At 44.3% G+C, this 144179-nt stretch overlaps 1 protein-coding gene and 1 long non-coding RNA gene across 3 annotated transcripts; one reads left to right on the plus strand and one right to left on the minus strand.

Annotated features, from left to right (window-relative positions):
* Positions 1–24420: 24420 nt before the first annotated feature.
* TMEM161A (transmembrane protein 161A) lies at positions 24421–50616 on the minus strand. Of its 2 annotated transcripts, none has more exons than XM_075851178.1 (12): positions 50481–50616; positions 48676–48779; positions 45808–45888; positions 42507–42604; positions 35841–35997; positions 35549–35700; positions 34099–34159; positions 33207–33350; positions 28949–29062; positions 27203–27377; positions 26867–26963; positions 24421–25144 (listed from the first exon to the last, which is right to left on the minus strand). In XM_075851178.1, the coding sequence occupies exons 1-12, from the start codon at positions 50481–50483 to the stop codon at positions 24864–24866; spliced, it is 1467 nt and encodes a 488-aa protein (XP_075707293.1). In that variant the 5' UTR covers positions 50484–50616; the 3' UTR covers positions 24421–24863. The 2 variants fall into 2 exon arrangements, with proteins under 2 accessions (XP_075707293.1, XP_075707296.1); XM_075851181.1 differs by lacking the exon at positions 50481–50616 and adding an exon at positions 50095–50179.
* Positions 50617–50729: 113 nt separating this feature from the next.
* Positions 50730–95679, plus strand: LOC142741861 (uncharacterized). Its single transcript, XR_012881250.1, has 3 exons — positions 50730–50786; positions 93445–93627; positions 94888–95679. It is a non-coding gene; the product is annotated as an uncharacterized LOC142741861 (long non-coding RNA).
* Positions 95680–144179: the final 48500 nt, after the last annotated feature.

The following is a 144179-nucleotide window of genomic DNA, read 5'->3' on the forward strand; positions in this document are numbered from 1 at the left end:
CCATATATGTGGGCACAAACTGCTGTTTGGGCACGCTGCAGGGCTCAGAAGGGAGGGAACGCCATTTTGCTTTTGGAGCGCAGATTTTGCTTGGTAGTTTTTCTGTTTGGGGTTTTGCTGGTATTTCAGTTTATAATGTGGGGGCATATGTAATCTGTGCGGAGAACATCAGGGCATAATAAGAGGGTATAAAAATGCGGTAAATAAATAATTCATAGATGTGTGGCCGGTGTCGCACTGATAAATGGTGTCGGATCTTATCCGCTTTTAGAAAACACTGCACATTTTGCATCGCCATATTCCTGGGAGCCAGAACGTCTTTATTTTTTCACCACCGGAGCTGCGTGAGGGCTTATTTGTTGCGGGACAATCTGTACTATTCATTGGTACCATTTTGGGGTACATGCAATTTTTTTTTTATCGCTTTTTATTACATTTTTTTGCAAGCTGGGTGACCAAAAACAAGCAATTCTGACAATGTTTTTTAGTTTATTTTTTGCGGCGTTCACCGTGCACTATAAATGACCATTATATTTTATTCTGCGAGTCGGTACGATTACGGCGATACCATATGTATATAGGGGTTTTTTATGTTTTGCAGCGTTTGCGCAATAAAATCACTTTTTTATAAAATAATTTATTTTCCGTATCACCATATTCTGAGAGCCGTAACTTTTTTATTTTTCAGTCAAAAAAGCTGTGTAAGGGCTTGTTTTTTGCGGGACGGGTTGTAGTTTTTATCGGTATTATTTTTCGGGTACATGCGACTTTTTGATCACTTTTTATTCTCTATTTTGGGAGGGGTGGTGACCAAACAATAGCGATTCTGGTGTAGTTTTTTATTGGTTTTTTTTATGGGGTGTTCATCGTGCGGGAAAGATAATATTATAGTTTTATAGTTGGGGTCGTTACGAACGCGGTGATACCAGATATGTGTACTTTTTTTAACGTGTTAATTTTTTTCCTATAATGAAAGACATATTATAGGAAAAAAATGCAGTGTTTGTTTATATAACTTCTAACTTTTATTTTGACACTTTTTAAAAAAAAAAAAATTATTATCGTTTTTTTACTTTTGATCGCTGCTAGAGTACATTACACTACACACGTAGTGTAATGTACTCTAACTGTCATTGTGACGTGACAGTCACACTGACAGGAAGCCTCGGAGGACCGGCCGGAGGCTGCTCCTCCGAGTCTTCCGTACATGGCAACCCGGAGGTCATTGTCTGACCTCCGATTGCCGTGACAAGCATCGGTAGCCCCCAAACCACTTAAAATGCGGCGACGGCAATCCGTCGCCGCATTTATCGGGTTAATTGCCAAAATCAGCGGCGATGGTCCGCTGACCGGCAAGGCTGGAGTGTCAGCTGTCGGGGACAGCTGACCTCCCGGTTCCCGGACACTGTCCGTTAGGACAGTGTGCGCCGGGAACTACTCCGCAATAGTACGTCTGGATGCGGGAACTAACCCCTCTGCAGGACGTACTATTGCGGAGCAGCGAGTGAAGAGGTTAAGGACACAGCCTGTTTTGGCCTTGTGGACACAGCCGATTTAAGCAAATCTGACTTGTGTCACTTTATGTTGTAATAACTCCAGAATGCTTTTGCCTCTCCAAGCGATTCTGAGATTGTTTTCTTGTGACATGTTGTAATTTATGATACTGAAAAAATTGTCGTTAAATTCAATATTTATTTGTCAAAAACACCAAAATGTAGAGAAAATGTGCAAAAATCTGCATTTTTCTAAATTGTAATGTATCTGCTTGTAAAACAGATCGTAATACCACACAAAATATTTACTATCGTTTTTTGAACGTGCTTTTATTTTTCTAGGACGTTACAAGGCTTAGAACTTTAGCTGCAATTTTCAAGAAAATTTTAAAAGGCCATTTTATCAGGGACCAGTTCAGTTCTGAAGTGGCTTTGAGGGCCTTATATATTAGAAACCCCCTATAAAACACCCCATTTTAAAAACTGCACACCTCAAAGTATTCAAAACAGCATTCAGAAATTATTTTGACCTTTTAGGCATTTCACAGGAAATAAAGCAAAGTAGAGGTGAAATTTACAAATGTAAAGTTTTTTTTTACGAAATTCATTTGTAATACATATTTTTCTGTAACACAGAAGGTTTTACCAGAGAAACGCAACTCAATATTTATTGCCCAGATTCTGCAGTTTTTAGAAATATCCCACATGTGGCCCTAGTGCGGTAATGGACTGAAGCACCGGCCTCAGAAGCAAAGGAGCACCTGGTGGATTTTGGGGCCTCCTTTTTTTAGAAATATATTTTAGGCACCATGTCAGGTTTGAGGAGGTCTTGTGGTGCCAAAACAGTGGAAACCCCCCAAAAGTGACCCCATTTTGGAAACCACACCCCTCAAGGAATTTTTCAAAAGGTATAGTTAGCATTTTTAGCCCACAGGTTTTTTACTAAATTTATTGGAACTGGTCTGTGAAAATTAAAATCATACGATGTTTTAGTTTTTACAAGGAATAAAGGAGAAAAAGCACCCCAACATTTGTAAAGCAATGTCTCCCGATTACGGCAATACCCCATATGTGGTAATAAACTGCTGTTTGGACCCACGGCAGGGCTCAGAAGGGAACGAGGACCATTTGGATTTTGGAGCGCAGATTTTGCTGGAATGGTTTTCGGTGCCATGTCGTGTTTGCAAAGCCCTGGAGGGACAAAAACAGTGGAAACCCTCCAAAAGTGACCCCATTTTGGAAACTACACCCCTCAAGGAATTTTTCAAGAGGTATAGTTAGCATTTTTAGCCCACAGGTTTTTTGATAAATTTATTGGAACTGGTCTGTGAAAATGAAAATCTACTTTTTTTCTGAAAAAACATACGATGTTTTAGTTTTTACAGGAAATAAAGGAGAAAAAGCGCCACAACATTAGTAAAGCAATGTCTCCCGATTATGGCAATACCCCATATGTGGTAATAAACTGCTGTTTGGACCCACGGCAGGGCTCAGAAGGGAACGAGGACCATTTGGATTTTGGAGCGCAGATTTTGCTGGAATGGTTTTCCGTGCCATGTCGTGTTTGCAAAGCCCTGGAGGGACCAAAACAGTGGAAACTCCCCAAAAGTGACCCCATTTTGGAAACTACACCCCTCAAGGAATTTTTCTAGGGGTATAGTTAGCATTTTGACCCTACACGGTTTTTGCTGAATTTATGGGAATTATGCTGTGAAATTGAAAATCTAAATTTTTTTCTAATAAAATGTAGTTTTAGCTCAGATTTTTTCATTTTTACAACAGATAAAGGAGAAAAAACACCCCAATATTTGTAAAGCAAACTCTTCTGAGCACAGCAATACCCCATATGTGGTAATAAACGGCTGTTTGGACACATGGCGGAAGTTAGAAAGGACGGAGCGCCATTTGACTTTTGGAGCTAAAGTTTTGCTGGAATGGTTTGCGGCCCCATGTCACATTTGCAAAGCCACTGAGGGGCCAAAATAGTGCAAACCCGGCAAAAGTGACCCAATTTGGGAAACCATACCCCTCGTGGAATTTATCTAGCGGTATAGTGAGCATTTTGACCCCACAGTTTTTTTGCTGAATTATTGGGATTATGCAGTGAAAATGAAAATCTACATTCTTTCCACTAAAATGTTGAATTGTTTTCATTTTCACAAGGAATAAAAGGAGAAAAAGCGCCCCAACAATTGTAAAGCAATTTCTCCCGAGTCCGGCAATACCCCATATGTGGTTATAAACTGCTGCTTGGATACACCGCAGCGCTCAGAATGGCAGGAGTGCTACTTGGCATGTAGATTTTGGTTGATTGTTTTTTGGGCGCCATGTCGCATTTGCAGAGCCCCTGAAGTACCCGTACAGTAGAAACCCCTGAGAAGTGACTCCATTTTGGAAACTTTACCCCTCAGGGTAATCATCTAGTGGTGTACTGAGCATTTTGATCCCACAGGTGTTTCATAGATTGTATTAGAATGAGGCAGTGAAAATAAAAATATTTTTTTTTTCCGAAAAATATGTAGTTTTGCACCCATTTTTTTCCCCACACGGGGTAATAGGAGAAAAAACAACACATCATTTCTCACCCAATTTCTACCGAGTATGGCAATACCCCATGTGTGGCCCAAAACTGCTGTTTGGGCACATGGCAGAGCTCAAAATAGAAGGAGTGCCATGCGGCTTTTAGAGCACAGATTTTGCTGGACTGGTGTAAGGGCGCCATGTCACATTCGCAGAGCTCCCTTAGGTACCAGAGTAGAGTGTAAAACCCTGAGAAGTGACCCCATTTGGTAAACTACACCCCTCAAGGCATTTATCATTTGCCTGGACATATGACAGGGCTTAGGAGTGAAAGGCGCATGTGAGGCCTATTTTGGTGATTTTCGCAGCATTAGCCCACAGTGGCAGGGCTCTGGGGTCAAATAGTAAAACAAACCCCCAAGTAGTGACCCCCATTTTGGAAACTGCACCCCTCAAGGCATTTTGACCACACAGGTTTTTTTTTTCTATTAGAAATGAATGCTCAGTGGATGGTGCAAAGTGAAAATTGCAAATTTCCACAGGTATATGCCATTTTAGTGCACAATATTTTGTCCCCAGTTCATGCCACTGAAGACAAATACATCAAACTGCTAAGCGGGTTCTCCCGGGTATGGCGATGCCATGTATGTGGACGTACACTGCCGCTTGGGCACGCTACAGGGCTCAGAAAGCGCCATTTGGCTTTTGGAGCGAGGATTTTGCTCGCTAGTTGTTCTGTTTGGGGTATTACTGGTATTTCAGTTTATTATGTGGGGGCATATGTTATCTGTGCGGAGAACATCAGGGTATAATAAGAGGGTATAATAATTGGGTAAATAAATAATAATTCATAGATATGTGGCCGGTGTCGCACTGATAAATGGCGCCAGATCTTATCCGCTTTTGGACACTCACAAGCACATTTTGCATTGCCATATTCTGAGAGCCAGAACTTCTTTATTTTTTCTCCACCGGAGCTGTGTGAGGGCTTATTTGTTGCGGGACAATCTGTAGATTTCATTGGTATGATTTTGGGGTACATGCGATTTTTTTATCACTTTGTATTTCATTTTTTTGGCAAGCAAGGTGACCAAAAACCTGCAATTCTGATGTTTTTCATTATTTATTTTTTACGGCGTTGAGCCATGCGCTATTAATGACAATTTTACTTTATTATGCGGGTCGGTACGATTACGGCGATACCATATGTATATAGTTTTTCTTATGTTTTGCAGCGTCTGCACGATAAAATCACTTTTGTTTCAAATAATTTATTTTTGGTGTCATCATATTCTGAGCGATAACGTTTTTATTTTTCCGTCCAAAAAGCGGTGGGAGGGCTTGTTTTTAGCGGGACGGGCTGCAGTTTTTAATGGTATAATTTTGGGGTACATGCAACTTTTAGATCCTTTTTTTATTCTGTTTTGCGAGGGGTTGCGACTAACAAACAGCGATTCTGGAATAGTTTTTTTATTTAATTTTTTTACGGTGTTCACCGTACTGATAAAATAGCGTGATATTTTTATAGTTTGGGTGGTTACGGACGCGGCGATACCACATATGTGTACTTTTTTTTATGTTTTTTGGTTTTTCCTATAATAAAAGACTTATTATAGGAAAAAAGGCTGTTATAGTGTTTTTTAACATGAAATTTATTTTTGTAACTTTTTTACAACATTTAACTTGTTTTTACTTTTTTTTTGTCCCACTAGGGAACTTGAAGGCATAAAGCCCTGATCGCTATTCTAATACACTGCACTATCTACATAGTGCACTACCTACAAGCCTATTAGGCTTCGCCTCCCGGCGGGGCCTAATAGGCTTCCATACTAGGAAGCGATTGTTAGGCTACGGTTGCCATAGCAACCATCGGAACACCCGTGGGTGCCGATGGTTGTCATTAGCAACCATAGGGTACGATCTAATCACTTAGATGCAGCCAAAGCTGCATCTAAGGGGTTAATCGGCCGGATCGGAGCCTAGCTCCGGTCCTGGCCGTTAGGGCACAATGTCAGCTGTGACAAACAGCTGACACCCGCGCCCGTGGCAACCATCGTGGTTGCCGACAGGCTACATGTCACTTCAATGCATCGATTGCGTTGATCGATGCATCGAAGGGGTTAATCGGCCGGATCGGAGCCTAGCTCCGGTCCTGGCCGTTACAGCGGGTTGTTGCACAGCCGATACCCGGCGGTGATAGCGCTGGCTCAGCTTCTGAGCCAGCGCCAGCACATATACTACGTCATGGAGCTGTGATTGGTCAGTCTGCTTTGACTGACCAATCACAGTGATCGACGGCAGGGGACCGCTGTGAATGGTCCCCTGCCGTCTTACTGTGCCGGTCAACTGTCATAAACAGTTGACGGCACAGTTCTGTCACCTTGTCCTTTGATAGGGTGCCAGTTTTTAGCCAGTTTTTAAAGCACTGCAATACAGGACGTACCGGTGCGTCCTGGTGCGTTAAGGGGTTAAAGTCCCAAAAAAAAAAACCTTTCCCATTTTTCCCCTAAAGTAATGTAAAAAAATAAAAAAGTAAACCAAATTGGTATCGCTGCATTCATAAAAGTCTGAACTATTACAACATACCATTACTTAACTCGCACGGTGAACGCCATAAAAAATAAAGCATTTAAAACGCCAAAATCACAGTTTTTTGGTCACATTTAGCTTTTGAAAAAACATGTACTAAGAAGTGTTCAAAAAGTTGTATGTACCAAAAAAAAATGGTACCAGTAAAAACTACAGCTCACACCACTCAATCGACCAAAAAACAAAAAAAGTTCTGGCTCTCGGATTGTGGTGAAACAAAACGTTTGTTTTTCTTAACAAATAGTTTTTACTTTGTAAAAATAGTAAAATATAAAAAAAACCTGTATAAATTTGGTATCACCTTAATCGTATTAAGTCTCAGAAAAAATTTAAGTTGTCGTTTTTACCGCACGGTGAAAGCCGCAAAAACGAAACCCAGAAAACAATGGAGGAATCTCAGCGGTTTCCAATTTCGGCCTGCAAAGAATTTTGTTTTCCGTTTCCCAGTACATTAACCCCTTCCCGCTCCTTGACGTACTATTACGTCATGGCAGCTGTATCGTTCGCGCTCCATGCCGTAATAGTACGTCTCGGGAGTAACGGCCGTTTCGGCCGTCCTCCCGACACATACAGGAGCTGTGACGCTGCTGTCTTGTTCAGCAGCTGTCACAGCTCCTACAGCGGGGACCGATCGCTGTGTCCCCGCTGATTAACCCCTTAAAAGCCGCGTTCTATAGAGATCGCGGCTTTTTAGGGGTTAAGCTGCCATCGCCGGCCTGCTACGCGATAGCGGCCGGCGATGGTGACTATGGCAACCGGACACCAAACAATGGCGTCCGGCTATGCCATAGACGGAAGCCTAGTGGGTCCTGACAACGTCAGGACCCACTATGCTTGCTGTCAGTGAGTAGCTGACAGTTCTAATACACTGCACTACGCATGTAGTGCAGTGTATTAGAATAGCGATCAGGGCCTCCTGCCCTCAAGTCCCCTAGTGGGACAAAGTAATAAAGTTAAAAAAAAGTTAAAAAAAGATGTGTAAAAATAAGAAAATAAAAGTTTTAAAAGTAATAAAAGTAAAAGTCCCACTTTTTCCCTTATCAGTCCTTTATTATTAATAAAAATATATAAACAAACAAATAAACTATACATAATTGGTATCGCCGCGTCCGTAACGGCCTGAACTACAAAATTATTTTGTTATTTATCCCGCACGGTGAACGCCGTAAAAAAAAATATTAATAAACCGTACCACAATCACAATTGTTTGGTCACTTCACCTCCCAAAAAATGGAATAAAAAGAGATCAAAAAGTCGCATGTACCTAAAAATGGTACTGATGGAAAATACAGTTCGTTACGCAAAAAATAAGTCCTCGCACGGCTTTATTGATTGAAAAATAAAAACGTTATGGCTCTTAGAATAAGGTAACACAAAAAGTGAATGATTGTTTACAAAACGTATTTTATTGTGCAAACGCCATAAGACATAAAAAAAAACTATAAACATCTGGTATCGCCGTAATCGTATCGCCCCGCAGAATAAAGTGAATATGTCATTTATAGCGCACGGTGAACGCTGTAAAAAAAAAAGTATACAAAAACAATAGTAGAATTGCTGTTTATTAGTCACCACGCCACCTAAAAATGGAATAAAAACTGATCAAAAAGCCGCATGCACCCCATGAAAACTGCAATGGATTCCTCAAGGGGTCTAGTTTCCAAATTGGGGTCACTTTTGGGGGGTTTCCAATGTTTTGGCACCACAAGACCTCTTCAAACCGGACATGGTGCCTAATAAAAAAGAGGGCTCAAAATCCGCTAGGTGCTCCTTTGCTTCGGAGGCCGGTGCTTCAGTCCATTACCACACTAGGGCCACATGTGGGATATTTCTCTAAACTGCAGAATCTGGACAATACGTATTAATTTGTGTTTCTCTGATAAATCCTTTTGTGTTATAAAAAAAATGGTATAAAAAGAGTAAATTTCACCTCTACTTTGCTCTAAATTTCTGTGAAACACCTAAAGGGTTCATAAACTTTCTAAATGCTGTTGTGAATACTTTGAGGGGTCTAGTTTCTAAAATGGGGTGTTTGATAGGGGTTTCTAATATATGGGCCCCTCAAAGCAACTTCAGAAATGAACTGGAACCTAAAAAAATAAATAAATGAGGCAATACTTCGCTTCTTACATTATACTGATAATGAGCCGTGCCCACTCCGAGATGACCCCAGTTTTGACCGTTTGTATAAACGGAGACCCCTATTAGACCGTTCCAGTGCCCGGTTTTCCCAAGCATACACCCCCGAGAAGTGTTTTTCTATTGATGAGTCCCTGGTACATTTTAAAGGGAGGGTTCAATTCCGCCAGTACCTGCCAGGTAAGAGGGCAAGGTATGGCGTGAAGATGTATAAGCTGTGAGAGTGCATCAGGGTATACCTACAGGTTTAGGATATATGAAGGAAAGGCCACCCCCAAACCAGACTGCATCCTGGAGTACAATAGGTACATGGGAGGGATGGACTTGTCAAATCAAGTCCTGAAGCCCTACAGCGCCATGCGGTGTGGTATAAGAAGCTGGCCGGGCACATCATACAGATGGCTTTGTACAATGCGTATGTGCTACGTCGATGTGCAGGCCAGAGGGGAACTTTCCTGGAATTTCAAGATCTAATCTTTAGGGACCAGGAAGGGGGGGCACCCAGTACTTCTGGAAGCGAGGCCACACGCATCGTACCAGGGCAACACTTTCCAGGAGAAGGTCCCCAAACCGGTGGAAAGGGAAAGAGTCAAAAGAGGTGCAGAGTCTGCTATAAGAGGGGGATAAGGAAGAACACAATATACCAATGTGACACGTGTCCCGAAAAACCAGGGCTCTGTATAAAAGATTGTTTTAAAATGTATCATACATCCCTTGATTTTTAATTTACCCTGATGCACTCCGCACAGCTTACCCCCCTCATCTTTCCCTTCTGAGCCCTGCCGTATGCCCAGGCAGCTGATAACAGCCACATGTAGGGTATTGTCGTACCCAGGAGAACCCACATTACAATTTAAGGGGTGTATATCTCCCGTGGCGCATGCTGGGCACACTATATTGGACACTGAAATGGCATATACATATATAAAATTGCAAATCTCACACTGCACCATCTGCTGCGCATTATCTTTTACACAGTACCTGTGGGGTCAAAATGCTCACTACACCTCTAGATGAATGTCTTAAGGGGTGTAGTTTTTAAAATGGGGTCACTTCTCGGGGGTTTCAACTGTACTGGTACCTCAGGGGCTTCTGCACACATGACTTAGCACCAGAAAAGCTCCAGTAGGCCAAATGGTGGTCCTTTCCTTCTGAGCCCTCCCATGGGCCCAAAGGGCAGTTTATCACCACAAATGGGGTATTGCCGCACTAAGGACAAATTTGGCAACAAAATGGGGTATGTTGTTCCTTGTGAAAATAAGAAATTTTGATCAAAAATGACATCTTATTGGAAAAAATATCATTTTTTTCATTTCACAGCCCAATTCAAATAGGTGCTGTGAAAAACCTGTGCGGTCAAAATGATAACAAAAACCATAAATGAATTCCTTGAGGGGTGTAGTTTCCAAAATGGGGTCACTTCTGGTGGGTTTTCATTGCTTTGATACCTCTGGGGCTCTGCAAATGCGACATGGCACCCGAAAACCAATCCAGCAAAATCTGGACTCCAACAAACACATAGCGCTCCTTTCCTTCTGAGCCCTCCCATGGGCCCAAACGGCAGTTTATCACCACAAATGGGGTATTGCCGCACTAAGGACAAATTGGGCAACAAAATGGGGTATGTTGTTCCCTGTGAAAATAAGAAAATTTGATCAAAAATGACATTTTATTGGAAAAAATATCATTTTTTTCATTTCACAGCCCAATTCAAATAGGTGCTGTGAAAAAACTGTGCGGTCAAAATGATAACAAAAACCATAAATGAATTCCTTGAGGGGTGTAATTTCCAAAATGGGGTCACTTCTGGTGGGTTTCCATTGTTTTGATACCTCAACGCCTCTTCAAACCTGGCATGCTGCCTAAAATATATTCTAATAAAAAAGAGGCCTCAAAATGCACTAGGTGCTTCTTTGCTTCTAGGGCTTGTGTTTTAGTCCACGAGCGCAGTAGGGCCACATGTGGGACATTTCTAAAAACTGCAGAATCTGGACAATACATATTTAGTAGTGTTTCTCTGGTAAAACCTTCTCTGTTACTAAAAAAAAATTGAATAAAATTGAAATTCAGCAGAAAAAATGAAATTTGCAAATTTCATTTCCAATTTGCTTTAATTCCTGTGAAATGCCTGAAGGGTTAAAAAACTTTCTATATGCTGTTTTGAATACTTTGAGGGGTCTAGTTTTTAAAATGGGGTGTTTTATGGGGGTTTCTAATACATAGGCCCCTCAAATCCACTTCAGAACTGAACTGGCACCTTCAAAAAAAGGCTTTTGAAATTTTCTTAAGAATATGAGAAATTGCTGTTTATGTTCTAAACCTTGTAACGTCCAAGAAAAATAAAATAATGTTCAAAAAACGATGCCAATCTAAAGTAGACATATGGGAAATGTGAACTAGTAACTATTTTGGGTGGTATAACCGTCTGTTTTTCAAGCAGATGCATTTAAATTCTGAAAAATGCTATTTTTTGTAAATTTTCTCTAAATTTTGCAATTTTTCACAAATAAAGACTGAATATATCGACCAAATTTTACCACGAACATGAAGCCCAAAGTGTCACGAGAAAACAATCTCAGAATCGCTTGGATAGGTTTAAGCATTCCGACGTTATTACCACATAAAGTGAAATATGTCAGATTTGAAAAATGGGCTCTGAGCCTTAAGGCCCAAACTAGGCTGCGTCCTTAAGGGGTTAAATGGTACTTTAAATGGTGTCACTAGAAACTACAACTCCTCCTGCAAAAGATAAGCCCTCACACCACTCTATTGATGGAAAAAGAAAAAACTTTATGGTTCTTAGAAAGTGGGGAGGGAAAATCTAAAATGAAAAAGCAAAAAATTGATCAGTCCTGAAAGGGTTAATTAATTTCTAATGAAAAAAACATTTATGACCACATATGGGGTATTTCCGTACTCGGGAGAAATTGCTTTACAAATATTGGGCGGCTTTTTCTCCTTTATCCCTTGTGAAAATGAAAAAAAACAAACATTTTAGTGGAAAAAATGTTGATATTAATTTTCACGCCAAATTCAAATAAATTCTGCAAAAGACCTGTGGGGTCTAAATGCTCACTATATACCCCTAGATAGATTCGTCAAGGGGTGTAGTTTCCCAAATGTGGTCAGTTTTGGGGTGTTTCCACTATTTTGGTATCTCAGGGGCTTTGCAAATGCGACATGGCCCGAAAACTATTCCAGCTAAATTTGAGCTCCAAAAGCCAAACAGCGCTCCTTCCATTCTGAGCTCTGCTGTGGGTCCAATCAGCAGTTTATAACCACATATGGGGTATTGTCGTAATCAGGAGAAATTGCTTTACAAATTTTGCAGTTCTTTTTCTCCTTTATTCATTGTAAAAATTAAACATTTTTATATTTTTTCAGAAAATTCCACTAAATTCATCAAAAAACCTGTGGGGTCAAAATGCTAACTATACCACTAAAAAAATTCCTTGAGGGGTGTAGTTTCCAAAATGGGGTCACTTTTGGGGGGTTTCTACTGTTTTGGTCCATCCAGGGCATTGCAAACGCGACATGGCACAGAAAACCAATCCAGCAAAATCTGCGCTCCAAAATCCAAATGGCGCTCCTTCCCTTCTGAGCCCTGCCGTGTTTCCAAACAGCAGTTTATTACCACATATGGGGTATTTCCATAATCGGGAGAAATAGCTTTAATAGTTTTTGGCTGCTTTTTATTCTTTATTCCTTGTAAAAATTACAAATTTCTATGTTTTTTCAGGATTTTTATTTTCACAGACTAACTCCAATAAATTTAGCAAAAGACCTGTGGAGTCAAGATGCTAACTATACCTCTAGATAAACTCCTTGAGGTGTGTTGTTTCCAAAACAGTGTCAGTCACGGACACAGGGTATGTGGACCCACTAGGCCGCTCCGCCGTAGCGGGGAGGCAGCTGACCAGGTCACAGTCTATGCGGAAGACAATGGCAGACAGTAATGCTTGGGTACCTGAAATAGTCCGGGCTGTGGCTTCAGCACGGATGGAGGCAGGTGCGGCAGGTGGCGCCAGACGTGGCGGGCAGTATCCGATCAAGCGGAAGACACTTGGCGTGGCAGAAGACACTTGACGTGGCAGATGACACTTGCGAGACAGACTGGGAAAGACTAACAACGCTCAGGCAAGGATTAGAAGGCCAGGGGCCTTCTTATAGACCAGGAAATCGTGGCATTCGATAGTGATGACGATTTCCTAATTGCGCGCGCTGGCCCTTTAAGGCCGGGCGCGAGCGTACACGCGCGCCCTACGGGACCCAGCCGAACGGAGCGGAAGTGAGCGCTGGCATCTCCTAGGAGGGAGACGGAGGCCAGCGCTCACAGATCCATGGCTGCGGGCCGCCGGGAGGTGAGTAAACCCGACGGCCCGCGGCCATGGACGCTACAGTCAGTTTGGGGGAGTTTCCACTGTTTTGGCACCACAGACCTCTTCAAACCGGACATGGTGCCTAAAATATATTCTAAAAAAAGGAGACTCCAAAATCATCTAGGTGCTCCTTTGCTTCTGAGGCCTGTGTTTCAGTCCATTAGCACACTGGGGCCACATGTCAGATATTTCTAAAAACTGCAGAATCTGGGCAATAAATATTAAGTTGCGTTTCTCTGGTAATACTTTGTGTTACAGTAAAAAATTTATTACAAATTAATTTCTACAAAAAAAATTTATTTGTAAATTTCCCCTCTACTTTGCTTTAATTCCTATGAAACGCCTAAAGGGTTAAGAAACTTTCTGAATGCTGTTTTGAATACTTTAAGAGGTGCAGTTTTTAAAATGGGGTGATTTATGGGGTCTAGCTAGTATATAAGGCCCTCAAAGCCACTTCACAACTGAACTGGTCCTTGAAAAATAGCCTTTTAAAATTTTCTTGAAAATGTGAGAAATTGGTGCTAAAGTCCTAAGCCATGTAACGTCCTAGAAAAATAAAAGCATGTTCAAAAAACGATGCAAACATAAAGTAGACATATGGAATATGTAAAATAGTGGCTATTTTGTGTGGTATTACTATCTGTTTTACAAGCAGATACATTTAAAATTAGAAAAAATAATTTTTGCTAATTTTTTTAAATTTGTGTTTTTCACAAATAAGCAATGAATTTATTGAAGACATTTTTCCACTAACATAAAGTACAATATGTCACGAGAAAACAATCCCAGAATCGCTTGGATAGGTAAAAAGCATTCCAGAGTTATTACCACATGAAAGGACATGTCCGATTTTAAAGAATGGGGCTGGTCCTGAGGGCCAAAATGAGCTCAGTCCTGAAAGGGTTAAAGGGATCGGAGGAAAAGCATAAGCCAGTTGGAATTTCCATTTGTGAACCAATGCCTCTAAACTCTTTTCCCTTTGATTTAGGGAAAAAAATAGGGGTGTTTTTTTTTTAAAGTTTTTCTGATTTGCGAATAAGTCCACTTCCGGGGATCCCCATTTTTGGGTTATGTGGAGATAGACTTCCTGTTTTAGGCACCACTCGGTTGGATCTATGTCCTTTCGACTTAAGAAATCTGCCTGGATGTTGGGGGAACCTTTTGAGGTGGAGAGCTGAGAGGGATAATAGCCAAGGCTCTGCCTAAGAAAATATTTGGCCCACTAGGATCTGCAGGTTTTTCTGTCTGGTGCCTCCCATGAGAATTTTGGATAAGATGTTCTGTTACCTTTAGAGATTCCAGGACTGCTTTTAATTCTCTGAAGTTTGACGAGTGATGACTTATTTGTTTTGGCCAAACTCCCTGAAAAGATTCTTGCTCTAGTGTTTTTCCCCACCCCCTCTTGATTGCATCCGTAGTTATAGTTTTCACAGGATACTGGTGTCAATGGGTTTCCCTCTTTAGATTGTTGGTTTTCAACCACCACAGGAGAGAGATTTTTACTGACCTTGTCAGTAAGATCTTTCTGTCTAGGAAAAGATGAGATCTGTTCCACTTTGATAATATTAGGTCTTGCAATTCTCTGGAGTGAGCTTGAGACCATGGTACTGCTTGGATACAGGAGGTCATGGACCCTAGCACTGACATCGCCATCCTTATGGATATCCGTCTCTGTTGTAGTAGGTAACTTATTTTTTGTTTCAACTAAATTATCTTCCGTGGGAGGAAAGACATTTGTCTGTGGGAATCTCGGAGAATCCGTATAAAAACTTTTCTTTTTGAAAGGAAGATGTCTGATTTTTTTATATTTATATTCCAACCCAGACTCTGTAGGATCTGCTGTGTCTGGATGATGTAATTTTTTTAGGCAAGTAGTATCAGGTGCGACTAAGAGAAGGTCGCCTAAATAAGGAAAGATCAGAATAACGTGAAGCCTGAGGAAAGCCACTATCTCCAACATCACTTTTTAGAATATTCTGGTAGCCGGTTATGTGGAAAATGTAACTGAAATTTTCATTTCCTGGAGTCCGTAGGCAGCACACTTAAGGGTTAAGATATTTCATCTGACTGGATAGAAGAGACATATTACTCAGCAGTAATCAATTAAACAATTAGGAGGTCCCAGGTAACCTTAGATAGATCCCAAATCCCTTCAGAAAGCGTAACGTATGCAGCAGTATATATAAAGGATGGGAAACTTGTGCTGCCTACGGACTCCAGGAAATTAAAATTTCAGGTAAATTTTCCACTTCCTGATCGTCCTAAGGCAGCACACTTAAGGGACTTAACAAGAAATGAGAATATGGGGAGGGGGGGGGGGTTAGGCTTTGGATGCTCCCACTAGCATTTTCCTGCCTTCAGAAGAAAATAAGTCGAGCATATAGTGTTTAATGAAGGTCGAGGAAGAAGACCAAGTGGCTGCTTTGCAGACCTGGTCTAAGGGCACATGGCATCTTTCTGCCCACAACGTGGATGTGGACCTGGTTGAGTGGACCCGAATATCTAAAAATTGCTCTAGGCCTTCCAGGGAGTAGCAGTCCCTGATGATTTCTTTGCGCCATCTAGCTAGTGAGGCTTTGCTGGCTTTTTTCCCCTTATTTGGCCCCTGAAATTGGAGAAACAGCCCTTCGGATTGTCTAAAGGGGGCCGTTATTTCTAGATAAGCAAGTAGGGACCTCTTTATGTCTAAGCATTGAGAATCAATAGGGGTATCAGAGTCTGAGTCTACTGATAGGACCGGCAAAACGATCTCTTAATTTAAGTTGGAGCTAGACGGTACTTTTGGGAAAAACCCTGGCATTGTTCTCGGGCAAAATCCTAAGATAAGGCTCTTTACAGGACAGAGCTTGCAACTCGCCAACCCGCCTTGCGGAGGTAATAGCTATCAAGAATAAGGTTTTATATGAGAGAAGCTTAAGGCTTATACTTTGAAGCTGCTTCAAAACAATGGGCAATTCCCAAGAGGGCAGAGGATTATGATAGTATGGCCTTAATTTTTGAACTGCTTTCAGTAATCTGGTTATCAGAGGATGGTTGGAGAATCTCCCCTCTGAATTAGCATTAATGGCCGTTAAATGCACTTTTAATGTATTGGGCTTGAGTCCTTTCTGGTATCCCTCTTGCAGAAACTGCAATACTGTGGACACTGTATCTGGTGACCTGTCATTATCCTGACACTATTTTGAAAATATAAGCCATATTCGAGAATATATTTTTGTCGTACTGGGTTTCCTGGAGGCTAATAGGGTATTAACTACTTCATCAGAGAAGCCCTTATTTTTTAGAGACTGTCGTTCAGTTTCCATTCCGTCAACTGTAACCTGTCTAGCGTGGGATGAAACCAATTCTCCTGTAGCAGGAGATCTGGACGTAATGAGGGTCTCCAAAAGTTGCTGTTCAAGAGTTTTTTGACACGAGCGGAAACCATGCCCTTCTGGGCCAATGAGGAATGATCGCTATGGCCTTCACTTTTTCGTCCCTTATTTTCTTCAACACCCGAGGAATTCGAGGGATCGGGGAAAGACCTATATGAAGGTCTTCTCCCAACTCAATGACAGACTGTCTATGGCATATGGGTGATCCGACCTGTTGAGGGAGCAAAACTTCCTTAACTTGGCATTCTTTGCGGTCGCCATGACGTCTAAAGATGTTTTTCCCATCTTCCTGGTGATTTGGAGGAAGACTTCCGGATTCAAGCTCCACTCTCCTGGGTGAATCAGTTTCCTGCTCAGCCAATCCACTTTCAGATTCAATACTCCTCGAATGTGGACTGCGGAGACTGATCTCAGATTGCGTTCTGCACACCGCATAATCTGACTGCATTCCCTTCTGAGGGAATTGCTTCTGGTGCCCCCCTGTTTGTTTACATAAAACACTGCGGGGAGGTTGTCCGACTGAATTTGTATGTCGTGATGACGGAGTACAGCCTGAAAGTGTAATGGGGCTAGTTTTATTGCCTTGAGCTCTTTCATGTTGGATGAAAGGCATCTGTCGTGTTTGGACCATTTCTTTTGCACCCATGATGTTCCCACATGTGCACCCCAGCCTGAGCCTGAGGCATCCGTAGTGAGGAGTATCCGATGAACTGGTTTCAGAGATCTGCCTTGATCGTGATAGTAGGGTACCAGCCACCACTGGAGGTCCCGTTTCACATCCGGAGGCACTGATATTAAGGTGTTGAGTGACACGAATTCTTGTCCCAGCTTTTTAGTATGTTGGATTGCAACATTCGGATGTGTGCCCTTGCCCAGGGTACAGCCTCGATAGCCAATGTTAGAAGGCCTAACACTCTCATGGCCTGACGGATGGAGCAGTGACTCAATTAAGTTAGTCGCTGAACACCCTGATGGATAGAACATATCCGGTCGCTGGACAAAAAGTCAGGGACATTTTGTGTGTGTCTATCATGAAGCCTAAGTACTTTAACTTGGTGCATGGTGTTAGATGAGACTTCTGGAGGTTTATGATGAAACCGTGCGATCTAATTATGTCTAGAGTGACCTTCAGGTGTTTTATGAGCATGTCTTCTGACGGAGCTCTCACCAGCCAATCGTCCAGGTACGGACATACGAAGATCCCTTTCATGCGTAGAACTGCAGACAGTACCACCGCTACCTTCATAAACACTCGGGGTGCTGATGTAATCCCAAAGGGATTCAGGTGAACTGAAGATGTAGGACTTGATGATGAACAAGAACTGCTACCTGAAGAAACTTCCGGTGTTTCTTCAGGACCGGGATATGAAGGTATGCATCTTGCAGATCGATAGTGGCTAGAAAATCTCCTTCCTGGATAATTTTTATGACTCATTGTATAGATTCCATTTTGAAACTTTTTCTTTACAAAGAACTGGTTCAGATATGTTAAATCTATCACTAACCGCCACTTGTCTTCTTTTTTTTTTGGAACGGAAAAGATAGGGGAGTACATTCCCCGATCCCCACTGATGATACAAGACTTCCTCCAATGCTCCCTTCTGTATGAAGTCCTGAATAAGCCTGAGAACAATAGGATTTCTTCCTCTGTTTATACAGAATCTGTTCCTTGGAACAATGTTTAGTTCCAGTGAGTAGCCATTCTGAAAGGTGGATCTGACCCAGGCGTCTGTGGACGTTTTTAGCCATAGGTGAACAAACTTTCCCAGTCTTCCACCTACAGGAGACGACTCCCTCTTGTCGTCATAAGTTAGAATTTTTTTGAAATGGTGATTTCTTCCTAACGGAGGGGTTACCCTCTTGCTTGCGTTTGAATCTACGCTGCCTGTCACCCCCCAAAATATTTCTGACCCTTAGGGGACCTTTTAGAACGGCTTTGAATGGTTTTAAATGGCAGCCTCATTGGAGGACGTGGGAAGGAAACCCCTTCTTCATCATTAATTGATTTAAGGATGTCTTCCAGCTGAGGGCCGAAGAGAGAGGAGGGATGGAATGGTAGGGAACAGAAATTATTTTTAGATGGCACGTCCCCTGTCCATTGCTTGATCCACAGGGTCCTACGTGCCATATTAGAGAGAGCCAGGGATCTGGAATTAAACTTCAAGACATCCAGTGGCTCGTCACACAAAAACTTTGCAGCTGCTTTCATGAGAGGGATATTTTGCAAGATCTTCTCTAGGTACGCCTTCCTTCAGATCTTGAGAGAGCTGACTAAGCCATGTATGAAGGGCTCTGGCAAGCGGGATGGAAGCTGATGCCACTTTACAAGCCGCAGCCGACGAGGAGTAGGCTTTTTTTTTTTTAATATGGAATCAGCTCTGCGATCCATTGGATCCTTTGAGGCTGGGTTCACACGACCTATTTTCAGGCGTAAATGAGGCGTATTATGCCTCGTTTTACATCTGAAAATAGGGCTGCAATACGTCGGCAAACATCTGCCCATTCATTTGAATGGGTTTGCCGACGTACTGTGCAGACAACCTGTAATTTACGCGTCGTCGTTTGACAGCTGTCAAACGATGACGCGTAAATGGACTGCCTCGGCAAAGAAGTGCAGGGCACTTCTTTACCACGTAATTTGAGCTGTTCTTCATTGAACTCAATGAAGCACAGCTCAAGATTTACGAGCGTCTCAGACGCCTCGTAAATTACAAGGAGCATTTACGTGAGAAACGAGGCAGCTGTAAACAGTGTGTCTTTTCACACGTAAATGCCTCTCATCGTGTGAACATACCCTGAGAGCGAGGACTCCTCTGAAGGAAACACAGATTTCTTTGACAATCTGGCGACAGCAAGATCAACTTTGGGCGGAACATCCCAGTTAGAACTGAACTTGGGATCCGTTTTATAGGTGTGTTTAAACCTCGCCCCTTGATCGATGCGTCTCTCCAGCTTATCTAAATCTTTCTGGACCCAGTCTGTAATAACAGGATGGGAGGGGGGGGGACTCTGTCTTTATTGACAGGAAAATAATAAAGTTGTTCCTTTTTAGGTTTGAGACACATCTTTATCAGTCTCCACGGTCCGTTTGACTGCTTTCAGCAAGTGCGGGACCTTGTCTTTATCTAACAGATAAATATTATCTGAAGGTTCCCCATCAGAGTCCTCTGAATCCAGATCCTCCTCCGATAGATCATATTCGGAAGGAGATTGTGGAGAGGGCGACCGCTTTCTACCTTTAGATTTTTTTCGGCATAGCAGCCGATTTAATCTCCTGAAAGGGATCTGTAAGCTGATCTTTAAACCAGGACAGAAACCCCACGGCTTCAGTATGGAAGGATTGTTCAGGAGGTCTGCAAGAGGAGCAGAAACTCTGGTCCCAATCCCCTGGCAACGGTTTCTGACAACCTTTACACATATTGTGCTTGTATTTCCTTTTACGTTTCCCTTGAGATGCAGGACTTGCCATTTGGGAAAAAAGGCATGCAATTACAATCTTATCTGTAAGAGGCCTTAAGGAAGCAAAAAACCCTTCTCACATTACACAATGAAAGTTTTGGGTACCTTAATCTCCAGGGTCGAGCAGCTGCACCAGCGCCGTAGTCCCGGATTTGCGGTCCTTTATTGAACCGCCGGGATCCCACGAGACTTCTGTTCTCGCACATGCGCAGTCTACACCGAAGTCCGGGAGAGTGCACAGCGCATGCGCCGGAATCCAGCGTACACCGTACCTCCACGGCGGCCATCTTGGGACACCCGTCCGGAGGTGTATGGGATCCAAGTCTAGGAGACGAGGGACAGGTAAGACCTGTATGCAGCTCCAGACTGGAAGCGTGACTTCTCATTACCTCCAGGTAAGATTTTTAGAAGCCAGGCAGAGGGACCGAGGAAACCCCTAGTATACAGCCCCCCCATGTCCTCATGGGTCGCAGCTTAGGGACAGAGGAACCCCCTCTGTATAAAGCATTTTGGTAGAGGTGTCTTCTGTCTTCAACTATCCATGTTCATAGAAGAGAAAAAATACGCTTTCTGAAGGGATTTGGGCTCTATTTAAGGTTACCTGGGACCTCCTAATTGTTTAATTGATTACTGCTGAGTAATATGTCTCTTCTATACGGTCAGATAAAGTATCTTAACCCTTAAGTGTGCTGCCTTAGGATGATCAGGAAATCCCGAATGGGAGGGCCCTGAACTGGTAATGAACTACTTTTAGATTTTCCAGTATTGTAAACCTTAGGAATTTTTGACATTTCTGATGGATAGGGATGATAGTACGCATCCTCTAAGTCTATTATAGTCATCAAAAAACCTTGACCTAGCAGAGGTTTTGCAGATTTTATAGATTCCATTTTGAACTTGTGGTAAGCTATAAATCTGTTTAAGGGTTTGAGATTTAGGGCTATCCTGTAGGAGGAGGAGTTGGGTTTCTTGACTAGAAAGAGGTGGGAGTACTGACCTAAACCTCTTTCCATTGGAGGGACAAGGGAAGTAACTTCCAGTGCTATCAATTTTTGAAGACCTACTTTTAATGCTATTTTTTGTGAAGAATCTTAAAGGGATGTGATAACCATATTTCTGGGGGGATATTAGATCAATTCTCTTTTGAACCCTTCCTCTATAGAGGAAAGAATCCACAGTTTTTTGTTATCCCCCTTCACTTCACTGTTTCGAGATTCCCCCACAACCTTGGTGTCATTGTTTATCCTGGTATGGTTTATTTTGGTTAAATATATTTCTTCCTTTTCCACCTTTTTGATAGCTCCATCTACTGGTTTTGTTTTTCTCTCTAGGTCCGGCCCAAACACATATTCTCCTTGGAAGGGGATAGCATATAGTTTTGTTTTTGACAGAGGGTCCCCTGTCCACATTTTTAGCCAGAGGACTCTTCTAGTTATTAGAAAGCACTCCTGCTTTGGAAGCGATCCTGATGGATTCAGCTGAAGCATCAGCTAGGAACCCTGTTGCCTTAGCTAGTAACGGAATGGATGCAATTATGTCCTCTCTAGGGGTCCCTTCCTTTGTGTGAACGTCTAACTGATCTAACCATCTATAGATGGATGTTGCGACACAGGTCGCCCCTATATTTACTTGTAGTAAGGCAGAAGAAGCTTCACATAACTTTTTCAATAGGCAGTCAGCCTTTCTATCTAGTGGGTCTTTTAATTGCGAACAATCTTCAAAGGGTGGGATAGTCTTTTTCCCCACTTCAGCCACCTGGATGTAAATTTTTGGCACTTCCATCCACTTTAACATGTCTTCATCCAGTGGAAATCTATCTTTTAATTTAGCTGGCCAAGAGACTTGTTTTTCGGGAAATTTCCATTCATCTTCAATGAGTCTTTGAAGATTCTCATGGATGAGAAAGCATAGTTTGTTTGTTTTTGCCCGTAGTCCAGCAGACATTTTGACCTGGATTGTACACGTTTTTTTACTGTCTCTTTTCCCCCCCATAGTGCTTCTTACTGCATTAAGAAGTTCTCGCATATTTTCACTTGAAAAGTAATACTTTTCTTCTTTTTGGAAAGCAGAAGGTCCCAGTAGTTCTCCTTCCTCCAGGACATCACCCAACAGAGAGGGAAGGTAACTACCTCCTTCAGACCCTGAATCCTCCTCTACCACAATAGCTTTTTCTTAGGTGTGGGAGGGGGCTGAAAGGGAAAATATGCCTGAAAGGAGGCGAAAGAAGATTGGATCACCAGCTTGATCATTCACTTATAATGTGGTGACAGAGCCTCTTTAAGTGGCCTATATTGTACATGATGTGATCGGCGCTGTAATGTAGATTACAGCAGTGTTTTTTATTTAGAAAAACTATAATTTTTTAAGGAGTTATGACCTATATTAGCTTTATGCTAATGAGTTCCTCAATGGACAACCGGGCGTGTTTTACTATATGGCCAAGTGGGCGTTGTGGAGAGAAGTTCATGACGCTGACCAATCAGCGTCATACACTTCTCTCCATTCGTTTATACAGCACATATCGATATAGATATATCGCTTTCTGCAGCCACATACACAAACATTACTGCAGTGTCATGACAATGAATATACATCACTACCAGCCAGGACGTGTATTCAGAATCCTGACCACTTCTCTGTGATGCACAGCACAGCACGATCTCGTTGTAAATGACAGTTTACAGCGTAATCTCGCGAGACTACGCCTGCTATGCTGTAAATCACAGACGCTACAGAAGTGGTCAGGATTCTGAATACAGATCCCGTCCTGGCTGGAGGTAATGAATATTCATTGTCAGGACACTGCAGTAATGTTAGTGTTTCTGTATGTGGCTGCACATAGCGATATAGCTCTATCGCTATGTGCTGTATTAATGAATGGGGAGAAGTGTATGACGCCGATTGGTCAGCATCATACACTCCTCTGTACAACGCCCACTTGGCCATATAGTAAAACACACCCAATTGTCCATTGTGAAAACCATTATCATAAAGCTAATATAGGTCATCACTCTGTCAAAAATCATTGTTTTCAAAATAAAAAACCACTGCTGTAATCTACAGTACAGCGCCGATCATATTATGTACAAGATAGGGCACTTTAAGGTTTTCAGACAATTTAGGGCCTCTGCAAAAATTAAACTCCTTCCCTTCTAAACCCTGCCGTGTTTTCTGCTGTTATTTTGCATCACAAACTGCATTTTTTTTTATAATTGATCGCATCATTTGATATTTTGCCTTGATGTATTTTATCTTTTAACCCCTTTAGGACGCAACCTGTTTTGGCCTTGTGGACACAGATGACCGTTTTTCTAAATAAAACACACTGCTGTAATCTACATTACATCATGTAAAATATAGACCACTTATAATGTGGTGACAGAGCCTCTTTAATCTCTTCCATAAATGATGGTTGCTCCTCCCTGATGATGATGATCTCTTTGAAGCAATGGCATAGGGGCTTTTTGTTATTAGAAGATAGCTTTTTGTGACATATGGCACATTTATGAGATAGGGATTCTCTCGTAGGCTTCCCAGATGTCTCACACTGAAACAATAAGGAGGGAAATAGTTAAGTAACTGATCCCCATACCCAGAATACTTACTGGGTTGGGAAACAGGCTAGGCTCTACCACACCAGGTTTGGAGGCAGGGTTCTCAGACATGGTGCAGGAAAGATAGGAGTGATACAAACAGTCCTTCCTTAAAAAATGAGGCCTCATGTCCAGGTGACCTTTAACCTGGATCACCAGGTCTAGCATGATGATGATGACTACTACCCATCAGTAGCAAGCTCCTCCTCTACTCGTTGTGGAAGCTCTAACTGCAGCCCATTCCAAGTGTGCACCGGTAATAGGGCGCCGCCACGACACTTCCGGCATCCACAACCAGAAGTACATCACTCCGGAAGCGACATACGCGTGCATTCCACCGTGGAACGCATGTTAAGACAGCAGAGGGATTCCGGTTACACAGGTGGAGCAGCCGACTGGGAAGCTCAGGGAGGACTGGAGCCAGCACATTGTTTTCACCTTAGCTTTACACGAAGGTGCAGGAGGTGACCGGAATCCCAAGTTCCAGGAAGATGGGAGCAGTGTTTTAAAGAGAAGAGACCTCTAACTGCCTGGTGATTTATTTTTAACGTAGACTAACCAACTGACACCAGCCCTGCCGGCAGCAACCTCTTGATGGCCAATAGGGACCGGAAAATACACTGAGGAGGGAGGTGCTATTTAACAACTTGTGTGGTTTCCTGTCCCAATTGGAGGCGGAGCCCTTACCTCCTGTGGTGCTGTCATGGAGGGTAAGTGAGAAAAACCAATTATGTTTCTCTATCTGGTTTTAATTAGAAAAAAAAAAAAATAAAAATAGGCGATGCAGGTTGATTCGGATAGTCAGCTGTGTTCTGGTTAAAGAAAATTAACAAAAAAAGGCATGCATTTCCTTGTGCTAGAACACATTTGGTCATTTTAAGTGCACTTTTTTGTAATTTTATTTACAGCTATAGTAAAAATGTTGCAATTAGGTCAAATCAAATAAAATCTGCTCTTAAGAACACACACAAAACACACCCATAAAAGAAAAACAAAAATTACAAAACCTCTCATTTAGTCCATGTAACATTACAGTGGGTAACTCATCTGTTTACAAGCTACATTCTACTACATTCAGGCCCACGCGTCTTTTTTTTTTTGTCTTGCGCTTCCCTCCACATGCTATTACTGTTGTCTTTGATTTCAAAATCTTCTTTTCTTTAAGGTTACTTTGGCTATTTCATTGCAAATGTGCTGGAGATCAGAAAAAAAAGTGATGTAGCCATATTCAAAGCAATACATTTGCCAATGGTTGTCTGCCCAAAGGACTAGTAGAGTTTTTTTTATAATCCTCCAGTGGCCTTTCCCCATATTTATTTAGGAGGCTCCTAGGTACTGATGGAAGTACAGACCAAACAGGCTAGTGACAATTTGGCACACCGCGACCCACCAGATCAAAAAGCTAAACAGACCACAGAAGAAAACAGAAGAGAATAGGTTTCGAAAAGCACCCAGCGCCCCTATTATCTGCTCAACGGCGATCTGAACATCCTCAGAGTCTTCGTCTTCTTCAGAAGATGTGGTGGGTGATGCTGGAGAGGACTCTACAACTGGGGTAAATCCAACAGTCTCTGGGTAGAGACCCCAAGAATAATCACCTGGCAATATAAAACACAACACATTATATAAAGACAAGAATACATACGCCTACAGATTGTAACGTGGAATAGGGATTAATAAGAATAACTTAATCCTTTTAGAAGTTTATACAGTATAAATAACTAATCATTGTATTGTGGTAATGAAATCCTGAAAGAAATGATAAAGAATTATTGTGCAGCATGACTTTTCTTGATCAAAAACATTTTAGTTAACATAACTGAAATGATTGCCATGGATTATACACAGCTCATGTTCCGAATGTGGTCTATGTAGGGTTTACACATTAAACTGTACCCAAATAGCAGGCATCCTAAATTGTATCATTTAACTATATGTTTATGGAGGGGAATCGGAGCTCTGTATCCAAAAAAAGATTAAGCTCCAATCACTATAAAGATACATGAAGAAATTAATACACACTGAATGGTGGACCTAAAAACCACATGGTGTTTAAGGCTGTATTCAGACGAGCGTTGTGTAACTCAGGTGTTTCTTCAGAGAAAACTGAAGATTTTACTTCAAAGTTGAATCACTAACGTGTCAGATTTTAACAGTGTAGAATCAGGTTTTTTTTCAAAGAAGTAAAGTCAGTAAAAAACAGACTGCACTGAGATAGCGTCAGCGTGCGGTCTGATTTTTTTCACTCACCCATTGACTTGAATGGGCAAGTCTTATGCAAGATTCGGACCAAACTAGCGCATGCTGCGATTTTCTCTGCACAGAACAATGGACAGTGCTGAAAATCAGACATGTGAATGAGCCCTTCGACTTTAATGGGTCAGTGTTCTGTCTGTGTGCTATGAGTTATACACTTGGCCAGTACCAGGAAGTAAATATTGCTCATCTATATAGGCCCTACTATCAGGGACACTTCTTTGACATCCTATGGATATGTCATGTCAGATAGATGCAGGTCCCACAACTATGTCTAGAATGGGGCCTCCTAAACCCTGTTCTACCGCTCTGTGCTCCGGTTGTCGCATGCGATTCCCGATCATGAAGAAGAAAACCACGTCGCTCTCCGTTTCCCTAAGTCCCATAGAACTGAATGGTAGTTCGGGTATGTTCACACACACTAATTACGGACGTAATTCGGGCGTTTTTGCCCCGAATTACGTCCGAAAAATGCGGCTTGAAAGCGTTGCCAAACATCTGCCCATTGAAAGCAATGGGCTGACGTTTGTCTGTTCACACGAGGCGTATATTTACGCGCCGCTGTCAAAAGACGGCGCGTAAATAGACGCCCGCGTCAAAGAAGTGACCTGTCACTTCTTGGGGCGTAATTGGAGCCGTTATAGCGCCTGCACATGCCGTTATGGCTGAAATTACGGGGATGTTTTCTCCTGAAAACATCCATGTAATTTCAGCCGTTACGGACGCTGCCGTGTGAACATACCCTTACAGAAACAGCAAACCGCGAGTGACGTGGTTTTCTTCTTCATGGTCGGGAATCACACGCGTCAGCTGGAGATTTACTTCTAAATAGCCATACACATGACACCCCTTTAATCAGAAGGTCTAATGAGCAAAGTAACTATAGGGCAGCCCTCAAACATCTCCAGTCAGAGAAAATAAGCATTTTCAGATGTCTGGCAAATCACCCTTAATTTGTTGTTCTTACTCATCTAAACTCCCTTTTTTGCATAATAAATATTTTATAGGAAAGTTAATAGTACCACTGTATGTTGTTGATTTAGATCATTTTGAATTCCACCTACCCATAGATTTCAGCAAGAGAACACAGTGAAGGGTAAGAATAATCGGTGCCAAGTACTGCAGAGCTACCACAGTAAGGTAACAAAAGATGCGGGAAATCTGCATGAAAACAAATGAGATATAAAACAAGTCCCGTCACACAAAATGAGGTGCATCTATAAATATTATGACAAAACGGTGCAAGTACTACAGGAAATAGACTTCTAAATAACTGAACCACCCTCTCCACTGGAATGCAGAGTGCTCCAATACTTTAGTCTTTCTAAACTTGAGGTTGGGGAGGCTAACACAATATTCGCTCATTTTTCCAGTTATTTACATAAAAATTTGCTACTTACTTTACGCTGTATCTCCAACATGGAGATGCGCCCAGCCTCCCTTTTCATTTGCTCAACCCAACAACTGGCTAACCCAAGATATGCTTGCAAATGGAAGCGGGTCAAGGAGAGTCGGAGGAGACATAAAATCACAATGACCCATAGGCGGAAAGTGTTGTATGTAGAATTTGACATACTGGAAAGAAAGATATGGTTTACTTACTACAAATAGACAGCAGACCCCACGTGTAACACTTTACAACTTAAGAAAGTAAGATGAACTCTTAAGAAAAGTTCAAAGGAGAAGCCATAGCAATGAATCTGGTCAATGCTTGCAGTAGAAGAATTAGGCTGGGTTCACACGACCTATTCTCAGACGTAATGAAGGAGTTTTACGCCTCGAATTACATCTGAAAAAAGTGCTCCAATACGTCGGCAAACATCTGCCCATTACTTTGAATGGGCTTTATGATGTACTGTGCCGACGACCTGTCATTTTACGCGTTGCTGTCAAAAAAGACGGTGCGTAAAATTACAGCCTCGTCAAAAGAAGTGCAGGACGCTTCTTGGGACGTAATTGGAGCCGTTTTTCATTGACTCCAATGAAGAACAGCTCCAAATTACGTCCGTAAAAAGACGCCCCGCAAAACGCGAGTACGAGCAATTACGTCTGAAATTCAGGAGCGGTTTTCTCCTGAAAACAGCTCCGTAATTTCAGACGTAATTGCAGTTATTGTGTGCACATACCCTAACAGCGGATATCTGAATGGCTGCAATTTTTTTTGTATTTTTTTTTTGTAAATTCTTTATTTTTTGTTTTAAAGTATTCTAGGGGGGGGGGGGGGGATGGGGTACAGAAAAGAAAAAACAAGGGATGGGTGGGATAGTAACACAATAACAGGTCATGTTAAACATATTCCCCTTGGGGGAACTAGCTGACTAATACAAATAATCAGTAACTATCTAATTAGCGTATTTATTTGTAATTGAAGAACACATATATAGAGTTATACTTGCACAGGGTCTCGAGAAGGTATCTGCTTGTTGGCCCGATGTGTGAACTATTTATTTTTTATATCACACAAGATTAAATAAAATCGTTTAAAAAAAAAAAAAAATGGAAAGTAAATAAATGCACACAGCCGTAAGGTTTCTACTGTCCGCAAATACAGATCTGATGGCTACACATTCGTATCTGTCTGCAATTGCGGAAGTGCCCAGACACTTCTATGGGCGAGTCCGTGCCGCAATTGCAGACAAGAACAGGACATGTTCTATATTTTGCGGATCATTTCTTCCGGCACGGAAAGGTGCTTGTGGTCAATAGAAATTAATGGATCCGCAATTTCATCCATGATTAAACTACGGTCATGTGCATGGGGCCTTATTGAGCTAGAATACACCATTTTAAATGAGAGAACAAGCATTATAAAAGGAACAGGTCCTGTGCAAGAAACATCTAAAGGTTTTGCATCTAGAGTCAAGAAGATTGGACTTCTATATATGGGAGTAGTAATTCTGCAGCAGAAACCTCACTGTGTGAATGGGATTTATTCAACTGGCTGCCGCGCTAATTTAGTACAGCGGCAAAAATGTGTATATATAGCTGAATTGTATACTAGAAGAGCAAGCGTAAGGTGTGGGGGGATATAATGAATAAGTTAGGAACTTTGCAGGTCTCCAACGTCCATAGTCATTTTGGGTCTAGATACATTTAGGTCACAAACAGAGCCATCTAGTTATAATTTTTTTATTTTGTTTACTTACATCTGCAGTGTCTCTTTACCCATTGGTGCATTTAAAAGAAAGTCTCTGGTGATTGGGCGGATCCACAACAACACCACAATCACAGGAGGCAGAAAGCTGGCATGAAGTAGAAGCCTGCATAGAAGGAGAAGTCATAAGGCATATCAATTATAGCCACAAGAAACATTTTCTACTGTATTTAGATGCATGTACTCTCCCCCAATCTTTAGTAACCTATAAATTACCACCAGCCTCTAATACATTACCATAATACTACATGCCATCCTTATAAAGCCCCAAAGTGTATAACCATTCCTCATCACATGATCACTAGTGCTCAAATGGATCTTGTAAGATGAGTTGATATTCTCCACAGTTTACATTTTATGAATACAATAGCTCCAGGTTAAAGAGGAAAATGTTGTTAAAATTATATATATTTATTTATTTTTCTCATATGTTAGTTTAAGGATTTTTAGAATGTGTTTAAATTTTATTTAGAGAAGCTTCATGCAATTGAAGAAACAGTGAGCAAGAAGAAATGAAGGGGAAGCAGCGCTCGTACAAGAACTGCGGCTTCTTCGAAACAGCTGATCAGCGGGGGTCCCGGGAGTCCCTGAAGATAGGCCATCAACTTTTAGTGGCTAGAAAACCCCTTTAACCCTTTCAAGACAGAGCTCATTTTGGCCCCATTTTCTCAAATCTGACATGTGTCAATTTATGTGTTAATAACTCTGGAATGCTTTTGCCTATCCAAGCAATTCTGAGATTGTTTTCTCGTGACATATTGTATTTTATGTTAGTGGAAAAATGTGGTTAATAAATTCATTGCTTATTTGTGAAAAACACAAATGATTTTTCTCATTTTAAATGTATCTGCTTGTAAAACAGATAGTAATACCACACAAAATAGTTACTATTTTACATATTCCATATGTCTACTTTATATTTGCATTGTTTTTTGAACATTATTTTATTTTTCTAGGACGTTACACGGCTTAGAACTTTAGCAGCAATTTCTCACATTTTCAAGAAAATTTCAAAAGGCTATTTTTACAGGGACCAGTTCAGTTCTGAAGTGGCTTTGAGGGCCTTATGTACTAGATAGACCCCATAAATCACCCCATATTAAAAACTGCACCCCTCAAAGTATTCAAAACAGCATTCAGAAAGTTTCTTAAGCCTTTAGGCGCTTCACAGGAATTAAAGCAAAGTAGAGGTGAAATTTACAAATTTTATTTTTTTTGCTGAAATTCATTTGTAATACATTTTTTCTGTAACAAGAGGTTTTACCCGAGAAATGCAACTCAATATTTATTGCCCAGATTCTGCAGTTTTTAGAAATATCCCACATGTGGCTCTAGTGTGATAATAGACTGAAACACCGGCCTCAGAAGCAAAGGAGCACCTAGTGGATTTTGGGGTACCATGTCAGGTTTGAAGAGGTCTTGTGGTGCCAAAACAGTGGAAATCCCCCAAAAGTGAGACGGTTTTGGAAACTACACACCTCAAGGAATTTATCTAGGGGTATAGTTAGCATATTGACTCCACAGGTCTTTTGCTATATTTATTGGAGTTTGTCTGTGAAAATCTACTTTTTTTCTGAAAAAATATAAAAAAAAAATATTTAAAAAGGAATAAAGATTAAAATGCACCCCAAATCTTGTAAAGTTACTTCTCCCGATTACGCCAATACCCCATATGTGGTACTAATCTGCTGTTTGGACCCACGGCAGAGCTCAGAAGGGAAGGAGCGCCATTTGGATTTTGAAGCGCAGATTTTGCTGGATTGGTTTTCAGTGCCATGTCGCGTTTGCAATGCCCTGGAGTAAGCAAAACAGTGGAATCCCCCCAAAACTGACCCCATTTTGAAGACTACACCCCTCAAGGAATTTTTCTAGGGGTATAGTTAGCATTTTGACCCCACAGTTTTTTTGCTGAATTTAGTGGCATTAGGCCGTGAAAATGAAAATCTACTTTTTTTCTGAAAAAAATATAAAGGTACCATGTCAGGTTTGAAGAGGTCTTGTGGTGCCAAAACAGTGGAAATTCCCCAAAAGTGAGATGGTTTTGGAAACTACACACCTCAAGGAATTTATCTAGGGGTATAGTTAGCACCTTGACCCCACAGGTCTTTTGCTATATTTATTGGAGTTTGTCTGTGAAAGTGAAAATCTACTTTTTTTCTGAAAAAACATATAAAAAAAATATTTAAAAAAGGAATAAAGATTAAATATCACCCCAAAATTTGTAAAGCAATTTGTCCCGATTACAGCAATATGCCATATGTGGTAATAAACTGCTGTTCGGACCCACGGCAAGACTCAGAAGGGAAGGAACAATATTTGGCTTTTGGAGCTCAAATTTAGCTGGAATGGTTTTCGGGTGTCATGTCGCATTTGCAAAGCCCCTGAGGTACCTTAACAGTGGAAACCTCCCAAAAGTCCCTTTAGGGGACTGGAACGAGTGATCATTAGGTCGCTGGTACAATACACTGCAATACTAATGTATTGCAGTATAATGTCATTTTACAGGCTCCTGTAACAGCGCGATCGCTGTTCCTGTCCATTAGTTCCGGGTGTCAGCTGTAATACACAGCGGACACCTGCAGAATATGGAGCGGGCGCAGCGCGTGAGCCCGCTCCATATATAACCCCTCGCACCACGACATGCTATGCTGATATGCCATTTTAATGCACAATATATTGTGCCCAGTTTGTGCCACTGAAGACAAATACCTCATACAATGTTGAGCGGGTTCTCCCGGATATAAAATATCATATATGTTCTGTTTGGGGTTTTGCTGGTATTTCAATTTATAATGTGGGGGTATGTGTAAACTGGGCAGAGTAGATCAGGGCATAATAATGGGGTAAATAAATAATAATTCGCAGATATGTGGCCGGTGTCGCACTGATAAATGGCGCCCGATCTTATCCGCTTTTGGAACACTCTGCACATTTTGCATCGCCATATTCTGAGAGCCAGAACTTTTTTTATTTTTTCTCCAACGGAGCTACGTGAGGGCTTATTTGTTGCGGGACAATTTGTACTTTTCATTGGTACCATTTTAGGGTACATGCGATTTTTTTTTTATCACTTTTTATTAGATTTTTTTGGCAAGCAAAGTGACAAAAAAACAAATTCTGACAATGTTTTTTGTATTTATTTATTTTTTTTACAGTGTTCACCATGCGCTATAAATGACATTTTACCTTATTCTGCCGGTCGGTACGATTACGGCGATACCAGATGTATATAGTTTTTTTATGTTTTGTATCGATTGCGCAATAAAATCACTTTGATAAAATGATTTATTTTTTGTGTCGCCATATTCTGAGAGCCATAATTTTTTTATTTTTCAGTCCAAAAAGCGGTCTAAGGGCTTGTTTTTTTGCGGGACGGGTTGTAGTTTGTATCGGTACTATTTTGGGGTACATGCGACTTTTTGATCACTTTTTATTCTATATTTTGGGAGGGTTGACGACCCAAAAAAATAGTGATTCTGACATTGTTTTTTAATTTATTTTTTTGCGCTGTTCACCGTGCAGGAAAAATATTATAGTTTGGGTCGTTACGAACGCGGTGATACCTAAATATGTGTACTTTTTTTTAACATTTTCATTTTTTTCCTATAATAAAAGACTTATTATAGGAAAAAAGGCATTTTTTGTTTTTGTAACTTTTATAACTTGTTTTTACACTTTTATAAAACATTGTTATTACTTTATTTTTTACTGGAAGACCTGCAGCACTGATCGCTGCTATAATACATTACACTACCTACTAGGTAGTGTAACGTATTATAAACTGTCAGTGTGACGCTGAGCGTCCCACTGACAGGAAGCTTATGAGGACCAGCCTCCGGCTGGTTCTCATAGGCTGTCGTGCATGACAGACCCGGGGGCTGTTGTATGGCCTCCGCTTCTGCCTTATAACCGACTTCAGCACCCGCAATCGGTCCCCGGGAAAGTTTGTTGTAGCAACCAACTTTCCAGTTCGTTGCTACAACACACTTTCCCTGCGATCACATGACTGGGACCTGAACTAATCAGGTCCCGATCATATCTCTGGGACCAGAGGCAGGTGATAACAGCGCGATCCGGGTGTCAGCACTACTCTGAGACACCCGGATCGTGCTGAATTCACGTTGGCGCTGCACAGAGCCCAGCAAGCGCCGACGTGAATATACAGTGTACGGTCGGGAAGCGGTTAAGTTTCAACCATTATGTGTGGTTTTTGAAAGTATATGTTGCCAGTCATTCGACAATATACTTACTGGAGGATCGGTCTGTCTGCTGCCATCTTAAGAGCATCCAGGTGAGTCTGAGCCAAGCGCAGGCCAGGAAATGTCAGACAAGCACCAAGAAAAGAGCAGAGGGCAACCAGTGCAATTTTGAAAGCCAGTTTAATAAAGGTAACTCTGAAGAACAAAACACAGAATTAGAGAAGCAACTTAAAGACTATATAAAAAAAACTTGTATACGCTCTTATTACAACTAGACATTTATTGTTAGACCACAAAAAAAAATTGGTAGTTCAATAAACGGTCATCTTTGAACATAGTTTCGTTTTTGTGAAGATTCATTTAATATATCTTTATATAGGTTAGAACTCTGTATTTTGGAATACAGAGTTGCACATTATCTGCCTTCCGTCGCACAGCCTTGAGTTAAATAATGAAATCCTGTTTGCCTGCAGCCACCACTAGGTGGAGCATACTGTATACAGAGCTATTATTGCATTCAACAGGTGCTGTATAAATCTATTTGTATTGAGCTCGAAAAAAGATATATCTGTCAAATCACAATTATGCACAATATTTTGACATAAAGCCCCTTCCACATTTGGAAGATGCCAAAGTAAAAAGAATGGAAACCACACAGTTTCTGCAGCTTTTAAAAGCATGCTGCAGAAAAATGAATAGGAACTTTTTTTTGTGGGAAAACAATGGGACATTTTTAGCCTATTACTACTAAACACTACAAGTGTATTGAAAACATGTTACCAGATGCAACATCATGTTAATGCTACCAAACATTAACATGGTGTCTTGAATTTAGCTGTAATTATAAAATATATTCTTTGCAGGTCTATTATCCCATCACATACTGTACTACCACAAATAATATTAGAGTAATAAAATATTGCAACTTTAAAAAGAGACTTACGATAATTGCCAGCCTTGTTGTTGTAGTAAAAGTTCTAAATTGTGACAGATGCTATTGATACCTGCAAAAAATGATGCATGTGATTGATCAGAGAAAGTTTATAATAATAAAAAAAAAAATAGAATGGGGTTGCTACTTTTCTACAGAATATCAAATACTTCATTTAAGCAATAGGTGCAAAATGGACAACTAAAGAGGAGAGTACATACAAATAAAAGATTCTGTAATGCACTTCATGTACTCTACTATCGAATGAAAAATAAATTATATATGTATATATACTCGATAGTGGAGCACATGAAGTGCATTACAGAATCTTTTATTTGTATGTACTCTCCTCTTTAGTTGTCCATTTTGCTATATATATATATATATATATATATCTAATATACACACACACACACATATACATACATACATATATATATATATATATATATATATACATATATATATAAGAAACACAAAAGTTTGAAAAGCACATTCCAGCAAAACGTGTATACAGGTGCAAGAACGCCTGGGACTGCAAATTTATACAGCACACAAGAAAATGGCAAGAGCACACTGTGAACACTAATGCCACCTAAACCACTAAATATAAATAAATATGCAATTTTCTTGTGTGCTGTATAATTTTGCAGTCACAGGCGTTCTTGTACCTGTATACACGTTTTGTTTTGCTGGAATATGCTGTTCATAACTTTTGCGTCCCTTACGAATTGCATACATGTGGTGTTAGGGATTGCCTCCATTTTTTGATCTTGCAGTCCTCCCATTTTGCCCTGGGTGATTTTAATTAGTTTAATGCTGGTACCTACCATCCCCAGATTTACGTAGGTTTAGTACCAGTTCTGGGTGTACGAGCAGCGTTAAGGATCCACCTTATTGAGGTCGCCTTGTCGTGGCAGGTGGGCTCACACAATTTCATCATGCATGCAATGCATATTTATTTATATCTAGTGGTATATATATATATATATATATATATATATATATATATATCTCTATCTAGTGGTGTTCGCCACTTTCTTGTGTGAGAGAATATACATATTTATTAGAACCCCCTTTAAATTGGTCTGGTCACAAGGATAAGTCTCTTTGCATGCAAGATGCCCTAACAACAATATCTACACCATCTATGTCCTACCCCTCTTTTCAGCATGACAGAATTGACATGACACGGACTTTGTGGTGGGTGCTTGGAAATTCACCAGTTCAGCTTCGACACAGATACTCTACTTATTGCATGGTCAGAAAGACATTGATGTCTTCCAAGGAATACAAGCCAACAAGCGTGAAAAATGAGAAGAAGATGTAACATACAGTAGACACAAAATTAAACAGAATGGAGGCCACAAATGTTCTATTTATGAACACTGTTGCAGTTTTTGGCTACAAAAGTCTGAACCATAAAATATAGGAGAGGAATAATTGGCAACATGAAGATCACCTGGTTCCAGCCCAAACTCTAGATACTCTTCTCTTACAATCATCACCATCATGGCAATCAGAAGAAACAAGAAGGCAAATGTCAAGCAGACTGAGCGCTCCCCTCCCTCTTCTGAACGGAAGTAGTGCTGCATCATGGCAAACAGGACCTTGCTGTAGATTTTTGGGTAAGGAAAGTTAAATCTCAAAGCTGCAAATCCCATTACATTTACTGGTGTATATATAATCCTCTCAGAAGCCAACATCCTGTTTCCCGCAACCCCCCCTCCCCCATATTAGCCCTTCAAGGATACATAGAGAAAATGACAGTTATCAGACACCATAGAGCTCCAATGTTGATTTCATTCTGGGCATCCACAAGACAGTAGTATCCTTCAGTGAACAGGTAGATGATGGTTGAATACAATGAAAAGTCTATAAACCACTGGTACTCCAGGAAGTATCGAAGCACTGCACACAAAAAAAAATAAAAAAAATAGAATTAGATACCATTACTAGACTGATTATTACATTCTTGAAGGTTGTGCAAGTATAAAAAAAAGTGTCACCCAAGATACAATGGAGTCTCAGCCACTGCTGGTCTGAATGAAAGTACCTTACACACTGGAGTAGAACACTCATGAATCACCTTCTCACAATAACGGAGAGATATTTTTAACAATGGCTGATGTTATGGCCAAGGTTGGTTTGGGCAGGAAGAATAATATTCTGAGAGAAACATAACCCCAAACAAAACAATCTCATTTAACCCTTTCACGACCAAGGACGAAAATGCACGTCCTGGTCGGCTGCTAGTTCCCGCACCAGGACGTGCATTTTCGTCCGCATTTCAAACTGTCACTCTGTGTAAACACAGAGTGACAGACCCACGCTGACAGCTGTCCTAGACAGCTGAGACATCAGTCTCGCCGGACAGCGGACCATCGCCGCTGCTTTCGGCAGTTAACCCCTTAAGTGCGGCGACGGATTGCCGTCGCCGCATTTAAGTGGTTTGAAGCACATCGGCAGCCCCCAAGAAGTGATCGTGGGGGCTACCGATGCTTGTCACGGCAATCGGAGGTCAGATAATGACCTCCGGGTTGCCATGTACGGAAGCCTCGGAGGAACAGCCTCCGGCCGTTCCTCCTCTGCTTCCTGTCAGTGTGACAGTCACGTCACAATGACAGTTAGAGTACATCACACTACGTGTGTAGTGTAATGTACTCTAGCAGCGATCAAAGCTACAAGACTAAGTGTCCCCTAGTGGGACAAGTTAAAAAAGTAAAAAAAAGTAATAAAAAGGTTTTAAAAAAAAAGTGTAAAAATAAAAGTTAGAAGTGATATAAACATGAACTGCTTTTTTTCCTATAATAAAACTTTTATTATCGAAAAAAAATGAACACGTTAGAAAAGTACACATATCTGGTATCACCGCGTTCGTAACGACCCCAACTATAAAACTATAATGTTATTTTCCCCGCACGATGAACACCCCCCAAAAAAAATCAATAAAAAACTACGACAGAATCACAATTTTTTGGGTCACCACCCCTCCCAAAATAAAGAATAAAAAGTGATCAAAAAGCCACATGTTCCCAAAAATAGTACCAATAAAAACTTCTATCCGTCCCGCAAAAAACAAGCCCTTACACAGCTTTTTTGACAAAAAAATAAAAAAAATTATGGCTCTCAGAATATGGTGACACAGAATTTTTTTTGTTTATAAATAAGTCATTTTATTGTGCAAACGCTAAAAAAAAGGACCAAACCTATAAATATATGGTATCGCCGTAATCGTACCAACCCGCAGAATAAAGTAAAAGTCATTTATAGCGTACGGTGAGCGCCGCAAAAAGAAAACCTAAAAAACAGTGTCAGAATTCCTGTTTTTTGCTCAGGATTGCAAAAAAATGGAACAAAAAGTGATAAAAAAAAATAAAAAAAAAAATCGCATGTACCCCAAAATGGTACCAATAAAAACTGCAGCTCCTCCCGCAAGAAATAAGCCCCACACCACTCTATTGATGGAAAAATAAAAAAGTTATGGCTCTTGGAAAGCGGGGAGTGAAAATCTAAAATATGAAAGCAAAAAATGGATCAGTCCTGAAAGGGTTAATTCATTTCTAATGAAAAAACGTATGACCACATGTGCGGTATTTCCGTACTCGGGAGAAATTGCTTTATAAAAAATGGTTGTTTTTTTCCTCCTTTATCCCTTGTGAAAATGAGAAAATGCAACATTTTAGTGTAAAAAATTTTGATATTAATTTTCGCGCCCTAATTCTAATAAACTCTGCAAAAGACCCGTGGGGTGTAAATGCTCACTATACCCCTAGAAAAATTCCTTGAAGGGTTTTCCAAAATGGGGTCACTTTTGGGGGAGTTTCCACTGTTTTGGTCCTTCCAGTGCATTGCAAATGCGACATGGCACCGAAAACCATTCCAGCAAAATCATAAATCCAAATGGCGCTCCTTCCCTTCTGAGCCCTGCTGTGGGTCCAAACAGCAGTTTATTACCACATATGGGGTATTGTCGTAATCGGGAGACATTGCTTTACAAATGTTGGGGTGCATTTTCTTCGTTATTCCTTGTAAATAATAAAAATTTCTATGTTGTTTCAGAAAAAAAGTACATTTAAATTTTTACAGACTAATTCCAATATATTTAGCGAAAAACCTGTGTGGTCAAAATGCTAACTATACCCCTAGATAAATACCTTAAGGGGTCTAGTTTTCGAAATGGGGTCGTTTATGGGCAGTTTCTATCGTTCTGGCAGCTCAAAGCCTCTCCAAATGCACAGTGGGGCCTAAAACATTTTCAAGCAAAATAGGAGTCCTGAAAGCCTCCGGGTGTTCCCTCCCTTTCGGGCCCTGTCGTGTGTCCAAGCAATGCATTAGGGTCACAATGGGGGCATTTTTGAAAACAGGAGAAACAGGGTGATATATTTTGGGGTGTGTTTCTTCATTCTCATGGTCACTTTACACAGAAATCGGTCTTCAAAGTGATACTTTTATGAAAAAAGTGAAATTATATTTTTTTACGCCTGCTTTGCATGAACTCTTACAAAAAAACTGTGGGGTCAAAATACTTACAACACCCCTTAATAAATACCTTAAGGGGTGTAGTTTTCAAAATGGGGTCACTTGTGGGGGTTTCCACCATTCTGACACCTATGAGCCTCTGAAAACCTGGCTTGGTGCAGGAAAACAAAATGTACTTCAAAATGTATAAAATGATTACTAAACTTGTAAGTCTTCCAAATTGCTGAAAAAAATATTTTTTTTTTCAAAAGTGCTGCCAAAATGGAGTAAAGAGATGGAAATATATATTTAATTAAAAAAATTGTGCAGTATGTATGTACATATGTGACATATTGCAGTTAAAAATAGGGAAAAATTATAATTTTTACAACATTTCTTAAATTTCTCTATTTTTTAATTAATTTCCGCAAATCGTATCAGTCTACTTTTACCACTAAAATAAAGTACAACATGTGACGAAAAAACAATGTCAGAATTACTTGGATATTCAAAACTTTCACAGAGTTATTCTCTGATAAAGTCAGACATACCAGATTTGACAAATCTGGCTTGGTCATTAAGGTACAAACATGCCCGGTCATTAAGGAGTTAAAGAAATGGGAATGATGGAATATGCATAGTTTAGACAGAGGTCTCATGTCTTTGTTTGGCTGGCATAAACGCCAAACAGTCAGATAATGTGCATTCAGTCCATTCATTTTCGTAATCTTTACTAAGAGCACATTGATAGTTTAGCTACATCCTGGAAGAACAATTGCCTCAGAGCATCATTTAAGGCCCCATTACATCGGCCAATTTTGGCCGGTGCCGATCAACGAGACAGCTTGTTGACCGGCGCTCGTTTGCTCCTGTCACAAGGAGCTATGTATAAAGGCCGAGCAGTCGTTACTCCGATCGCTCGTCCCCATCCATTATTATCATGTTGGCAGCGAATCAATGTGCTGCAGACAACGATAATATTTTCATTTTTTTAAAACTATACAATCAGCAGATGAACGATCTAGTTTATCTGCTGATCGCTGCCTTGTTTACACAGGTGTCTGGAATGGAGAAAAAAATACATAAAAAAAAAAAAGTACACAGCGCCATATAGTGCAAGATAAACCGGATAGGTGGGGTGATTATAGTAAAGTATAGGTAAGTAGTTGCACTGGCAGGTACAACTTATGGAGTAGGCAGTAGTAGGTAAAGTGGTTGCAGCTTTCAGTATCCAGAGACAGGCATCAAGGTTTTGGTGCCGCAGAAAATAGAATTAAGAATCGATATACATGGAAAGCGCTAATCAAGAGGCAAGGATAAGAGGGGTGATAATAGGGAGTAAATTTGCAAAAGCGGCAACGCGTTTCAACGCAGAACCTGCGTCTTCATCAGGCCAAAAGAGAACGTAACAAAACAAACAACTTATATGCACATGTGGATATTGGGGGAGGAGTTCAAAGCAAAAAGCACCAAAAAAGGCAATTTCAAAAAACAAACAGATGAGAATGACCTCAGAGATTAAACAGCAATCAGAACTAACAATGTAGGCAATATCAACAACAAAGGCTTGTTAATTGATGTAGTAATAGGTGTTCCACAGGAGATGCAATACAAATCATAGGTACAACGTTACAGGTTTGGCAGGAATAAAAACAAAATCAACACATATGCAAAAAATAGAAAGGTACAGCGGCACAGAGGAGATGTGGACACGAGAGCCGCTCTCATGTCCACATCTCTATGTACCGCTGTACCTTTCTTCTCCACGACCTTGCCGTGTTACAGACTTCAAAAGACACGTAAATACTATTTATTTCTAGCTTTGCAAGTTTTCTGTAACCCTTTTGCCGGCCGATCTTCTATTTTATGTTTTGCATATGTGTTGGTTTTGTTTTCATTTCAGCCAAACCTGTTACGATGTACCTATGATTTGTATTGCATCTCCTGTGGAACACCTATCACTACAAGATCAACTAACAAGCCTTTGTTGTTGATATTGCCTACATTGTTAGTTCTGATTGCTATTTAATCTCTGATAAGGTCATTCTCCTCTTTTTTTTTTTTCATTGATTGTCTTTTTTTGGTGGTTTTTGCTTTGATATCCACACGTGCATATAAGTTGTTTGTTTTGTTAAGTTCTCTTATGGCCTGATGAAGACGCAGGTTCTGCGTTGAAACGCGTTTCCGCTTTTGCAATTAAATTTACTCACTATTATCACCCCTCTTATCCTTGCCTCGAGTAGCGCTTTCCATATATATCCATTTTTTAAAATTCTCTTGTTTACACAGGGAAATTATCAGCAACGAGCATTCTATGAACGCTGGTCTGCCCGATAATTGCCCAATATAAAACCCCCTTTAGCCATCTACTTCGGTATCTAATCCCTATGGCCGATATTGGAAGTAGTGATAGTTTTTAAAAGGTTACCTGCCCATAAGTTAGCACATCAAGTGTGACACGCAACAGAATCTTTTTCGACCTTCCAAGATATTGTGACACAGGAAAATCAATTCTGGTCTGAACGTAACATGTAAACTCTAGGAGATATATTACATTCTAACTTAAGACGGATCGACGTGGGGCGTGTAAGAGTCCCGATCAACGAGACAGCTCAATCATCGGCAGTTGTTTGCGCGTTTCACAAAGAGCCATGTATGGGGACGAGAACTCCCTACTCCGATTGCTCGTCCCCATACATTTCTATCATGTCGGAAGCACGTCTCCCTGTTCACACAGGGAGATGTGCTGCCGACATCAATAATATTTTTGGGCATTTAAAAAAATACAAATTAGCCGATGAACAAGCGTTGCTCGTTCATCAGCTGTTTGTTGCCCTGTTTACACAGGGCAATGATCTGGAACGAGCGTTCAGTGAACACTCGTTTGCCGGATAATTGACCCGTTTAAAAGGGCCCATACTGCTCCCTATTAAACAATTACAAAGTGCCCACATTTTCTCCCACACTGCCTTTTATAAAGATCTTCAATTTAGTCAAGGCCTTAACAGCCAGTTCCCTGACCCAAGTCTGCCAAGATCATATAACGTGATGGCTACAAACCCCCTTTTAAATCGCACCACCCCCCTCCCTTGTAGATCACAGCCACACATGTAGATTGCAACCCCCCCTTGTAGAGTGCAGCCCCGTGACCCCCCTTGTAGATCGCAGCATCCCACCCCATCCTTCTTGTGGAGAGCGGCCACTGTAGCTGAATCCCCAGCCAGAGGTTGCCGACACTGACCAGGGATATAGCGGCGCTATCTACAAGAAGGGGGTGCTGCGACCTACAAGAGGGGGGTGTTAGCGCAATCTGAAAGGGGGGGGGTAGTATCTACACGGCGGTGTGGCTATATACACACACACACACACACACACACACACACACACACACACACGGAGTCTACTACCGTGGGGAAGGCGAGACAGAACGAGGCGCAGCTTGTCAGACAGGGCAGACCAGGCAGTGACTAGGCGGAGCTTCCTCCTGCGCCACAAAAAAAAAATATATAAATTTAACGATTCTGTTAAAAAGCAGAATCCTCAGAGGCCTCGAGGGCGAATTAATTGCCCAGCCCTAACACATGACCCGACTATACTAGGGTACTAACCTGTGAGACACTCTTTATGGCCAGGAAGACCATCACCATATAGTCCCCCAACTATAAGTATGAAGTTTATGGTGTTCCTCAAGTCTCACGTTATATTCACCATTACTATATTCCATACAATTGTCACTAAAAGCCGGAAGGTAATTCTTTATTTTACTACACTATGGATGGAATAGAATTGTTACTGTGTCTCAACATGTATCATAACAGCCAGAGTCAATGGTCTAAGGACTGCTTACTATATATATTTTATATGCTGCATTAATGTACAGATTTCTTATGCATAAGAAAGCAATGTTTTTATTTTACCTTTACCCAATTTTAAAAAAAAACAAAAAAAAACAACTTTACCAAGAGCATCAACAGCAGTGATTGGCGTTGCCTCCAAATGTAGGTCTAGGTCTCTTGGGACTGTAAGGGGTTTTTCATCTGCGATCCCATTTATTCTCCTAAAGAATTAAAGGTTAGTTTAAATATTCATGCTGAAAGTTTTTTTTCCATTTCTCACTAGATCCAGTAGACTTCACAGAATTTTAGAAGAGAACACATTTATAAATAGAGCTTATATACTATATCTATTCTGTCAGCCCTCGTAATTGCACTGTACCCTTAGCTCCACAGTCCATCAAAGAAGCGTATCCACTATCTGCATGGATACAGTATGCCACTATTTATGTGGGTGCTTTTTTGCCATTATAAGGCAATATTTATATGGGTACGGTTTCGGATTGCCCATTTAAGTGTTGTTTCAGACATAATAGTGGTGTCCAGCCAGAACTAATGAAAGTGTTGTGCACTATGTATCTAGCTATGGAAGACATCCATCAGCGAAACTGATGTCAGACACAAAACTGGCAACATACAGAATCAGTTATGTCATCACATTCCCGCTGGCGCTTTGGTACTATGAGGGTATGTTCACACACACTAATTACGGACGTAATTCGGGCGTTTTTGCCCCGAATTACGTCCGAAAAATGCGGCTTGAAAGCGTTGACAAACATCTGCCCATTGAAAGCAATGGGCTGACGTTTGTCTGTTCACACGAGGCGTATATTTACGCGCCGCTGTCAAATGACGGCGCGTAAATAGACGCCCGCGTCAAAGAAGTGACCTGTCACTTCTTGGGGCGTAATTGGAGCCGTTATTCATTGACTCTAATGAAAAGCAGCGCCAATTACGTCCGTCCTTAGGGTATGTTCACACGGCAGCGTCCGTAACGGCTGAAATTACGGCGCGTAAATAGACGCCCGCGTCAAAGAAGTGACCTTAATTGGAGCTGTTATTCATTGACTCCAATGAAAAGCAGCGCCAATTACGTCCGTAATGGACGCGGCGTTCAAGCGCCTGCACATGCCGTTACGGCTGAAATTACGGGGATGTTTTCTCCTGAAAACATCCCCGTAATTTCAGCCGTTACGGACGCTGCCGTGTGAACATACCCTAAGGACGGACGTAATTGGCGCTGCTTTTCATTAGAGTCAATGAATAACGGCTCCAATTACGCCCCAAGAAGTGACAGGTCACTTCTTTGACGCGGGCGTCTATTTACGCGCCGTCATTTGACAGCGGCGCGTAAATATACGCCTCGTGTGAACAGACAAACGTCAGCCCATTGCTTTCAATGTCCAGATGTTTGTCAACGCTTTCAAGCCGCATTTTTCGGACGTAATTCGGGGCAAAAACGCCAGAATTACGTCCGTAATTAGTGTGTGTGAACATACCCTGACAGAAGTGAAAGAGACTGGCCAGTCAAATATATGTGAATGAGCCCTTAGAGCCCAGAGACTAAACTTAACTTACTAGCTCTGAAGGCTTAGGCCCTGTTCACACAGTTTTTTTTGCAGGCAGAATCTGCCTCAAAGTTTCTTCAGGAATTTTGGAGGCAGATTTTGACCTACCTGCTATTTCTTGCTGCAGGCAATGGGAGGTTAGAGGCAGAACTGCAGCAAGAAAGGGCATGCCACTTTTTTTTTTACCGTAAGCGCCGCAGATGAGAAGACCCCTTCACTTCCCATTGAAATCAATGTTTCAGACGTTTTTTTGGCGCCGTTTTCCAAGTCCGTTTCCGCGTCCAAAAACTCTGTATGAACTGGGCCTTAACCCCTTAATGACCGGGCCATTTTGCACGTTAATGACCAAGGATTATTTTTTGTTTTTCCACGGTCGCATTCCAAGAGTCGTAACTCTTTTTTTATTCCGTCGACATAGCCGTATAAGGGCTTGTTTTTTCCGGGACGAGTTGTATTTTGTAATTGTACCATTTTTAGATGCTTATAACATATTGATTAACTTTTATTAACTTTATTTTAGGAGAGAATTGAAAATAAGCAGCTATTCCAGCATTAATTTTCACGTTATAAATTTACGCCGTTTACTATGCAGCGTAAATAACATGTTAACTTTATTCTATGGGTCGGCACGATTACAGGGATACCAAATGTGTAAAGGTTTTATATGTTTTTTCTACGTTTGCACAATAAAAACCCTTTTAGAAAAAAATTACTTGTTTTTGCATCGCCGCGTTCCAAGAGGCGTAATTTTTTTATTTTTCCGTCGATGTGGTCGTACGTGGGATTGATTTTTGCGGGACAATGTGTAGTTTTCATTAGTACTATTTTGGGGTACATAGGACTTATAGATTAACTTTTATTTTATTTTTTATGGGGGGAATGGGAGAAAAGAGAATTTTGCCGTTGTTTTTTGCGTTTTCTTTGGACGCCGTTCATCCGGCGGTTTAATTAATGTGTTCATTTTATTGGTCAAGTTGTTACGATCGCGGGGATACCATATATGTGTATGTGTGATTTGTTTTGACCGTTTTATTAAATAAAACCACTTTTTGGGGCAAAAAAGTAGTTTTATTTGACTTTGACTGTAATTTTTTTTATTTTTTTTTTCACAAACTTTATTTAACGGTTTTACTTTTTTTTTTTTAGTCCCACCAGGGGACTTCACTATGCGATATGCCGATCGCATATATAATGCTTTGGTATACTTCGTATACCAAAGCATTATTGCCTGTCAGTGTAAAACTGACAGGCAACCTGTTAGGTCATGCCTCTGGCATCGCCTAACAGGCAGATGCTGAAGACAGACCTGGGGGTCTTTGTTAGACCCCCGGCTGTCATGGAAACCCGACGGCGACCCGCGATTTGTTTGCGGGGGCGCCGATCGGGAGACAGAGGGAGTTCCCCCCTCTGTCAAACACATTAAATGCCGCTGTCACTGTTGACAGCGGCATTTAATGGGTTAAACTGCCGGAATCGGCGCGTGCTTCGATTCCGGCAGTTGCAGCAGAAGCCAGGCTGTGTATAACAGCCGTGCTCCTGCCGCTGATCGCGTGGGTACACTGGCAGTACCCGCGCGATCACAGGACGGATATATCCGTCCTCCTGCGCGAACTAGCAGCTGCTGAGGACGGATATATCCGTCCTTCGGCGTTAAGGGGTTAAGAGAGAATATCCCTCTCAATAACATCAATGTTTAATAAATATTCACATTCTTGTACTTTATTTTTTTTGTATCTAAAAATGTAAATTCTTCTAGAATTGTTACCATTGATCAACTCAAAATGCTTAGCACTTTAAAATAATAATAAAAAAACTCTAAACAGGCACCTCGTGTAGACAATACCGATTACTGGTCTTACCTTTCTCTCTTGGCTTTGGGTTTTTGTTTTCCAGAGAGTGCTCTTAACTCATCCTCTGTAGGATGTTTGTAGCGATACAAGCTGGTTAAAAGAATTGAGATTTAATAGTGACAGCAGCAACATATGATACATAGCTATTAAACTTATGGCCTGCAAAAGTATTGCATATAGCCTTAAACTACTCAGGTAGACAGTCAAGCAGTCTTCTTTCAGTGGAACCAACAGGTCCCAAAAAGAGAGGACATCATTTTACTTCTAGAAAATCAGTACAAGCAGGGCCGGCCTTAGGGGTGTGCGACCTGTGCCTTCGCACAGGGCGCATCACTCTAGCAGGTGGAAGGGGGCGCTGCAATGGCTCCCCTTCCCTGCTTGTTTCAGAAGCGCCCGGGCCCGGCGACTCAGCAGTCGTCTTTCCGCCCGGGCACTTCTTCACTCAGTGCAGTCGCTACCGCTATAGCAGCCATATTGGCTGCTAGTGGCGACACCGAGCATGAGGGTGGTGGCGCCGTTAGCAGCCGCTGCTACAGTGGTAGCGACGGCACTATAGCAGAGCAGGGAGGTATCTGGTAGGGAGTACGCCCCACTCTTCCTGGAGATCGCTCCACTGTAGCACCATGAAGGAGCGGAATCTCAGTGTGGCCGGGGATTCTGCTCCTGGAACTCTTCGCTTGATGTCTCTGTCCATATATGGACAGTGACATCAGGGGAAACTCCTGAAGCGGAATCCCCGCCCACAGCGTTGCCAACTCTGTGACCGAGGATTCCACTCCAGGAAAAGCCAATGACGTCACTGTCCATAAATGGACACAGACGACAGGAGCTTCTCCTGGAGTGGAATCCCCGGTCATAGCGTCGGCAATGCTGTGGATGGGGATTCCGCTTCAGGAGTTTCTCCTGATGTCACTGTCCATATATGGACAGAGAAATCAAGCAGAGCACTCAAGGAGCAGAGTCCCCGGCACTCCAGGAGCAGAGTCCCCGGCCACACAGAGATTCGGCTCCTTCAGGGTGCTACAGTGGCGCTATCTACAGGAAGGGGGGGGAGGGCGCTCCCTACCAGGGGGCTGTGGGGCGCTCCCTGCAAGGGGGAGGTGACTGTCTGGCGCTCCGTACAAGGGGAATCTGTGAGTGGTGAGCTGATGGTCATTTTACTGTGAGTGGCGGGCTGTCTTCAAGTGGTTTCCGCTTCTGAACGCCAATTGAAATTAATAGGAGGCACAAAATACCTGCGGCGCCCGTTTGGAGCTTTTTTGCCTGCGTCTTTTGCATTCCTGAAGGAATTTTGAGGCAGATTTTTTGTTTTTAGCCGTTTTCTGTCTTTCGAAAAAAAATTTGGTAGGGGTGCCCGGAGGAAATTATTTTTCCACTGCTGCCTTGAGTCCGAAAAGGTTGGTAAACTCTGTACTAGATTACACGATCACGCGGCCTACGCAAGGATCCCGTCGTGGAGCAGCTCAGTTTGTCATGGGAACGGGGCCTAGGTGAGTACAATTTTTATTTGGGGGCACTGCCTACAAGTGGGAGGTGGGGGGGGCTGTATGGCAAAATCTACAGGGAGGCTCTATACTGTGTGGGGGCCTCTAAGCGGATATTATACTGTGTAGGGGTACTACAGGGGGCATAATACTGTGGGCACAATTAGAGGACAAAATACAGTGTCCTTGAAGGGGTTGTAATATTAATTATTATACTGTATGGGGGCACTAAAGGGGCATTATAATTTTTTTTAAATGGGGGTGGGGCACCGAAAGATCATTTAGCACGGGGCGCCATCTATCCTAAGGCCGGCCCTGAGTACAAGCATTTTCTTACTAAGAAATCGCAACTGAAAATTGCCACTAAAACAAAATGGCTTGTAGGTCTGTGTGTAAGGTTTCCCATAAATATACGGCACAAATTTTAAACAGACATAAGCAAAACTTGAATAATCTATATATTGTGACCTTACTGGGCAAGCTGTTCAAGGGAAATATATACCGTGTTTCCCCGATAGTAAGACACCCCCGATTGTAAGACGTATCGGGGGTTTCAGGGGGGTCGGCTAATATAAGCCGTACCCCGAAAGTAAGACATATGTCTTACTTTCGGGGAAACACGGGGGTATTGCCGCCTCCTGCCCACTTCCGCGCCGCCCCCCTCTCCATACGTCACCCCCAGCACTTGTCAATGCCGCCTCCTCCTTAAAACCCGAGCCATAGACTTTTTACGGCTCGGGTTTTAACTTGCTGCCCGCGCGATCGGGCAGCTGAATGTCGGGTCTCCGGCTGTCAGTGACTGCCGGGGACCCTGAGGAGAGGATAGGAGCAGCTTTAGCTGCTTCTGTCTTCTCCGATGTGTTTTTACACAGCGTTCAATGAACGCTGTGTATAGGAATAGAGACAGCAGCAGCGGCGCTGTCTCTATTCCTCCCGGTGATCATGTGACAGGTCACATGATCGCCGGGTCCCGTTAGTGACAGACTGCTGCTGGGTCTAACAAGACCCAGCACAGCCCTATTAGTGACAATCGTCACTATGAGAGGGCTGATTTCCCCTGTAACTGGGGCTGCTGTGCAGCTCCAGTTACAGGGGAAAAGATGGTGTAAAAGAAAGAAAAAAATATATATAAAGTTCCCCAAAGGTCTTTTTTGACCTTTGAGGGACAGACCATAGTAATAAAAAAATAATAAATAATAAAGTAAAGTGCAAAAAATTAGACAATTTTTTTCTAATATAAGACATACCCCGAAAGTAAGACATAGTGGGGCTTTTGGGGATAAAAAGAAAGTAAGACACTGTCTTACTTTCGGGGAAACACGGTATTATATATACACACCAACGCCCAGGGAATTTCAAGTGCCAACCTTATTTTCTTTTTATGTAAACCCACCTGCCATTGCATAGAAGCCATCGCGCAAGAGAATAGTGGGGGGATACTCTCTGCATGACACTGGCCACCAGTAAGGTGACCACCATCTGTACGCCCATTATAGCCTGTAGAATAACAAATGCAATCATTATAGGTTTATAGCATTAATAGCCAGCAACAAAGTAGTATACATTAGTGTGCACTATACACTGAAAAAAAAAAGGTCAAACCTCATCAGCTTTACTAGACTGTCCCTAAATGTTTGGACTATAAGGGTATGTTCACACGGCCTATTTACGGACGTAATTCGGGCGTTTTTGCCCCAAATTACGTCCGAAAATAGCGCCTCAATAGCGCTGACAAACATCTGCCCATTGAAAGCAATGGGCAGACGTTTGTCTGTTCACACGAGGCGTAATTTACGCGCCGCTGTCAAATGACGGCGCGTAAATAGACGCCCGCGTCAAAGAAGTGACCTGTCACTTCTTTGGCCGTAATTGTAGCCATTATTCATTGACTCCAATGAATAGCAGCGCCAATTACGTCCGTAATTGACGCGGCGTTCTAGCGCCTGCACATGCCGTTACGGCTGAAATTACGGGGATGTTTTCAGGCTGAAACATCCCCGTAATTTCAGCCGTTACGGACGCCCTCGTGTGAACATACCCTAAACGTTACACGTGCAAAATGGTGTTTGATCCTTAGGCTGGGTTCACATGAGGAATTTGTTCTTGCATTGCAAAACTGACGCAATTCGCAGGAAAACTCGTGCGGCTTCTTCATAAAGAGTTTTGTTCCCCCTTCCAAAAAAAAAACAAGACCCCATAACCATGCAGCGTGTAAACTCAGTCTAATGCAACAAATGTTCCAGTGCCACCTGTTTTTCCTTATTACAACAGTGCCATCTCACCACGTGTCATTTTAGAAAAAGGAGAAAATAGCCATGGACTACAGATTGGCCATTGATCGAGTCATTGGTAGCACACGTGCATGCGCCACGTCACTCAGCTGGCGCACCGGTCTTCATACATGAGAGCCAAAACGCTGCTGGTTTCTTCACCTTACCACTCTTAAGCGACAACGTGGGATGTTCACAATAGTGTCGAAAACTGGTAGTCACCCACTAAACATACTCGGGCACTGCCAAGTAAAAAAAAACCTCATATGATATCAGGGAGTTTGAGACTCCCTGCTAAATAATATGCCACACATGAACGCAGTATAATGATGCATATCTGGGCAATGTGTTCAAATACCATAAAGCTGCCCAATGTGAACACGGTTTTAGGGGTGATACTTTTAAATCCAATTTCCAAGGATGTTGTGCAATCCATTCATACACGAAGTCAAGAGGACTTCGAGCCATGTAGGACCTGAATGTTCATTACTATCTCCATTCATTCATTCATTCATTCCTCTGGCTGTGGATACAAATCTTACATTTTACTTCTATCCCAATAAGAAAAGCCGCTGGGAGTCCACATACTGAAACGCAAGTACTAGTGCAGAAACAGAAAGTGGAGCAGTTGCCCATGGCAACCAAATCCCTGCTATTATTTTCCAGTGCATGTTAATAAATGAAAGCAGTGCTCTGATTGGTTGTTAGAAGAGTCTGCAGAACATGACGCACCGAGTAAGAAAAGTGGCGTTGCACATTGCTAAACTAGTGCTGTCCCTAGAAAAAGTTATAGAACTGCTTCAGAACCTTATAAATCAGGGCACCCGAACTCCATACATAGGAAGAGGCTACGTACACTACGCTCATTCTAACACGCCACAATGAAGCTCGTAGAATAAGCTAAATTCGCCCTTGAGTGCTATCTCACCATGCTGAAGTTCCTGCTCTGAGTGTGCTTCCAAGAGTCATTTACATTTCCTCAGCCATGTGATGACAGAACAGCTGCAGGAAGGGCACTGCACTGTCCCTTTAAGGAAGTTAAAACCAGTCGCAGCTTCTACACCAATCAAAGCACCAGCGCGCTTTGATCGACAGTCGAAAGACCAATAGGATGTGTGAACATGTGTTGAGTAGGCGGTAGCTTTGTTATTTATATTCCATCAATGTATCCGGGTACAAGAAGGTCACGGGTGGTGCATGCTGGGAGTTGTAGGAGCTGGGAGAGTGGCGTCCGGTAACACAATCTATTAGTACAATGAACTACCTATTTATTGCTCATGAGGCCACTTGTGACAGATATTTGCTGTGGTACATTTACCTGCTTGAAAATGATGCAAAATCATTCATGGATATGTAAGACCGTTACTGACCATCACAGAAAAATGGTGTTGGAAAAACCTAAAAACGACTAAAACAACTTTTATGTATATGCTAGAAATATAGGCAACATTTTCCCACTACTGACCATTACAGCTGAGACCCGTTATCAATTGGTTATCACTCCTGATTTACCAATCCATGGCAATTTTTGGGTTTTATGTCCGTTAAAGGGGTTATATGGGGACCAAAAATGATTCGCTAGCGTACATTGCGGTCCCCTGTTGGGCTGAATCTGAGATTTTTATAGCGCCTCGGAAGTCTAGTTACATAGTTTGTACGGTTGAAAAAAGTCACATGTCCAACCAAGGGATGGGAAAAGGGAAGGTAAAAATTTCTACACATAGGAGATATTTTTTTGTTCTAGGAAATTATCTAACCCTTTTGTAAAGCCATCTACTGTCCCTGCAGTGACCAGCTCCTGCGGTAGACTATTCCATAGATTCACACTTCTCACTGTAAAGAAGCCTTGTCGCCTCTGCAGGTTGAACCTTTTTTTCTCCAGACGGAGGGAGTGCCGCCTTGTTTTTTGAGGGGGTTTTACAAGGAACAGGATTTCACCATATTTTTTGTATGTGCCATTCATATATTTATATAAGTTAATCATGTCCCCCCTTAGTCGTCTTTTTTTCAAGGCTAAATAGGTTTAATTCTTTTAATCTTTCCTCATAACTTAGATTCTCCATGCCCCTTATTAGCTTCGTTGCTCTTCTTTGTATTTTTTCCAACTCCAGGGCATCCTTTCTATGAACTGGAGCCCAGAACTGGACTGCATATTCTAGATGAGGCCTCACTAATGCTTTGTAAAGTGGTAATATTACATCCCTGTCCCGCGAGTCCATGCCTCTTTTAATACATGACAATATCCTGCTGGCCTTTGAAGCAGCTGATTGACACTGCATGCTGTTATTGAGTTTATGACTTAGGGTATGTGCACACGAGAACTGTCTTTTACATCTGAAAAGACAGACTGCTTTCAGGAGAAAACCGCTGCCTCGTTTCAGACGTAAAAGCTCCTCCTCGTATTATGCGAGGCGTCTGTGACGCCCGTAATCTTGAGCTGCTCTTCATTGAATGCAATGAAGAACGGCTCAAATTACGTTGCAAAGAAGTGTCCTGCGCTTCTTTGCCGAGGCAGTCAATTTACGCGTCGTCGTTTGACAGCTGTCAAACGACAACGCGTAAATGACAGGTCGTCTGCACAGTACGTAGGCAAACCCATTCAAATGAATGGGCAGATGTTTGCCGACGTATTGTAGCCCTATTTTCAGGCGTAAATCGAGGCATAATACGCCTCGTTTACGTCTGAAAATAGGTCGTGTGAACCCAGCCTTACAAGTACACCCAGATCCTAAATAAGTTGAATAATAGTGGTCCCAGCACTGAACCCTGGGGTACACCACTTCTAACCGGGGACCATTCAGAGTAGGAATCATTGACCACAGCACTCGGGATACGGTCCTTGAGCCAATTCTCAATCCAATTACAAACTATATTTTCTAAACCTATAGTCCTTAATTTACCCATTAGGTGTCCATGAGGGAAAGTGTCAAATGCCTTTGCAAAGTCCAAAAACACTATATCCACAGCGGCCCCTCTGTCTAGGCTTCTGCTCACCTCTTCATAAAAACAAATCAGGTTGGTTTGACAGCTTCTGTCCTTAGTAAAACCGTGCTGGCTGTCACTTATAATACTATTTATTGTCACATAATTCTGTATATAGTCCCTCAATAGCCCCTCAAACATTTTCCCCACAATGGATTTTAAGCTTACTGGTCTATAATTACCTGGCGAAGACCTAGAGCCCTTTTTGAAAATAGGCACCACACTTGCCCTGCGCCAGTCCCTTGGCAATATACCAGTCACTGGAGAATCTCTAAATATTATGAAGAGGGGGGCTGAAATAACTGAACTAAGCTCTTTAAGAACTCTAGGGTGTAACCCATCGGGTCTTGGGTCCTTGTGTACATTTATTTTATTTAATTTAGCTTGGACCATATCTATATTTATCCAATTCAGTACATCAACTGATATATTAACAGCACTGGCACCGGCTACATCAGCTGCTCTTTCTTCTGTTGTATATACAGAGCTAAAGAACCCATTTAGTAACTCTGCCTTCTCTTGATCCCCTGTGACCAACTCCCCATTACCATTATCTAGGGGTCCTACATGTTCAGACCTTGGCTTTTTTGCATTTATATACTTGAAGAATTTTTTGGGATTTGTTTTACTGTTCTTGGCCACCTGCCTTTCATTTTGTATTTTTGCTGATTTTATTACATTTTTACAGATTTTATTAAGCTCTTTATAATTTACAAAGGCTACAGATGTACCCTCAGATTTGTATCTTTTAAATGCCCTTTTCTTGTCATGTATTGCCCTTTTTACAGAAGGTGTAAGCCATGTGGGATTTAATTTTAGTCGTTTATACTTGTTACCTATAGGAATACATTTTGCACTATAATTACCCAAAGTAGAGTTGAAAATCTCCCATTTAGCATTTGTACCATTATTTGACATTAGTTCTTGCCAGTCTATATCCTGAATTGCAGCCCTCATCCTGGGGAAATTGGGCCTTCTTAAAATGAAGTGTTTTTGCCCTCCCAGCCTGTGTTTGTTTTTTACAGTATATGTAAAATATAACTATATTATGATCACTGTTACCGAGGTTTTCACGAACATTGACATTCCCAAAAAGCTCTGCATTATTAGAAATGACCAGATCCAACAGAGCTTCACCTCTAGTCGGGTCTTCCACAAACTTGCCCATAAAATTTTCCTGCAACAGGTTGAGGAAATGTCTCCCCTTTGCAGTTGAAAGCCGAACCATGACACCAATTAATATCCCGGTAATTAAAATCTCCCATTATCACTAAAGTACCCGCCTGTGCAGCCCGCTCCATCTGTTTATATAGCTGACCTTCCATCTCCTCAGTTATACTGGGGGGTCTATATATTACACCAAAAGTAATTTTTTCAGTGTTTACCTCCCTTTGTAATTCAACCCACAAGGTTTCAACCTCCTCACAATCTTCACCCTCTAATATCTTTCACACTCGCCTTCATATCACTTCTCACATACAGACATACACCACCACCTTTACTATTCGACCGTCTTTACGAAACAGTGTAAAACCCTGTAGATTTACAGCCCAGTCATGAGAAGAGTCTAGCCATGTTTCAGCAACACCAACTACACCGCGTTCCAAATTATTATGCAAATGTTATTTTTCGCTGATTTTCCTAAATAGTCGATGCAAATGACAGTCAGTATAATCTTCAAGCCATCAACCGTTGGAGTATAATGCGAATTTTATTGAACAAATCTCCTAATGATAACAGATTTTTTTTTTTAGAAGTAAAAAACTCAAAATGCACCGTTTCAAATTATTATGCACAACAGAGATCAAAACATTTTAAAGGTTGTAAAGTGAACTAAAATGGTAATTTGTTGAATTTGCAGCATCAGGAGGTCATATTTACAGAAATCAAAAGCTCTTTCAATCAAAAAAAACTTAACAGGCCAAGTTACATGTTAACATAGGACCCATTCTTTGATATCACCTTCACAATTCTTGCATCCATTGAATTTGTGAGTATTTGGACAGTTTCTGCTTGAATATCTTTGCAGGATGTCAGAATAGCCTCCCAGAGCTTCTGTTTTGATGTGAACTGCCTCCCACCCTCATAGATATTTTGCTTGAGGATGCTCCAAAGGTTCTCAATAGGGTTGAGGTCAGGGGAACATGGGAGCCACACCATGAGTTTCTCTCCTTTTATGCCCATAGCAGCCAATGACCCAGAGGTATTCTTTGCAGCATGAGATGGTGCATTGTCATGCATGAAGATAATTTTGCTACGGAAGGCACGGTTCTTCTTTTTGTACCACAGAAGAAAGTGGTCAGTCATAAACTCTACGTACTTTGCAGAGGTCATTTTCACACCATCAGGGACCCTGAAGGGGCCTATCAGCTCTCTCCCCATGATTCCAGCCCAAAACATGACTCCGCCACCTCCTTACTGACGTCGCAGCCTTGTTGGGACATGGTGGCCATTCACCAACCATCCACTAGTCCATCCATCTGGACCATCCAGGGTTGCACGGCACTCATCAGTAAACAACACGGTTTGAAAATTAGTCTTCATGTATTTCTGAGCCCACTGCAACCGTTTCTGCTTTTGAGCATTGTTTAGGGGTGGCCGAATAATAGCTTTATGCACACTTGCAAACCTCTGGAGGATCCTACACCTTGAGGTTCGCGGGACTCCAGAGGCACCAGCGGCTTCAAATACCTGTTTGCTGCTTTGCAATGGCATTTTAGCAGCTACTCTCCTAATCCTATTAATTTGTCTGGCAGAAACCTTCCTCATTATGCCTTTATCTGAACGAACCCGTCTGTGCTCTGAATCAGCCACAAATCTTTTCACAGTACGATGATCACGCTTAAGTTTTCTTGAAATATCCAATGTTTTCATACCTTGTCCAAGGTATTGCACTATTTCACGCTTTTCGGCAGCAGATAGATCCTTTTTCTTTCCCATATTGCTTGAAACCTGTGGCCTGCTTAATAATGTGGAACGTCCTTCTTAAGTAGTTTTCCTTTGATAGGGCACACCTGGCAAACAAATTATCACAGGTGTCTGAGATTGATTACAATGATCCAAAGAGCCCTAAGGCTGGGTTCACACGACCTATTTTCAGACGTAAACGAGGCGTATTATGCCTCGTTTTAAGTCTGAAAATAGGGCTACAATACGTCGGCAAACATCTGCCCATTCATTTGAATGGGTTTGCCGACGTACTGTGCAGACAACCTGTCATTTACGCGTCGTCGTTTGACAGCTGTCAAACGACGACGCGTAAAAATACAGCCTCGTCAAAAGAAGTGCAGGACACTTCTTTCAGACGTAATTTGAGCCGTTCTTCATTGAACTCAATGAAGCACAGCTCAAAATTTACGGCTGTCAGAGAAGCCTCGCAAAATGCGAGGAGGAGCATTTACGTCTGAAACGAGGCAGCTGTTTTCTCCTGAAAACAGTCTGTCTTTTCAGACGTAAATGCCTGCTATCGTGTGCACATACCCTAAGACACAATACCATCCATGAGTTTAATTGAAAAACTAATAATTAAATGTTTATGACACTTAAATCCAATGTGCATAATAATTTGGAACACTGTGTATATCTATAGGTTCCTCCAGCTCCCCCATTTTTCTTGCTAGACTTCTGCCATTTGTGAACATACACTTTAACTTGCCTTTCAATGTTTCACTTTCAGTATCAGAAATGTGATTATTTGACATTTGGGCTTTTTTATTTTCACTGCTGTTTTGTAACGAAAGGATCTCCTTATCTTGTTGCCTAGTCCTCTCCCCACAGTCTTTCTCCCCCCACCAATATAGTCTGACCCCTCTCTAACCTAACTACCTCTTTATTTTCTACATTGACCTCCCTCCTCAGCCCTAGTTTAAATACTCCACCACCCCAACTAGAATTCTCTCCCCCAGCACAGCAGACCCCCTTCCATTTAGGTGCAAATCATCTGCAGAATACAGTTTGTGCCCCAATGAAAAGTCAGCCCAGTGCTCTAGGAACCCAAAGCCTTCTCCTCTACACCAAGACTTAAGCCATTAATTTAACTCCCTGAGTTCCCGCTGTCTTTCCTGTGATGCGCATGGCACAGGCAGTATTCCTGAGAATACAACCTTGGAGGTCCTTCCCTTCAGCTTGTAGCCTAGTTCTTTAAAATTATTCTTAAGGCTCCTCCACCTACCATTTATTCTGTCGTTGGTACCAGGGGCGTAGCTAAAGGCTCATGGGCCCCGATGCAAGAATTCTTACTGGGCCCCCCCCGCAAACTTCTCATGGCCGACGGTCCGCAGCTTTCAGCTGCATCGCTGGGTCTCCTACGTGACCCAACAATGCAGCACTAGCAGCCGGGGGAGTCACTAAGGCTGGGTTCACACACCCTATTTACGGACGTAATTCGGGCGTTTTAGCATTGAATTACGTCCGAAAATGCGGCTCAAAAGCGTTGGCAAACATCTGCCCATTCATTAGAATGGGTCTTACGATATTCTGTGCCGACGGTCATTTTTTTTTACGCGCCGCTTTCAAAAGGCGGCGCGTAAAAAAGACGCCCGCGTCAAAGAAGTGCCTGTCACTTCTTCAGACGTAAATGGAGCCGTTTTCCATTGACTCCATGGAAAAACAGCTCCAATTACGTCCTTAATGGACGCAGCGAAAGACGCCTGCACATGACATTACGGCTGAAATAACGGTGCTGTTTTCTCCTGAAAACAGCACCGTAATTTCAGCCGTAACGGACGCTGCCGTGTGAACATACCCTCAGGGCTTAAAATGTCAGGGGAAATAGCCCCAATACATATGTGTCCGCCCCAAAAAAAGTGTGTATATGAGACAGCATAGCATATCTATAGCACTACGACCCTATAAACTATGGATAGGATTAGATACAGTGGCTCAGCAGACAGTATCACACATGATAGGATTAGATACAGTGGCTCAGAAGGCAGTATCACACATGATAGGATTAGATACAGTGGCCCAGCAGACTGTATCACACATGATAGGATTAGATACAGTGGCTGAGCAGACAGTATCACACATGATAGGATTAGATACACAGCTCAGCAGACAGTATCACACATGATAGGATTAAATACAGTGGCTCAGCAGACAGTACCACACATGATAGGATTAGATACACAGCTCAGCAGACAGTATCACACAAGATATGATTAGATACAGGGCCCAGCAGACAGTATCACACATGATTGGATTAGATACACAGCTCAGCAGACAGTATCACACATGATTGGATTAGATACACAGTTCAGCAGACAGTATCACACATGATTGGATTAGATACAGGGCCCAACTCGCTGACATTGCGTCTCCAGCGCTGGACCCAGGATAGGTAAGAATAATTTTGCTTCTTTATGTGTTACTGATTATTTTTTTGTGTTTGTGTTTTTTTTACTGGTTCGGTTGTTGGACTTCGGATTCGAGGACTTCAATGACGGCGTTTTTTTTATTCTCAATAAAATGGTTAATGAGGGTTGTGTTTTTTTATTTCAATAAAATATTTTTTCTATGTGCTTGTATCTTTTTAAACTTTATTATCACCGCCTTAGTAATGGCCGCTGGCTGATTGACAACCTCCATTACTAAGGCGAGGCTTAATGTTAGCCGGTGCAGAGGCTACACTAACCCCCATTATTACCCCGGTACCCACCGCCACCAGGAGTACTGGGAAGAGCCGGGTACGAACCAGTACCCGACCATCTATAGTGATGGGCAGGCACCGGGGTGGCCGCAGGCTGGTAGTATTAGGCTGGGGAAGGTCAAAAACAGTGGCCCTTCCCACCCTGGTAATGCTGCCTGCTGCTGCTGTGTTGTATCTGGCTGGTTATGAAAATTGGGGTGGACCCCACATCGTTCTTTCCCAATTTTTTTTATTTTTTTTTTAAATGACGTGGGGTCCCCCCCATTTTTTATAACCAGCCAGCTACAATAAAGCAGCAGAAGCCTAGCATCACCAGGGTAGGAAGGGCCACTGTTTTTGGCCTTTCCCCTCCTGATGCTACAAGCCTGCGGCCACCCCAGTGGCCGACTATCACTACAGATGGTCAAGTACTGGATCGTACCCGGCTCTTCCCAGCACCCCTGGTGGCGGTGGGTACCGGGGTAATAAAGGGGGTTAGTGTTAGCCTCTGCACCGGCTAACACTAAGCCCCGCATTAGTAATGGAAGCTGTCAATCAGCCGGCGGCCATTACTAAGGCGGTAGTAATAGTTTAAAAAAAAACACAAAGACATAGAAAAAATATTTTATTGAAATAAAAAATAAAACACAGCCCTCATTAACCATTTTATTGATAATAAAGAAAAAGCTGTCATTGAAGTAGTCCTGGAATCCGACGTAGTCCAACGACTGAACCTGTAAGAAAACACACAAAAAATTATTAGTAACACGTGTGTTAGGCTTAGATACAGGGCCCATGTGTGATACTGTCTGTGGGACCCTGTATCTAAGCCTACCACAACGTAGGCTTAGATACAGGGTCCAGCAGACAGTAATCTTATACAGTATAAGATTACTGTGTGCTGGGGCCCTGTATCTAAACCTAGTGTGGTAGGCTTATATACAGGGCCCATCAGACAGGATCACACATGGGCCATGTATCTAAGCCTACCATGTGATTGTCTTAGATACAGGGCCCAGCAGACAGGATCACGCATGGGCCATGTATCTAAGCCTACAGTGTGGTAGGCTTATATACAGGGCCCACCAGACAAGATCACACATGGGCCATGTATCTAAGCCTACCATGTGATTGGCTTAGATACAGGGCCCAGCAGACAGGATCACACAATCTGTGATCCTGTCTCATGGGGCCCCTAAGCCTGCTACATCGTAGGCTTAGGGGTTGTGCAGTCCCTAAACATTGATGGCCTATCCACAGGATAGGCCATCAATAGCTGATGTGTCTCCCGGGACCCGCAAATCATCTGTTTTGAAGGGGCCGCAGCACTCGTACGAGAGCTGCTTCCCCTTCATTTCACTACTCGCCCACACTGTGAATCGCCGACACCGATTCACAGTGTGACCGGAATGAAGGGGAGCAGCTCTCGTACGAGTGCTGCGGCCACTTCAAAACAGCTGATTGGCGGGTCCCGGGAGTCGGTCCCCGCCAGTCAGGGCAAACCTTACCTTCCTCTTCGGCCGCGGCGGGAGTTCTGTCGTCTCGATGCTGTGCGCGGCGCATAGCGCTGTGACGTCATGCGCTGCGCACAGCGCCTGACCTCAGGACCTCCGCTGCCATCCGGAACCAGGAAGGTAAGTAAAGTATGTTACTATAGTAACAGGGGCCCGCGGCCCGAGTTACTATAGTAACTTTTTATTGATGTGGTGCGGGGGGCCGTGGGCCCCCCTGGCTTCGGGGCCCGGTCGCAATTGCGACCGCTGCGACCCCTATAGCTACGCCAGTGGTTGGTACCCACATGGACAACGACAGCTGGATCATCACCAGGCCCTCCCAGTAATTTTTCCACCCATTCCACCACATGCCGAACCCTGGCACCAGGGAGACAGCAAACCATTTGGTTGAGGCGGTGTTGGCGACAAGTTATTCTATCCATCTTCCTGATTATAGAATCCCCTACAACTATCAATTGTCTTGGCTTACCTGCATTACCATCCCGCCGACTACTAGCTGAGCTGTTCTCCCGGCTGTTAGGGAGATCAGTATCCACTAGGGCTGCCATTTCTGAGACCGACACCCTCGCATCATCACCCAACTTGGCAATTTTGCTTGGAATGGCAGAAACAGGATTGGCCTTCCTTTTCTTGGACCCCTTTCTACTGCCCCTAACTACATTAACCCAGCTACTTGCCTGATCCTGCTCACCCATGTCTTCACCCTCCAGTTCTACCCCACTAACTGCATGCTCTGTGAGCAGCAAGCTCAGCTCAAGATTGTCTATCTTCCTCAGTGTTGCATTCTGCTCCTTCAGATCTGTAATGCGAGCTTCCAGGCGAACAACATGCTCACATCTGCCACAGAGGTATTCACCCTGGAACACCTGCTCCAGTCGTGCATACATATGGCAAACTGTTCACTGAAGAAAACCTCCAATCTTGCTATCCATTATCCAAAAAAACAGTGAACAATTGTCAAAGTGAAAAGAAGAGTACTTACTGGGGCTTTAACTCCGGTTTTAGAACTCCACTTATGTCACAAGCCACTTAAACCACCAAGCTCAGACAGAGCCAAAAGTTGCACAGTCGTCTTTGATGACGATACGACTCACGTCATGTGACCAACCCCACTGTACTCCATGTACAAGCAGGAGCAGTAGTACAGCGAGTACATGCAGTACAGCGGGGTCAGTCTTTTGACAAAGTCTGCTAATCATTTTTGGGCCCTTCATAACCCCTTTGAAGAGAACCTTTCACCTGCCCATACATGTGCAGCATGTAATAGGCAGGGCTTCACAAACACTGTCTCACTTGAAATAATTTTTCTAACTTCCTCCGTTATTTACATATCGGTGCCGTTATATTTGGCGCCAGATGTGTAAATAAGCCCCTGACCTGTCAATGGGGCGTGTAATTGCAAGGGGGCGTGATCTCTTCGTCAGACACTGTCCAATCAGCTACGGACAGGGTCAGGGCGGCTTGTGCGATTTTCCCTCCCACAAGAACACACACAGAGAGCGTTCTCTACAGAACCACCAGTCTGTGTGTGTTCTTGTGGGAGCGAACACAGCGCAAGCCGTCCTGACACTGTCCGTAGCTGATTGGACAGTGTCAGAGTGAAGACATTACGCCCCCTTGCTATTTAGTTAGATAGAAACGCTCCATTGACCGGTTCAGGGGCTTATTTACATATCGGGCGCCAAATATAAAGGCACCAATATGTAAATAACGGAGGAAGATAGTAAAAAAGTGTAAAGTGGGACCGTGTTTGTGAAGCCCTGCCTATTACATGCTGCACATTTATGGCCAGGTGAAAGGTTCTCTTTAACGCCATGTTTTGGGCATAAATTTGAGGCATCACTTTTAGTTTTTCCAAGAATAAACCTATACTCTGTCTACAAACTATACCTTAACCCCTTCCTGCTATTGGGCGTGACTGTACGTCCTGATTCAAAGTACGTTCCCGCAATAGGGCGTACAGTCACGCCCTGTAGATGAAGCGGAAACAAGAGCTGTGCGCGCTTCATCTTCAGCGGCTGTCAGCTGTCATACACAGCTGACATCCCGCTGCAATGGAGGCGATGGCAGTTCCCGCCGGTCACCGCCGTTTAACCCCTTCAAGTGGTTGACAGAGGGAGGGAGCTCCCTCTGTACCCCCCGGCCCTCTCCGCGATAGATCGAGGGTGGCGATGGTTGCTATGGCAATCAGGAAGCCGTTACTAGGCTTCCTGGTTGTCCAGGTACGGAAGCCTATTAGGTCCTGCCCGAGGCAGGACCTAATAGGCTAACTGTCAGATGAAGAATGACAGTTACAATATACTGCACTACATAAGTAGTGCAGTGTATCGTACCGGGGATCAGAAGACCAGATCTTCAGTCCCCAGGTCAGTGTAAAAAAAAAATGTTAAAGAAAAATAAATAAATAAAAGTTTTAACTAATAAAAACAATAATCGCCCTGTTTCCCCTATCAACTCCTTTAGAATTAGAAACAAAATGAAAACATGAAAAAAAACTATACATAATAGGTATCGCCGCGTTCAGAACGGCCTGATCTATAAAAATATCACATTATTTTTACCGCACGGTGAACACCATAATTTTTTTTTTATAAAAAACAATGACAGCATTTTATTTTTTGGTCATCTTGTCTCAAAAACAAAAAATGTAATAAAAAGTTGCAAGTAACGCAGAATGGTACCAATAGAAACTACAGTTCGTCACGCATAAAACAAGCCGTCCCGCAGCGATATCAACTAAAAAATAAAAAAGTTATGGCTGTCAGAAAATGGCGACACTAAAACATGATTTTTTTAGAAAAGAGTATTTTTATTGTGTGAACGTAGTGAAACGTAAAAAAACAATATAAATTTGGTGTCGCTGTAATCGTATCAACCCGCAGAATAAAGTTAACATGTTGTTTATACTGCACGGTGAACACTGTAAAAAAGAAAAAAAACAAAACCGTGCTAGAATGGCTGTTTTTTTGGTTTCCTCATCTCCCCAAAAATTGAATAGTGATAAAAAAAAAATCGCATGTACCCCAAAATGGAACCAATAAAAATTACAGCTCATTCTGCAAAAAACGCGCCCTCACACAGCTCCGTCAACGGAAAAATAACACGTTGTGACTCTCAAAACGCAATGATGCTAAATGACGGCTCAGACTAATTTTTTTAGGTCCAGTAGAATTTCACTAAATACCCCACATCATTTGCTGGACCCCACAGGCGGACCCTGTAGACGCAGCGGAGATGAGGAAACTGTTGGGCCTTGTGCTGCTTATAGGGCTAGTGAAGAAGTCAAAGATTAGGCAATACTGGAGCGCAGATATTTTGTATAATACCCAATAAACCCGGCCTGTGCATAAAGGATTGGTTCAAAGCGTACCACACCAATCCATGGATTATTCATTCACCCCATTATTACATCATCCTATTATACCCTGATGCACTCCGCCCAGCTTACATATACCCTGATGTACTCCGCCCAGCTTACATATACCCTGATGTACTCCGCCCAGCTTACATATACCCTGATTCACTCCGCCCAGCTTACATATACCCCTGATGTACTCCGCCCAACTTACATATGCCCTAATGTACTTCGCCCAGTTTACATATACCCTGATGTACTCTGCACAGTTTACATATACCCTGATGTACTCTGCACAGTTTACATATACCCTGATGTACTCTGCACAGTTTACATATACCCTGATGTACTCTGCCCAGCTTACATATACCCTGATGTACTCTGCACAGCTTACATATTCCCTGATGTACTCCGCACAGCTTACATGTACCCTGATGTACTCTGCACAGCTTACATATACCCTGATGTACTCTGCAGTTTACATATACCCTGATGTACTCCGCCCAGCTAACATATACCCTGATGTACTCTGCACAGATTACATATACCCTGATGTACTCTGCACAGATTACATATACCCTGATGTACTCCGCCCAGCTTACATATACCCTGATGTACTCCGCCCAGCTTACATATACCCTGATGTACTCCGCCCAGCTTACATATACCCTGATGTACTCCGCCCAGCTTACATATACCCTGATGTACTCCGCCCAGCTTACATATACCCTGATGTACTCCGCCCAGCTTACATATACCCTGATGTACTCCGCCAAGCTTACATATACCCTGATGCACTCCGCCCAGTTTACATATACCCTGATGTACTCCTCACAGTTTACATATACCCTGATGTACTCCGCCCAGCTTACATATAGCCTGATGTACCCGCACATATTACATATACCCTGATGTACTCCGCCCAGTTTACATATACCCTGATGTACTCTGCCCAGTTTACATATACCCTGATGTACTCTTCCCAGTTTACATATACCCTGATGTACTTCAGTACAGATTACATATACCCTGATGTACTCCGCCCAGTTTACATATACCTTGATGTACTCCGCACAGATTACATATACCCTGATGTACTCTGTACAGATTACATATACCCTGATGTACTCTGCCCAGTTTACATATACCCTGATGTACTCCACCCAGCTTACATATACCCTGATGTACTCCGCCCAGTTTACATATACCCTAATGTACTCTGCACAGCTTACATATACCCTGATGTACTCTGCACAGCTTACATATACCCTGATGTACTCTGCACAGCTTACATATACCCTGATGTACTCTGCACAGCTTACATATACCCTGATGTACTCTGCACAGCTTACATATACCCTGATGTACTCTGCACAGCTTACATATACCCTGATGTACTCTGCACAGCTTACATATACCCTGATGTACTCTGCACATATTACTTATACCGTGATGTACTCCACCCAGCTTATATATACACTGATGCACTCCACCCAGCTTACATATACCCTGATGCACTCCGCCCAGTTTACATACAGTGAAGGAAATAAGTATTTGACCCCTTGCTGATTTTGTAAGTTTGCCCACTGTCAGTCATGAACAGGCTAGAATTTTTAGGCTAGGTCAATTTTACCAGTGAGAGATAGATAATATAAAAAAAAAACAAAAAACAGAAAATCACATAGTCAAAATTATATATATTTATTTGCATTGTGCACAGAGAAATAAGTATTTGATCCCCTACCAACCATTAAGAGTTCAGCCTCCTCCAGACCAGTTACATGTTACAAATCAACTTGATGCCTGCATTAATGACAGCTGTCTTAAATGGTCACCTGTATAAAAGACTCCTGTCCACAGACTCAATTAATCAGTCTGACTCTAACCTCTACAACATGGGCAAGACCAAAGAGCTTTCTAAGGCTGTCAGGGACAAGATCATAGACCTGCACAAGGCTGGAATGGGCTACAAAACCATAAGTAAGACGCTGGGTGAGAAGGAGACAACTGTTGGTGCAATAGTAAGAAAATGGAAGACATACAAAATGACTGTCAATCGACATCGATCTGGGGCTCCATGCAAAATCTCACCTTGTGGGGTATCCTTTATCCTGAGGAAGGTGAGAGCTCAGCCGAAAACTACACGGGGGGAACTTGTTAATGATCTCAAGGCAGCTGGGACCACAGTCACCAAGAAAACCATTGGTAACACATTACACCGTAATGGATTAAAATCCTGCAGTGCCCGCAAGGTCCCCCTTCTCAAGAAGGCACATGTGCAGGCCCGTCTGAAGTTTTCAAATGAACATCTGGATGATTCTGAGAGTGATTGGGAGAAGGTGCTGTGGTCAGATGAGACTAAAATTGAGCTCTTTGGCATTAACTCAACTCGCCGTGTTTGGAGGAAGAGAAATGCTGCCTATGACCCAAAGAACACCGTCCCCACTGTCAAGCATGGAGGTGGAAACATTATGTTTTGGGGGTGTTTCTCTGCTAAGGGCACAGGACTACTTAACTGCCTCAATGGGAGAATGGATGGAGCCATGTACCGTCAAATCCTGAGTGACAACCTCCTTCCCTCCACCAGGACATTAAAAATGGCTCGTGGCTGGGTCTTCCAGCACGACAATGACCCGAAACATACAGCCAAGGCAACAAAGGAGTGGCTCAAAAAGAAGCACATTAAGGTCATGGAGTGGCCTAGCCAGTCTCCAGACCTTAATCCCATCAAAAATTTATGGAGGGAGCTGAAGATCCGAGTTGCCAAGCGACAGCCTCGAAATCTTAATGATTTACAGATGATCTGCAAAGAGGAGTGGGCCAAAATTCCATCTAACATGTGTGCAAACCTCATCATCAACTACAAAAAACGTCTGACTGCTGTGCTTGCCAACAAGGGTTTTGCCACCAAGTATTAAGTCTTGTTTGCCAAAGGGATCAAATACTTATTTCTCTTTGCACAATGCAAATAAATATATATAATTTTGACAATGTGATTTTTCTTTTTTTTTTTTTTATATATAATCTATCTCTCACTTGTAAAATTAACCTAGCCTAAAAATTCTAGACTGTTCATGACTTTGACAGTGGGCAAACTTACAAAATCAGCAAGGGATCAAATACTTATTTCCTTCACTGTATACCCTGATGTACTCCGCCCAGCTTACATATACCCTGATGTACTCCACAGTTTACATATACCCTGATGTACTCCGCCCAGCTTACATATAGCCTGATGTACCCGCACATATTACATATACCCTGATGTACTCCGCCCAGATTACATATACCCTGATGCACTCCGCCCAGTTTACATATACCCTGATGTACTCCTCACAGCTTAGATATACCCTGATGTACTCCGCCCAGTTTACATATACCCTGATATACTCCGCACAGTTTACGTATACCCTGATGTACTCCGTACACATTACATATACCCTGATGTACTCCGCCCAGTTTACATATACCCTGATGTACTCCGCCCAGCTTACATATAGCCTGATGTACCCGCACATATTACATATACCCTGATGCACTCCGCCCAGTTTACATATACCATGATGTACTCCGCACAGTTTACGTATACCCTGATGTACTCCGCCCAGTTTACATATACCCTGATGCACTCTGCCCAGCATACATATACCCTGATGTACTCCGCCCAGTTTACATATACCCTGATGTACTCTGCACAGATTACATATGCCCCCACATTATAAACTGAAATACCAGTAAAACACCAAGCAAAATCTGCGCTTCAAAAGCCAAATTATGGTCCAACTGAGCCTGGCAGTGTGCCCAAACAGCAATTTATGACCACATGGGTATTACTGTGTTTTGGAGAACCCGCTTAACAATTTATGGGATGTGTGTCTATGGTTGTACAAGCTGGGCACAACACATTGGGCACTGAAATGGCAGATCTGTGGAAAACAGCAATTTTCAATCTGCGACATCTATTGTGTACTCATTTTTGCAAAACACTTGTGGGGTCAAAATGCTCACTACACCCTTAGATAAATTCTTTGAGGGATCCAGTTTCCAAAATGGGGTAATTTTTCGGTGGTACCACTGTACTGGTACTATAGCTCAATGCAACATGGTGTCAAAAAACAAATCTTGTAAAATCTCCACCCCAAATACTAAATGGTGCTCCTTCCCTTGTATCCCGCCGTGTGTCCAAACAGCAGTTTATGACCATGTGTGGGGTATTTCCCTACTCTTAAGAAGTTTCAAATGTTACGGTGCTTTTTCTCCTTTTATTTGTTGAGAAAATGAAAAATTGTGAACTAATGCTATGTTTTCTTGGAAAATAATGTAATTTTTCGTTTTCACTGCCCAATTCTAATGAAATCTATGAAACACCTGGGGGGGGGGTCAATATGCTCACTACTCCCCTAGTTGAGTTCCTCTAGGGGTGTAGTTTCCCAAATGGAGTCACTTTTGGGGGGTTTCCATTGTAATGGTACCTTAGAAGCTTTACAAATGTGACATGGTGCAGAAAAACCAATCCAGCAAAATCTGCTCTCCAAAAGCTAAATGGCGTGCCTTCCCTTCTGAGTCCTGCCGCTTGCCCAAACAGCGGTTTATGACCACATGTTGGTTATTTCCGTACTCTGGAGAAGTTGCTTTACAAATGTTGGGGGGCTTTTCCTCATTTATTTGTTGAGAAAATGAAAAATTGTGAACTAATGCTACGTCTTCTTGGAAAATAATGTAATTTTTCATTTTCACTGCACAGTTCTAATGAAATCTATGAAATACCTGTGTGGTCAAAATGCTCACTACACCCCTAGATGAATTCCTCTAGGGGTGTAGTTTCCCAAATGGAGTCAAGGGGACGTGTCAGTGCTACAGACAGAGCTGTTCAGCTCTTGCAAGAGACCAGTCTTGTATTGTCTGCCGAACTGGTAAGGGGGTGTGTCTCTGCTATGGTAGCTCTTACACTGTCCGTAGCAGTGACACACCCACTTGCTAGTTCGTCAGACTAAGTACAAGACTGATCTCTCAGAAGAGCTGAAGAGATGAGAGCGCGCATTATTTGTTAAAAAATAATTTATACTGTTTCACCACATTCTGAGAGCCATAAAGTTTTTTTTATATTTTTTTTCATAGATTGAGCAGTGTGAGGGCTTATTTTTTTGCGGGACGAGCTATAGTTTTATTGGCACCATTTTTTGGTACATACGATTTTTCTGATGACTTTTTTTATTTCATTTTTTAAGAGCTAAGGTGACCAAAAAACTATTTTGATGTTTTTAATTTTTAAACTCACTGTGCGAGTTAAATAATGGTATATTGTTATAGATCAGACTTTTACGGACGCAGCGATACCAAATTATTTCATTTTTTACATTGTGCTTGGGGAAAAATGGGATAAGGTTTTATTTTTTTTGAACTTTGAATATTTTTTTTTTTTACAGTCCTGAAAATTTATCTAACGTTTTTTTTTTTACACATTTTATTAGTTCCCCTAGGGGACTTGAATCAGCGGCCACTTGGTTCCATATGGAGTTACTGAAGCAGTATAACTTGCTGAGCTACGCTGTTTCCCTAACTCCCATAGTAGTGAATGCCAGTTACGGAAGCAGCGTAGCTCAGCGAGTTACACTGTTTCAGTAACTTTACATGCAACCAAGTGGCCGGGAGAGCACGGAAAGCTCGAACGGGGTTTAGGGGGCCCCGTTCTAGATAGGTGTGGGTCTATCTGACATTTATGACATATCCTGTGGATATCCAAAAAATACAATATTTGAAGCAGCACAAATCCCGTTATCAGGAGCGGTGTCGGGCTGTAAAATCAGACAAACCCAGTTTGACGTAATGTAATCTTCAGAAAAAGCGTGGTGAACAGCAGCACACGTCTCCCAAGTTTCAATCAAACATCCAGTTTGACTAATAAAAGAACATATTGATTGAAACTTGGGAGATGTGTGCTGCTGTTCACCATGCTTTTTCTGAAGATATCCTGTGGATATGTCATAAATGTCCTTTATAGAAAAACCCCTATAAATGCTGCGGTCGATATTGACCGCGGAATTTAACTAGTTAAAGGGGTTTGCCATAAAACACATGTAGCCCCTATACATGTGGGATCGCTGGGGGTTCGACCGCTGGGACCCCCAGCGATAAGGAGAACAGGGGACCGAAAGTCACCACATGAGAAGCCTGGACTTCCGGGTTCTGTGTCCGGCTTATTTGTTCTGCAGCTCCATAAAGATCAATGGAGAGCCGCTCGCGCATGCGCAGAAATATCCACATTCATCTCTATGGAGCTGCCTGACACAGGACGCGGAAGTCAAAGCTTCTCATGCAGCGCTCTTGGTGACTATTCTTTCTAAAAACTACGTCTTATAGTCCAAAAAATAAGGTAGTTCCCTCTCCCCATTGAAATAAACATGCACGCTTGGCCGATGGTGGAGTCTGGAGAAATAACCTTCAAGCGAACGAAGGTTTGGCTGGCGGCTATCTCATGTGCATGGCTGGCATAATGTGCTCTCTTACGCTAGCCAGGTTTATCTAACTATAGAATCCCCTTTCGAGGAAAAACAACCTCTCAATTCAGGGCATTTTTGAAGCTGAAAATTAAGCTTTTTTTTTTTCAATTTGAAGCTTCTTTTGAGGCGTTTTTCATAGTGTCAATGGAAAATCCGCTCCAAAAAACGCCTGTGACATTCTATTTCTTTTTACGAGACTTTTTTATGAGGTGGTTTTTTTAAATTCAGCAGCGTAAAAATACATCTCATGTGAACAGCACAGTGCATTTCTCATTTAAATCAATGGGAGACTGTTTGCAGGCATATTTCAAGTGTATTTTGGAGCGTAAAACGAGGCAGGAAAATGAAATTACATGAACCTTAGCGGTTTTGATGGGCTTTCTGATAACTTTTGTTTTATGCAAGCATAAGTAGAGGAATGAGTGGTTTAAGGCCTCATTTACACGAGCGTGTGCGTTTTGCGCACGGAAAAAAACGCAGCGATTTGCGTGCGCAAAAGGTACTTGACAGCTCCGTGTGTCATCAGTGTATGATGCGCGGCTGCGTGATTTTCGCGCAGCCGCCATCATAGAGATGAGGCTTGTCGACGTCAGTCACTGTCCAGGGTGCTGAAAGAGTTAACTGATCGGCAGTAACTCTTTCAGCACCCTCGACAGTGAATTCCGATCACAATATACATCAACCTGTGAATACAAAAAAAGACGTTCATACTTACCAAGAACATCCTGCTTCCTCCAGTCCGGTCTCCCGGCCGTTGCCTTGGTGACGCGTCCCTCTCTTGACATCCGGCCCCACCTCCCTGGATGACGCGGCAGTCCATGTGACCGCTGCAGCCTGTGATTGGCTGCAGCCTGTGCTTGGCCTGTGATTGGCTGCAGCTGTCACTTGGACTGAATTGTCATCCCGGGAGGTCAGACTGGAGGAAGAAGCCGGGAGTTCTCGGTAAGTCAGAACTTTTTTACACGTTCATGTATATTGTGATCGGAAGTCACTGTCCAGGGTGCTGAACCAGTTTAACTCTTTCAGCACCCTGGACAGTGACCGTCTCCTGACGTCACGTACCGGAAATTTTGGTGCTTTTCTGTTTACATTCAGAGTTTGACAGCTGTTGCGCGAATCACGCAGTTCGCACAGAAGTGCTTCCGTGCGACCTTCGTGGTTTTCACGCACCCATTGACTTCAATGGGTGCGTGATGCGCGAAAAACGCAGAAATTGAGAACATGTCGTGAGTTTTTTTCAGCGCACTCACGCTGAGCAAAACTCACGGATTGTCTGCATTCCCCCATAGACTTGTATAGGTCCGTGCGACCCGCGGGAAAAGCACGCGCGTCGCACGGACGTATATCACGTTCGTGTAAATGAGGCCTAACATTAAGCGGTTCTCTGAGACCTCACCTCATTGAGAGGCCTGTAATAATGTGTCCGCGTTTAAGCCTGGCCCGACCACGACCTAATGATGCTGTTCGTTTGGTTCATTAGATAAGTTCTGCAGGGGAAACGTCTCACTGGCTCCACCTTTCCACGGCAATTTCAGCTGATGGCTAAAGCTTTCTGAAGCCAGATTCATGGCGATCAGCTGATCACCAGCTTGGATTCATTTGCAAAGGGAGATATCTTCATAGAAATTCACACAAATGTAGTTTTTTTTACTTGTGCTCCTACTTGTAATGTAGGGTAAGGAAAAAGCCTTTAAAGTAGGTGCAATGTTTAGTTACCAATTGGGGAAATTAAATAACCTATGAAGAAAAAGTATGGAAGACATGTAGGATTGCCACCTTTTCCACCCAAAAATACCTGCCAGGTACAGGGTTGACCGTTTTGTGGCGGTTTTTGCAATACTTTTGCACAAATCGCCACAATAAACACCACAAAACATACATGTGTAAATACACCCCAATATGAGTAATGTAAAGGTTTTGGAGGTGTGACTCTGTGTGGGATTTTCCACTTAAAGGCCAGGGTCACGCAGTGTAATTACTGCAGTTTTTCCAAACCGGATTTAATTGCGGAAAATCTGCAGCGTATTACAGTAGTAGCAGAGTGGATGAGATTTGAAGAAATCTAATCCCCATGCTGCAAAGAATACCTGCTGAAAAAATGTTCATAAATTGATCTGTGGTGCGGTTTTTTAACCCCTTCCCTCTTTGGCCACTTTTGACCTTTCTGACAGAGCCTCATTTTTCAAATCTGACATGTTTCACTTTGTGGTAATAACTTTGGAATGCTTTTACCTATCCAAGCGATTCTGAGATTTTCTCGTGACACATTGGACTTTGTTACTGGCAAAATTTGTTCGATGCATTCAGTATTTCATTATGAAAAACACCAAAATTTAGCAGAAAAATTGCAAAAATTAGCATTTTTCTAAATTTAAATGTATCTGCTCATAAAGTCAGGTAGTTATACCACACAAAATTGTTGCTAATTAACATCCCCCATATTTTTACTTTAGATTGGCATTGTTTTTTGAACATCCTTTTATTATTCTAGGACTTTACAAAGCGTAGAATTTTAGCAGCCATTTCACACATTTTCAAGAAAATTTCAAAAGGCTATTTTTGCAAAGGCCAGTTCAGTTGTGAAGTGGCTTTGAGGGCCTTATATATTATAAACCCAAAATAAGTCACCCCATTTTAAAAACTTCACCCCTCAAAGTATTCAAAACAGCATTTAGAAAGTTTCTTTACCCTTTAGATGTTTCACAGGAATTAAAGCAAAGTAGGGGTGACATTTACAAATGTAATGTTTTTTTGCAAAAATTAATCTTTAATCCATTTTAATAACCTTTGTAAAGCAATTTCTACCGAGTCAAACAGTACCCCACATGTGGTCATAAACGGCTGTTTGGAAATACGGCAGGGCTTAGAAGGGAAGAGCGCTATTTGGCTTTTGGAGATCGCATTTACCAGGAATAGTTTGCAGAGGTAATGTCGCATTAGCAAAGCCCCAGAGGGGACAAACCAATGAACACGCCAAAAAAGTGACTCCATTTAGGAAACTATACCCCTTGAGGAATTCATTTAGGGGTGCAGTGACCATTTTGACCCCCCCCCCAGGTTTTTCATAGAATTTATTATAATTGGGCAGTGAAAATAAAAACAATCCCCTTTTCTTCGATAAGACGTAGCTTTGTCTCAAAATTTTTCATTTTCTTAACAAATAAAGGAAAAAAAGAACACCAACATTTGTAAAGCTATTTCTCCAGAGTATGACAATACCCCATATGTGGTCATAAACTGCTTTTTGTGCACACAGTAGGGCTCAGAAGGGAAGGAGCGCCATTTGGCTTATGGCGTGCAGATTTTGCTTGATTGGTTTCTGGTCGCTATGTCTCATTTGCAAAACCCCTGTGGGACCAAAACAGTGGAAACCCCCCAGAAGTGACCGCATTTTGGAAACTACACACCTCAAGGTATTCACCTAGGGGTGTAGTGAGCACGTTAACCCCGCAGGTGTTTTGCAGAAATTATTGTGCACTCGATGTTGCAGAGTGAAAATGGGATTTTTTCCATAGATATGCCAATATGTGGTGCCCAGCTTGTGCCACCATAACAAGACAGCTCTCTAATTATTATGCTGTGTTTCCTGGTTTTAGAAACACCCTACATGTTGCCCTAATCTTTTGCCTGGACATTTGACAGGACTCAGGAGTGAAAGAGTACCATGTAAAATTGAGGCCTAAGTATTGGTTCACAATTGCAGAGGCTCTTATAACGGTTCTCACCGGTTTGTTCGTGGATCCTCGTTGTCTGGGAGATGGTGCTTGGAACCCAGGCAACGCTTGGCACAGCGGGTAGAGGCGGTCAGATGGAAAGGCAGAAGTCAGGACAGGCAGCAGACGTAACATGTATGGCAGCAATAGGTCAAAGCAGGCGGCAGGCATCGAAACGGGTATGGATAGCAATAGGTCAAGGCAGGCGGCAGGCAAGGATAGTCCAGTTCGGGCAGACGTCAGCATCGGGAAATCCAGACAAAGGCAGAAGGAAAGGAAACGGAGAACCAGGGCACAGGGAAACTCACAGGGAACTTGGTTGAACAAGCATGAATGAACGGAAGGAGGAACCTTAAATAAGAAGTCTTTAGAATTCAGGCGCGCGCTGGCCCTTTAAGACAGAACGAGTCAGCGCGAGCGCCCTCTAGTGACTGCAGCCGCACATCGAGGATGACGGCCACGGAAGGAGGTAAGGGATGCACTTACCTGACGCCGCCCAGGGCCAGCAGAGCGTCCGGATCGGGTAAGTGGAGCTCGGGATGAGCATGCGGTAATGGAGGGTGCAGGAACCGGAGCAGAGGCCGTGGGGAAGGTGGGGAATGGCGCGGCAGCCGGTACAGCTCTGATGTGAAATAATAAAAGAAACCTCTGAGAAGTGACCCCATTTTGGAAACTAGACCCCTCAAGGCATTTTTTAAGGGCTGTAGTGAGCACTTTGACCCCACAGGTGTTTTCCAGAAATGAATGCGCTGCAGATAGTGCAATCTTTCCCCAGATGTGCCACTTCAGTGGCAAATATGTTGTGCCACTGGAGACACACACCACAAAAACTGTTAGAAGGGTTCTCCCGGGTATGGCGATGCCATATATATGGAAGTATTGTGAAGATAAACTGGAGCACTCCATTATGATATGTAAACACGATTTATTTGGAAGAGGGCAAAAATAAAGTTTGTAACATTTCTGCCAAGACACACGGCCTTTATCAAACTCTGCGAACACAATGCAGAAACAATTTACATCAGAAAAAGTATCCAAAGTGCATCTTACAAGGTAAAGCAATGGCACATATATGAATGTCAAAACAATTATGCGTTTCAATTAGGGATGCACGATGCATCGAAACTTCGATACCGTGCACCCTCAAATGCTTTGATACCGTTATTTCATATGTTTCGATACTAAGGTGTGCGGCTGCACAGCTCAGTATTGTAACAAATTAATGTATGAGAGTGGGGCTGCGGCTGTGTAATAGAGCCATTGCCCCGCTCCTGAGAAGTGCGCGCGGTCAGCATGAGGTGATGCGACCAGCACTGAACTAATGCTCATTAGTGCAGCGCCGGCCACATCACCTCATGCTGATCGCGCGCGCACTTGTTGTCAGGAGCGGAGCAATGGCTGTATTACACAGCCGAAGCCCCGCGGCGGAGATCAGAGAAACCTCTCATCTCCGCCGCTATTCTCCTGAATGCTGCGATTAAAACTGACCACGGCATTCAGGGGAAAATGAGAAGGGGGTGCCCTTTGGATCGTGTCACAGGGAATTCCTGTGACACGATCGAGGGCTATATCATATATGGGCAGACAGCAAAGGGTCCATTGAAGGACCCCAGGGCTGTCTGACCATATTTCCTGTTAGTGCATACTGAGGTATGTCCTAACAACTGCTTGTGTACTATTAGTACAAAGGCTAAGGTACTGGTATATACACAGTGTTCCAAATTATTATGCACATTGTATTTAAGTGTCATAAACATTTAATTATTAGTTTTTCAATTAAACTCATGGATGGTATTGTGTCTTAGGGTTCTTTGGATCATTGTAATCCATCTCAGACACCTGTGATAATTAGTTTTCCAGGTGTGCCCAATCAAAGGAAAATTACTTAAGAAGGACGTTCCACATTATTAACCCTTTCATGCCGACAATCTGTACATAATTGTGATTTTCGCACATACCCGGTGCTGCCAGGACGTGTATGTACAGATGTCTGTTCCAGCCGGCATAGCTCTGTGAAAAGCGCTCGGACGCCGTCAGTGTCTGCTACTCTCCAGCAACCTGTTCCCTGACAGCCGAACCGATTGGTTCGGCTGTCAGAGAATATGATCACCGGTATTAACCGCTTCCTGACCGCCCACAGTAAATTCACGTTGGCGCTTGCTGGGCTCTGTGCAGCGCCGACGTGAATTCACATTGGGTGTTAACAGCGCGATCCGGGTGTCTCAGAGTAGTGCTGACACCCGGATCGCGCTGTCAACCCCTGCCTTTGGTCCCGGAGACATGACCGGGACCTGATTGGTTCAAGTCCCGATCATGTGATCGCAGGGAAAGTTTGTTGTAGCAACAAACTTTCCCGAGGACCGATTGCAGGTGCTGCCGTCGGTTGCATACAACAGCCTCCGGTCTGCCATTCACGGAAGCCTATGAGGACCAGCTGGTCCTCATAGGCTTCCTGTCAGTGTGACTGTCAACGTCACACTGACAGTTTATAACACGTTACACTACCTAGGTAGTGTAATGTGTTATAGCAGCCATCAGTGCTGCAGGTCTTCAAGTAGAACAAGTAAAAAAAAAAAAGTAATAAAGTAATAAAAAATGTTTTATAAAAGTGTAAAAATAAGTTACAAGTTAAAAAAAACATTAAATTGCTTTTTTTTTATTTGATATCACCACGTTCGTAACGCCCCCAACTATAAAACTATAATATTATTTTTCCCGCACGGTGAACACCGCAAAAAAATAATTAAAAAACAATACTAGCATCACAATTTTTTTTGGTCATCACCCCTCACAAAATATAGAATAAAAAGCGGTAAAAACCCTGAAATGTTGCCACTCTTTTTTGCGTCCTAAATCTACGCCGTTTATCGTGTGCTATAAATAACACAATAACTTTATTCAGCGGGTTGTTACGATTGCAACGATACCAAATTTGTATAGTTTTTGTATGTTTTACTACTTTTACACAGTAAAAACACTTTTTTTTCAAAATTATTTGATTTTGTGTCTCCAGATTTGAAGAGCCATAACTTTTTTATTTTTCCGCCGATGCAGTTGAATGAGGGCTCTTTTTTTGCGGGACGACTTGTAGTTTTTACTGGTACCATTTTGGAGTAGATGCCACTTTTTGATCACTTTTTATCAAATTTTTTTTTAATGCAGGATTCACAGAAATTTTTCCATTGTTTTTTATATTATTTTTTAGGGCATTCACCGTGTGAGCTAAATAATAGTAATAGCTTTATAGTCGGGATCGTTACGGACGCGGCGATACCAAATATGTGTAATTTTTTTACTTTTTACTTCGTTTTTTTGAAATAGTAAACCATTTTGTAAGAGGAAAAAGTGGGTTTTTCATTTTTTTTTCACTTTTTTGTCACATTTTTTTATTAACTTTATTAAACTTTTTTTACTTTTTTACTAGTCCCACTAGGGGACTTTAATATGCGATCCTCCGATCGCTTTTATAATACACTGCAATACCTCTGGCATGACCTAGCAGGCATTCACTGCAGGCAGCCTTGGGGGCCTTTATTAGGCCCCCGGCTGCCATAGAAGACACAGACACTCGGCGATCTTAGCGCCGAGTGTCGGTGGGAGAAAGAGGGAGCTCCCTCCCTCTCTTCAAAACCACTCAAATGCGGCGCTCACTATTGAGCGCCGCATGTGAGGGGTTAAACGGGTGAGATCGATACTGATATCGATCTCACCCGTTCGAGCAGGGATGCCCCCAGCTCTCAGCTACCTCTAGTAGCTGAGAGCATGGAGTTTTAACGGCTCCCTGCTTTGTTTATTCTGATGCAGCGCCGTGAAAAGGCGTATGCATCAGAATAAAGCCCATTAGTGGCCGCCGTGAAAAGGCGTATTGGCGGTTACTAACGGGTTCAACAAATTGTTTTTATTTTGTAAAAACAGTAAAACATAAAAAGATTTACATAAATTTGGTATCGCCGTAATCGAATTGACCCAAAGAATAAAGTAAACATGTAATTTTTATGGTCAACGCCGTGAAGACAAAACTCAAGAAACACTGGAGAAATTGCTGTTCTTTTTTTCCATTCAACCCACAAAATATTATTTAAAAGTTTCTTAGTACATCATATGGTGCATTAAATGGTGCCATTAAAAACGACCACTGGTCTCACAAAAAACAAGCCCTCGTACATCTATGTTGACTGAAGAATAAAAAAAAGTTATGGCTCTTGGAAGGTGGGGATGAAAAAGCGAAAACTGGCCTGGTCCTGAAAGGTTTAAAATCTCAAAAACGCTAGCAAAAATTCACTTATGCTTATAAGGGTCTATTCAGACAAGACTTTTTCCCCAAATTTTTTCTTGCTTCAAATGTCCAGTCTCATCCTTATGTTTTTCTGGGAGATATACTAACGTAATCATCTTCCCCTCTCTATTAAGATAACTTTCACTACTATAAGACATCATAACCTGCCCTCCAGGCATATAAACCAGATGGGTACACTATGGAGGGGCATGGCATTTCCTAGTAGGCAGCGCCAGTGGTTTATCAACCACCTACTTGTCCTGTACACATGCGTATTGCTTACATGCAGAGGCTGAAGACCCATGCTGACTTAGTCCTGCTCGCAGTGCTGATGGCATTGTTATAACCAATATATAATGTTATATCAATGTTAGTACAGTGTATGGTATCAGTGTGTGTATCCTGTGTGGCTGCACATGGAATCTCTCTGTATTAACCCCTTCCCTCTTTAGCCACTTTTGACCTTCCTGACCGAGCCTCATTTTTCAAATCTGACATGTGTCACTTTATGTGGTAATAACTCCGGAATGCTTTCACCTATCCAAGCGATTCTGAGACTGTTTTCACGTGACACATTGGACTTTAAGTTACTGGCAAAATTTGCTGGATATGTTCAGTATTTATTTGTGAAAAACACCAAAATTTCGCGAAAATTGCAAAAATTTGCATTTTTATCAATTTAAATGTATCTGCTTGTAAGACAGGCAGTTATACCACACAAAATTGTTGCTAATTAACATCCCCCATATGTCTACTTTAGATTGGCATTGTTTTTTGAATATCCTTTTATTTTTCTAGCACGTTACAAGGCTTAGAACTTTAGCAGCAATTTCTCACATTTTCAAGAAAGTTTCAAAAGGCCATTTTTACAGGGTCCAGTTCAGTTGTGAAGTGGCTTTGAGGGCCTTATATATTAGAAACCCCCAAAAAGTCACCCCATTTTAAAAACTTCACCCCTCAAAGTATTCAAAACAGCATTTAGAAAATGTCTTAACCCTTTACACATTTCACAGGAATTAAAGCAAAGTAGAGGTGAAATTTACAAATTTCATATTTTTTTGCAGAAATAAATTTTTAATACAATTTTTTTTGTAACACAGAAGGTTTTACCAGAGAAATGCAACTCAATATTTGTTGCCCAGTTTCTGCAGTTTTAGGAAATAGCCCACATGTGGCCCTAGCTTGCTACTGGACTGAAGCACTGGCCTCAGAAGCAAAGGAACACCGAGTGGATTTTGGGGCCTTATTTTTGTTAGAATAAATTTTAGGCACGATGTCAGGTTTGAAGGGCTCTTGTGGTGCCAAAACAGTCAAAATCCCATAAAAGTGACCCCATCTGGGAAACTACACACCTCAAGGAAATTATCTAGCGGTACAGTGAGCATTTTGACCGCACAGGTTTTTTACAGAAATTATTGGAAGTAGGACGTGAAAATTAAGATCGACATTTCTTCAAAGAAAATGTAGGTTTAGCGATTTTTTTCTCTCATTTCCACAAGGACTAAAGGAGAAAAAGCACCGTAAAATTTGTAAAGCAATTTCTCCCGAGTAAAACAATACACAACATGTGGTAATAAACGGTTGTTTGGAGACACGGCAGGGCTTAGAAGGGAAAGAGCGCTATTTGGCTTATGGAGCTCAAATTTAGCAGGAATGGTTTGCGGAGGCCTTGTCACAGTTACAAAGCCCCTGAGGGGACAAAACAGTGGAAACCCCCCACAAGTGACCCCATTTTGGAGACTACACCCATTGAGGAAATTATCTAGGGGTATAGTGAGCGATTTGACCCCACAGTTTTTTTGCAGAAATTATTGGAAGTAGGCCCTGAAAATAATAATCTACATTTTTTCAAAGAAAATGTAGGTTTAGCTTATTTTTTCTCATTTCCACAAGGACTGAAGGAGAAAAAGCACCACAAAATTTGTAAAGCAATTTCTCCCGAGTAAAACGATGCCCCACATGTGGTAATAAACGGCTGTTTGGAGACACGGCGTGGCTTAGAAGGGAAAGAGCGCGATTTGGCTTTTGGAGATCACATTTAGCAGGAATGGTTTGCGGAGGCCATGTCACATTTGCAAAGCCCCTGAGGGGAAAAAACTATGAAAACGCCCAAAAAGTGACACCATTTAGGAAACTACACCTCTTGAGGAATTCATCTAGGGGCGTAGTGAGCATTTTGACCCCACAGATGTTTCATAGAATTTATTAGAATTGGGCAGTGAAAATAAAAACAATCCTTTTTCTTCAATAAGACGTAGATTTAGCTCAAATTTTTTCATTTTCGCAACAAATAAAGGAAAAAAAAGAACCCAACATTTGTAAAGCAATTTCCCCCGAGTTCGGCAATACCCCATATGTGGTCATAAACTGCTGTTTGGGCACACGGCAGGGCTCAGAAGGGAAGGACCGCCTTTTGGAGTGCAGATGTAGCTGGATTGGTTTCTGGGCGCCTGTGGGCCCAAAACAGTGGAAACCCCCCAGAAGTGACTCAATTTTGGAAACTACACCCCTCAATGCATTTACCTAGGGGTGTAGTGAGCATGTTAACCCTGCAGGTGTTTTGTAGAAATTAGTGTGAACTCGATGTTGCAGAGTGAACATGGGATTTTTTCCACAGATATGTGGACAATATGTGGTGCCCAGCTTGTGCCACCATAACAAGACAGCTCTCTAATTATTATGCTGGGTTTCCTGGTTTTAGAAACACCCTACATGTGGCCCTAATCTCTTGCCTGGACAGTCGACCAGGCTCAGGAGTGAAAGCGTACCATGTAAAATTGAGGCCTAATTTGGCGATTTACAAAGTATTGGTTCACAACTGCAGAGGCTCAGATGTGAAATAATAAAAATAAACCCCTGAGAAGTGACCCCATTTGGAAACTGCACCCCTCAAGGCATTTATTAAGGGGTGTAGTGAGCATTTTTACCCCACAGGTCTTTTCCATAAATTAATGCGCTGTGGATGGTGCAAATTAAAAATTTATACTTTTCCCTAGATATGCCATTCAGTGGCAAATATGTCGTGCCCAGCTTATGCCACTGGAGACACACACCCCAAAAATTGCTAAAAGGGTTCTCCCGGGTATGACGGTGCCATATATGTGGACGTAAACTGCTGTTTGGGGACGCTGTAGGGTTCAGATGGGAGGAAACGCCATTTGGCTTTTGGAGCGTGGATTTTGCTTGGTAGTAGTTTTGTTTGGAGTCTTACTGGCGTTTCCGTTTATAATGTAGGGCATATGTAAGCCGGGCGGAGTATATAAGGGGCATAGTCAGGTGGTATAATAATGGGGTAAAAAAACAACAAAATGATCCATAGATGTGTGTTACGCTGTGCTCAATCCTTTCTGCACAGGCTGGTGTCGCACTGATATATGGCGTCTTTTCTTATCCCCCTTTTGGTCAACACTCCGCGCCTTTGCAGTTTGGGGAATTTTGCTGGGAAGTGTTGTCCTGGTATAATACGGGCACCGTCGCTTCCAGCGGATATGTTTGGGCCCCCCCTTTCCTGGTTCCCTAATTTTAGGTCCTTGATAAATCGCCTCTTCAAACAGAAGAAATGTTCCCCTCGGGCACAACTGCATATTTTTTTATTTCCTGACTTATTGGAGCCATAACTAATTTTATTTTTCATAGACGTACCGGTATGAGGGCTGTTTTTTGCGGGACGAGCTGTAGTTATTATTGGTACCATTTTGGAGTACATGCAACTTTTTGATCACCTTTTATCCTATTTTTTGGGATGCCAGGTAAACAAAAAAACGCAATTCTGGCACAGCTTTTTTCGTTTTTTTTATACAGCGTTCACCATGCGTTATAAATTACATGTTAACTTTATTCTGTGGGTCAGTACGATTCCGGCAATGCCTAATTTATAGAACTTTTTTATGTTTTACAACTTTTTGCACAATAAAATTACTTTTGTAAAAAGAATGTATTTTTCTGTCGCCAAGTTGTGAGAACCATAACTTTTTAATTTTTTTGTCGACGGAGGTGTATGAGGGCTTGTTTTTTGCGGGACGAGCTATAGTTTTTATAGGTACCATTTTTGGATACGTGCGACTTTTTGATCACTTTTTATTCTAATATTTGTAGGGCAAAGTGACCAAAAAACAGAAACTCTGGTAAAGTTTTTTTACGTTTTTTTTTTACACTGTTCACCGCGTGCAATAAATAATATAATATTTTGATACCTCAGGTCGTTACGGTCGTGGCGATACCAAATACATATGGTTTATTATTATTTTTCAATAATAAAGGACTTGATCAGAGTAAAAGGGGGATTGTGTTTTATTTGATTACTTGAAACTTTTATTGTTTTCAAACTTTTATTTCTTGCACTTTTTTTTACACTTTTTGATACTTTTTTTAGACTTTTTCTCAAGTCCCACTAGGGGACTTGAAGGTCCTACGGTCAGATTTTTTTTTTTCTAATACATTGCACTACCTATGTAGTGCAATGTATTAGATCTGTCAGTCATTCATTGACAGCAAGCCGATTAGGCTTCACCTCCCGGCGGGGCCTAAATCGGCTTCCGTAATGGCAGAGCAGGAGACCATTGTGTCTCCTGTTGCCATAACAGCAGTCACCAGTCCTGATTGCCTGTCAGGGCTGGCGATCTGCTAGTAACCGCTACGATGCAGCAATCGCTTTCGATTGCTGCATCGAAGGGGTTAATGGCAGGGATCGGAGCTAGCTCCGGTTCCTGCCGTTACAGGTGGATGTCAGCTGTACAGTACAGCTGACTTCCACCGCTGATGATGCCGGATCAGCTCCTGACCCGGTGCCATCTTGCCGGAAGCTACGGAAGCCGATCAGGCTCCGCCGCCGGGCGGATCTTGACCGGCTTCGGTGCTAGGCAGACCGGGAGGCCAGTATTAGGCCTCCGGTTGCCATTGCAGCCACCGGAACCCCGGCAATTTCATTGCTGGGGTTCCGATGAGCTGCAAACACCTTGATGGCGGGGATCGAAGCTAATTTCGGTCCCCGCCGTTACAGCCGGATGTCAGCTGTAAGATACAGCTGAGATCCGGTGATGATGGCACCGGCTCAGCTTCTGAGCCGGTCCCAAACATTCGGCGTATGGGTACGGCAAGATGCGGGAAGTCTATGCTTTCCATGACGTACCCCTACGGCAAATGTCGGGAAGGGGTTAATTCCTGTGAAACACCTAAAGAGTTACTTTCTGAAAGCGGTTTTGAATACTTTGAGGGGTGCCGTTTTCATAATGGGGTGATTTATGGGGACTTTCTAATATATAAGGCCTTCAAAGCCAGTTCAGAACTGAACTGGTCCCTGAAAAAATGGCCTTTTTGAAATTTTCTTGAAAATATGAGAAATTGCTGCTAAAGTTCTAAGCCTTGTAAAGTCCTAGAAAAATAAACGGATGTTCATAAAAATGATGCAAACATAAAGTAGACATATGGGAAATATAAACTAGTAAGTATTTTGTGTGGTATTACTATCTGTTTTACAAGTAGATATATTTAAATTTAGGGTACATGCGATTTATTTTTTTTTGATCACTTTTTATTCCATTTTTCGGCAAGCAAAGTGACCAAAAACCATAAATTCGGACAATGTTTTGTATTTATTTTTTACGGCGTTCACCCTGGGCTATAAATGACCATTATATTTTATTCTGCGGGTCGATACGATTACGGCGATACCATATGTATATCGTTATTTGTACATTTTGCAGCGTTTGCGCAATAAAAGAACTTATTTATAAAATAAACTATTTTTTGTGTCCCCATATTCTGAGAGCCATAACTTTTTTATTTTTCAGTCAAAAAAGCTGTGTAAGGGCTTGTTTTTTGCGGGATGGGATGTAGTTTGTATTGGTACCATTTTGGCGTACATGCGACTTTTTGATCACTTTTTATTGTATATTTTGGGAGGGATGGTGACCAAAAAGTAGTGATTCTGGCATTGTTTTTCGTTTATTTTATTTGCGATGTTCACCGTGCGGGAAAAATATTATAGTTAGGGTCACTACGAACGCGGTGATACCAAATGTGTACTTTTTTTTTTATGTGTTCATTTTTTTTCCTATAATAAAAGACTTATTATAGGGAAAAAAGCAGTTCTTGTTTATGTCACTTATAACTTTTATTTTGACACTTTTTTTTAAATATTTTTATTCTTTTTATTCGTAGTGTATTGCATTCCAACTGTCATTGTGACGTGACAGTCACTCTGACAGGAAGCCTACGAGGACCGGCCTCTGACTGGTCCTCATAGGCTTCGGTACATGGCAGCCCGGAAGCCATTGTGTGGCGTCCGGTTGCCATGGATACCATCGCCAGCCCCCGTGATTTCACGTGGGGGCTGCTGATCTCCGCTAAACTCCTTAAATGTGGCGATTGGAATCGACCGCCGCATCAAAGGGGTTAACTGCTGAAATCAGCAGGCAATGATTGATCGGCAACAAGGAATGCAGGGCAAGACACCCTGCACAGTTAACCGCCGCTGCGGTGTCGCGCCGCGCGGCGGTTAACTGTCAAAGCTCTGATGTAACTGCACGTCGAGGTGCGCAAAGTTACTGCTCACCTCGACGTCAACACATTCCACCCACTTGCCGTGGGGTACTTGACGGGTGACGTTACTCTCTGGCCGCTGTGTTAATCTTCAATTCTCTTCCGTGTATACGACATGTCACTTGTGACGTGCCGTGTATGGGCTGTTCTGTTGTACCGCGCATAACGTGCATGCGTGGTCCCTGCTGTTATCTCGAGAACAGCAGGGACCGCGAATGCGCGTTACGGGCTGTGCAACAGAACAGCCCATACACGGCACGTCACAAGTGACATGTCGTATACCCGGAAAAGAATTGATCATCAACACAGTGGCCAGAGTGACATCACCCGTCAAGTACCCCACGGCAGCATCTGGAAACGGGGCCAACATGGAAAATGTAAGTATATTACAAATGTATTTACATTAATAGGTTACAAGCATTAACATATAGTCATTTTAACTCAGAAAACCCCTTTAAGGACTCCTAGGCACTCATTGTGACGCTGTCTGTTGATAGAATATTTCATTAATATGGCATGTGGTGGAGCTTGCCACATTTTTCTTTCTTATGGATTCATATGGAGCCACAACTAACCCTATCCTCATTATGTTTAATAGGGAATAGCACTAGGCAAGAAAACCATGGCAGTTTTTACATGTGGTACCATGATATCGTTTTCTATGAAAGCAATTCTAGTAGCACAGTATTAAAGTGGCTCTGTACTGCACCACTGCTGGCATGGTCTGAATACACTATAAAATAGCCTTTATACATTGAGTGTCTGCCTAAAAAATGATACAGATGACCACTAGGTGTCAGCCACAGCCCTTATACTAATGTGCTAGATGATCGCTAGGTTTTGTTGATATGTTGGATTTCATTAATAAAATATTTTGAAAACCGTTTTTCATTTACAGATTCTTAAGACATAGATTACCATTCAGATCAAGTCTTTTAATGAAATCGTTAAATCGAATGCTGTAACCTATACAATACAGCTTCCAAGAAATCCTTGCTGGTACTTTTAAGTCCTTCAGACTCCAACCCCAATTCATTATTTTTGCAATTATTTCGGAATCGCTGTTAGATCGGGCATGTTTGATTTTTGGCAACTCCTGTGTTGTCGTGCCCTTGTAAAGCGCCCGCAGATTCAATCACTTTTGAGCAGAATGGCTGGTGACGTGTATTTTTACACATTACCAGCACTTCTGCCCCATGCGTTTCACAGCCTCTGGTAGAAGACGGAGATCTTTTAAAAAAAAAAAATCATGCATGGTTTGGTAAATGGGGAAGAAGAAAACAAGTAGGACAGACATTTAAGTTGGTGACATACTTTAGTATCTAAGATGGCATGATTTTCTGATGAGAAATGCATCCTGAATTCAGAAGAATATGCATCAGGATGGACTCTTAAGGTGTGAAGAAAAACTGGAACATTGTCAGGAATATAATAGAAAAAAATCAGTACATGGACCTTGACATTGGGGGTCTGTGTTGAGAGCAAATCTTCTCTTCAAAATGAGATCATCTGTACAAAATCCCGGTTAGGCTCCATGCACACGAACGTGTTTTTGCGGCCGCAATTCCCCCGAAAATCCACGGGAGAATTGCGTCCCCATTCTTTTCTATGGGACCATGCAACCGACCGTAGTTTTTGCGGTCTTTGCACGGCCCGGGAGCCCGGACCGCAGAAAGAACGGGCATGTCTTATTACGGCCGTGTTCTGCGGTCCGGGCTCATTGAAAACCATGGCGGCGGCCATGTGCATGTCCCGCGATTTGCGGGCGGCCTGCGGCTGACAGTCCGAAGCCGGCCGACCCGAAAATCACGGCCGTGCACACGGCTACGGTCGTGTGCATGAGGCCTTCGACTAATAAAATGTGTAAAATAATGGATGTAGTGTGAATTTTTCTAAAACCATGTAGTAGTTTATACAGAATACAGATACTCACTACAAGTATAACATACATTTAAGATGGCTACCAGATCTTTTCACTTGAAAAAACACTATCACCCAGTCCATGGTACTGAAGACTTGCATGGTTTAATATATGAAGATATCCATCAAAATTGGATCCCAGTCACCTGCCATATTTGTATTGCCTCTGTTGTAGTCCATTATATCTTGACTTTCCCAGGGAATGCTTACCATAAGAGGGCTATGAGGTTAGATGACATCAAAGTCAATGGGAAGAGGGCACATGTGTCACCATCAAAGTGCTCAATGGGGGTTGGGTGGGAAATGACAATAAGAAATATTACTGTCACATGTTTCCTCTCAATAAAAACTTGATTGATATATGATTTTAATGCTCATCATTTCCCCCCCCCCTTTTTTTTTTTTTTTAAAGAAGTCATAGCATGTATTATTGGATCATCGCTTTAATATTCAGTACAGATCCTCCCCTGTCCCCTACATGAAAGAAGTCTCAGACAGTGGGTGACAGCAGGCCTTTCCTTGGGGACAGTCCCTCTCTCTGGTGAGTCTGAGAGGTGCTGGGAGCTGAATGCCCTGCCTGTTCTCAGGCTCCTGGATGAGTGGAGGGCTGAGGGGAGGAAGGGCAGGTGCACAACAAGAGGCGTCTGCAAATGAGGGAGGCGGGGGAGAGATTAGAGCAGAGAAAGGGTAATGACAGAGGGTATGGAATAAATGCATAGAAGAGTGTGTTCAGCACAGGGGGAGAGAGATTGACTGGGAGACAGATAGTGGCAGCAAAAGACACGGAAAACTGGAGTCAGGGAGAAATAGACTGTCCAGTCAATATCACATCTTGCGGTTCTACGTCAAAGCATTTAGGGAAGAAAGCACTGGAGATATAAATAGCAGAGTTTGCCCCCCTTAATGGAAGTACAGTGTTTTAATTGCTTTGGCATCCTTACCCATGTATATACCCATTGTATACTAATGATAAACTTTACTCTCTGTCAATTTGTGTGGTAATTAAGATATGGTCATGTAGGTTTTCCCTTATTCCTTTTCCATTGTGTTAATATTGACCTTGACAGCTTCTCCTTGGAACTGCTACATGTTTCACTAAACATTCAGAAATTGGTTATATAGTTATTTCAGTTATCATTACATAGTGCAAAAGTTTTAGGCAGTTGTGGAAAAATGCTGTAAAGTAAGAAGGCTTTCAAAAGTAGAAGTGTTAATAGTTGTTTTTGTTTTTTTATCAAATTAACAAAAATACAAAGTGAATAACAAGAAGAGACATCTAAGCCCTTATTCACACGACAGGGTTTCCCGGCCGGGTGACGGCCGTTCATAAAACGGCCGTCACCCGGCTGCAGTAGGAACAATAGACCCCTAATGGGGCTATTCACACAACCGATGGGACGTCCTATTTTCGGCCGTTTACCCGGCCGCCCGGCTCCCATAGAAGTCTATGGGGCCGGGTAATACACGGCCATCACCGGAATGTGTCCCGAGTGATGGCCATGTATTCCGTCGCTCACTCCCTCCTCACAGCGCAGAGTACATGGGAGGAGGAGGAGTTTATGCCATTCGGACGAATGGCTGTACGCTGGAGGTAAGTTTATGCACTGTGTGGCAGGGCCGGGGTGTACAGCAGATGGAAGGGAGCACTGCGCTTGCTCCCTTCCCCTGCTTGTTTTAAAAGCGCCCTGGCCCGGCGACACCTTCCATGGCCGATGGCGCCGCTAGCAGCTGCTGCGGCTGCTACTACTGTAGCGACGCAACTATAGCAGAGCAGGGAGGTATCTCCCTGCTCTGCTATGTGCTAGCCCCACTTTAGCTCCCTGAAGGAGTGTTTGCCCAAGCAGAGTCTTAGGGAAGCCTCTCAGATTTCTTCTAGTAGTGCCACATGCCGCATCACTTCTGGAAGCGAGGCACTTGAAGAGTGGAACGGTGGTATAAAAATTATCCAGGTAGAGGTGGTAACCCTGGTCCAGCAGTGGGTGCACCAAATCCCACACAATTTTTGCATTAACTCCCAGTAAGGGGGGGGGGCATTATGGGGGCTAAATTACTGGTGTCCTTCCCTTCATATATCCTAAATTTGTAGGTATACCCTGATGCACTCTTGCACAGCTTATACATCTTCACACCATACCTTGCCCTCTTACTCGGCAGGCACTGGCGGAATTGAAGCCTCCCTTTGAAATCTACCAAGGACTCATCAATAGAAATACACTTCTCGGGGGTGTATGCTTGGGAAAACCGGGCACTGAAACGGTCTAATAGGGGTCTCAGTTTATACAATATGTGAAAATTGGGGTCATCTCGGGGTGGGCACTGCTAATTATCAGTATAATGTAAGAAGCGAATTATTGCTGAATTTTTTTTTTTTTTAGGTTCCAGTTCAGTTCTGAAATTGCTTTGAGGGGCCTATATATTAGAAACCCCTATCAAACACCCCATTTTAGAAACTAGACCCTTCAAAGTATTTACAACAGCATTTAGAAAGTTTATTAACCCTTTAGGGGTTTCACAGGAATTTAACGCAAAGTAGAGGTGAAATTTACATAATTCTTTTTTTTCCATTTTTTTTCTGTAAAACAGAAGGTTTTACCAGAGAAACGCAACTCAATACTTATTGCACAGATTCTCCAGTTTTGAGAAATATCCCACATGTGGCCCTAGTGCGGTAATGGACTGGAGCACCTAGTGGATTTTGAGGCCTCCTTTTTATTAGGCACCATGTCCGGTTTGAAGAGGTCTTGTGGTGCCAAAACAGTGGAAACCCCCCAAAAGTGACCCTATTTTGGAAACTAGATCCCTTGAGGAATTCATTGTAGTTTTCATGGTGTTAATGTGACTTTTTGATCAGTTTTTATGCTATTTTTAAGAGGCATGCTGACTAAAAAACAGCAATTCTACTTTTGTTTTTTATTCCGTTTTGATTACAGCGTGCACTGTGCGCTATAAATGACATATTCACATTTTATTTTGCGGGTCGATACGATTACGGCGATACCATATGTTTAGCGTTTTTTTACGTTTGCACAATAAAATACTTTTTGTAAAAAATCATAACTTTTTTATTTTCCATCAAGAAAGCCGTGTGAGGACTTGTTTTTTGCGTAACGAACTGTAGTTTCGATCAGTAGCATTTTTAGGTACAGGCGACTTTTTGATCTATTTTTATTCCATTTTTTGGGAGGTGAAGTGACCAAACAATTGTTATTCTGGTATGGTTTATTATTATTTTCTTTTATGGCGTTCACCGTATGGGATAAATAACAAATACTTTATTACTTTTAAGACTTTTATTTTCTTATTTTGACACCATTTTTTTTTTTTTTTTACACTTTATTACTTTGTCCCACTAGGGGACTTGAGGACAGGAGGCCCTGATCGCAATTCTAATACACTGCACTACATGCGTAGTGCAGTGTATTACAGCTGTCAGCTACTCGCTGACTTAGTTAGGACCCACTAGGCTTCTGTAGATGGCATAGCCAGACGCCATTATTAGGCGTCAGGTTGCCATAGCAACCATCACCGCCCGCTATCATGTAGCGGGCCGTCGATGGTAGTTTAACCCCTAAGAAGCCGCAATCGCTATTGAACGCGGCTTCTAAGGGGTTAATCAGCGGGGACACATTGGGCGGTCCCCGCTGAAGGAGCTGCGGCAACTGCTGTACAAGACAGCAGCTGTCACAGATCCTGTATGTGTCGTGAGGATGGCCGAAATGTACTGTTCCGTCACTGAGCGCGAACGATGCACTTAGCACGACGGAATAATACGTCGCTGAGCGCGAAGGGGTTAAAGGGATGGAAGTGAGCAGAATGCTCAGTGGGAAGCATCGACCACTGGGGAAGGTTGTCAAAGGTGTTTTTTGAGATATTAAAATTTGTTTAATAGGACTTTAGGTTGAAAATAGAACGAATTATAATGTTTTTATCTTCGTAATTCTGTGCCATTCCTGCACTGCAGGTACCCGCCTGTCTCTAGTTATCACTGTTTACCTTGCATACACAATGATGTGATGTGTTCATGTCACGTGATTGCGGCAGCCAGTCACCGCAGTACTAAGTAAGTGTACTGGTGTGGGAACGGCAAGGTATTTACAGTAAACACAAATACAAACGCAACACAACAGAAGCTGGGCCCGCACCATCGCCTGCAGGTGTCAGCTGTATATTACAGCTAACACCCTGCTTTATGACCAGGACTGGAGCTAGCCCCTGATCCGATCAATTAACCCCTTAAATGCAGCGCTCAAAAGCGAACGCTGCGTCCATGATGTTTACTAGCAGATCGGAAACCCCGCAATGCAGTCGCAGGGTTCCGATGTCTTCTTTGGCAGACCAGAGGCCTAACAATGGCCTCCTGTCTGCAAACTATGGAAGCCTGTAAGGTCCCGCCGTGGGTGTCAAGTGTATGTTACAGCTGATACCCTGCAGTAATGGCAGAGAATGGAGCTAGCTCCAATTCCTGCCATTAACCCCTTAGATACGCGATCAAAAGGGATAGCGGCATCTTAGGGGTGCCGATCATTGCTAGGCCAATAAAAAGTGATCAAAAGGTCGCATGTACCCTAAAATAGTACTAATAAAAACTACTACCTGTCCCGCAAAAAAACAAGCCCTTACACAGGCTTGTCGACGCAAAAAAGAAAAGTTATGGCTCTCAGAATATGGTGATACAAAAATGTTTTTATTTTTAAAAAAAAGTGATTTTATTGTTCAATTGCTGCAAAACATTAAAAAACTATATACATATGGTATCGCCGTAATCGTATCGACCCGCAGAATAGAGTAAAATTGTCGTTCATACGGTGAACAGTGTAAAAGCAAAAAAAAAATATGGATAAAAAACATTGTCAGAATTGCTTGTTTTTGGTCACTTGCTTGCCAAAAAATGGAATAAAAATTTATCAAAAAATCACATGTACCCCAAAATGGTACCAATGAAAACTACAGAATGTCCCGCAACAAATAAGCCCTAACACCGCTCACGTGGAGAAAAAATAAAAAAGTTCTGGCTCTCAGAATATGGCGACACAGTGTTCCAAAAGCGGATAAGATTGGGCACCATTTATCAGTGCGACACTGACCACGCATCTGCAAATTATTTACCTCGTTATTATACCCTCTTATTATGCCCTGATGTTCTCCACACAGCTTACATATGCCCCCACATTATAAACTGAAATACCAGTAAAACCCCAAACAGAAGAACTACAAATGTCAAATGGCGCTCCATCGCTTCTGAATCCTACAGTGTGCCCAAACAGCAGTTTACGTCCACATATATGGCATCGCCAAACCTGGGAGAACCGGCTTAACATTTTATGAGGTATTTGTGTTCAGTGGCACAACATACTGTGCACTAAAATGGCATATCAGTGGAAAATTCCAATTTTTACTTGCGCGTCAATTTCTAATGAAAAAACATCTGTGAGGTCAAAATGCTCACTACGCTACACTACACCCTTTAATATGCCCTAAGGGGTGTAGTTTCCAAAATAGGGGTCAATACTTGGGGGTTTGTTTTACTATTTGACCTCAGAGCCCTGCAATTGTAGGCCAATGCTGTGAAAATCCCCAAAATAGGCCTCAAATGCGCATTGTGCTCTTCAATTCTGAGCCCTGTCATTTGTCCAGGCAAATGATAAATGCCTTGAGGGGTGTAGTTTCCAAAATGAGGTCACTTCTTGGGGGTTTCCACTGTACTCTGGTACCTCAGGGTTTTGCAAATGCAACATTGCGCCCAAAAAGCAAGCCAGCAAAAATCTGCGCTCCTGCCTTTCTAAACCCTGCCGTGTGTCCAAACAGCAGTTTATGACCATATATGTGGTATTGCCATACTCGGGAGAAATTGCTTTTCAAATGTTTGGGTGCATTTTTTTCCTTTATTCCTTGTAAAAATGTACAATTTCCAAATGTTATCAGAATTTTTTTTTTAATTTCACGCCATAATTACACTAAATTCTGCAAAAAATCTGTGAGGTCAAAATGCTCACTATACACCTGGATGAATTCCTTCAGGGGTGTAGTTTCCCAAATGGGGTCACTTTTGGAGGTTTCCACTGGTTTGGTCCCACAAGAGCTTTGCAAATGTGACATGGCGCTGCAAACCATTCCAGCAAAATTTGAGTTTCAAAAGCCAAATTGTGCTCCTTCACTTCTAAACCCTGCCGTGGGTCCAAACAGCAGTTTATTACCACATATAGGGTATTGCCGTGCTCAGAAGATTTTCCTTTATAAATGTTGGGGTGCTTATTCTCTCTTATCTATTGTGAAAATGGAAAAATCTGAGCTAAAACTAAATTTTATTAGAAAAAAACATATTCTCATTTTCACAGCCTAATTTCACTAAATTCAGCAAAATATCTGTGTGGTCAAAATGCTCACTATTCTTTGAGAGCTGTAGTTTTCCAAATGGGGTCACAGCAAAACTTGAGCTCCAATAGCCAAATGGTGCTCCTTCCCTACTGAATCCTGCCGTGGGTCCAAACAGCCGTTTATTGCCAGATATGGGATATTGCCATAATAGGGAGAAATTGGTTTTCAAATGTTGGGGTGCTTTTTCTCCTTTTTATGCCTTGTAAAAATTGAAAATATGTCTATGTTTTATTGGAAAAAATTTTGATTTTCATTTTAATTCCACTAAATTCAGCAAAAAACCTGTGGGGTTAAAATGCTCACTTAACCCCTCTATAAATTCCTTGAGAGGTGTAGCTTGCCAAATTATGTCTTTTTGGGGTGTTTCTTCCGTTTTGGCACCACAAGACCTCTTCAAGCCTGACATGGTGCCTAAATTATATTCTATTAAAAAAGGAGGCCCTAAAATCCACTAGGTGCTAATTTGCTTCTGAGGCCTGTGCTTCAGTCAAGTAGCAGACTAGAGCCACATGTGGAATATTTTTAAAGACTGCAGAGTCTTAGCCCTTATTCACACGACAGGGTTTCCCGGCCGGGTGACGGCCGTTCATAAAACGACCGTCACATGGCTGCAGTAGGAACAATAGACCCCTAATGGGGCTATTCACACGACCGATTTTTTGACGGGCCGAGAAACCCGGCCGTCAAAAAATGGGGCATGTCCTATTTTCTGCCGTTTACCCAGCCTCCCGGCCATCACTTGAATATGTTCCGAGTGACGGCCGTGTCTACCGTCGCTCGCTCTCTCCTCACAACGCAGAGTGCATGTGAGGAGGAGGAGTTTATGCCATTCAGAAAAAGCGCTGTATGCTGGAGGTAAGTTTCTACAATGTGGGGGTGCTGTATACAGGGGTACTGTGTGGCAGGGCCGGGGTGTACAGCAGGTGGAAGGGGGCGCTGCACTGGCTCCCTTCCCGTGCTAGTTTTAAATTCATATGCAGAGGTGCAGTGTGTGGCATCATATAGAGATATCGACTATCCCTAGTGATAAAGTGAGACAGTACCTGCCTGTGTCCCCCCCCACCTGACTTTGCCCCATTTCCTTGCTACAGGTATGCCTCGATACATAGAAGTTGAGCGTCTCATTGCGCTGGTGCAGGATCACGTTGCAATATGGGACAGCCGGAGTGATGTGTACCATGATCGGTACCGTAAGGAAGCGGCGTGGGAGGTGATTGCCCGGCACATGTACCCGGAGGAGTGCTCAAGAGGATTGAAGTCAAGGGAAGCAGTCGGTAAATTGAGCTGTTTCTGGGTGTTGCCATTGTTACTGCTATTGCGGCATATTATGTAAAAAAAACGAAAGTTACTTAATGTGTTTCCATTTTTTAAATTTTTTTTTTAAAGTAAAAGAATTGAAGGCACGATGGTCAAACACTTGTGACCAGTTAAAAAAAAGACTTGCGCAAGCAAGGAAAGAGTGGGGACACTCCTTCCAGCAAGCGTCCCTACATTTTCTCGCGACAGCTGGAATTTATGCGCCCGGTCATGTATCTGCGGCCATAAGTAGTTCTAGAATAGTATTTTGCGTAATGCTGTTAACTTAATTTTAAGTACATTTTGGTTGTTATCATAGTTCAGGTAGTGCTTTTGGTCATTATCATAGTGTGTGGAGTGCAGGAAAGATTGTGACCCATAGCAACGTTTAGACTGTGGCCGTCCCCTGCCGTGGGTGCCACACAACCCCCCCTTGTGTATAGTGCTTCTCTGCAGATTCCGCCACACAGCCCCCCCTGAGGATAGCGTCATACTGCTCCCCCTGTAGATAGCACCATACAGCCCCCCAGTAGATAGCAGCATACAACCACCCCAGTAGATAACGCCGTACAGCCCCAACTCCCCCCCCCCCCACCCAAAAAAAATTAACTGTAGTCTATGCTTTGTCCCACAAAAGCAATGGAACCCCAGCGTTATGGAGAACGGGGGACCGAAAGTACCCCGAAGTTCTCCATGAGAAAACTCTGACTACCGTGGTCTGCGTCCAGCAACTCGATAATAATTAAAGGAGCGCTGGTCACGCGTACGCACAAGCGTGACGACGCTCCATTCCTACAGAGCTGCCGACACAGATCACGGAAGTCCAAGTTTTCGCATGGAGAACATTGGGTGACTGTCGGTCCCCCATTCTCCTTATTGCTGGGGGTCCCAGCGATCACACATGTATCCCCTATCCTGTAGATAGGGGATACATGTGTTTTGTACAAACAATTCCTTTAATGCCAGAGCTCTGCCATAGTGTTCAGTGTCGTCGTGCTGTAGCAGCTATAGTGTCTCATAGCAGAGCCTCCGGCCATGGGGAGCCGTGACGACGGGCGACATAGGCTTCCACATGCTGCGGGCCCTGTAGCAGCCGCTATGGCTGCTACAGCGTTAGTTACGCCACTGGTGGACTGGTTTACAGCTTAGTGCTGGTTGAAATGTCAGATATATGGCTACAATTTTTAACATATTTAGATCTTTAACATTTTCATTATTTCTTTTATAACTAATAAAAGATCCTCAGATAATCTCATGGATGAGCCTGAAGTTGGTCACTCAGAAGTGGAAGAGGCTCCAGATTCGGATGTAAAAAATATAGAGCAGAGTGAGGATGTTACTGAGGTCTGTGCAACACCAGAGACAGGAGCAAGGCTGGCATCCTCTTCTACTGTGACAGAATCTCTCAGGAGGGGGTCAACACGTAGACCTCGCCAGCCTGCCCCTGATGCTGCAGCAATGAAGGCACTTATAGATGCCAAAGTGCTGGAGCATCTAAACAGTTTTTCAAAAGAAGGTGAAGAAGAACTGTTTTTAAAATCCATGGACCCACATGTGAGACGGATCCCGCTGGAGAGGCGCAACAAGCTACAAGCGGCAATGGTATCTCCCATTGATGCGTTTACACCGCCTAATAACCCTGTTCCCAATATGAGGGCAATACAGGCCTGTAGCAACATGTCGGATGAAGCCTTATTTGGCACAGCACCAGCAGCAGCTCATGCCCATTGGGACTCCTCCCAAAGCTTGTTCAGCCAGGACCGGTACATGCAACCTTCCTCTTCTGTCCATCTGGGCTATTCAGTCCCAGGTAACTACAGCGGACATTTCAGTGGACCTTCCATTTGCCATTCGTTTACTGCAACCTCCACCATGCCGGCATTTACTATGGCAGGGCCATCGTCTGCCCCTGTTTTCACACAAGCTAGGCCATCCAGCACTTTCATCAATCTTTTGAGCCAGGACATTAATGTCGGAGGTACCTCACAATAATGTAACATTTTTGTTTTTTGTTCTATTTCTCTATTGCGCCGTGTTGGTGCATTTGCACTTTATTTTTTGTTAACTTGTTGAATAAAAAAATTGTAATGTAACGTAAACTTTGTGTTTTTTAAATTAAAGTTAAATGGCAGTGTGACATTATTTTCTTCACACAGAGGAATTTGGATTTCTCTGAGTCGAGATAACATAGTAGTAGCAAGCCACTCATAACATGTTTGCATTTTAAAAAAATATTAATTTTAATTATCATTGGGTAACTTGTGAAGTATCCAGAGACAGAGGGACTCCTCAAAGTCCTTTACAAATACTGTCAGGTCCGTATTTCACACCGAATAACCACCTCTGTAAATTGGAAGCTGAAGGCATGCCTGGAGAGAAGTACATCACACAGAAATGTTTGATACAGCTTCCCTCTCATCAGAAAAGAGGAGAACTGCACTTTATTCAGAACAAAGAAACAGACAGAGGAGACACATGCCCCTCCCTCGAGATGTGGGACTTGCTTAAGTCCCATTGGCTCCTCTGCTGTAAGTTTTCCTGTACATTCTTCTGCACACTCCTCTTTGCATTCCAGGGGGCGGTGTCTTCCATAGGCGTGTTAAGCAGGCTCTTTGTGCTCCATTAATCCAATCTCTTTGTGTAATATACTGAATATATATATATATATATATATATATATATATGTAAGGATAATATTTTTCAAACAATATACATAGTAATGATCCCTGACAGTCCCCCCTAAAAATATTATTCGATCCCTGAGTCTTGCCTATCGACCTACCACTGACCACTCGAACCAGGCGGGTAGGGGTTTTGGATTTCTTCACCAGCTTGAGACGAGCTACTCCTGATGAGTAACCCCCCTTTGTACCTGGACTTCCAAGGTGTCGGAGTGGTCCTAACTTTCCCTATTCTCCTCTGGATACAGGATGGTTGTCTTGATATAATCTACAAACCGCTGCTGGTTGTAATATATATATATATATATAATTAATCCGGTCTACATTTTATTAATGGTAACAACTGTCGCACTGTCACTTACTGTCCTAATGGGACTTTTACCCCTGCAGATATAACAGGTCATGGGCAGCACAGTGACCTTCACCTCACACCTCCACATAAAACTCCTCAGATTGTAATTTGCAGCACCGTGGCATATTTACACACATTATAATTATAAACAATAGGGCCTCAACTAATAATCATAATGCTATCACCCTCAGGTTTCGGGTCCCATCATTTCATTGCCAGTCCTGTACACCATCGTCTTCTTCTTCTCCTGTCTTCTGCTCTTCACTGACTGTCACCCTCAGGGTAACCCACACAATTGTGGAGTCAGACTACGTTGGTGTCCAGTGGGGGAGTTATTATTACCCCCTCCTAGCCACTTACTTATCAAAACACTTGATCCTGCTGACGGATTCACTCAGGTCTTTGGTCTTTACTTTGATATTTGCTGATGTCATCAGGACTTGGTTTGGTCCTTCTCATCTGTCCGACACCGTCTCCTTTAGTTTACGTCATCAGGCTGTACATAGCACCTCATGTTGTGAGCCTGGGGTGAGATCCCACGTAGGCGGATTAGTGGAGTTGTATTGTGACTATCAAACCCTCCGCATCTGTACTCTTCCTCTGGCAAGTTACTTGTCTGGGCGGCCGCTTAGAATTGTGACACTGCCGTCAGTTCATGATAAACGCGTTGTAGTGGCTCAGGCTGCGCCTGCCGCATCTCAGTGATGGAGTTCATCGTGTTAAAAGTCTTTTAGTTCATATTTACTGGCACTTGCTGGGGACCCCCAACTCTTGTCAATTGTTAAAATAAATACTAATCTGGTGATAACATCATCCGCATACATTATAAACGTTGTTCTAAGTACATACAATAATGTCAGGCCCTTAAATGACATCAAACACCTTTTATATAAGAAAAAACTTCTCTGTTACAATGGACAGGGCACCTAGAAGATGTGTAATTATTGGGTACATTTCATTTGCACTTGGTGATACCCTTTCAGCAGGATTTGTACCTTGATCTCAGCTGATTGCCTAGAACATCTCCACCTCACAGAAACATACACAGATTCCACATGTTTATCTGACAAGTGTCTTAAACCTATTTTTCTTACTCTAATCTGGTTCATTCTACCTGGGAAGGCCTCTCAAGGTCGGTTCTCTTCGGGGGAGGCGGGTATGATAAGGTTGGCACCGGTCTGCCAGGACTGTTCTGTAGGCAAATCAAACAGCTCTAACAGAATTTAGCAGCATCAGCTGTAAAGCCTGGGACATACCAATTAGATCTTACCACGTCGATCCTTGCAGTCTTGGGGCATATGTGAGGTCATACACCATTAATGCAAGTGGCATCAAGAGTGCCTTGGGTGTTACCGGTTCATCTTCCCTTGTCCGTCCACATTCTGTTAGAATCTGGTTCTCACGCCTTCCGCTCCCAGTTGGACTCTTCCTGTGAAGAACAAGCTTTTCATAGCCTAATCAGTAATTGATCTTAATCAGATAATTAACTTGAAGGAGAACATTAACAATGACAGATTTATTTTAAACGTTCACACTGGTCAGTAACTAAACAATATACATGGTAATGATCCCTGACAATACCATCGTAGAAATATAAATTGTTAATTATGGTTACACAGAAGTTTAGGCAAATTCCTGTGTGTGACCATAAAACAATGTATGTGTCTATGGAATAGTTGACAGACTTTGGGACTCACAGTTTAGTCATTAAAGTGTAGCTAAAGGTTCAACAAACTTCTGACATGTCATAGTGACATGTCAGAAGTTTGGATTGGTGGGGGTCCGAGCACGGAGACCCCCACCAATCGCTATAACGAAGCAGCTGAAGCACTCGTGTGAGCGCTCAGCTGCTTAGTTTCTGTTTGGCTTTTTCCAGAAAGCCGATGCATCTGAGTATGGGCTCATAGACTTTCTATTGAGTCCGTACACCGATACATTTATTTCCGGAAAAAGCTGAACAGACACGGAGCGGCTGAGCGCTCACACGATTGCTTCAGCTGCTTAGTTCTAGCGATTGGTCGTGGTCACAGTGCTAGGACCCCCACCAATCCAAACTTCTGACATGTCACTATGACATGTCAGAAGTGTGTCGAAACGTTTAGCTACACTTTCAGTAAACATACACAGACACTTCACTAATATTCGTTCTATGCACCCAATTCTGAAATGAAGTATTAGTTTATCTTTGCCCAACTTTTCGATATTATGTCAACAAATCAAAAACATTAATCAAAATGTAGTCCACTATGGATTTTAATTATAATAATTATTTCATATAAAAATAAAATAACAAAATTTGGGCAGAAATAATTAAGCCCACAAGCCCACGTCAAGGGTCCCCATTATCTTGTGAGTCCCTAAACTAGCTAACATTTAACTAACTAAATAACTAGCAGAAAAGGTAATGACCCAAACATTACACAACAGAATCAGATGTGTTCCAGTTGCCAGGGAACAGAACCCTCCGGGCTCAAGAAATATTCTGCACACAAGTCCCGAATTGCCAGGCCAGACGATCCTGGTCTTCCATTAGGTGTGTGGTCAAAAGGTACATTAGATGGGGGAAACTGTTGCTCCACGTCTGTCAAAGGTGGCGTCGTGATTGCGGACAAAGTTGTGAAGCATGACACAGGCTTGGATAATGAAGTCCACATTCTCTGGATTCATCTGAATAGGATAAAGAAACACCCTCCACTTGTTGGCAAGGATCCCAAAAGCGCATTCCACATAACGACGGGCCCTGGTGAGACGGTAATTGAAGATACGCCTCCGGGTGTCCAATCCTCGTCTTGGAAAAGGACGCATCACATGCCGTGAAAGGCCAAATCCCTCGTCTGCCACAATGACAAATGGGACAGTTGGTCCAGAAGACCCCGGAAGGGGACGTGCTTCAGGTAGGGACAACTGGTTGTTAAGAAGACGCTGACCCATTCTGGAAGCCCTGAAGACGGCAGCAACCGCAGTGCTCCCATAGGCTCCAATATCCACAATCACAAATCAGTAATTGCTGTCAGCCAAGGCCAACAACACCACCGAGAAAAACTGCTTATAATTGTAGAAAAGGGAGCCATAGTTCGGCGGTTTCTTAACACGGATGTGTTTTCCGTCCAGTGCCCCTATACAGTTAGGAAACTGCGCAGCTTCCTGAAAACCATCAGCGATCTGTAGCCAGACTTCTGGGGAGGGTGCAGCCATCACAATGTCCTTGAGGGTAATCCAGATGAGCCGGCAGGTGGAACGGATGATGCCTGCGATGGTGGAAATCCCCAAAAGGAATTCAAAGTGCAGGGAAGCAAAAGTGTTGCCGGTTGCAAGGAATCTGTTGGGGAAAAAAAAAGGACATGGATATAAGCTGTTACAAAATACCGTCTGCTCTGTGAGGGGCACTTGGGGGGAGTTATACTGTGTGTGAGGCACTAAAGGGGCCATTACACTGCGTGGTGTGCACTAAAGGGGACAATGTACTGTGTGGGGGGCACATTATACTGTGAAGGGGGGTAAAGGTGGCATAGTGTGTGGTGGGCACTAAAGGGGCATTATGCTGTGGGGGACATTATAGTATGTGGTGGCATGTGCGGTTTACTAAAGAAGACGTTATACTGTGGAGGGGGAAATAAGGGGCATTATTTACAGAAAGAATAGGGTTATTTGGTTACCTCAAAGTCACGATGAGCTGTTCTTCTGCATAAATAGAATGCCTCATGTTGGTCTCCTGGAGGGTAAGACCAGCACGCTGCAACTCCAGTAGCCTGTCAAACGTAGGGATGGACATCCGGCAGAATGCATGAAATTTCTCCGGGTGCTGTCGCAGGTCCTGGTAAAGAGTGTGGAAGTGTCCCTTCCAGGAACGCTGAGACACAATGGGGTGAACCCAGTACCGCCAAAGCTTCCAACTTGGTTCTTCCGTCAACATTTCCGATTGCTGTCCAAATTGCCGAGAAATCAGCCAAAGCTGCAGCACACGGTTCAAAGGTTATGAGGACATGTTAGCAACTCAAAAAATAGTAGAGAAAAAGCCAGAAACCAATGAAATGAAGCTGAGGGATCAGACAAAGCTCTCTATACTCTGTAAGCAAGTGAAAAATGTTGACTGGCACGCATGTGACCTTCCTGGGTGTGGTTATAGAGAGTTGACTCAAAAAAACAATTGACAAATGAAATTCATCCGATTTAAAAACGGACAGGGAAAAAACCGGATGCAAAACGGGTCAAAATCGGCCGTTAAAAACGGCAACACGGCCTGGAACTGAATCGGAACGGATGCAAAACGGATGCAAACCAGACAGAAAACACGACCCAAAACGGCCGATTTTATCGGCCGACATTCGGACCCTGTCGTGTGAATGAGACCTAAGTAATAAATATTGAGTTGAGTTTCTCTGGTACTCTTTTAATAGAAAAATATAAAACATTACAAAATAAACGGTTTTTACAAAACAAACACAACAAAACAAAACTTATGTACATTTCTGTACAATTTACCCAGCCTGGCCCTTCTTACATAAATCCCCATGCATACATAACTATAATCCCATACTCATTCATACACACACCTAAACCCCCCCAACCCCAAGAAAACATAACTATAACACTATATACAACATACTCTTAAAAACCATGTGCCAACCAATGGCCCCCTAAAAAAAAACACCACATATATAAAACAAAATAAATAATAATCATAATAAAAATAAACAAAATAATAATAATAATAAACTCTAAAAATAAAAGTTACCATCTCATGGTGCACTTACTTCAGTGCACCATGTAAATGAAAAGAAAAGAACAAAACATAAAAACGACAAAACAAACCCCAAAAAAAAAAAAAAATTTTTATTTTATTTTTTTTAATGTTTTTTAATTTTTTTAAATTTTTTTTTTATATATATATATTTCTTTCCTTTTTATTAACTTATCCACATTCATACCTAACCCTGTACATACTACCTTATCCATCACCACCCATCACCTCCCCCAACCAGCATCACGCCTCATGTCCTTCCATGTCCGCATAGTTCAGATGCTGGCCCCCACCACCCAACACATCACCCAACCAGCCTGATCCCACGTCTCATGTCCTCCTCACGTCCACGTAGTCCAGAATCAGGCTGGGTACACCCCCAGGCCCCCCACCCCACCTATCTACTGCCCATCTTACCTAAACATTCACACAAACCCATGCATAGACCTATACACCATATCGACACATAACTATAACAAAATACCATACTATATACATAAACCCGAAAACCTAAGTTTGGCTGCTTGTAAGCCCTTTTTCTGTCTCCAAAAAAGCTCAAAACAAAAACCTACTTGTGCTTACTCAGCCCATCACCAGAGGAGAGAGAGAGGAAAGCCCCCCTAGAGCACCAGCCCAGAGGCCAAAGCCAACCCCAACCACCACCCCGGTCCCTATCGCTAAACCTATCTTGCTTGCCCTATCTCTATCCCTTATTACTTTATAAACTAATCTGTCCCTCCTGCTGTCTCTCATTCTGTCCCTATCGCTATTTCCCGGTGTCATGGCCAGGTGCAGACCCCCACCTCCAGTCTAATACCCAGGGGCACTCCCTCCCCTCCCCCTGAAGGTTGGTTCCACCTAGGGCACCCTAAAATTGAAGCCCCTCCAAAGTCGAGAGGCCTTGGATGCACCCAGTTTCTCAACCTCCAGAGACCGGACCTTCACCAGGTCACCCATGATATTCCTACACACCTCGTCCTCCAGGAGGATTTTACACTGAGTCGATACTAAGCACCGTGCGTTCCACGTGAAATACCTGATCACTAAACTAACTAAAAAAGAAGTGCAATGATCCCTTCCACCCAGGTCTCCGAATGCCCCATAGGCCCAACCAGCGTAGGAGAGGTTGGTCAGACCGGGCCAACCGATGGAGGCACCCACCCGTTTGTAAACCTCTGCATTGAAGGGACACTGAAGCAAGAAATGGTCCATGCTTTCCAGCGTGTCATCGCACTCCTCCCGAGGACAACCTCTTTCATCGGAGTTTCTAAACTTCAGATTGCCCCTTACATACAGCCTCCCATGGAAGCAGCGCCAAGCCAGATCCCAAAACTTCTGGGGAATCCTCACAGAGTTTAAAAGTTTTAATCCCACCCCGAGGTCGCTACTTGGGCAGTCCCTGAGCGCCAGGGGCTTCTGGAAGCAGGTCAACAAGACCTTTCTGTCAAGAAATTTTCTCGACATGGTCTTGATCTCCCTCGCCTCCAGACCCCACCGACGAACAACCTTCAGAACCGGGGCGGCATAAGCCGGGAGGTGCCCATGGGGTACACGCAGGTCTTTCGCTTGGCCTCCTGTCTCCCATTCCTGGAAGAAAGGCCGAAACCATCCCCTGCAGGAGGATATCCACAGAGGAGCCCTTTCTCTTTCAAAGAGGTTCGCCAAATTAATTTTAATGAAGGTGTTTACTAGAAACACCACTGGGTTAACCATACCTAACCCACCTAGTTTCCTCGGTAGGTAAGTAACCTCCCTCTTGATTAGGTTAAGCCTGTTTCCCCATAACAGTTGGAAGAACAGGCTATAGACCCGAGTCCAGAGAGGCTCTGGCAACATGCACACGCTGCCAAGGTAGAGCAACATGGGCATCAGGTAAGCCTTGGCCAGGTGAACCCTTTCCCTAAGGGACAAAGACCATCCCTTCCATTGGCCAACCTTCTGGGCAGCTATTGATAGCCTACCTTCCCAGTTTTTCTTGGGGTAATCACCCGGGCCAAATTCAATGCCTAAGATTTTAGCAGACCCTTTGGGCTCTGGGAGGGTGTCCGGGAGATCAAAACTAGGATCCCCTCCCCCCAGCCAGAGACTTTCACACTTGTCCCGGTTGATCCTGGACCCAGATGCCCGTGAGTAGCGCTCAACTTCTGACATCACCCACTCTGCCTCCCCTCTCGAGGAGACAAAGATAGTGACGCCATCCGCGTACGCAACCACCCTCTGAGTGGCTTCCGGCTCCTCCAAGTCCATCCCCACCCCCGCCAATGGCCCACGATTGAGCCGCCTAAGAAAGGGGTCGATCGCGAAAACATACAGCAAGGGGCTTAAGGGACAACCCTGGCGGACACCAGACCCAACCTCAAAGGGGGTTCCAGTCCAACCGTTCACCAGTGCAAAAGACTCAGCCCCAGCGTATAGGGTCTGGAGCCAATTAACGAACTCACCCGGTAGGCCATACCTCAGAAGGACTGACCATAGGTACTTGTGATTCACCCGGTCAAAAGCTTTGGCCTGATCCAAGGACAGCATGTACCCCTCCCATCGGCCAGAATGTCCCTGCTCCACTGCCTCTCTGACACTGAGGACAGCACTAAGGGTGCTGCGGCCTGGAACAGAGCAATGCTGGGCCGACGAAAGGAGCCGGGGTGCAAACTTCACCAGCCGATTAAACAGTACTTTTGCGAGAACCTTTCTGTCCGTATTGAGGAGCGCTATGGGACGCCAGTTCTCAATACGGGTCGAATCCTTACCCTTTGACAGAATGATCAAGGCCGACTTGCCCATTGACTTTGGCAGAGCGCCCGAGTAGAGGCACTCATTAAAAACCGCAGTCAAGAGGGGAACTAAGGTTCCCTTAAAAGCCTTATAAAACTCAGATGTTAAGCCATCTGGGCCTGGCGACTTTTTGATGGCCAACCCATCAATCGCCAGCATCACTTCCTCTTCCTTGATCGACTCTGTCAAAACACCAAGCGAGGGGTCTGCTCCTGGCTCAGGGATGGTTTCAGCCAGGAAAGCCGACATTTCGTCTCGGTTTAGATCCTGCTCACCCAAAAGCTGCGAATAAAAGGATCTGATGACCTCCAGGATCCCTGATTTGGATCTCATCAGGGAGCCTGTACTATCTACCAGTCCTGTCACCACCTTACGACTCACTGACATCTTGCAGTTCTTGTAAGGGTCGGGCGAGCGGTACCTCCCGAAATCCCGTTCAAGAACCAAAGACGTGTGCCTATCATATTGGCATCTTTTGAGCAGAGCTTTCACCACGGAGATTTCCTCACGGCTACCTCCGGTTGAGACTAGATGTTCGAGTTTCCTCCTCATGTCTTGATACAGGCGATACCTGCTCATAGACCTGAGGCACGAGATCTGACGGAAAAACTCAGCCACCCGTTCTTTGAACACCTCCCACCACTCAGACTTAGTACCACCTAGATCCAATAAAGGTACCTGGCTCTGAAGAAAATCCTCGAAGGCCTGTCTTATCTCTGCTTCTTCCAGGAGAGTAGAATTCAGCCTCCATATACCTCTTCCCATCTGGAGGGACTCTGCAACATTCAAAGAAAAAATAATCATACAGTGATCGGAGAACTCCACCTCAACGACGGACACTGCCGAAGAGATGGCGTCCTCCTTTAAAAAAAACCTGTCTATCCTGGACCTACGACTACCACTATGATAGGTGAACCCCGAGTGGCCTGGGGTATACCGAATGTGGATGTCCTCCAGGCGAGCATCACTAGCTATTCTATTCAACTCGACACTATCATAGGCCAGTACCTTTCTGGAACCTCCTCTGTCTTGGGGCCTAACGACAGTGTTAAAGTCCCCTCCAAAAATGACTTGTCGGCCTGTAAAAAGGAAGGGCTTAATCCTCATGAAGAGACTTTTCCGGTCCCACTTTGTCTGGGGACCGTAGATGTTGATAAGTCTTAGTTCTTGTCCCCTCATGAGAACATCTAAGATCAAGCACCGCCCCATTTCTAACTCGATCATCCGCCGGCATGTGACCGGTGCGGTAAAAAGTACCGCCACCCCGCTATATGGCTCAGCCGCAAGAGACCAGTAGGAGGGCCCACGTCGCCACTCCCTCCTAGCTTTCACGACCTCTGCCAAAAGTGACAGTCTGGTCTCCTGCAAAAACAAAATGTCAGCTTCAACCCGGCCGAGAAAATCAAAGGCTGCAAATCTAGCCATATTCGACTTAATGCTGGCAACGTTAATCGATGCCAGCGTCAACGGAGTGGGTGCCGCCATCATAAATGATTGAGTTAGATGGTTTTCTTCTTCCCACCCCTTGCTTTCTCCTCTGAGGAGGACCCCTCACCCTCTTTACCTCTTTTTTTTGTTGTTGAGGAGTCCATAACCTCCACCACCCCCCTCCCATTCTCATCTCCTGGGTCCGGGCCGACCCCCTTCCCCCGGGGACAGTGGCCCCCGCAGAAGAGGAGGCTCAACGACTCCTAGACTCCCTACCGTGCTCTCCCCCCCGGCCTGGGGGTCTGGAATATCCATGAGAACACGGTATCGGTTGGGGGAGCACACCAGGGGGGTGCAGGTTTTGCCTTCCTTGGCCGGGGCAGGGCCAGATGTTTTTAGCCCTGTTTTGATGTTACCCGGTGTCCCCTGTTTTGTTTTAGGCTGTGACCTCCCTTCCTCTTCCACACTTTCATAGTGGGAGGACTGGGAGTCCTCAGCCCTCTGCTCTCTCTCTATCCTCCTTATCTCCTCGTCCAGTACGGCCCCCCCAAGAGCATCAGTATCCTGGGGGGCATCCAGGTCCGAGCCAGAGGAGTCCCCAGTTTCCTGGGTCCTGCTCAGCTCTCGTTCCCTTCTGCGTTTTTCCGCCCTTCTCTGACGAGAAGGGGGTCCCCTCCTGGCGTTCGTCCTTTGCTCTTGGGCTCTATCGTCTCTGTCCGCCCCCTCGCCCACGGAGACCTCCCTCCTTACATTCTCCGTAGGGTTGGAACAGACATTGACGACTGAGCGCGGACACCGACTGAAAGGGTGACCTAGGTCACCACACAGGTTACACCTAATCTGCTCACACGATGCGGCCAGATGGCCTACCCCCCCACAATGAGCGCACTTCTGCACAGTGCAGCTTGCGCTCAAGTGTGAGGGGTCGCCACACCGGTGACACAGCTTCGGCTGCCCCTGGTAGAAGACAAGGATTCGATCTCTTCCCAAGAAAGCAGATGATGGTATGTGGGACACCGTCTGCCCCAGACGCTTAAGTTTGACCATAAACGTCCAGGCTCCCGACCAGATGCCAAACTCATCGCAGTTCTTCCGTGGCATCTCTACTACCTCACCGTATCTTCCCAACCAGGTCATGATGTCCACACAGGAAAGCGACTCGTTACGGGTAAGAACGGTCACTTTCCTGAGACCATTCTGGCGAGAGATTGCTTGCGCAGCAAACCCTCGCCAGCCGGGCTCGCTTTTCACCAGCTCATAGTTCCCCCAGAAGACCTCAAGGCCCCCCGGCTGAACAAAGCTGATGTCAAACTCAGCCGTACCATGAGGATGTATCAAGGCGTAGATGTCACTCGCCTTGAAGCCCATCTCCAGCAGCAGCTCCACCACCCTCTTACGAGGAGGGCACGCATCATTGCCACGCCACTGGAGACGGACCACATTCCTCCTGGCCACGGCCGGCCCGGTTGTTGGGAGCGACCACTGATCTCCCCGTCTCTCTCGGAAGGCATCCAGACCATACCTATTTATCCAAAAGGATAGGTCCTTCTGCACTCCCCCTACTGTTATCGTCTGCTTCCCCTCCCTTAAGGCTTCTAGGAGGCGCTGTTGCAAACTGCCGTCCCCGGGCCCAGAAGATGAGGATGGGTGGGCCGACGGTCCCCCCACCACAACGCCCGCATACGACCTGCCGGGCGCTCTGGCAGAAGGAGCAACCGGCCCGCCACTGGTTGACACTCCCCCCACAATATTACAACCCACATTAATATCCACAACATTACCACCACCAACAATATTACCAACACTACTAACATTACCATCAATATTTACATTTCCACTTACATTCCTCTCCACAACTTTCATACCGGCCAGGCTGGTTACGGAGTTCTTCCTTTTGTCCACGGGCTTTTTATATGTTGTTTTTGGGGTCTCCACATCATCAGGTGCCGCTACTTCTGGGGCACCGCCGGATATCTCAGGTGGCAATCCCTCAGCACCCTCCGCTTCACCGACCTCCATTTCTACTGCGCCACCAATGCAATGTTCGGGAGGAGGGGTGCCGTCACCCCCCGTGCCCGCTAAACCCCTCCCACCGCCTTGCGGCGATGCAGATGGAGGGGCCGCAGGCACAGCTAGAGCCGCTCCCGGCACCAAACCACCCCCCCCTCCCGTCGGGGGGTGGCCAGCAGTGCCGGAGCCTCTTCTACCGCCACAACTCGCTGCCGCAACACTTTTTGGTGCGTCCGCCGGCCGAGTCACATGACCAGCGGACTTCCGGTTTTCCGGCGCCACATCCGGTTTCCGGTTCCCCCCGTCCCCCGGTCTCCGGCTTGCGCCAGAGGCCGGCTTCTGAGGTTCCCCATCCGCCGGACACGGGGACACGCCCCCTAGCGCCACGTGGCCATCGACACCACCTCCTTTACAGGAGACGGCGTCTGGTGCCATCTTGGCCACATTGCTCAAAACCAGCACCATATCTTTCTGCCCACATACCCGCCACGACCCCACTGCAGAGGCCGGAGCTGGGGGATTTGCGGGGTTTGCGTCCCGAACCGAGCTCTCACCCGGTCCGGAACGCAAGGAAGACAGGTAGGAATATTTATAGGATACCCCACCTGTCTTCGCCTTTGTTTTCTTCCGCCTTAACTTCCATAGCTTCTTCTTCTGAACTTTGTCCTCCTCTGGTGGCAACTCCGCTCCAAAAGTAAAGTTCTGGAGGGACACTGGGGACTCCTGCAGCCGTATTTGCGTGAGCAACCCCGGGGGGGTGCCCACTGCCCGATTCAATGTCTTGCACACCTTGGCTGCAGGAAAGTTCCCCACTTGCCCCTCCATTACTGCCTTCCCAGGGGTCCTCCGAGCCCGTCTCCATCTCCTCCCGGGTTGGCGTCCTCTCCACACTTTCGTCCATTTCAGTGGCCTCCAATTTTGCGGCCTCCATTTTTTCGGCCTCCAATTTTGCGGCCTCCAATTTTGCGGCCTCCAATTTAGCGGCCTCCAATTTAGCGGCCTCCAATTTAGCGGCCTCCTTCTCTGCAGCTTCCACTGCACCTTTAGCAGCCAGTGCTTTTACTCCCCTTTTGCAGGGGGTTTCATTACTTTGCGTGGGGGACGCCATCAGGGAAAACCTTTCATCATTCTCCAATTTCTCCCCGAAGGCTCCCCCACCGACCACAATCTCCATCTTCCTCTCCTCCACCATATTAATTTCCTCCAAAATTGTCTTTACCTGTAGATTATACCGGGACCTCTTGGCGCCTGATGTTTTCGCGGCTCGTCCCCTTGCGACCGCCAGATCTTCACGCAGCCGCCGCAGGGACTTACCGAGGTCCCGGTATTCTTCCAGCCGGGCAGCTAGGCGGGAGCTGAAGGTTTCCACCGACTCTCCCGACCGCAGTAGCCCCCATTCCTCTACCGTGCTCTGGTCCTCAGGTCGGGTGACTTGCCCTGCTGGGCCTTCTGGTCCTCCACCTGGATGATCCTCCATGTCTCTCCTCCTGGCTCCTTCCAGAGCCCCAGCATCAGGGGGGGCCGCACAGATCTTTCCACGGGATGACCTTCTCACCCCTGATGCTGGCTGCACGCTCCCAGCAGGTTGGGAAGACCCTCTACCCCCCGCCTGCATGCTCCAGGGGGTAGAGGTCTGAGGCTCCATGTATGAATGGAGCCTCCTTCAGGGAAGCTTCCTTAGCCCAGGCAGGTGATAGAAACCTGGGCTGGTGAAAAAAAGGAAACTCCCTGGATTCCGGGTGTGGTCCACACAGCACACTCACAGCACACACTCAGCAGCTCTCACTCACACAACCTCCCTCCTTGCTAGTCACTGCTGGTGTAGTGTTTCTCTGGTACTCTTTTAATAGAAAAATATAAAACATTACAAAATAAACGGTATTTACAAAACAAACACAACAAAACAAAACTTATGTACATTTCTGTACAATTTACCCAGCCTGGCCCTTCTTACATAAATCCCCATGCATACATAACTATAATCCCATACTCATTCATACACACACCTAAACCCCCCCAACCCCAAGAAAACATAACTATAACACTATATACAACATACTCTTAAAAACCATGTGCCAACCAATGGCCCCCTAAAAAAAAACACCACATATATAAAACAAAATAAATAATAATCACAATAAAAATAAACAAAATAATAATAATAAACTCTAAAAATAAAAGTTACCATCCCATGGTGCACTTACTTCAGTGCACCATGTAAATGAAAAGAAAAGAACAAAACATAAAAAACAACAAAAAAAAACCCAAAAAAAAAAAGGTTTTTTATTTTTTATTTTAATTTTTTTAAATAATTTTTTTTTTTTTTTTTTTTTTTATATATTTTTTTTATTTTTATTTTTTTTTTCTTTCCTTTTTATTAACTTATCCACATTCATACCTAACCCTGTACATACTACCTTATCCATCACCACCCATCACCTCCCCCAACCAGCATCACGCCTCATGTCCTTCCATGTCCGCATAGTTCAGATGCTGGCCCCCACCACCCAACACATCACCCAACCAGCCCGATCCCACGTCTCATGTCCTCCTCACGTCCACGTAGTCCAGAATCAGGCTGGGCACACCCCCAGGCCCCCCACCCCACCTATCTACTGCCCATCTTACCTAAACATTCACACAAACCCATGCATAGACCTATACACCATATCGACACATAACTATAACCAAATACCATACTATATACATAAACCCGAAAACCTAAGTTTGGCTGCTTGTAAGCCCTTTTTCTGTCTCCAAAAAGCTCAAAACAAAAACCTACTTGTGCTTACTCAGCCCATCACCAGAGGAGAGAGAGAGGAAAGCCCCCCTAGAGCACCAGACCAGAGGCCAAAGCCAACCCCCAACCACCACCCCGGTCCCTATCGCTAAACCTATCCTGCTTGCCCTATCTCTATCCCTTATTACTTTATAAACTAATCTGTCCCTCCTGCTGTCTCTCATTCTGTCCCTATCGCTATTTCCCGGTGTCATGGCCAGGTGCAGACCCCCACCTCCAGTCTAATACCCAGGGGCACTCCCTCCCCTCCCCCTGAAGGTTGGTTCCACCTAGGGCACCCTAAAATTGAAGCCCCTCCAAAGTCGAGAGGCCTTGGATGCACCCAGTTTCTCAACCTCCAGAGACCGGACCTTCACCAGGTCACCCATGATATTCCTACACACCTCGTCCTCCAGGAGGATTTTACACTGAGTCGATACTAAGCACCGTGCGTTCCACGTGAAATACCTGATCACTAAACTAACTAAAAAAGAAGTGCAATGATCCCTTCCACCCAGGTCTCCGAATGCCCCATAGGCCCAACCAGCGTAGGAGAGGTTGGTCAGACCGGGCCAACCGATGGAGGCACCCACCCGTTTGTAAACCTCTGCATTGAAGGGACACTGAAGCAAGAAATGGTCCATGCTTTCCAGCGTGTCATCGCACTCCTCCCGAGGACAACCTCTTTCATCGGAGTTTCTAAACTTCAGATTGCCCCTTACATACAGCCTCCCATGGAAGCAGCGCCAAGCCAGATCCCAAAACTTCTGGGGAATCCTCACAGAGTTTAAAAGTTTTAATCCCACCCCGAGGTCGCTACTTGGGCAGTCCCTGAGCGCCAGGGGCTTCTGGAAGCAGGTCAACAAGACCTTTCTGTCAAGAAATTTTCTCGACATGGTCTTGATCTCCCTCGCCTCCAGACCCCACCGACGAACAACCTTCAGAACCGGGGCGGCATAAGCCGGGAGGTGCCCATGGGGTACACGCAGGTCTTTCGCTTGGCCTCCTGTCTCCCATTCCTGGAAGAAAGGCCGAAACCATCCCCTGCAGGAGGATATCCACAGAGGAGCCCTTTCTCTTTCAAAGAGGTTCGCCAAATTAATTTTAATGAAGGTGTTTACTAGAAACACCACTGGGTTAACCATACCTAACCCACCTAGTTTCCTCGGTAGGTAAGTAACCTCCCTCTTGATTAGGTTAAGCCTGTTTCCCCATAACAGTTGGAAGAACAGGCTATAGACCCGAGTCCAGAGAGGCTCTGGCAACATGCACACGCTGCCAAGGTAGAGCAACATGGGCATCAGGTAAGCCTTGGCCAGGTGAACCCTTTCCCTAAGGGACAAAGACCATCCCTTCCATTGGCCAACCTTCTGGGCAGCTATTGATAGCCTACCTTCCCAGTTTTTCTTGGGGTAATCACCCGGGCCAAATTCAATGCCTAAGATTTTAGCAGACCCTTTGGGCTCTGGGAGGGTGTCCGGGAGATCAAAACTAGGATCCCCTCCCCCCAGCCAGAGACTTTCACACTTGTCCCGGTTGATCCTGGACCCAGATGCCCGTGAGTAGCGCTCAACTTCTGACATCACCCACTCTGCCTCCCCTCTCGAGGAGACAAAGATAGTGACGTCATCCGCGTACGCAACCACCCTCTGAGTGGCTTCCGGCTCCTCCAAGTCCATCCCCACCCCCGCCAATGGCCCACGATCGAGCCGCCTAAGAAAGGGGTCGATCGCGAAAACATACAGCAAGGGGCTTAAGGGACAACCCTGGCGGACACCAGACCCAACCTCAAAGGGGGTTCCAGTCCAACCGTTCACCAGTGCAAAAGACTCAGCCCCAGCGTATAGGGTCTGGAGCCAATTAACGAACTCACCCGGTAGGCCATACCTCAGAAGGACTGACCATAGGTACTTGTGATTCACCCGGTCAAAAGCTTTGGCCTGATCCAAGGACAGCATGTACCCCTCCCATCGGCCAGAATGTCCCTGCTCCACTGCCTCTCTGACACTGAGGACAGCACTAAAGGTGCTGCGGCCTGGAACAGAGCAATGCTGGGCCGACGAAAGGAGCCGGGGTGCAAACTTCACCAGCCGATTAAACAGTACTTTTGCGAGAACCTTTCTGTCCGTATTGAGGAGCGCTATGGGACGCCAGTTCTCAATACGGGTCGAATCCTTACCCTTTGACAGAATGATCAAGGCCGACTTGCCCATTGACTTTGGCAGAGCGCCCGAGGAGAGGCACTCATTAAAAACCGCAGTCAAGAGGGGAACTAAGGTTCCCTTAAAAGCCTTATAAAACTCAGATGTTAAGCCATCTGGGCCTGGCGACTTTTTGATGGCCAACCCATCAATCGCCAGCATCACTTCCTCTTCCTTGATCGACTCTGTCAAAACACCAAGCGAGGGGTCTGCTCCTGGCTCAGGGATGGTTTCAGCCAGGAAAGCCGACATTTTGTCTCGGTTTAGATCCTGCTCACCCAAAAGCTGCGAATAAAAGGATCTGATGACCTCCAGGATCCCTGATTTGGATCTCATCAGGGAGCCTGTACTATCTACCAGTCCTGTCACCACCTTACGACTCACTGACATCTTGCAGTTCTTGTAAGGGTCGGGCGAGCGGTACCTCCCGAAATCCCATTCAAGAACCAAAGACGTGTGCCTATCATATTGGCATCTTTTGAGCAGAGCTTTCACCACGGAGATTTCCTCACGGCTACCTCCGGTTGAGACTAGATGTTCGAGCTTCCTCCTCATGTCTTGATACAGGCGATACCTGCTCATAGACCTGAGGCACGAGATCTGACGGAAAAACTCAGCCACCCGTTCTTTGAACACCTCCCACCACTCAGACTTAGTACCACCTAGATCCAATAAAGGTACCTGGCTCTGAAGAAAATCCTCGAAGGCCTGTCTTATCTCTGCTTCTTCCAGGAGAGTAGAATTCAGCCTCCATATACCTCTTCCCATCTGGAGGGACTCTGCAACATTCAAAGAAAAAATAATCATACAGTGATCGGAGAACTCCACCTCAACGACGGACACTGCCGAAGAGATGGCGTCCTCCTTTAAAAAAAACCTGTCTATCCTGGACCTACGACTACCACTATGATAGGTGAACCCCGAGTGGCCTGGGGTATACCGAATGTGGATGTCCTCCAGGCGAGCATCACTAGCTATTCTATTCAACTCGACACTATCATAGGCCAGTACCTTTCTGGAACCTCCTCTGTCTTGGGGCCTAACGACAGTGTTAAAGTCCCCTCCAAAAATGACTTGTCGGCCTGTAAAAAGGAAGGGCTTAATCCTCATGAAGAGACTTTTCCGGTCCCACTTTGTCTGGGGACCGTAGATGTTAATGAGTCTTAGTTCTTGTCCCCTCATGAGAACATCTAAGATCAAGCACCGCCCCATTTCTAACTCGATCATCCGCCGGCATGTGACCGGTGCGGTAAAAAGTACCGCCACCCCGCTATATGGCTCAGCCGCAAGAGACCAGTAGGAGGGCCCACGTCGCCACTCCCTCCTAGCTTTCACGACCTCTGCCAAAAGTGACAGTCTGGTCTCCTGCAAAAACAAAATGTCAGCTTCAACCCGGCCGAGAAAATCAAAGGCTGCAAATCTAGCCATATTCGACTTAATGCTGGCAACGTTAATCGATGCCAGCGTCAACGGAGTGGGTGCCGCCATCATAAATGATTGAGTTAGACGGTTTTCTTCTTCCCACCCCTTGCTTTCTCCTCTGAGGAGGACCCCTCACCCTCTTTACCTCTTTTTTTTGGTTTTGAGGAGTCCATAACCTCCACCACCCCCCTCCCATTCTCATCTCCTGGGTCCGGGCCGACCCCCTCCCCCGGGGACAGTGGCCCCCGCAGAAGAGGAGGCTCAACGACTCCTAGACTCCCTACCGTGCTCTCCCCCCCGGCCTGGGGGTCTGGAATATCCATGAGAACACGGTATCGGTTGGGGGAGCACACCAGGGGGGTGCAGGTTTTGCCTTCCTTGGCCGGGGCAGGGCCAGATGTTTTTAGCCCTGTTTTGATGTTACCCGGTGTCCCCTGTTTTGTTTTAGGCTGTGACCTCCCTTCCTCTTCCACACTTTCATAGTGGGAGGACTGGGAGTCCTCAGCCCTCTGCTCTCTCTCTATCCTCCTTATCTCCTCGTCCAGTACGGCCCCCCCAAGAGCATCAGTATCCTGGGGGGCATCCAGGTCCGAGCCAGAGGAGTCCCCAGTTTCCTGGGTCCTCCTCAGCTCTCGTTCCCTTCTGCGTTTTTCCGCCCTTCTCTGACGAGAAGGGGGTCCCCTCCTGGCGTTTATCCTTTGCTCTTGGGCTCTATCGTCTCTGTCCACCCCCTCGCCCACGGAGACCTCCCTCCTTACATTCTCCGTAGGGTTGGAACAGACATTGACGACTGAGCGCGGACACCGACTGAAAGGGTGACCTAGGTCACCACACAGGTTACACCTAATCTGCTCACACGATGCGGCCAGATGGCCTACCCCCCCACAATGAGCGCACTTCTGCACAGTGCAGCTTGCGCTCAAGTGTGAGGGGTCGCCACACCGGTGACACAGCTTCGGCTGCCCCTGGTAGAAGACAAGGATTCGATCTCTTCCCAAGAAAGCAGATGATGGTATGTGGGACACCGTCTGCCCCAGACGCTTAAGTTTAACCATAAACGTCCAGGCTCCCGACCAGATGCCAAACTCATCGCAGTTCTTCCGTGGCATCTCTGCTACCTCACCGTATCTTCCCAACCAGGTCATGATGTCCACACAGGAAAGCGACTCGTTACGGGTAAGAACGGTCACTTTCCTGAGACCATTCTGGCGAGAGATTGCTTGCGCAGCAAACCCTCGCCAGCCGGGCTCGCTCTTCACCAGCTCATAGTTCCCCCAGAAGACCTCAAGGCCCCCCGGCTGAACAAAGCTGATGTCAAACTCAGCCGTACCATGAGGATGTATCAAGGCGTAGATGTCACTTGCCTTGAAGCCCATCTCCAGCAGCAGCTCCACCACCCTCTTACGAGGAGGGCACGCATCATTGCCACGCCACTGGAGACGGACCACATTCCTCCTGGCCACGGCCGGCCCGGTTGTTGGGAGCGACCACTGATCTCCCCGTCTCTCTCGGAAGGCATCCAGACCATACCTATTTATCCAAAAGGATAGGTCCTTCTGCACTCCCCCTACTGTTATTGTCTGCTTCCCCTCCCTTAAGGCTTCTAGGAGGCGCTGTTGCAAACTGCCGTCCCCGGGCCCAGAAGATGAGGATGGGTGGGCCGACGGTCCCCCCACCACAACGCCCGCATACGACCTGCCGGGCGCTCTGGCAGAAGGAGCAACCGGCCCGCCACTGGTTGACACTCCCCCCACAATATTACAACCCACATTAACATCCACAACATTACCACCACCAACAATATTACCAACACTACTAACATTACCATTAATATTTACATTTTCACTTACATTCCTCTCCACAACTTTCATACCGGCCAGGCTGGTTACAGAGTTCTTCCTCTTGTCGATGGGCTTTTTATAAGTTGTTTTTGTCGTTTTTGGGGTCTCCACATCATCAGGTGCCGCTACTTCTGGGGTGCCGCCGGATATCTCAGGCGGCAATCCCTCAGCACCCTCCGCTTCACCGACCTCCATATCTGCTGCGCCACCAATACAATGTCCGGGAGGAGGGGTGCCGTCACCCCCCGTGCCCGCTAAACCCCTCCCACCGCCTTGCGGCGATGCAGATGGAGGGGCCGCAGGCACCGCTAGAGCCGCTCCCGGCACCAAACCAACCCCCCCTCCCGTCGGGGGATGGCCAGCAGTGCCGGAGCCTCTCCTACCGCCACCACTCGCTTCCGCAACACTTTCTGGTGCGTCCGCCGGCCGAGTCACATAACCAGCGGACTTCCGGTTTTCCGGCGCCACATCCGGTTTCCGGTTCCCCCCGTCCCCCGGCCTCCGGCTTGCGCCAGAGACCGGCTTCTGAGGTTCCCCATCCGCCGGACACGGGGACACGCCCCCTAGCGCCACGTGGCCATCGACACCACCTCCTTTACAGGAGACGGCGTCTGGTGCCACCTTGGCCACATTGCTCAAAACCAGCACCATGTCTTTCTGCCCACATACCCGCCACGACCCCACTGCAGAGGCCGGAGCTGGGGGATTTGCGGGGTTTGCGTCCCGAACTGAGCTCTCACCCGGTCCGGAACGCAAGGAAGACAGGTAGGAATACTTATAGGTTACTCCACCTGTCTTCGCCTTTGCCTTCTTCCTCATCTTCCATAACTTTTTCTTCCTTTTTTCCTCCTCTGGCGGCAAATCTGCTCCAAACGAAAAATTCTGCATAGACACTGGGGACTCCTGCTGCCGTATTTGTGTGAGCAACCCCGGGGGGTGCTCACTGTTAGATTCAAAGTTCTCCACAGATCGGTTACAGGAAAGTTCCACATTTGCCTCTCCATTGCTGCTTTCCCAGGGGGCGTCTGAGCCCGCCTCCGGGGCCTCCACACTTTCCTCCATCTCCACGACCTCTCCAGCCTCCACTTCCCTGGCCTCCATTCCTGTGGCCTTTGCTGCGGCCTCCGTTTTCAAATCCTCCACCATCACTGCATTTTTATCAGTCTCTCTATTTTTGGTTTTTCCTTCCCCTTTCCAGGGGGTTTTGTTACCTTGTGTGGGGGACGCCATCAGGGAAAACCTCTCATCATTTTCCAGCTTCTCCCCGAAGGCTCCCCCACCAGCCACGATCTCCGATCGCCTTTCCTCCACCGCCTTGACTTCCTCCAGGATTTCTTTTACCTGGAGACTATACCGGGACCTCTTGGAGCCTGATGTTTTTGCTGCTCGTCCCCTGGCGACCGCCAGATCTTCCCGCAGCCGCCGCAGGGACTTACCGAGGTCCCGGTATTCTTCCAGCCGGGCAGCTAGGCGGGAGCTGAACGTCTCCATCGACTCCCCCGACTGCAGTAGCCCCCACTCCTCGACCGTGCTCTGGTCCCTGGGTCGGGCATCTGGCCTTGCTGGGCCTTCTGGTCCTCCACCTGGATGATCCTCCATGTCTCTCCTCCTGGCTCCTTCCAGAGCCCCAGCATCAGGGGGGGCCGCACAGATCTTTCCACGGGATGACCTTCTCACCCCTGATGCTGGCTGCACGTTCCCAGCAGGTTGGGAAGACCCTCTACCCCCCGCCTGCATGCTCCAGGGGGTAGAGGTCTGAGGCTCCATGTATGAATGGAGCCTCCTTCAGGGAAGCTTCCTTAGCCCAGGCAGGTGATAGAAACCTGGGCTGGTGAAAGAAAGGAAACTCCCTGGATTCCGGGTGTGGTCCACACAGCACACTCACAGCACACACTCAGCAGCTCCCAAACACACAACCTCCCTCCTTGCTAGTCACTGCTGGTGTGGCATTTCTCTGGTACTCTTTTAATAGAAAAATATAAAACATTACAAAATAAACGGTATTTACAAAACAAACACAACAAAACAAAACTTATGTACATTTCTGTACAATTTACCCAGCCTGGCCCTTCTTACATAAATCCCCATGCATACATAACTATAATCCCATACTCATTCATACACACACCTAAACCCCCCCAACCCCAAGAAAACATAACTATAACACTATATACAACATACTCTTAAAAACCATGTGCCAACCAATGGCCCCCTAAAAAACAAAACACCACATATATAAAACAAAATAAATAATAATCACAATAAAAATAAACAAAATAATAATAATAAACTCTAAAAATAAAAGTTACCATCCCATGGTGCACTTACTTCAGTGCACCATGTAAATGAAAAGAAAAGAACAAAACATAAAAAACAACCAAAAAACCCCCCAAAAAAAAAAAAAAAGGTTTTTTATTTTTTATTTTAATTTTTTTAAATAATTTTTTTTTTTTTTTTTTTTTAATATATTTTTTTTTTATTTTTATTTTTTTTTTCTTTCCTTTTTATTAACTTATCCACATTCATACCTAACCCTGTACATACTACCTTATCCATCACCACCCATCACCTCCCCCAACCAGCATCACGCCTCATGTCCTTCCATGTCCGCATAGTTCAGATGCTGGCCCCCACCACCCAACACATCACCCAACCAGCCCGATCCCACGTCTCATGTCCTCCTCACGTCCACGTAGTCCAGAATCAGGCTGGGCACACCCCCAGGCCCCCCACCCCACCTATCTACTGCCCATCTTACCTAAACATTCACACAAACCCATGCATAGACCTATACACCATATCGACACATAACTATAACCAAATACCATACTATATACATAAACCCGAAAACCTAAGTTTGGCTGCTTGTAAGCCCTTTTTCTGTCTCCAAAAAGCTCAAAACAAAAACCTACTTGTGCTTACTCAGCCCATCACCAGAGGAGAGAGAGAGGAAAGCCCCCCTAGAGCACCAGACCAGAGGCCAAAGCCAACCCCCAACCACCACCCCGGTCCCTATCGCTAAACCTATCCTGCTTGCCCTATCTCTATCCCTTATTACTTTATAAACTAATCTGTCCCTCCTGCTGTCTCTCATTCTGTCCCTATCGCTATTTCCCGGTGTCATGGCCAGGTGCAGACCCCCACCTCCAGTCTAATACCCAGGGGCACTCCCTCCCCTCCCCCTGAAGGTTGGTTCCACCTAGGGCACCCTAAAATTGAAGCCCCTCCAAAGTCGAGAGGCCTTGGATGCACCCAGTTTCTCAACCTCCAGAGACCGGACCTTCACCAGGTCACCCATGATATTCCTACACACCTCGTCCTCCAGGAGGATTTTACACTGAGTCGATACTAAGCACCGTGCGTTCCACGTGAAATACCTGATCACTAGACTAACTAAAAAAGAAGTGCAATGATCCCTTCCACCCAGGTCTCCGAATGCCCCATAGGCCCAACCAGCGTAGGAGAGGTTGGTCAGACCGGGCCAACCGATGGAGGCACCCACCCGTTTGTAAACCTCTGCATTGAAGGGACACTGAAGCAAGAAATGGTCCATGCTTTCCAGCGTGTCATCGCACTCCTCCCGAGGACAACCTCTTTCATCGGAGTTTCTAAACTTCAGATTGCCCCTTACATACAGCCTCCCATGGAAGCAGCGCCAAGCCAGATCCCAAAACTTCTGGGGAATCCTCACAGAGTTTAAAAGTTTTAATCCCACCCCGAGGTCGCTACTTGGGCAGTCCCTGAGCGCCAGGGGCTTCTGGAAGCAGGTCAACAAGACCTTTCTGTCAAGAAATTTTCTCGACATGGTCTTGATCTCCCTCGCCTCCAGACCCCACCGACGAACAACCTTCAGAACCGGGGCGGCATAAGCCGGGAGGTGCCCATGGGGTACACGCAGGTCTTTCGCTTGGCCTCCTGTCTCCCATTCCTGGAAGAAAGGCCGAAACCATCCCCTGCAGGAGGATATCCACAGAGGAGCCCTTTCTCTTTCAAAGAGGTTCGCCAAATTAATTTTAATGAAGGTGTTTACTAGAAACACCACTGGGTTAACCATACCTAACCCACCTAGTTTCCTCGGTAGGTAAGTAACCTCCCTCTTGATTAGGTTAAGCCTGTTTCCCCATAACAGTTGGAAGAACAGGCTATAGACCCGAGTCCAGAGAGGCTCTGGCAACATGCACACGCTGCCAAGGTAGAGCAACATGGGCATCAGGTAAGCCTTGGCCAGGTGAACCCTTTCCCTAAGGGACAAAGACCATCCCTTCCATTGGCCAACCTTCTGGGCAGCTATTGATAGCCTACCTTCCCAGTTTTTCTTGGGGTAATCACCCGGGCCAAATTCAATGCCTAAGATTTTAGCAGACCCTTTGGGCTCTGGGAGGGTGTCCGGGAGATCAAAACTAGGATCCCCTCCCCCCAGCCAGAGACTTTCACACTTGTCCCGGTTGATCCTGGACCCAGATGCCCGTGAGTAGCGCTCAACTTCTGACATCACCCACTCTGCCTCCCCTCTCGAGGAGACAAAGATAGTGACGTCATCCGCGTACGCAACCACCCTCTGAGTGGCTTCCGGCTCCTCCAAGTCCATCCCCACCCCCGCCAATGGCCCACGATCGAGCCGCCTAAGAAAGGGGTCGATCGCGAAAACATACAGCAAGGGGCTTAAGGGACAACCCTGGCGGACACCAGACCCAACCTCAAAGGGGGTTCCAGTCCAACCGTTCACCAGTGCAAAAGACTCAGCCCCAGCGTATAGGGTCTGGAGCCAATTAACAAACTCACCCGGTAGGCCATACCTCAGAAGGACTGACCATAGGTACTTGTGATTCACCCGGTCAAAAGCTTTGGCCTGATCCAAGGACAGCATGTACCCCTCCCATCGGCCAGAATGTCCCTGCTCCACTGCCTCTCTGACACTGAGGACAGCACTAAAGGTGCTGCGGCCTGGAACAGAGCAATGCTGGGCCGACGAAAGGAGCCGGGGTGCAAACTTCACCAGCCGATTAAACAGTACTTTTGCGAGAACCTTTCTGTCCGTATTGAGGAGCGCTATGGGACGCCAGTTCTCAATACGGGTCGAATCCTTACCCTTTGACAGAATGATCAAGGCCGACTTGCCCATTGACTTTGGCAGAGCGCCCGAGGAGAGGCACTCATTAAAAACCGCAGTCAAGAGGGGAACTAAGGTTCCCTTAAAAGCCTTATAAAACTCAGATGTTAAGCCATCTGGGCCTGGCGACTTTTTGATGGCCAACCCATCAATCGCCAGCATAACTTCCTCTTCCTTGATCGACTTTGTCAAAACACCAAGCGAGGGGTCTGCTCCTGGCTCAGGGATGGTTTCAGCCAGGAAAGCCGACATTTCGTCTCGGTTTAGATCCTGCTCACCCAAAAGCTGCGAATAAAAGGATCTGATGACCTCCAGGATCCCTGATTTGGATCTCATCAGGGAGCCTGTACTATCTACCAGTCCTGTCACCACCTTACGACTCACTGACATCTTGCAGTTCTTGTAAGGGTCTGGCGAGCGGTACCTCCCGAAATCCCGTTCAAGAACCAAAGACGTGTGCCTATCATATTGGCATCTTTTGAGCAGAGCTTTCACCACGGAGATTTCCTCACGGCTACCTCCGGTTGAGACTAGATGTTCGAGTTTCCTCCTCATGTCTTGATACAGGCGATACCTGCTCATAGACCTGAGGCACGAGATCTGACGGAAAAACTCAGCCACCCGTTCTTTGAACACCTCCCACCACTCAGACTTAGTACCACCTAGATCCAATAAAGGTACCTGGCTCTGAAGAAAATCCTCGAAGGCCTGTCTTATCTCTGCTTCTTCCAGGAGAGTAGAATTCAGCCTCCATATACCTCTTCCCATCTGGAGGGACTCTGCAACATTCAAAGAAAAAATAATCATACAGTGATCGGAGAACTCCACCTCAACGACGGACACTGCCGAAGAGATGGCGTCCTCCTTTAAAAAAAACCTGTCTATCCTGGACCTACGACTACCACTATGATAGGTGAACCCCGAGTGGCCTGGGGTATACCGAATGTGGATGTCCTCCAGGCGAGCATCACTAGCTATTCTATTCAACTCGACACTATCATAGGCCAGTACCTTTCTGGAACCTCCTCTGTCTTGGGGCCTAACGACAGTGTTAAAGTCCCCTCCAAAAATGACTTGTCGGCCTGTAAAAAGGAAGGGCTTAATCCTCATGAAGAGACTTTTCCGGTCCCACTTTGTCTGGGGACCGTAGATGTTGATAAGTCTTAGTTCTTGTCCCCTCATGAGAACATCTAAGATCAAGCACCGCCCCATTTCTAACTCGATCATCCGCCGGCATGTGACCGGTGCGGTAAAAAGTACCGCCACCCCGCTATATGGCTCAGCCGCAAGAGACCAGTAGGAGGGCCCACGTCGCCACTCCCTCCTAGCTTTCACGACCTCTGCCAAAAGTGACAGTCTGGTCTCCTGCAAAAACAAAATGTCAGCTTCAACCCGGCCGAGAAAATCAAAGGCTGCAAATCTAGCCATATTCGACTTAATGCTGGCAACGTTAATCGATGCCAGCGTCAACGGAGTGGGTGCCGCCATCATAAATGATTGAGTTAGACGGTTTTCTTCTTCCCACCCCTTGCTTTCTCCTCTGAGGAGGACCCCTCACCCTCTTTACCTCTTTTTTTTGTTTTTGAGGAGTCCATAACCTCCACCACCCCCCTCCCATTCTCATCTCCTGGGTCCGGGCCGACCCCCTCCCCCGGGGACAGTGGCTCCCGCAGAAGAGGAGGCTCAACGACACCTAGACTCCCTACCGTGCTCTCCCCCCCGGCCTGGGGGTCTGGAATATCCATGAGAACACGGTATCGGTTGGGGGAGCACACCAGGGGGGTGCAGGTTTTGCCTTCCTTGGCCGGGGCAGGGCCAGATGTTTTTAGCCCTGTTTTGATGTTACCCGGTGTCCCCTGTTTTGTTTTAGGCTGTGACCTCCCTTCCTCTTCCACACTTTCATAGTGGGAGGACTGGGAGTCCTCAGCCCTCTGCTCTCTCTCTATCCTCCTTATCTCCTCGTCCAGTACGGCCCCCCCAAGAGCATCAGTATCCTGGGGGGCATCCAGGTCCGAGCCAGAGGAGTCCCCAGTTTCCTGGGTCCTCCTCAGCTCTCGTTCCCTTCTGCGTTTTTCCGCCCTTCTCTGACGAGAAGGGGGTCCCCTCCTGGCGTTCATCCTTTGCTCTTGGGCTCTATCGTCTCTGTCCACCCCCTCGCCCACGGAGACCTCCCTCCTTACATTCTCCGTAGGGTTGGAACAGACATTGACGACTGAGCGCGGACACCGACTGAAAGGGTGACCTAGGTCACCACACAGGTTACACCTAATCTGCTCACACGATGCGGCCAGATGGCCTACCCCCCCACAATGAGCGCACTTCTGCACAGTGCAGCTTGCGCTCAAGTGTGAGGGGTCGCCACACCGGTGACACAGCTTCGGCTGCCCCTGGTAGAAGACAAGGATTCGATCTCTTCCCAAGAAAGCAGATGATGGTATGTGGGACACCGTCTGCCCCAGACGCTTAAGTTTGACCATAAACGTCCAGGCTCCCGACCAGATGCCAAACTCATCGCAGTTCTTCCGTGGCATCTCTGCTACCTCACCGTATCTTCCCAACCAGGTCATGATGTCCACACAGGAAAGCGACTCTTTACGGGTAAGAACGGTCACTTTCCTGAGACCATTCTGGCGAGAGATTGCTTGCGCAGCAAACCCTCGCCAGCCGGGCTCGCTTTTCACCAGCTCATAGTTCCCCCAGAAGACCTCAAGGCCCCCCGGCTGAACAAAGCTGATGTCAAACTCAGCCGTACCATGAGGATGTATCAAGGCGTAGATGTCACTCGCCTTGAAGCCCATCTCCAGCAGCAGCTCCACCACCCTCTTACGAGGAGGGCACGCATCATTGCCACGCCACTGGAGACGGACCACATTCCTCCTGGCCACGGCCGGCCCGGTTGTTGGGAGCGACCACTGATCTCCCCGTCTCTCTCGGAAGGCATCCAGACCATACCTATTTATCCAAAAGGATAGGTCCTTCTGCACTCCCCCTACTGTTATCGTCTGCTTCCCCTCCCTTAAGGCTTCTAGGAGGCGCTGTTGCAAACTGCCGTCCCCGGGCCCAGAAGATGAGGATGGGTGGGCCGACGGTCCCCCCACCACAACGCCCGCATACGACCTGCCGGGCGCTCTGGCAGAAGGAGCAACCGGCCCGCCACTGGTTGACACTCCCCCCACAATATTACAACCCACATTAACATCCACAACATTACCACCACCAACAATATTACCAACACTACTAACATTACCATTAATATTTACATTTTCACTTACATTCCTCTCCACAACTTTCATACCGGCCAGGCTGGTTACAGAGTTCTTCCTCTTGTCGATGGGCTTTTTATAAGTTGTTTTTGTCGTTTTTGGGGTCTCCACATCATCAGGTGCCGCTACTTCTGGGGTGCCGCCGGATATCTCAGGCGGCAATCCCTCAGCACCCTCCGCTTCACCGACCTCCATATCTGCTGCGCCACCAATACAATGTTCGGGAGGAGGGGTGCCGTCACCCCCCGTGCCCGCTAAACCCCTCCCACCGCCTTGCGGCGATGCAGATGGAGGGGCCGCAGGCACCGCTAGAGCCGCTCCCGGCACCAAACCAACCCCCCCTCCCGTCGGGGGTTGGCCAGCAGTGCCGGAGCCTCTCCTACCGCCACCACTCGCTTCCGCAACACTTTCTGGTGCGTCCGCCGGCCGAGTCACATGACCAGCGGACTTCCGGTTTTCCGGCGCCACATCCGGTTTCCGGTTCCCCCCGTCCCCCGGTCTCCGGCTTGCGCCAGAGGCCAGCTTCTGAGGTTCCCCATCCGCCGGACACGGGGACACGCCCCCTAGCGCCACGTGGCCATCGACACCACCTCCTTTACAGGAGACGGCGTCTGGTGCCATCTTGGCCACATTGCTCAAAACCAGCACCATATCTTTCTGCCCACTTACCCGCCACGACCCCACTGCAGAGGCCGGAGCTGGGGGATTTGCGGGGTTTGCGTCCCGAACTGAGCTCTCACCCGGTCCGGAACGCAAGGAAGACAGGTAGGAATACTTATAGGTTACTCCACCTGTCTTCGCCTTTGCCTTCTTCCTCATCTTCCATAACTTTTTCTTCCTTTTTTCCTCCTCTGGCGGCAAATCTGCTCCAAAAGAAAAATTCTGCATAGACACTGGGGACTCCTGCTGCCGTATTTGTGTGAGCAACCCCGGGGGGTGCTCACTGTTAGACTCAAAGTTCTCCACAGATCGGTTACAGGAAAGTTCCACATTTGCCTCTCCATTGCTGCTTTCCCAGGGGGCCTCTGAGCCCGTCTCCGTCTCCCCCCGGGTCGGCATCCTCTCCTCCTCCGCTTCCACACTCTCCTCCATCTCCACAATTTCTCCAGCCTCCACTTCCCTGGCCTCCACTTCCACGGCCTCCACTTCCACGGCCTCCACTTCCACGGCCTCCATGTTTATTGCAGTATTATCCTCATTTTTCCTGACTTTGCTGTCTTTCTTTTTTGCTACTTCCCCTTTCCAGGGGGTTTCGTTACCTTGTGTGGGGGACGCCATCAGGGAAAACCTCTCATCGTTTTCCAGCTTCTCCCCGAAGGCTCCCCCACCAGCCACGATCTCCGATCGCCTTTCCTCCACCGCCTTGACTTCCTCCAGGATTTGTTTAACCTGGAGACTATACCGGGACCTCTTGGCGCCTGATGTTTTTGCGGCTCGTCCCCTGGCGACCGCCAGATCTTCACGCAGCCGCCGCAGGGACTTACCGAGGTCCCGGTATTCTTCCAGCCGGGCAGCTAGGCGGGAGCTGAACGTCTCCACAGACTCTCCTGACCGCAGTAGCCCCCACTCCTCGACCGTACTCTGGTCCCTGGGTCGGGTGACTTGCCTTGCTGGGCCTTCTGGTCCTCCACCTGGATGATCCGCCATGTCTCTCCTCCTGGCTCCTTCCAGAGCCCCAGCATCAGGGGGGGCCGCACAGATCTTTCCACGGGATGACCTTCTCACCCCTGATGCTGGCTGCACGCTCCCAGCAGGTTGGGAAGACCCCCTACCCCCCGCCTGCATGCTCCAGGGGGTAGAGGTCTGAGGCTCCATGTATGAATGGAGCCTCCTTCAGGGAAGCTTCCTTAGCCCAGGCAGGTGATAGAAACCTGGGCTGGTGAAAGAAAGGAAACTCCCTGGATTCCGGGTGTGGTCCACACAGCACACTCACAGCACACACTCAGCAGCTCCCAAACACACAACCTCCCTCCTTGCTAGTCACTGCTGGTGTGGCATTTCTCTGGTAAAACCTTCTGTGTTACAAAAAAAATTGATTAAATATAGATTTTCTGCAAAAGAAATTAAAATTTTAAATTTCACCTCCACTTTGCTTTAATTCCTGTGAAACCCTAAAGGGTTAATAAACTTTCCAAATGCTGTTATGAATACTTTGAGGGCTGCAGTATTTAAATTGGGGTGAATTATAGGGGGTTTCTTATGTATAAGGTCCTCAAAACCACTTCAGAACTAAACTGGTCCATAAAAATAGGCTTTTGAAATTTTCTTGAAAATGTGGGAAATTGTTGCTAAAGCTCTAAGCCTTGTAATGTCCTAGAAAAATAAAAGAATGTTTAAAAAACTATACCAATCTAAAGTAGACATTTGGGATATGTTAATTAGTAACTATTTTGTGTGGTATTACTATCTGTCTTACAAGCAGATACATTTAAATGTATAAAAATGCAAATTTTTGCAAATTTTCTCGAAACTTTGGTGTTTTTCACAAATAAATATTGAATTTATCGATCACATTTTTTCACTAACATAAAGTACAATATGTCATGAGAAAACATTCTCAGAATCGCTTGGATAAGTTTAAGCATTCCAAAGTTATTACCACAGGGGGAGCACGCTGCGCTCAGCTTGCACTGAAACTGGTAAACGCTAATTTTATGAAAACGAAACTATATTTACAAGTGACAGACCCCCGAAATCAGGTTGTCTGCCAAAACTTTATGCTGCCCAATCAGCCAGCGGCCATTACTAGGGCGGTAGTAATAAAGTTTAAAAAAAAAATACAAACACAGAAAAAATGTTTTATTGAAATAAAAACCCCCAACACAACCCACGTTAACCATTTTATTGAAAATAAAAAAATCCGTCATCGAAGTAGTCTTCAAATCGTAGTCCAAAAACCGAACCTTAGATACAGGGACCATGTGTGATACTGTCTGTTGGACTCTGTATCTAAGCCTGCCACAAGGTAGTATAAGCTTACAGTACAAGCTTACTGTCTGCTGGGGGCCTGTATTTAAGCCTACTATGTGGTAGGCTTAGATACTGGGCCAAGCAGACAGGATAATTCAATACAGAGAAATGCCTGCCGGCAAAAGAAAGCCCTGTTTTCCAACTATCACTGGACAAAATAACAAAGTCTTTATTAAATATATAACAAGGAACAGACTACATAAAGATTAAAAGTTCAAGTCCATTGCTGACAAGGATCAGCGTAGTGCAATGTATGAAGACTCTATTGTGGGGACATAGAGTGCCGACGGCTGCAGAACGCAACACTCAACCCACAGTTAAATTCTAAAGAGTCAGCAAAGACATGTATTAAAATTTAGGAAGAAGCCCCCCCTCTGTATCTAAGCCTGTCACAAGGTAGTATAAGCTTACAGTACAAGCTTACTGTCTGCTGAGGGCCTGTATCTAAGCCTACTATGTGGTAGGCTTAGATACAGGGCCTATGTGTGATACTGTCTATTGGGCTCTGTATCTAAGCCTGCCACAAGGTAAGCCTAGATACAGGGCAGCAGCAGACAGTAATGTTATACTTACCTTCCTCTTTGGCTCCGGGCGCAGCGGAGGTCCTGATGCCATCCAGCGTCAAAGACATCTCGACATCTGCTGCGCTGGGAACGAGGAGGGTAAGTATACTGTTACTATATTAACGGGCCCATGTAGTTTATTACATAGGCCCCAGTTACTATAGTAACTTTTAATAGGGCAATTGCAACCGCTGCGACCCCTATAGCTACGCCCATGGCGGAGCCCTGTTTAGCTCAAGCTCCTGACAGGAGTACCATCTGTGCTACCCTAATGGTGGCCCTGGGCGCAGGTCCTTACAGTGCTGTGACAGAAACCACCTATAATATCCTGTTTGGCGTCTTGACCATCAGTTTGTGGCTGCTTACGATTAAACACTGCTAAAAACATCCATCACAATGGGCTGATCCTGTGGTTGATGAAGACAGACCTCTCACTCTTCTTGCCTGCAAATTCAATTTAATACATTTAAATTTAATAATTTAAAATTGTTTAGTATCATGTGACCTCTGCATGGCGGAATTATTGAGCGTTGCATGTTGGAAGAATTTGAGGTTTTTATGACTATATCATTATTTGGTTTCCATTTTATATTATTATATTTGTATTATTTTGGCACTATTTGGTGGCATTTGATCACTTGTGGTATTTTTATTGTTCCTATACATCATATAGTGCAAATAGTCTCAAATAAAATTCTATCGCTTTGTATCTGCAACTCCTATGCAGACCTATATACTTCCATTGGAAGAGACTACAAATAAACTCTATTTTGTATGTACTTGCAAAGTTGCTTCATGTTTCACTTTAGTTGCATTGGAACAGTAAAAAAATGGTTGCAAAGGAGGACATAGCCTTTAAATAATGCCACAATACAGTGATCAACTAATACCATAATGCAGTACTCATATAATACAACACTAAATTGACCAAATACCACCATATAGTGCCAAGATAATACTGCCATACAGTATAAAAAAATACCAAATGTTATTTGAGCATTAAATGGTATTATGATTTATAGATACATGTATATTTGTGTTTGTTTGTGTGTGTGTGTGTGTGTGTGTGTGTGTGTGTGTCTGTGTGTTTGAAAATGGGTTGTATGGGGGGCAATGGAGTCCGGGATAGCTAGGACAGTATAAAAAAACTTCCATTGAATTCATATATAGCATATGAAATGACCATACTTATTAACGATGACATCTCTTGAGACATCTGTGGTTCAGTACCTAGGGCTGGGGGATGTTAGTGGAGTAGAGTGCTGCACCCTTTCTTATTGCAGCCATAGCCTTGCCCTCATAACTACCCCAATCTAGAATATTAGGGCTGTGTTTTTAGTACCAAACAGCACTGTAAAGCGCTGGCTATACACAAGAAATAACACTTGTTTTGCCGACAGTCAGGGGCGTAGCTAAAGGCTCATGGGCCCCGATGCAAAAGTTCTTATTGGCCCCCCCCGCAAACTTCTCATAGCCAACAGCCCGCAGCTTTCAGTTGCATCGCTGGGTCTCCTAAGTGACCCAACAATGCAGCACTAGCAGCCAGGAGCGTCGCTAAGGTCTTGGGAAATAGCCCCAATACATATTTCCCCCTCAAGAAAATGTGTGTGTGTATATATGTGTGTGTAGGAGACAGCATATCTATAGCACTACGACCCTATAAACTATGGATAGGATTAGATACAGTGGCTCAGAAGACAGTATCACACATAAAAGGGTTAGCTATAAGGCCCAGCTTGCTGACATTGCGGCTCCAGTGCTGGACCCAGGAAAGGTAAGAATAATAATTGTTTTGCTTCTTAATGTGTTACTAATTATTTTGGTGTGTTTGTGTTATTTTAGAGGTTTGGTCGTTGGACTACATCGGATTTGGGGACTACTTCAATAACAGCGTTTTTTTTATTCTCAATAAAATGGTTAATGAGGGTTGTGTGTTTTTTTTAATTTCAATAAAATATTTTTTCTATGTCCTTTTATTTTTTTAAACTTTATTATTACCACCTTAGTAATAGCTGCAGGCTGATTGACCGCGTCCATTACTAAGGCGGGGCTTAATGTTATGCCGGTGCAGAGGCTAGCACTAACCCCCATTATTACCCCGGTACCAACCGCCACCAGGGGTACTGGGAAGAGCCGGGTACGAACCAGTACCTGACCATCTGTAGTGAGGGTCGGGCAATGGGGCTGCCGCAGGCTGGTGGTATTAGGCTGGGGAAGGCCAAAAACAGTGGCCCTTCCCACCCTGGTAATGCTAGCCCGCTGCTGCTGTGTTGTATCTGGCTAGTTATGAAAATTGGGGGGGACCCCACATCTTTCTTTCCAATTATTATTATTTATTTTTTAAATGACGTGGATTTTTTTTTGCAACCAGCCAGATACAATAAAACAGCAGCAGGCTAGCATTACCGGCCTTTCCCAGCCTGATAATACCAGCCCGCGGCCGCCCCAGTAACCGACCATCACTACAGATGGTCAAGTACTGGATAGTACCCAGCTCTTTCGGCACCCCTGGTGGCTGTGGGTACCAGGGTAATAATGGGGGTTAGTGTTAGCCTCTGCACCGGCTAACACACAGCCGTCAATCAGCCGGCAGCCATTACTAAGGTGGTAGTAATAAAGTTTAAAAAAAACACAAAGACATAGAAAAAATATTTTATTGAAATAAAAATCCCCACACAACCCTCATTAATCATTTTATTGATAATAAAAAAGCCGTCATCGAAGTAGTCCATGAATCTGACGTAGTCCAACAACCGAACCTGTAAAAAAACACAAACACAAAAAAAATGATTAGTAACACATGTGGTAGGCTTAGATACAGGGCCCATGTGTGATACTGTCTGTTGGACCCTGTATCTAAGCCTACCACAAGGTAGGCTTAGATATAGGGTCCAGCAGACAGTAATCTTATACAGTATAAGATTACTGTCTGCTGGAGCCTTATTTCTAAGCCTACCATGCGGTAGGATTAGATACAGGGTCCAACAGACAGTATCACATATGGGCCCTGTATCTAAGCTTCCCATGTGGTTATGTAAGATGCTTAGATACAGGGCCCCAGCAGCTAGTAATCTTATACAGTATAAGATTACTGTCTGCTGGGGGCCTGTAAATCAGCCTACCGTGTGGTAGGCTTATATACAGGGCCCATCAGACAGGATCACACATGGATCCTGTATCTAAGCCTACCATGTTATTGGCTTAAATACAGGGCCCAGCAGACAGCATCACACAATCTGTGATCCTCTCTCATGGGTCCTCTAAGCCTGCTACATCGTAGGCTTAAAGGGGTTGTCCAGTCTCTAAACATTGATGGCCTATCCCCAGGATAGGCCATCAATAGCTGATGGGTCGGGTCCGACTCTCGGGACCCCGCCAATTAGCTGTTTTGAAGAGGCCACAGTGCTCGTACGAGAGCTGTTTCCCCTTCATTTTCCTCACTTGCTCACACTGTGAGACACCGACACGGATTCACAGTGTGAGCAAGTGACTGGAATGAAGAGGAAGCAGCTCTCGTACAAGCGCTGCGGCCCCTTCAAAACAGCTGATTGGCAGGGTCCCGGGAGTCAGACCCCGACCTATCAGCTTCAGCAGACAGGGAAATTAATCTTACCCTCCTCTTCAGCTGGAGCGAAGGTCCTCACTCTATCCAGGGTCGGGATGTTTTGCGCGGCGCATAGTGTTGTGACGTCATGCGCTGCGCACAGCGCTGTGACGTCAGGACCTCCGCTGCGCTCCGGAACCAGGTGGGTAACTACTTTCTGTTACTATAGTAACAGGAGTCTGCGGCCCCAGTTACTATAGTAGGTCTATTCCTCCCAACTCCACCATAAACGTGTACATTCAACAGTTTTTTTCAATGGGGAGAGGGGAAAAAGTTGCTACCAGAGGGGTTGAAATCCAACATGCCCGATCCTTCTTTTCCCATGACATCTGTCACCACGGAAGACTCTGGAGGACTCCATACACATAAGATTGTCAGCCAATTTTGCCTAAATCATCAGGTTCAGCTGACTTTTATTTTATGTGTATGGCCAGCTTTAAGGGATTGTCTAGATTTAGGGCTGTTTTTTATGCTGATGACCTATCCTCAGGATTGGTCATCAGTATATGATCAGTGGGGGTCCAACATTAGATGATCGGTTGGGGTCCGAATACTAGATTCTGGAGTTAGGACGTTGTACCGAGGATTTGTTCCGATTGCCATGTCGGGGAGGAATTTTTCCCCTAATGCGGCAATTGGCATCAACTTCATGGGGTTTTTGCCTTCCTCTGGATTAACTTGGTAGGATTATAAGTTGGACTTGATGGACCTGTGTCTTTTTTCAAAATTATCAGCTATGCCCGGACTCCACACCGATGAGCTGTTCCGGCTGCCTCTGGACCTCGGAAACTATGCAGGGGTCGGTGCTCCAACCACTTTATAGCGGACGTGCTGCAGTGCTGCAGCTGTGCTTCCATTCAAGTAAATAGGAACAGAGCTGCATTAACCCAGCACGACCGCTATACAGTGGTCGGAGCCTTTTGCTTCCGGCACCGACCCCAGCATAGTTTCCGGCGCCAGGAGGCAGCTGGAACAGATGATCGGTGCAGGGTCCTGTGGATAGGTCATCAGTATAAAAAAACAGCCCTCAACCTGGACAACCCCTTTACCAATGCCTAGAAGCAACTACAGTCAATCACGTCGTTTTACTACAGGCAGTAAGTTTCCTAATTTGAATCCATTTATATGGGCTCAGTGTTAAATGAAGGATCATTATTGGGCATAGAGAAGGGAAGGTGGTTGGAACATGACTGTGACAACTGGTAATCTTCAGATCACATAAGTTGGCTGTAATAGTGCCTAACATGAAGATTCACATGCTTTATTACATTATTTCAGCCAAAGGCTGTCAGGACATGCTGGGAATTGTAGTTGCACAACAGCTGGAGTGCCAAAGGTTACTGACCCCCTGCTCTAGGAGGATAAATACAAAAACTGTACACACTAACGTTTTCTTAACCCATTCCCGACATTTGACGTATCCATATGCCAAAGTTGGGTAGGGGAAGTATGGAACGGGCTCACGGAGTGAACCCGCTCCATACGATGCCTGTGTCGGCTGTATGTTACAGCCGACACTTCAGAGTAATGAGCGGCATCGCACTCGAGCACGATCCCGCTCGTTTAACTTATTAAATGCCGCAGTCAATAGTGACCGCAGCATTTAAATCGTTAGAAAGAGGTGGGCGACCCCCTCTAGCAGCTCATCGCACCCACCGCAACGCAATGAAGGCCCCTAGGTCCGCCATCTTTGTGCTCCTATTAAGCGCTGCCTCCGGCAGGGCTTAACCCCTTAGGGACGCAGCCTGTTTTGGCCTTCAGGACACAGCCAATTTTTTCAAATCTGACATGTTTCACTTTATGTGGTATTAACTACAGAATGCTTTTACCTATCCAAGCGATTCTGAGATTGTTTTCTCATGACACATTGGACTTTATGTTACTGGCAAAATTTGCTCGATACATTAAGTATTTAATTGTGAAAAACATCAAAATTTTGTGAAAAATTGCAAAAATTAGCATTTTTCTAAATTTTAGGCTGGGTTCACACGACCTATTTTCAGACGTAAACGAGGCGTATTATGCCTCGTTTTACGTCTGAAAATAGGGCTGCAATACGCCGGCAAACATCTGCCCATTTATTTGAATGGGTTTGCCGACGTACTGTGCAGACAACCTGTAATTTACGCGTCGTCGTTTGACAGCTGTCAAACGACGACGCGTAAATGAACTGCCTCGGCAAAGAAGTGCAGGGCACTTCTTTGCCACGTAATTTGAGCTGTTCTTCATTGAACTCAATGAAGCACAGCTCAAGATTTACGAGCGTCTCAGACGCCTCGTAAATTACGAGGAGGAGCATTTACGTGTGAAACGAGGCAGCTGTAAACAGTCTGTCTTTTCACACGTAAATGCCTCTCATCGTGTGAACATACCCTTAATGTATCAGCTTGTAAGACAGATAGTAATACCACACAAAATTGTTGCTAATTAACATCACCCATATGTCTACTTTAGATTGGCATTGTTTTTAGGACGTTACACGGCTTAGAACTTTAGCAGCAATTTCTCACATTTTCAAGAAAATTTCAAAAGGCTATTTTTACAGGGACCAGTTCAGTTGTGAAGTGGATTTTAGGGTCTTATATATTAGAAACCCCCGATAAGTCACCCCATTTTAAAAACGTTACCCCTCAAAGTAGATGTGAAATTTTCAAATTTCTTTTTTTTTTTTGCAGAAATTCATTTTTTTTCTAATTTTTTTGGAACACAGAAAGTTTTACCAGAGAAACGCAACTCAATATCTATTGCCCAGATTCTGCAGTTGTTAGAAATACCCCACATATGGCCCTAGTGCACTTATTGACTGAAGCACAGGCCTCAGAGGATTTTGGGGCCTACTTTTTATTAGAAAATATTTTAGGCACCATGTCAGGTTTGAAAGGCTCTTGCGGTGCCAAAACAGTTGAAATCCCACAAAAGTGACCCCATTTTGGAAACTATACCCCTTGAGGAAATTATCTAGGGGTATAGTGAGCATTTTGACCCCGCAGGTTTTTTGCAGAAGTAGGCCGTGAAAATGAAAATCTACATACTTTCAAAGAAAATGTAGGTTTAGCTAATTTTTTCTAATTTTCACAAGGACTAAAGGAGAAAATGCACCACTACATTTGTAAAGCAATTTCTCCCGAGTAAAACAACACCCCACATGTGGTAACAAACGGCTGTTTGGACATATGGCATGGCTTAGAACGGAAAGAGCGCTATTTGGCTTTTGGAGCTCAAATTTAGCAGGAATGGTTTGCGGAGACCACGTGGCATTTGCAAAGCCCCTAAGGGACCAAAACAGTGAAAACACCAAAAAAGTTACTCCATTTAGGAAACTACACCCCTTGGTGAATCCATCTAGGGGTGTAGTGAGCATTTTGACCCCACAGGGGTTTCATAGATTTTATTAGAATTGGGCAGTGAAGATAAAAAAAATCCTTTTTTTCCAATAAGATGTAACTTTAGCACAAAATATTTCATTTTCTCAACAAATAAAGGAATAAAAGAACCCCAACATTTGTAAAGCAACTTTTCTGGAGTACGGCAATACGCCATTTGTGGTCATAAACTGCTGTTTGGGCACACGGCAAGGATCAGAATTGAAGGATCGCCACAGATTTTGCTGGATTGGTTTCTGGGCGCTATGTCGCATTTGCAAAGTCCCTGTGGGACCAAAACAGTGGATCCCCCCCAGAAGTGACCCCATTTTGGAAACTACACCCCTCAAGGTATTCACCTAGGGGTGTAGTGAGCATATTAACCCCACAGGTGATTGGCAGAAATTGGTGTGCACTTGCAGAGTGAAAATTTGATTTTTTCCATAGATATGCCAATATCTGGTGCCCAGCTTGTGCCACCATAACAAGACTGCTCTCTTATTATTATGCTGTTTTTCCCGGTTTTAGAAATACCCTACGTGTGGCCCTAATCTGTTGCCTGGACATGTAACCAGGCTCAGGAGTGAAAGAGTACCATGTAAAATTAAGGCCTAATTTGGAAATTTACAAGTATTGGATCACAATTGCAGAGGCTCTGATGTGAAATAATAAAATAAACTGCTGAGAAGTGACCCTATTTTGGAAACTGCACCCCTCAAGGCATTTATTAAGAGGTGTAGTGAGCATTTTCACCCCACAGGCCTTTTCCATGAATGATTGCGCTGCGGAAGGTGCAAAGTAAAAATGTTAATTTTTCCCTAGATATGCTATTTCAGTGGCAAATATGTCGTGCCCAGCTTGTGCCACTGGAGACACACACCCCAAAAATTGTTAAAAGTGTTCTCCTGGGTATGGCGATGCCATTTATGTGGAAGTAAACTGCTGTTTGCGCACACCGTAGGGTTCAGAATGTAGGTAGCGCCATTTGGCTTTTGGAGCGTGGATTTTGCTTGGTAGTAGTTTTGTTTGGGGTCTTACTGGTGTTTCGGTTTATAATGTGGGGGTACATGTAAGCCGGGCGGAGTATATAAGGGGCATAGTCATGTGGTATAATAATGGGGTAAAACAAAACAAAAAAATAATCCATAGATGTGTGTTACGCTGTGACACAATCCTTTCTGCACAGGCCGGTGTCACACTGATAAATGGTCCTTACTTATTCCCCTTTTGGTCCACACTCCGCACATTTGCAGATTGGGGAAGTTTGCTGGGAAACTGTTGTCCTGGTATATTACGGGCGCCATCGCTTCCAGCAGATATGTTTGGGCCCTCCCCTTCCTGGTTCCCTAATTTTAGGGGCCTTGATAATTCGCCACTTGAAACAGAAGAAATGTTCCCCTCGGGTCGGCACAACTGCATGTTTTTTCTTTCATGACTTATTGGAGCCTTAACTCATCTTATTTTTTCATAGACGTAGTGGTATGAGGGCTGTTTTTTTTTGCATGACGACCTGTAGTTTTTATTTGTACCATTTTAGGGTACATGCGACTTTTTGATCACTTGTTATCTTTTTTTTTTTGGAGACAAGGTGACCAAAAAATAGCAATTCTGGCATATTTTTTTAGTTCACCATGCATTATAAATTACATGTTAACTTTACTCTGCGGGTCAGTACGATTCTGGCGATACCTAATTTATAGCACTTTTTTATGTTTTACAACTTTTTGCACAATAAAATAACTTTTCGAAAGAGAATGGATTTTTTTTGTCGCCAAGTTGTGAGAGCCATAACGGTATTCATTTTTTCGTCAACGGAGCTGTATGAGGGCTTGTTTTATGTGAGACGAGTTATAGTTTTTATAGGTACCATTTTTGGGTACATGCGACTTTTTGATCACTTTTTATTTCAATTTTTGGAAGACAAAGTGACTAAAAAACATAATTGGTATCGCCGCGTCCGTAAAAGTCTGAACTATTACAATATATCATTATTTAACCCGCACAGTGAGCGCCGTAAAAAAAAAATTGTAAACGCCAGAATCTCTATTTTTTGGTCACCTCATCTCCCACAAAAAAGGAAATTAAAAGTGATCAAAACGTCACATGTACCCCAAAATTATATCATTAAAAACTACAGCTTATCCCGCAAAAAATAAGTCCTCATACCACTTAATCGACGGAAAAATACAAAAGTTATGGCTCTCGGAATCTGGCATCACAAAATAAATTTTATTCTTTACACTTAGGTTTTTACTTGTAAAAGTAGTAAAATATAGAAAAAACTCTATTTATTTGGTATCGCCGTAATTGTATTGACCCGCAGAATAAAGTTAACATGTTGTTTTAATTGCACAGTGAATTCGGTAAAAACAATATGCAAAAAACAATGGAGGAATCGCTGTTTTTTTCATTTTCTACCCCACAAATAATTTTTGTGAGTTTTGTAAGTTTGCTCACTGTCAAAGACATGAACAGTCTAGAATTTTTAGGCTAGGTTAATTTTACCAGTGAGAGATAGATTATATTAAAAAAAAAACTGAAAATCACATTGTCAAAATTATATATATTTATTTGCATTGTGCACAGAGAAATAAGTATTTGATCCCTTTGGCAAACAAGACTTAATACTTGGTGGCAAAATCCTTGTTGGCAAGCACAGCAGTCAGACGTTTTTTGTAGTTGATGATGAGGTTTGCACACATGTTAGATGGAATTTTGGCCCACTCCTCTTTGCAGATCATCTGTAAATCATTAAGATTTCGAGGCTGTCGCTTGGCAACTCGGATCTTCAGCTCCCTCCATAAGTTTTCGATGGGATTAAGGTCTGGAGACTGGCTAGGCCACTCCATGACCTTAATGTGCTTCTTTTTGAGCCACTCCTTTGTTGCCTTGGCTGTATGTTTCGGGTCATTGTCGTGCTGGAAGACCCAGCCACGAGCCATTTTTAATGTCCTGGTGGAGGGAAGGAGATTGTCACTCAGGATTTGACGGTACATGGCTCCATCCATTCTCCCATTGATGCGGTGAAGTAGTCCTGTGCCCTTAGCAGAGAAACACCCCCAAAACATAATGTTTCCACCTCCATGCTTGACAGTGGGGACGGTGTTCTTTGGGTTATAGGCAGCATTTCTCTTCCTCCAAACACGGCGAGTTGAGTTAATGCCAAAGAGCTCAATTTTAGTCTCATCTGACCACAGCACCTTCTCCCAATCACTCTCAGAATCATCCAGATGTTCATTTGAAAACTTCAGACGGGCCTGTACATGTGCCTTATTGAGCAGGGGGACCTTGCGGGCACTGCAGGATTTTAATCCATTACGGCGTAATGTGTTACCAATGGTTTTCTTGGTGACTGTGGTCCCAGCTGCCTTGAGATCATTAACAAGTTCCCCCCGTGTAGTTTTCGGCTCAGCTCTCACCTTCCTCAGGATCAAGGATACCCCACGAGGTGAGATTTTGCATGGAGCCCCAGATCGATGTCGATTGACAGTCATTTTGTATGTCTTCCATTTTCTTACTATTGCACCAACAGTTGTCTCCTTCTCACCCAGCGTCTTACTTATGGTTTTGTAGCCCATTCCAGCCTTGTGCAGGTCTATGATCTTGTCCCTGACATCCTTAGAAAGCTCTTTGGTCTTGCCCATGTTGTAGAGGTTAGAGTCAAAAAACACTGAAGTGATAAATGAGTAAAATGTATAATTTTTATTTCATAGCTATCTAAAAACAGGGGTACAATCACCACTGTGAAAAGCCCAACCGTGTATTTAAAAACGTATTAAACACAGTACTCCCAGTCCTAGTTCGTTTGCGAACCCTTTGTGACTGGGTATGTAAACAGAGATATCAAAATATGGAATCAGCGTATAACATTGGTAAAGCAGTGGGTTGGACCCTCGTTCACACAGGAGCCTGCGTTAACCGCACCAGATTCTCCCAATGTACAGATGCACAACAATGCCACTGCCCCCTACGCAAAATTCCCTCACTTCACCCGACCCTACGCGTTTCTATACTTATCATCAGGGGTCTGTCAGTCTGGCCAGGATGCCAGCGATATATCTTCAGCAGCAGGTATTCTACTGCACAACACGGAAGCATGCACGCATAGATGTCAGCGGAATGCTTCACTCTGGGACTCTGAGTCACTATGAACTGAATACTCCGCCCCCTGGCTCCGGCAGCATACATCAAACAGCCAATCACACTGGCCCAGCACATCCATGATGCTCAACCATGTGACTCCCGGCTGTCAGCTGACATACCCGGAAGTAACAATGTAAACAACACAGAGCATGCTGACTCAATGGGAGGCTGTAGAAGTATCTGTTTGCTACACAAAGCCTCATGCTATTCAAGGATGGAGTATAACACTATTAGGTTGGATATATGTTGCGGATCAGCTCAGGACCGCAATTGGACTACCACGATAGGAGCACCTACCCTGAAAATACATAATATATGGATGGAAGAACGACGTAATTGTAAACCTCACATAAAACATATGACACACTCCTGGACTCAATTGCCATACCTGCTACTTATTGATTGATATATTACAAGTGACTACACTGGGACTAGGAATGCATTACCATACCCCCACCCAGAGGACCAAAAAAGCCCTATGACTTGATATGGATGGCCCAGTGGGTCCACAGACCCTGCGTGACTACATCACACACTATATATATCTATATTCACACATGAACACATCACACACTATATATACACACATGAACACATCACACTATATATATACACACATGAACACATCACACACTATATATATATTATTTTCTTCAAGAACAAAAAAACCTTCTACCTGTTCTGTTAATTTGATTGACAAAAGAGTTCTATATTGTAGCAGACAGGCTTTAATGTGGAGCTGTGATGAGCTTCTTGAACATCGTCTCTTTACAATGCTTCCCCAGCCACTAGAGCAGATGCTTCCTGCGGATAATTAGCTGGTTAATTGGAGTTTTTATGTACTAACTACTAGTGAGTTTATGGCCTCTTCGCAGTATTTGATGAATGTTGCTTTCAAATCAAGGCTATTAGCTGTGTAACGGTTTGTGTTAACATCTTTTACAGTCTAAAGGTCATTCTTCACATCCCTTTTACAAGGGCAGTGGCATATATGGGCTATGAGTCTACCATATTGCAGCAATGAAAGATGCAAATTATTCTCATTTGTGTCAGACGGGTCATTAACAATATCAAAACTCTTTTATATTTCTGCTTTCGCTTTAGGCTGAAAAAGAGTTAAAATCAGCGTAAAACCTTTAATCCTTCTGGAGAGCCGGGTTGGAGTTTTATCCCTAGCTCAGACCCCTTCAAATCCTGAAATCACTTGTAAGCTGCTGCTCCTTTCAGTTGGATGTTGTATGGATGAGCGCTCACGTGGTGGGAGGTCTGGGGTAGATTAACATGACAGGGAAAAGTCAGAAAACCTTTTTTTGGCTATTGTAAACCTTCAATAATCTTTATAGCACAGTTTATATGATATAATCAAACTTGTCCTACCCAACATTCTCCTATATGAAGTCAAAATTGTTATTATAATGCTTCTGTAATTCTTGACTGAAGCCACATGATATCTTCAGGCCACTTTTTTTGCGTTTTTTGTGGCCTTTTGCCATTACCACACTGATTCTATACTCAGTCCTTTTAGAATTAGCTTTTGACTGCTGATTAGTTGTACTAGTATATGAAGGCCAGCAAAGCGCTTAGGCCTCATTTACACGAACGTGATATACGTCCGTGCGACTCGCGTGCTTTTCACGCGGGTCGCACGGACCTATACAAGTCTATGGGGGCATGCAGACAGTCCGTTAGTTTTGCTCAGCGTGAGTGCGCTGAAAAAAACTCACGACATGTTCTAAAAATCTGCGTTTTTCGCGCATCACGCACCCATTGAAGTCAATGGGTGCGTGAAAACCACGAAGGTCGCACGGAAGCACTTCCGTGCGAACTGCGTGATTCGCGCAAGAGCTGTCAAACTGAATGTAAACAGAAAAGCATCACGTGCTTTTCTGTTTACAAACATCCGAACGGAGTGTCTTAGAGATGAGCGAACCGAACTTCACCGGGTTCGGCCGAACTCGTTTTGACCGAACCCGGCAGGAGACAGTCACTGTCCAGGGTGCTGAAAGAGTTAAACTGTTTCAGCACCTTAGACAGTGACTTCCGATCCCAACATACATGAACGTGTAAAAAAAAAAAAGTTCTGACTTACCGATAACTCCCGGCTTCTTCCTCCAGTCTGACCTCCCGGGATGACAATTCAGTCCAAGTGACAGCTGCAGCCAATCACAAGCCAAGCACAGGCTGCAGCGGTCACATGGACTGCCGCTTCATCCAGGGAGGTGGGGCCAGATGTCAAGAGAGGCGCATCACCAAGGACGTGTCACCAAGGACGCGTCACCAAGGCAACGGCCGGGAAGTTCTCGGTAAGTACGAACCTCGAACTTTTTTTTAAACAGGTTGCTCGATATGGTGATCGGAATTCACTGTTGAGGGTGCTGAAAGAGTTACTGCCGATCAGTTAACTCTTTCACCACCCTGGACAGTGACTGACGTCGACTAGCCTCATCTCTATGATGGCGGCTGCGCTAAAATCACGCAGCCGCGCATCATACACTGATGACACACGGAGCTGTCAAGTGCCTTTTGCGCACTCAAAACGCTTGTGTAAATGAGGCCTAAGGCAAACTTTGGCAGGATAGTTGTGCATTTTCAGGGTTCACTTGCTTTGTGGAATGAAAGCATCCGTTCCTATCCTTGGAAAAGATCTTGGATACTTCATAAGGTCAAGAGTGTCTTAAGTTTTTACTTATATCTAAACTTTAGCTTTAGGGTAAAGCTATGTTCACACAACATAGTTTTCCTGAAAAAAACAACTGATGTGAAATTAGATGAGAATCCATGGCAGAACCAGTTGCACGTAGATTAGCCCCATTCAATGAGAATAATCTGCGTGTGGCTATCTAACGCTGTATTTGCTGCAGATTACGCATCAAGAAGGGGCATGTTACTTTTTTTCTTTTCAGCAATTTGGATTGTAATTCTGCCTGCTGAAACAATGGGGCAGTTTCCCATTGAGCACAATGGAAGTCTTTTTACAAGTGGAAAATGCGTAGGAATCAGTGTGAAAATTCCGCCGTGTGAACAGGGCCCTAGTGTCCTTGCACTTAAGTGTGTTGATGGAGAAATTGGGTTCACATTTGCAGAACAAATTATAATTTGTTGCAGACATTACTCCTTTGCAGATATCCTCCAAATTGTAAAAATGTATAAATTACATCCATTCTCTGTGGTCCTGACACTTGAATGAATAAATCCCCAAACCCTGTTTTACAATTGATATGCAGTGTTGCCCTGACTTCAGTATGAATTCACCTCTTGTTTTATTGAAACTTTGATAAACTAAAGGTCCTCTTACACCGGGCAATTTTGGCCGGTGCAACGAGCACTGATCAACGAGACAGCTCGTTGATCGGCGCTCGTTTGCTCCAGTCACAAGGAGCTATGTATGGGGACGAGCGCTCGTTACTCCGATTGCTCGTCCACATACGCTATTATCATGTCGGCAGCGCATCTTTGTTTACACAGGGAGATGTGCTGCCGACAACGATAATATTTTAGTTTTTTAAAATGATACGATCAGAAGATGAATGAGCGTTTGCTCGTTCATCTGCTGATCGCTGCCCTCTTTATTGGCAACAAGCTTTTTATGGACGATCATTTGCACAATAATTGGCCCATGTAAAAGGGCCTTTAGTCTTGGAATTGCATTGGAAATATGTCACGTGATACGTTTCCAAACACTTTACCCAAGTCTTTCAAGATCTAACTTATCTTGTACAATGGTGTAAATCCTATCTAGTACAATAGCCTTTCCTAGTTCTGAGTACTACCAATGGGATTTCTATATCTGAGTTAAACCATTTCAGTTGCCTCATGCAGCAGTTACAGATTTCAGCAAATGTGAACAATTAATATAAACATGTGAGGCTAGGTTCATACCACATTCAGGCACTACATCTGCCTGCCGTACATTTTTGAGCGGTCGACGCGTCATCGCAGGAGGCCGCGTGCACGGAGTCTGGAGGGGACAATTGAAGCGTTGCTAGTGAAGGTAAATATTGTTTTTTTTATTTTAAACTTAATTTTAAATTAATTTAAACCACCTGGATTTGTGGATTTTGCTGAAGGTAATCCACAAAAAAGTCCGCAACAATAGAATCTGCTTGCAGATTTCTTGTTCCCCCATTGAATACATCTGCCACTAATATGTGCACATTCTGCAGCAGAAATTGACATTCTGCAGATTCAAAAATCGGCACTGCAAGTAAATTTATGCACTGAAAATTTCCACAGCTTGTTGATTATATTTGATCAAATCTCTTTCACTTTGCTGCTACTGTATTCCACTGTAAATCTTCCATCCGCAAATCCGGATGGAAAATCTGCAGCAAATCCGCTACATGTGAACATAGCCTGAGAATACTCTGGTACAGTACAGTATTTGGGACTGGCAAATTGTCCAAGTCCTGAAGAAGAGAAAATGAGCGCTGTATTTTATTTAAAGAGGTTCTGTCACCAGTTTCCTACTTCCCTATCCCCTACCTAATCTAATAAACGCTTTGTTGTAGGTAACTACTGTGTTGTTTTTTTTGTTGTTTTTTTTAAAATGTTTATTAGTGACAAAGTTATGAGCATTTTAACATTTATGCTAATTTTTTGTAAAACTGGGCGTTTTTTTTAATTTAACCAAGTGGGCGTTGTAAAGGAAAGTGTATGACGTTGACCAATCAGCATCATACACTTCTCTTCATTCATGTCCAGCTTTAGTCACAGCACAGTGTGATCTCGCGAGATCACGCTGTGACGTGACTTCCTCCCGCAGGTACTTCACCGGAGCGACGGGAGAATGACCAGACATTGCCTCCTGCCGTCTCCTGGGTTGTTTACTGAGCTCCATTTTCAGTTATCTGGCAAAAGAACATTAGCCCATACATTACCCCTTTAACCCCTTAAGGACGCAGCCTAGTTTGGGCCTTAAGGCTCAGAGCCCATTTTTCAAATCTGACATATTTCACTTTATGTGGTAATAACGTCGGAATGCTTAAACCTATCCAAGCGATTCTGAGATTGTTTTCTCGTGACACATTGGGCTTTAGGTTAGTGGTAAAATTAGGTTGATATATTCATTGTTTATTTGTGAAGAATTGCAAAATGTAGAGAAAATTTTGAAAAAATAGCATTTGTTTTTATTTAAATGCATCTGCTTGTAAAACAGATGGTTATACCACCAAAAATAGTTACTAGTTCACATTTCACATATGTCTACTTTAGATTGGCATCGTTTTTTGAACATTCTTTTATTTTTCTTGGACGTTACAAGGCTTAGAACATAAACAGCAATTTCTCAT

Source organism: Rhinoderma darwinii, chromosome 1 (assembly GCF_050947455.1).
Source record: "Rhinoderma darwinii isolate aRhiDar2 chromosome 1, aRhiDar2.hap1, whole genome shotgun sequence".
Classification (NCBI taxonomy): domain Eukaryota; kingdom Metazoa; phylum Chordata; class Amphibia; order Anura; family Rhinodermatidae; genus Rhinoderma; species Rhinoderma darwinii.

Excerpts from the sequence above, each read along its gene's own strand:
- TMEM161A (XM_075851178.1), bottom strand. Across the intron at positions 34,160-35,548 it reads AGAGTTTGGGCTGGAACCAG|GTATCAATAGCATCTGTCAC; the intron begins GTGATCTTCATG and ends CATTTTTTGCAG. Across the intron at positions 25,145-26,866 it reads TCTCTTGCTGAAATCTATGG|GTGATTATTCTTGGGGTCTC; the intron begins GTAGGTGGAATT and ends TTATATTGCCAG.